We start from the raw sequence: 144,179 nt of genomic DNA, 5'->3' as shown, positions 1-144,179 counted from the left end.
CGAACCATGAGATCATGACCTGAGCCGAAGCAGGGCACTTAACCAACTGAGCCACCCAGGGGCCTCCAGTTTGTTAATTTTCTTAAAGATTTTACTTCTATGCTCAGGAGGGCTATGAAGCTGATTTTATTTCTTTGTATTATCAAAGTATTATGTAAGTATTTGCTAGTGGAGTCTCCCTGCATGGAGAGGAGGGGCTCTCTTTTGCTCGCATGCCCTCCTCACAGCCTTGGACATCTCTCTCCTATGCTGGATGAAGCCTGCGGGGAAACTTTGGCAGGCAGGTAAAGGCTTGCTCCGTGACCGGTGATCCTTGAAACTTTAACCTGATCAGGTAGTCTGTATGAAGCTATTAAATGCTGTTAGAAGTCTCACTGTGTCTGGTGGTTCTTTTTGACCATGCTACCTGGGATGAAGGCCACTTAGGTCTCTCCTCTGCTGAGAAAGGCTCATCACTTTCTGGAATTTAGTTCATTCAGGTTTCTTTGCCTCTTCACCCCTTGAATGCTTTCTTTAAAAACTATGGTGTTATGTTATATCTAGCTTGTTATTATCTGGGTGGGAGTGATAATCTCACTAATGGTCTGCTTTCTGTCCAGAAGGATAATTCAGAATGTACCACCACTCTCCCTACTTTATGAATGATGAAACATAGGCCCAAGTTCTCCCAGCTTGGAGTTGTTCAACTGTTATCTGGAATTCAGTTCTTTTCTGATTCTATTACTCATGTTCTTAACAGATTATACAGCGTCTATATTCATCATTTTTCAGTTAGAGAAAAAAATTCATTCTCTTTCTTCCTTTTTTATAAGTCATTTTTACCCTTTCCTGCAGCATAACTCAATGCCAAGCAAGGCTTTTCTAAATTAGCTTTATTTTGATCTTCACTGATCTACAAAGAATTTGAAGGAGAATTTACCAAAGAGCCACTGCTTACTTTCTACTGGACACAAACATGGAGAAGAGTCAGCAGGTACTCTATTTGCGCCCCTTAGAATAAACTGAGGTCTTGCTCAAAATTAAATAAGAGCCTCTAACCTAGTAATTTTGAATGCAAGAAAATCTCTTTCTATATATTCATTGCTAAGAAGTTGCAGTGTCAGGACATTAGTTTTTATGTTCATGTAATTGGAAATTTTTTGTTCAAGTGTAATCAAAATGAAAACCAACTGTAACATATTTTACTAATTTTTTTAACTTTCCCATATTTTTACATGAACAAAAGAATTAACATAAAAAGACAATGTGTTGTTGTAAATAGGGAAAAGATTTATCTTTTTTTGCTTTGCTCGGTTGTCTATAGGAGGAGGTAGACAAGGGGAAGTTGTTTTCTTCTCATTAGAAACACCCCCAAGCACTTTTGGCCAGAGTCACTGGAAAGACTTCCTCTCTTCTTACTAGCCAAGTCCCCAGTTGTCCTCTGTAGCTCCAGGGAACAGGCTTTCTGACACCTTTATCTTCTATGTGTGAAGTCTAAGGTAACTGTTTTGGTTTTCTGAGTTTTGGAGAAAAGTTGAGTCTAAAAATTGAGACTTTTTCATTACATACCATATGTCAGAAATTTTCATCATGGACCTCAAAATGCATAGTCTCTAGTAAGTGAAAAACACACTTATATATAAAGAAGACACAAAATAAAATCATATAGACCACACACTCTAGGACCATAGAGGGAAAAAGAAAATAGCAATATTTTAAGAGGAGGAAATTGGAGAATGATTCAAGAAAGTGAAAGTTCACTGAATTTGAAACTATATGCACTTTATAAGGACATAAAAGACAGAGGGAACTTCCAAGATAAAGGTAATAGGACCACCTCGCTGTGATGCCCAAGTTAAAGGACAGTTGGAGAAAGGTCTTGTGTTCATAGAGAAATAAATGTAGTTCAATGCAGCAAAGTGTCATGGACCTGAGGCTAAAACGACACGAAGAAGCCTGATAGTAGAAGGAATTCTAAGGTATGCACCTCATTCTGTAGACAATAGGGGCTATTGAAAGAATATAAGGCACTGCTAGAGAAACTGAGATTCCCTATGTATCATAAAGTAGGAAAGAAGACACAGTATATCTTGGCTAGGGTAAAAGTGGTGGCTATCTTGGATCACAGGCTAGTGAATTGGAGAGCGATGATCAGATAAGATTAGAATGACTCCTTTTCGTTTTTTTTTTAATTGAAATACATTTGACTTACGACACTGTGTAAATTTAAGTTGTATAGCATGTTGATTTGATACAAGATATATTGTGATATGATTGCCATTGTAGTGATAGTACCTCTATCGTATCATGTAATTATCTTTTTGTTTTGTGGTGGAAATAATTGAGATCTAGTCTCTTGCTAAGTTCAGTGATTATAATACAATATTGGTGTGCATATTTGCTATACTCTGCATTAGATCCGCTTTCTTTTTTTTCTTTTATAGTTTATTATCAAGTTAGTTTCCTTATAACACCCAGTGCTCATCCCAACAAGTGCCCTCCTTCATGCTCATCACCCCTTTTCCCCTCTCTCCCACCCTGAATCAACCCTCAGTTCGTTCTCAGTATTCAAGAGTCTCTCATGGTTTGCCTCCCTCCCTCTCCTTAACTCTTTTTTTCCCTTCCCCTCCCCCATGGTCCTCTGTTAGGTTTCACTCCATATGAGTGAAAACATATGGCATCTGTCTCTCTCTACCTGACTTCTCACCTAGCATAACACCCTCAAGGTCCATCCATGTTGCTACAAATGGCCAGATTTCATTCTTTCTCATTGCCATGTGTATTCCATTGTATATATAAACCACATTTTCTTGATCCATTTGTCAGTAGATGGACTTTTAGGCTTGTTCCATGATTTGGCTGTTGTTGAAAGTGCTGCTATGAACATTGGGGTACATGCGTCCCTATGCTGGATCCTCTTTCTAAAATGGACACTGTCAGCACTTGTGTTATGATCACTTTCTCAATCTCTCTCTTCTTCCTCTCCTTCTCCTTGTCCCACATCTCCCTTTTCCCTTCCTCTCTCTTCCTCTCTCTCTGTCCCTCTCATCTTTCTTTTCTTTTTTAATTTTTTTAATGTGTTATTTATTTCTGAGAGAGAGAGAGAGCTTGAGCAGGGGAGGGTCAGAGAGAGAGGGAGACACAGAATCTGAAACAGGCTCCAGGCTCTGAGCTGGCTGTCAGCACAGAGCCTGACACGGGGCTTGAACCCACGAACCGTGAGATCATGACCTGAGCTGAAGTCAGATGCTTAACTGCCTGAGCCACCCCGGTGCCCCTCATCTTTGTTTTTTCTTTTTTGTTAAGGATTCTTACTTATTTTTGAGACAGAGAGAGAGAGAGAGACCGTATGAATGGGGGAGAGGCAGAGAGAGAGGGAGACACAGAATTCAAAGCAGGTTCTAGGCTCTGAGCGGTCAGCACAGAATCGACGTGGGGCTTGAACACATGAACCATGAGATCATGACCCAAGCTGAACCGAACACTTAACCGACTCAGCCACCTAGGTGTCCCTCCCTCTCATCTTTTATCAAGAGAAGGAGCCTTAAAAGGAGAGCCCAGCTTTGTGGGCATAGCCTCAGGTACCATACCTTTCTTGGCATAGTCCTGCCTGATAAAACTGTGGTAGTTTTGATTGTTCAGATTTGGATTCTTTCTTCAGTACAGCTTCTACAAAAGACAAACGCTGCAGATGTGAGTAGAACAGAAGGTTTGGATGCAGACTGTGGAGGCAATGAAGAAAAGCCCATTTCTGGCTGGCAGACACATCAGATGCTTGGAGCACTTAGTGCTACCTGTTAGCACAGTAGTTTTGATTGGCTCACATGTAAAAAAAAAATCACTTGTGGTTAATTCCAGGTGACAAGGGAAACAAAGGTGTTGGGGCTATGTTCTACTGGAAAAAAAGATAATAACTTCATTCTTTGACATTGAAAATAAACCAAAGCAAGGGAACACCTGCTCAGGCATTTCTATTACTGACTAGGAACATCCCCAGAACCCTAAGGGAACATGAGCAAATGTATCCACCTCCTTCATAGAAGTCATTCTTATTCATGACTCACCTTATTGTAGTCTAAGATCTCCTTCATGAAACTTTTCCTTTCTTTTGGAGACTTATTAAGAATTTCTCCAGTTTAAAAATATTAAAGCTTTTAAGTAAAATTCAAGACACACTTAAATATAAAAGAATATGTTTTTAGGACTAAAAAACATAAACAAAACACTGGCAAGTCTCTGAATATTTGTTGTCTGCTATAAATGCAGCATGAACTAGACCAAGAGTTGACATTGCAAGTAGGCTGAACCAAAGTGTCATTTTCCTCTGGGTTTTGATTTGTTTTTGTATCTTTGTACTCTTTTATTTTTTTTACTTGTTGCTTTTTTTGAACCGAATTAAGTTCTATATTCTGAGATGGCATGGGCCCTGCCAGGCCCTTGGACATGACATTGTGGGAAAGGCGTACTAGCATTAGATGCTCTGTCAGTGCTAGAGAACCAATGCGTTGGTGACATACATGCAAAACTGTGGTAGCAAATAACTTCCTGACACTGGATTATATTCTTGGCAAAATAAGCTTAGGAAACTGTTGATACTAAAATATATAGTTCAAAAAAAGTCTGCTCTTTGATATTCACATCTCCTTCTCTCTCCCCTTTCCTCTCCTTGGACTCAAAAGAACTCCCAGTTGTGTATCTCAAGCATGTCAATTAGTGTGAACATTATTTGGCTTGGTTGGCAGAGTATTTGCCAGGACATCATGGCATATGGATTCTTCATTTAAATGCCACATTCCATGTATAAATTAGGAGCAAAAATATAATGTAGGAAATTCTTACAATTAGTGTGATATTATTTAAAGTGGGCCATTACCCAATTAGTCTATTTTACTTCTTCATTCACATCACATTTTATAATATTTAATGTTCCATTTTTTATACACTAAGATTTAAAAAGAGTGGAGTTACCAATACGAGAGAATAGCAAATTGGTTTTAAAATGGGACAAAATTGTAAAATAAAGTGAAACAGGCACTGTAAAATACAATGAAGAACAGGACGTTGGAGCAAAAGTCTCTATTCTGATGCAGAAAACACTAAGGGGTGAATACAATTAAATACATATCTCCAGAATAACAGACCACAAAAACCCTGGCCACAATATTTTGCCTTTGCATACGGTGAGTTTTCTTTCACAGGGCTCCAAAGATATTTCACATGGAGCACTAAACTTAGCACAGAGTTTTCAGTATCAGAAAAATGAAGATAAATTAGGAAGGGCTCATGAGCAGAAAGACAGATAAGGGCCTGTGGAGTTTACCCATTAAAAAACATAATTGAGTGAAAAATATGGTTTGACTCACCACTAATGTAAGATATAGCCTCTAAGAATGTGATAAATGTGAGTAACCCAGGCCTATGGAATTTAATGAGTATGTGTTAGACACACTGTAGAGTGAACAGTTTTTCCATCTGAGGGGCAGGGACGTTCTAACTAGATAGCCATGCTGGTTCTGTGTATGCCTTTGGGCTTCTGTGAAGGTGAACAGAGACTTTGAGGTTAGATTCTTAGCCTGAGAGGAGAGACAGTCTGTTGAAGAGTATAGGCCCCTAGCTGAAGGAGCCTCCTTTTGATGCTCAGAGAGCAGGAGACTCCCTGCATGAGCATATCCACACTGCACTGGGGTAGCCGAAGGAAACTTTCCAAGAGTGTTGTGTTTCCCAGAGGAGGAATTAGTAAACCTGAGATTGTGTTGCAGTGACCAGAAAGCTGCAGTAACTTGCATCATCCTTTCTAGTATTTTCCCACAAATCCGTGACTCAGAAACAAGGCCTTTGCCTTCTAACTAAGTTATAATTCCCCATGATGCAGGCAGCTGAGATTTTCAAACCTCTAGTAGGGAGAGCAAAGGTCGGTTAAGTCAGAAAGAGCAGGGACAGACACGGTTAAATCTAAGTTCCAACCGACGTGGAGAAGTTAGAACCCAGAAGCACAGTGGATGTGACATCAGAGGGGAATGCACTGATAGTGAGGCAGGGCATCTCAACGGTATATAGACCCCAGCTATTCTAGATTCTGAGGAAATTTTGAAGCAAGTTGCGTATCAGTAGTACAACTTGCTTTTCTTCTAAAAGGTGTGGAGTAAGACTGGTGGCAAGTAGTCTGATAGTGGGTGGCACCAGAATTGTGCTTCTGGATATCAGGGAGGATAATGCAAAAACTTTCAGGAAGTGTGAGTAAATCAGTAGGTGAGAGTTAACATTGTCTGACTTCGTGGGGGCTGTGTGCCAAAGCTTGGCCGGGAGCCTTCTGTGTCAAAACGTGCCTGGACCAAGCCTTTGTCTTCAAGGAGACAATTTCTTCCAATCTGTGGCTTATCAGTGGATAATGACAAAAGTCTCCTTTACCAGCTATAGGCAATCTACTTAGCAGAAGGTGGTTGCAGAAGCATGTGCTCATGAGTAATGGGGTGCATTCAAGTACACTGGGATTATATTTATGTTTCATATCTATGGATATATTTTTAACTGTTTAATCTCATTTCATTTACTCAAACTCAGCAATCATGTTCTTGTGTAACAAACTAAATAGTAATATTGATTGCTTTTATATGTTCTTACCTATAATTCCACCTCTAAATGTTTGCATGTGTATGTTGGCATATGGGATATAAATAGGAGTCTTTTATACATCTTACTACAGAATGGTAGTTATCGCAGTCTTTATGTTCACTTACAGCTCTAAATTATAGCGTTTGTTTGTATATGTGAATCTGTCATTACAGTGTTGTAAGTAGTGATGATTTTTATAAGGCTGAAATATAACTAATTAAAATATATCTCTTATTAAAAAATAAAACCAATATTCATGCAGTGTTTTAGCATTTTACATGCACTGATGTTTGCCTATGCACAACCTGGCAGACTGAAGATGTAGAAATCCTGCTGGGACCTAGGCTCTACTACTTAAGTACACACCACGACTTTTCCGCACAAACCAACAAAAAGAAAATATTCTATTCTTGTAAGTTAAGAAGCTGTTAAACACTCATAGTTAGGAGAAGTTTTTGGAAACTAGTAGCAGGAGAATATAGTGGGAATAACTGATTTGGGGCATTCTTTTGGAAACCAAAGATGAAGGACGGGATGCAAGCATGAAGGTGATCTACTCTAAACAACTTTTCCCCAAAAGCAGAATGTATGATCAGGAAGGAAAAAGTAGACCTTGGTTCCTCACAGATATGCCATTCAGCTGATGGAAGTAAAAAAATTTTGTTGACTGGTTTGAGGGCTTAAAGAATACTTATTGGGGGGCGCCTGGGTGGCTTAGTCGGTTAAGCGTCCGACTTTCGCTTAGGTCATGATCTCGCGGTTCGTGGGTTCGAGCCCCGCGTCGGGCTCTGTGCTGACTGCCAGCTCAGAGCCTGGAGCCTGTTTCAGTCTGTGATTCCCTCTCTCTCTGACCCTCCCCTGCTCATGCTGTCTCTCTCTCTCCTAGAAATAAATAAAACATTAAAAAAAAATTAAAAAAAGAATACTTATTGGTTCTTGTGCTTTCTATGGAGGATGTCTCTGGAAACCATCTTGAAATCTAAAAACATTTTATGAGGAAAATAAGGGAAAATCTCAAGGTTTCCACAATGTGGCTTCAGAGATACTGGCTTAAAAATAGTATTTCAGATGGAGTATTTATGAGGTTGAAAATAGATTATTATTAAGTTATCTTAACGGATAATGGGAAACATTGAAACATTGTAAACTAATATGTTTAAAGACAATTCAGCTATTTTAGCTGACCTTAGCAAGGCAATTGCAAGGATAGTTTTAGAGACACCATGCTTCTTTCTACACGTTACTTAGGGAGGGTGGTGAGTTATAAGGAAAGATTCATCTTTGGCTGGAAAGAGATTCACTCTTGGCAATGAACCAGAATCTTCGATCAAAGAAAACTAGATCATGCCAAGGAAAAAGAATTGTGTTCCCTAAAGGGCATTGCAACTTTTTCTTCATTGTTTTATTTACCAACAAAGAAAGATAAAGGAAATATGCTAACATTAGTAAATCTGGGTGATGGAAACATGGTCATTTATTATATTATTTCCCTATACTTTTGTATATTTTCAAAATTTTAAACATAAAAATATGTCATTGATCAAAACAGAATTGTGTTATAAGAATCTCTTTTATCTTACATCTTTCAAGGTGCATGGGTGAATGTAAAAAATGACAATGAGCAGGTAACAAAAAAAGTCATAGATAAGGACTTAATATAACATTTTATCATGTTTTCTGCCACTTGAAATGATAGCTACACATTTTCAGTTTCCATGTTTCCTATCTGACCCTTTACTCACCTTAGCACTTCATAATGAAATTGAAATGAAGCCAGTGAGCACTCACGAAACATGTCCTGTGTGCTGGGCCATGTGTGACCACTGTGTGTCTGTGTGTGGTGGGGGGAGGGAACAGGTGGGAGGTAGATGGCCTTGTGGGGACAGGTGGGGTGCTGGAACCCCGGCCTGCCTTTGAAACCAGGCTGGGCTTCCAACTAGCTGTGGTGGGTTGTGAAAGTTACTTTGTGTTTTGTTTCTTGATTTTTCATCTGTGCAATGTAGAAGGAAAAATGGTAACTGCCTCTTGAATTTTGAAGCTTAAATTGCTGTGAAGAGTTAATTGTTAAGAGTTAATTTAATTGTTGTGAATGTGTTATTACTCACTTAGAATTAAGGAAAGGGCGTGGCTCGTAAGAAGCATTCAGTAAATGCCTGTATTATTAACATGATGAAACAGAGACTTCCGTCCTCAGAGAGATGCATCTAACATTTCTTATGTCTCACAATCTTGTTTACATAGAAATTCTTTTTCATAGAAAACAAATGTACATTCTTTAAATAAACTATAAAATCTCAGGGGAATCCTTTCTAAATCAGCTCCTTTGACAGACTCAGAGAGCATAGTGGTTAAAAGTGAAAATGGCGGCGGTGTGGAGAGCTCTAGCCATAAAGGAAAGGCATTAAAGAACATTAGGAAACATACTAATTTGATACATGTCAGAATGTATTAGCATCATGGACTAGGGAAAGGACTAAGCTCAGGTAATGAATACTAATTAAACATTTAAAAGAGTTTTATACTCCTCAGAACAAGCATCTATAAGGAAGAACAGGCCGTGCTTCTCTTTCATGTTGTTTGGAAGAAAGAAAGAAAAAAAAATGGAGAAGAGAGGAAAGAAATCAAACATCTGAGTTGCTTTTGATTTAAAGGGGCAAAATGAGGAAAACCAAACAAACACCGTTTGAACGGAATCAGCAGCCACCTCCCTTTCTTCCCATCACAAAACATGCACACAGCAGTGTTGATGTGCTGCTCCTTGTGGATGTGATCTACCTTGGTATAAATTACTGAATGAATAAATCACATTTTTTTAACTTAAAGAGACAATCTAGTCTTGAAATATATCCCAGTCCTTCCATTCATCAGGCTTCTAATGTCCTTCCGTGGACGGCGGAGTCCTCTGCGGGAAAGATCGGCAACAGAGCAGGAACCAGAGGTGGGTGCAGGGTGCGTGTGCTGTATGCGTGATGACCCTGTAAAGCACATCTCAGCTCTCAAAGGGGATGCAGCCACATCTGACCAATATTCAGATTAGATCTTCTAGGAATTAGGATTTTCATTTAAAATCTTAGGATTTTAAAGCTTTACTAAAAAAAAAAAAGATTAAATGCCCTTTTGCCTGATTCTTTTTTTCTTTTATAACTGCCTCTGTACCATGACTCAGTGCATGTGGTTTTCCCGTCCTGACTCAGGACATCACAAAGAATGTCCATCTGTATCAGTTGTAGACAAGCTAGATGGCTTACTGTTTCCTAAATATGCCCAGTCCTATCTTCTATCTGATGCTTTTCCCCTCTTAGCAAATGTTATCCCACATTCCTTCCCTGACCATCTAGATTCCAGCTTGCCCGAACGTCATGATCACCTGAAGCTTGGTGGAATTACTTTCAGTTAGAAGTAACTTTTCTAACTCTAAAGCTGCAGAGCATTTTATCTATGTCTTTTATGACATCTATATAAATTTCTACATTGTGCTGTATTTGCATACAGGCTTTAAGATCATATTCTGGTCATTCTTATAGGAGTGAAATAAAGCTTCCATGCTGCATGCAACATAGATCAGTAACCACGGTTTTCATCTGGTGTTTGTTCCATTCTTCTCCAAGAAAATATGGCAAAATAACTTATTAAGACCTAAAGTGGTTGTGCCAGCCTAGCTACGCACCAGCAGAGAAAGGAGATGCAGCTTCAACCGTTCCATTAACAGCATCAAGTATACTGTCATTGTTGTTGAATTCCTGCCGATTTGATAGGAGAAGCACAGTGCCTTGAGATTTTGAATTAAAAAAAAAAATAGATGTCCTTATTTATTTAGGTTTTGGCTATATCCAGGCAAGAAGCTGAGGGGAGCATTTTTAAAGGTCATATGGTAATAATAGTAATGTCAAATTTGTATGTACCCAAGTGTTATCGTACGCACTTTATAGATTTTAACTCATTCAATCCTTATGAAAACACTTTGATATATATGCTAATGTGATCCTGATATTACAGAAGAAAAAATGAGATATCAAAATTTTAGGTAACTTGTTCACAATCTTAGAACTACTAAGAGGTCTAGATAGGATTAAAATCCTCTTTTTTATGTCTACTTATTTATTTTGAGAGAGGCAGAAAGAGCATGAGTAGGGGAGAGGCAGAGAGAAAAGGAGACAGAGAATCCCAAGCAGGCTCCACGCTGTCAGCACAGGGCCTACTGTAGGGCTCAATCTCATGAGCGGTAAGATCATGACCTGAGCTGAAATCAAGAGTTGGTCGCTTAACTGAGTCACCCAGGTGCTCCTGAACCCTTCTTTATATATCAGCACCTTTCAACACACTGCCACAATCTATGCTGTTTTGTGGATACTTTTTAGGCAATGGTTTCCTGTCACAGTTAGTGCACAGGCAGAACTTCAAAAAGCCCAGAAGATCAGTGGCAGTTCCTCTCCAGCTTTCTAGAGGAATTATTTATTTAAAATTTCCAGGGCACCTGGGTGGCTCAGTCTGTTAAGCGTCTGAGTTCGGCTCAGGTCATGATCTCATGGTTCGTGGGTTTGAGCCCCGCATTGGGTTCTGTGCTGACAGCTCAGAGCCCAGAGCCTGTTTCAGACTCTGTGTCTCCCTCTCTCTCTGCCTCTCCCCAACTCGTCCTCTGTCTCTGTCTCAAAAATAAATAAAACAAAAAAATTTAAAAAAGATTTCCTTTGAAGCATTTATCATACAGACATCTATTCTTTAGTAAATTAATAAAATAATACTTGAATATAATTTCGGTTTGGAATTTTGAAGGTTTTAGCCTTCTTTGGAACCATAATTACTGTGGTATTTCACACTAGTTTTGTTCACCTTTCACAGTAGATCTCAGCCCAAACATCTTCTAAGGATAGAGTTATAAGGATGAATTTACTTGCAGTGAATATTATATGCATACTATAGATGAAGTAGACAGCTCAACAATGTTCCAAAGCCAAGATGGCTTTGAAATAGTATCATTTATTGGAAAATTCCTTTGTTTGCAGATGCCTAAACTTGCTTGGAGACTTTCTGGTTTTGCTTACTGCTTCTTGGGATGAAAATTATACTGCTATTCTTAACAGATTTGGAAACACATTTTGTTGAATTATTAAATGCATTCAGTAAAAACAAAGGGAATACTGGTAAGATTGGAAGATCTCAGGAGGCTTTCTTCTAATTCTTTTGCCTCACCCCTCCCAACATGAAAGGAACAAAGGAAGCGTGGTAAGCTGATTCAGAAGAGCTATTCACAAGCCAACATCTGTCTCTGTAATAGTGCAACGTTCTGTATTTTACCTACTAACTTCTCTGATAAGTCATCTTTTCCCTTATAGCATCTCAAGCGTGTCATCTTTTATGACATGTGGGTCAGTCATATTCCTCCTTTGTATTCAAGTGCCTCATCTTTTATAACCATAGCTCCAGGAGTATACTCTTCTCTCTACCTCGTCAGGACATCTTTTCCTGTCTCTGTGTCTAGTATGTGACAGTCTTTCCCTTTAATGTGTTTAGGGAGGGACATCTCTTTTCAGCATACATTCCACTTGTGACATTTCTTTGTCCTTGGGGCATCCATACTTAATTTTTTATTTTCAGGACTCAGTACTTTTATTGTGAATGTTGTTTTTAACTTCTGGTTGTCAAAACAAAGGTTTGTATGTTATTTTACTGTTGGAAGTATCATCATTGAACTTTCATTTCACTTTCACATGCTGAATTTTGTGTTGAGACAGTAGATGAAAATTTAGCTTTGTAGTTTTGGCTGGGGGGCTGACGGAGATTGGTGGGGGAAATGGGATATTTCCTTTTCACATTAGGTAGAGATTTTATGTTCCTACCCATGCCAAAGAATTTCCCCACATTGCCTTTCAACTCTGCCTCAGTATCATTTTCTGTAAAACTACTGTTTAAGTAATTTCAGGAAAAGAAGAAAAAAGAAGTGTGTGTGTGTGTGTGTGTGAGAGAGAGAGAGAGAGAGAGTTTATTCAGTGAAGATTAGAAGAGAAGTAAGGGTGAAAAAATTATTTATATCTAATAAGTGATAAACATGTTAGTATGTGCTTTCATTTATTAATTCTCACTTAATTGGTCCTTAGTATGGTATAATAGATAAAAACACAGATTCTGACGCTGAAGTGCTTGGATTAGTGCCCGACCTTTAGCATTTACCAGCTGTATAACCTTAAGGACTTCTCTTAACCTCTCTGTGATCTGATTTTCTTATCTGTAAAATGTGACCATTATCATTTGCAGAAAGTGTGGGCTGTAGAGTTTAAACAGGTGAAAACTGAATAGTTTGTTTTCAGTTTTGGTTCACTCATGCCTAGCATTTATTCTAGAATCTTTAGCTATTATTACTCATTAAATGGGTGTGAAATACTAATTGCATCTATTTTTAAAGATGAAATAAATAGTACGGTGGGAGAGTGTTAAGGAATTTGTCTGTTATTAAGTACCCAAAGGTGACAGTAATGGAATCATGACCAAAGTCTGCGTTTTAGTTAAGGTATAAGTTTGGCTGCTGTCTATATTATGGAGACCTATAATAATAGCATGCTAGAAGATGACGGACATTTCAGATCTTCTATAAAAGTCTAATCTTGTATGAAGAACCAGCAAGATTTCAAGGACCCAGCATTCTTCTATCTTCTTGTTCTACCATTCTTTTTAAAAAATTTTTTTTAATGTTTTATTTATTTCTGAGAGAGAGAGAGACAGCGTGAGCAGGGGAGGGTCAGAGAGAGGGAGACACAGAATCCGAAGCAGGCTCCAGGCTCCGAGCTAGCTGTCAGCACAGAGCCTGACACGGGGCTCGAACTCACAAATCGTGAGATCATGACCTGAGCCGAGTCAGATGCTTAACTGACTGAGCCACGCAGGTGCCCCTTGTTCTACCATTTTTAAGGTGTCCTTGCAAGCCCTGTCCAAGATGAGAATGGTAAAGAGGGAGGACATGACTCTTCTTTTAAGACAGTAGTTCTCAAGTTCAGGGTTGACATTAGAATCACTGAGGGGAGGGTTTAACACCTGAGATTTTCACTCACTTGATCTAAGGCCAAGATATTGTTTTTGTTTTATTTTTATTTTTTTGTTTGTTCTTAAAGAAATGATTTACTTGCTTCTTCTTCAGCCCGTTGATGAGAGAGGGATTCCTGCTCTAGGGTTATGGCGATGACCAAACACACACACCTGGCACGTGACAGATGAGATTGGAAGCAGTTTAGAAGTTACATATACTCATAGCCTGAGTGAGGTGGATACCATACGACACATGGGGCCACTTGAGAACAGGAGTGAACAACCAGGAGGGGTGGGAAGCAGGCTCTGTAGTATCAAGAGGACAGTATATCTCCTGGTCCCAGTGAGAGGATGTCATTGCCTTGTCTGAATGATTTTGTGGACTGGGAGGGTACTGAAACCCGCTATTTAGGATGAGCGGGAACTGTGCCTGATCAAGAAAGAGTATTGTTTAGCCAGGGCACCTTTTCTATAGGGGCAGGATGATGAAAGCAATGTGCCTTTAGGCCACTTTGGGCCCTTCCAGTTTACCAGATGTCACAGCAACATACAATGTTGAACCTTAATTTTAGGCCTTATACCATGACAGTCCATGATGGGTTTTCAAGGTTGGCTGGCAGTGCATGGAAGTACCTATTTATTAAGTTACTTGATTTTTTTTCTTCTTAATGGTACACAGTGTATAACCTTTTATCCACTTGTGCATTATTTTCAGTGCCTCTGTATTTAGAAGCCATACTTCTTGCTTCTTTTGCCTTTTCTGCATGATTAAATGCCACTTTCCTTCCAGGTTCAGCTCACAGGACTTTATTTCCCTGTAAAATCTTTCCAGGTGGCTCCAGGAATTGTGCTTTAAATCCTTCTATCTATGCTTCTTTTGAATTATTTGATAATAATCATCACAGGAAATTGTGTTATTTCTTTATACTATTTTATTATACAAGTTATTTAATTCCTTTATCAGTATTCCATTTTTTATGTTTATTTTGACTACTCAGTTTGATCAGAAACATCTAAAAGATATACACAGAATCTTGTGCTTAGTTTTGTCTCTACGGTACTTCGCACTGGACTTTCACAGAGTAGTATATGCATTTGATATACACATGCAAATACGTATCCACAAATACACAAATAACAAATACAGTTAAGTGGTATATTTAATGTACACAACTTTCGGGATGTAATTAAAATGCAATATTATTTTGGTCTCTCGCTCTCCATTGAAATTGTATTCAGCAGTTCATTTTTTCCCCTTGCCACTAAATAAAAACCGTGGCAGACTTCAGAGCTTTAATAACCAATCTTAAATAACAGAAAATCTTGGGGCACCTGGTGGCTCAGTTGGTTGAGCGTTCGACTTCAGCTCAGGTCATGATCTCACAGTTTGTGGGTTTGAGCCCTGAGTCGGGGTCTGTGCTGACAGCTCAGGGCCTGGAGCCTGCTTCAGATTCTATGTCTCCTTCTCTCTCTGCTCCTCCCCTGCTGTGCTCTCTCTCAAAAATAAATAAACATTAAAAAAAATTTTTTAGAAAGAAAATCTTAGAGTTATTTTTATTGACAGAACATTCTCAAATTTGGAAAAAAAAAAAAAAACTAGAGGGGCACCTGGGTGGCTTAGTTGGTTAAGTGTCTAACTCCAGCTCAGGTATGATATGATGGTTTCGTGAGTTTGAGCCCTGTGCACTGACTGTGCAGAGCCTGCTTTGGATTCTCTCTTTCTGCCTCTGTCTCTCTCTCTGCCCTTCCCCCTTCATACTCTCTCTGTCTCTCTCAAAATAAATACATGATAAAAAATTTTTAAAAAGAAGAAAACAGTAGACTTTCTTATCCAATGTATTAAGCTTCTTCAATTTCTGTTTAAGTATGACAGATCTTCCTTGTGGCCCAGTCAGCATTTGCAGTAGGCTGGCTACGAACCTGGGGAAGATGAAGAGGTGACTGAGTTCCTCTTTCTTTTTGTCTGGCTACTAAGCTTTTGTCCACCATCATTGTCTCTCATTTCTCATCTCTACTAAAGAAGCCAATTTTGAGAACTCTTGTATTTGGATTAAGACTCTGTAGGTCTCTATACACTTTAGTTGTTCCCTATTTTACTTTACTACATTTCATGGTAAATTTACCTTTATACTTTTTTTTATTACTTAATTTACTTGTATCTTCATTTCCCAACATGTTCTTAGAATTCTTTTTTGAAAGTTGTATTCCTTTTCTCAGAAAAGCATGGTGTTTTCTAAGCCTAAAAAGTTTATCTTTCCTCCTTCCCAGTGGATGGTTTAGAAGAGTGATATTTTCTTTCCTCTTTTTATATGTCTAGTGTATCAAATTTTCTCATGACTTTATCATTGGATTTCTCCCATAGTGTCTAAAGATCAAAGTGTTTCCTTTTACATATGTAGTGTTTTCTTTTTTTCTGTATACTGTATACCTTGCCTCCTTTCTCACATTTTTACCCACACCATGTTCTTGTTTACTGAATGAGGGTCAGAACTTCATTGCTCTTTGTTCCCCTGTCTAGGGCCCCTTCTTTGCCGTAGGGGGACAGTTCTTTCTTCCTGGCCATCTTTTCTTTGGCTCCCCAGAAGCAGCACCCTTCCCTCCAGGAGGATCACTAGTATTTGTGCTATGGCCCCACAGGCCAATGCTTCCCTTTATTTTTCAGCATGGAATTCTCTATTAAGTCTATTCAAGTTCAGAAAGTTCTTTTCTATTCTCAGTGTGTGAAACCATCACTTTTTCTTCTACTTGTCTCAAGTTACATGGTCATTTTCTCTTGCTCACCAGATAAATTGCCATTTCTCATCTCATGCTAAATAAAATTTATCATCAGTTCTATTATTCGTCATTTTCCTATTTCATATATGTCTATGGTTTGGGATTCTTCTTAGAACTTGAGGCTATTGTACTTATTCTTCTATGGTTAAGAGTTTCTAAGCATTTCATTTCTTCTGTTACCTTATAAAGCTTCTCTTTTATTTGGTACATCAGGCAGAATGCATTATATTCTTCTATTCAAACAGTCAGTAATCACTTTGCTATTCTCTATTATCTTGGCAGTATATCACTGTTTCTTTTTCTATAAAACAGATATTATATTTTAGTGAAGGTAAATCTATGTAGATATCATTTCTCACACATGGTCTTCATGACTTTTGTTTCTAAGTTTTAGATATCTTAGACCTATTAAAACGGATGGATTACCATTTTGATACAACACTCAAGTTTAAAAGGTAGTTACTGCATTTTGTTCTTTTTATCTCAGGACACATTAACTTCTATAATGTAATTTTCTTTTAATGTCTACTCTCCATATTATTTATTCTTTGTATTTTTAGTTCTTCTTCACATCCCTTTCACTCAATTACTCTGTACTCTCTGGATGCAAAAACAAATATTTTAAGGTGCTTATACAGAGCACTTTACAAATGTTGAGATTAGGAAGATGCGTAAGAAACAGTCTCTGCTCTCAAGAAATCACAATACAAAAGGGAAAGCATATATTTAACCCAATTATTAAATTCCAGTGTGGTATGCACAGTGACAAAATTATATAAGTGGACAGAGGAGAGGATTATTGACACCGAAGGTGTGAGGGAATGGTTCACAGAGGCAGGTGATGCTCGGTGGCGCTGTTAAATAAATAGTAGATCATCACAAGGACAGGGAGAAAAGAGATTTCTGATAGACAGAATGGCATATGCAAAGTCCTGAGGTAAGAGGCAGCGAGGTCTGTGCTGGCTGAAAAGTAACTCACCACTGCTGGAGCATTGACTGGGTAGGTAGGTGTGGGTGATCTGTGAGAAATGGGAATGGAAAGGCAGATGTGTGGAGGTCATGAAATTGTCTTCCCTATCCACACTCTAGGAGGAGGGTAGACTTCATTTCTATATGTGGGAAGATATTATTAAAGGCAGATAAGCAGGGAAATGATTTAGTCAGGTAAGGCTGATTTGGTCACAGCAGAGGGTGTATTTGATGGTAGCAACACAGAAGTCAGCAAGGCAAGTTATGAAGCTATTTAGGAGACAAACCTGAAGCGGTGGAACAACAGCAATGGCGATGGTGATGGAAAGAAACAGGCTTGTTCCTGACTGGACATGGACCCAAGCAGGAGAAGAGAGTCTAGGACAGTGGCAGATTACTGGCTCCGGAGATGACCTACCAATCATGCAGGTACCCTGGATAAAGAGGAGTACATCTTATTCGTTCTTTGTACCACAAACACAGAGTTCCATTGTATCAGGAAGCCTGATCTCTTCAACTTCCTGTCTTCACTTCCTGTTTTGTAGCTTAATATGGTATTTTCTTTGTGAGAAACACATCCCGCTGAGGCAGCCAGGAATCTTAGGACAGCTGCAAGCGGTGGATGCCAGAATCGCAGTAGCTACAGTTTACATCATGCTATATAGCTCATTAAGTGTCTTCTGGATGTAGACTCCTTACAGAAGGACTGACCCACAGAATCAAAATTTTGGTGACCCAGGGAGAGCCCCTGATCTGTGATATTTTGCTTCCAAAGTTGAACAATGCTATTTTATACTAACCAATTTTATTGACATTCTTGGTAAATGATTTGTGTTTCAGATACGCCTAAGCATGTTGTGAGGGTTAAGTGGCAAGTCCCAGCAATATTCCATCAAACCAGTTTCTTGGTGAAACTCATACATGAATGCACACAAATACATTTCCGTATTAAAATCCTCCAATATAATGAATGGATCAAGNGTGGTTACTGTCTCCTAGAAGAGCCCAATAATATTCATATTTAGTTGGAATGCACCATCTTTTCACATTCATAGCTCATGATTTCTTCTTCCTTTTCCCTCAGTAAATTCCATGGGTATTGTCTCTTCTGGATACTGGAAGTGATTTACTGATCTGCCAAAGTTCTCGAATGTTTCTGATGTTCCTCTAGTGCATTCCAGGGCTTTATTTTCAGACTTTCTTCTTTTCTCCTTGGTCGACCTCCCCCCATCCCTAAGTTCTCCATGCTTATCTTTCTCATCTTTCTTTTGGTGTGCTCAAAACACTCAGCTGCAATGGAACCTCTATTACACACCTGTCACCAACGCATAAAGTAGGTCTGCTTCCCTTTGCTGTATAATTATTATTTCCATTCTTGATTTATTTCTTAAGGCTTCACTTGTAGCAACACTTCCCTCACAGTGTTTACATCTGTCAGTTAGCGTAACGTACCTCCCTTTCCCTTGGCGGGACTAAAGAATATTTAATCTTCCTTCAGTGTTCCTAGGAGCATCGTTCTTGCTCTTAGTGCTTAGTAGCTGCGTCCGTTCCTCCACCTAACCCTGTCCCCGCCTCAGCCACATACACCTCTGTGGACTCCAGATGCACCTTTTCCCCCTGCATGCTTCATCTGTTCCCAATGTGATCCAGATGCTTTGTATTTCCTTCCAGGGAAAAGCAGGAACTTTATAAGCCATCCCCCGTGAGTCATCTTTCCGTCTTTGTGCCCAAGTCTGTTGTATTTTTCCCCAATATGCTACGGGTGCATATGGCTCTTCTCCTTCCCAGCACAGACATATAATATCGTCACCTTCTGTTCTCTTATTCCTGATCTTCTACGTGCCCCCGCTATACCTTTTTACCTCACATGCTGCTCGGCCGTGTCGTCTTTTCTCATCGCAAGCATCCATCAATATTTCTTGCTTTAGGAGGGCAGGTTGCTTCTCCTGCTTTAGGAGAGCAAGAGATGTTTCTGTTTCTCCTAGGTTAGCTATACCTGACTTTAGACTATTGTGTATGCCTGGATTTTACTCTTGGGCACTGCAAGTATTTCTCCTGATCTTCCCTGACTTAGTAGAAATATGTAGTGTTGTGTCTTTTTTTTTTTGAAACAGACTCTGGGGTCATCGTTTCCTTTTTCATTTATATCCATTATTACATCAGGTAAACACTTGTTCAGTTTGTTAGGAGCAAGGCCTAATGCAAGTTCTGTGCTCATCAAAATGAAGAAGACATTGTTAATGTGCTATCTGCTTTGCACAATATAATCTCATTCCTAAGATTTTGGAGAAATGAGCAAATTTCTTATACAAAATCGTTTTTGTGTCTATCAGAACACACACATAGGGTTCTATATGTCTACAATTTACATAAATTATATAGCTATTCCTCATCATAAACCAATTATTCTTTTTCTTTTCTTTTTTTTTTTAAGTTTATTTATTTTCTGTGGGGCACAAATAGGGGAGGGACAGAGAGAAAAAAGAGAGAGAGAGAATCCCAAGCAGGCTCTGTGCCATCAGTGCAGAGCCCGACACAGGGTTCGATCCTGTGAACCTTGAGATCATGACCTGAGCCAAAACCAAGAGTTGGACGCTTAACCAACTGAGCCACCCAGGCATCCCTCTAACATTTTCTTGAAGGGCTTCTATTTTGTAGAGCCTATTTTGTCTCCTCTCTCTGTGTGTTCCACAATGATCTAGGTTTTCAATTTCATGAACTCAGTTTGCTTACTCATCAATGTGACACAGCAATGCTGTAGCGATACACACTCTCCCTTGTGTTCAGCATATTTACTTGGTCTTCTTAGTGTCTTCCTTAGAATTTCCCCTTAGGTAACCACAATGTATACATTTCATCCTCTGTGGTGTGCCTTATTCATCATTAGCTCCGCAGGAATTAGAAAATATAAATTATGTTCATTAACTAGGTCATCATGCTCTTTTGTTTTCCTCTGAAATATTAACTCTTTATGGAGCCTTGCTCTCACATCAGCTTTTTTAATGTAGCTTTCAGCTAAGTAAAATCACAAAACACCTAAATTATCCTCTTTCTGGCCAGTGCTTACTTGTCTTTTGCTCCGCAGGGCCCAGAAATTTCTGTCTTCTTCTATTTGAATACTAAGGTAGTACACTGTTAATTTTTAAAGTATTCCTTCATTCTCTGAATATTTATAGTGAACAAGTGTGTGTCAGGGAATCTTCTAGGTCTGATAATACAGAAGCAAACACAAACTCCTGTCTTCATAAACCTTACGTCTTAAATAGGGGGACAGAAGATGACTGAATAAGCAAAATCCAGTTTATTGTATGAAGAGGCATTAAATGCTTGTTGGAGAAAAAAATACACCAAGGAGTGGTCATAAGAAATGTATACGTGTGCAGTGGTGTGTGTTTGGCAGGGGGACAGGAGTTTGAAATTTTAATAGGTGTCCAGAGAAAGGCTCGGTTGAGGGTTGAGGGAGTGAGCCACTGATATCTGAGTGAAGAATATTCCAGGTGACAGAAACAGAAACGTAAAGGCCCTATCCTGGGAGTATGCACTGCTGTGCATAGGATACTGGGAGGAAGTCCCTGTTGTTGCAGTATAGTTGGTGAGGAGGAGAGAGGAGGTAAGTAAGGTTAGAGAGAAGATGGATTCAGGCTGGGCAGGGTCTTGTAGACATTTTACACTTCACAAAATCCATATTGTGAGTCCTCTCCATAAGTGCAAACTTTATTCCTCATGGACCCTGTGACCATTACTGTTCCCCCCCTCACTTTTTCTAGGGGCTGCTGACTTGTCTCCAATGGACTAAAGGACTTTCCCCTGAGGGCTCCCCACCTCGCTTTCTTCTCTCTTCCCTTTTTCCCTTTTCCCTCAGGATTTTCCTATTTCTCCTTTCACAATTGTTCTCAACTAATATGGTATCTTATCCTTATTTACAAACCTTTTCCTCCTATTTATGATAACTCCAGGGTATCAATTTTTGTAAGGCCACTGCATTTCTTATTCATTCTCAGGTCAAACGAGAACATGCACACTCAATAAATGTTTGCTGCAGGCATGGCAAGAGTGGAACTTCTCTCCATATATACCTCTGCACTTGAAAACCATTTTCTGATTTCCAGCTGTTTCCTTTCTTCCTTGGCTTTAGGCGCATGATATTAAATCAGACTCTCTCCCTGTGAAGCATCAGTCCATTTCCTCAATTTTTTTGTAAAGTTTACACCCCAGAGAAGCACACTTTTCTGTTCATTCTTCTCAGGAGTCACCCTCAAGACCGCCCCAGGTGGCGTAACTTTGCTTGCTCACTGCTTTCACTTTGCCTTTGCTTCTCTTTGGCACGCAGCTCACCTCAGGGACAGTACAGATGGCACACATCTACCTTTGTGTACACATCCTCAACTGTTTTTTGTTGGTTTTCCTGTTAGCTAACAGAGTACAAGGAGGTTGTAGTACCCTCGATTTATAGAGCTAGAAACGATTCCAAGTAGTCCAACATTACTTGACACACAAAGAGGCAGGACTTTCCTCTTTGCCCAACACACATAAAAGTAGAGTGCATGGGCTTGTGGTTGGGCTGCCATTTTTTCTCACGTGTGTTTGCTTGAGCTGTTATTTCTTCCTCTTTGGAAACGTAATAATTATGTGAACATTTAGGTCATCCTAGATGCGTTGTTACCTTGTCTTAGCCATTTTCTACTTTTCTCTGTGAAAATTTTCTGAATAACCCCAGACAACCCTTCACTCTTTCACCCTGATCTGAGTTATTTTATCCTTCATGGTGGATACTGCTTATTTTGACATTAACCCAACATTGTCTAATACATGCATATTTATTTACACATATATATTTATATTTACTTCTATGTTTTGTTCCTTTCATTAGATTGTTAGGTCCTAAGGGCAGAGTATCACCCTTGCTCTCTCTTTTTCTCTCTCTCAAAATCTATCTCTTTCTCCTTTGCATGCAGTACAGTACTTAAAGTGATGGTTTTCTTTTCTTTTTTTTTAAGTTTATTTATTTTTGAGAGATAGAGATAAAGAGAGAGAAGATATATAGAGTAACAACGGGAGAGGGGCAGAGAGATGGGGACAGAAGATCCGAAGCCAGCACCTCACTAAGAGTGGAGAGCCCGTGGGGGGCTCGAACTCTTGAACCCCAAGATCACATGACCTGAGGTGAACACTGAACCAACTGAGCCACCCAGGCACCCCAAGCGATGATTTTCTTAAAGGAAGTCCTCAATAGTAAATTTTAAAAATTTCCAGAGAATATTATCTTTTTATTCAACTTTAAAATTCCTTTATTTATTGGCCCACCATTGGAACTACTGATGTGTCCTATTAATGCCTCATTCCACATGGACTCCGTGTCCCCTACTTTTTGGGGAAAGGGTATTCGTCACTATTGACCCAGGAAAATCAACTTTGATTGCTTATTTTTCTGTGTATTTACTTTTCTTGAAATTTCCCCCATGCAGTTGAATTGTTTGTCTTCATAATCGGATTAAAAGAACTAGTTTCTTCATTGTTCATCCTTCTTTTCTCTGGGTTATCTTCTTTTATACCATGATACACAATAAAGATAGCTTTTGTAGCTCATGTACCTTGATTTTCTGCAAATTTCAACTTAATAATTGTTCTCCCTTAACCAAAAAAAGTGGTTCTTATTCAAGAACACTTACAAATCTAATGCAAAACTGATATACATTTCTTGTGAACAATTTGAAAAAATTACCCATTAANCCTGTATTTTTTAAAAAAAATTTAATGTTTATTCATTTTTGAGAGAGGGAGAGAGAGAAAGAGAAAGAGAGAGAGAGAAAGAATGAGTGGGAGAGGGGGACAGAGGGAGGGAGACACAGAATTCAAAATGGGTTCCAGACTCTCAGCTGTCACCACAGAGCCTGATGTAGGGCTCAAACTCACAAACCAGGAGATCATGACCTGAGCTGAAGTCGGACGCTTAACCGACTGAGCCACCCAGGTGCCCTTACATCTTGTCTTATAAGTCATTTTCCCCATGGCATTAAATTGTCTTCTACTATGACATTTTTATATTATTTTTCATATTATTAGAACTATACTTATTTATTGGATAGTACATAAATAAGAAAAAGAAAATAAAAATTGCTTTTAACCAACTACTCAGGATAAACACTGTTCATGTTTTCATCCATGTAGCATATAGTGAACTGTATTACATGTCATAATATTTTTCCACTACTCATTTTTAACACATTAGGGCAACATGTTCATACAATGTTTTACCCTATGTATATTAGGTGATTTGTTTGATCAAATTAGATTATTAAATATTAGTTCCCAATGCTTTTTTCTTACAATTCTACAATTAGCCTCACTGAAGATATATTTTGATTTACATTCCTGTTTTTATTATTATTTTTTAATCTTGATAAGTTCCTATCCTAAATTGAACTCCTAGGCTATGACCTATGTTGCTAAGCTGTCTAACTCCAAATCACAATTTACATGTGAATTGGGGTTAGAGTACATGTGAGTGCTCATTTACAAGCGATCCTGATATTATAGTTTTACCATGATTTTGTTTTGGTTTTTCTTTTCTTTTCCTTTTTTCTCTTATCTAAATTAATAGGTATAATGAGCTATCATATTGTCACTTTATATTTCCTGAAATAATAATGAAATATAAAATTTTTAAATGCATAGTGGGATATTTGTATTTCATCTTTTTTTAAAAATTTTTTTTAATGTTTTATTTATTTCTAGGAGAGAGAGAGAGAGTGAGCAGGGGAGGGTCAGAGAGAGAGGGAGTCACAGACTGAAACAGGCTCCAGGCTCTGAGCTGGCAGTCAGCACAGAGCCCGACGCGGGGCTCGAACCCATGAACCGCGAGATCATGACCTAAGCGAAAGTCGGACGCTTAACCGACTAAGCCACCCAGACGCCCCTGTATTTCATCTTTTTGAGAACTGCTTGCTCTCATTGATTAGGATATTTTCTTCTTATTTGTTTTGGAGTCATCTCTTTATAGAAAAATTGGTCACTATCATATAGGTTGTAAGTGGTCTGTCTTCCTGATTTATTTTAAATTTACCTTTTCTATTTCCCAAGATGATTTCTTACATGTATATACTTTATTTAGTCAAATTTATGGACTTATTTTGATACATGTATTCAGGAAGGTTACTCTATACTTGAGACTCAGTAAACATTTTCCACTTTTTTTTTTTTAATTACAGGGAATTAGGTATATGATGTGACATAGACAAGGTATTGTTTTTCCTGAAATGATGCAAACTGCATATTCTACTATTATTCCCATTATTCCATATAATCTACTATTCTTCCCCAATTTGAAATTTACTTTGTAAAACACACGCACAAAATACTTCTTTCAGGTTTACGCAGCCTCACTCATATTTCTATTTATTTACGTTACTTACGTAATGTAATTTACCTTTCTTCATTTGATTCCTAGCTAAGTTCATTTTTTCAGGGTCAAGATGTAGGTGTGTTATGCTTTGGCATCCGTGCAGGGAAATCCTCCCTTGCCTGCCCGCCTTCCCCAGCCTCGCCAGCCCGTCCTTAAGTTACAGAAGGCCATTGTCCATTCCCAATGTTGACGATCTCCTGACTTTCTACCACGGTAATCTAGTAAAGACTTTTGAGTTCTGCGTGACTTTATTATTTCATCTCACATCCCTTCCTTTCCCCCAACACGTCACAAAATAGTTCGTGAACTCATTTCGTGCCCACTGCCTCACTTGCCCACTCCCTTTGTAAACTCGGAACCGTTATTTTGGCTTTCAGCAAATCTCAGGCCCACTCTTGCGCTCCGCTGTCGAATACCCGACCACCTTCTCTGCCTGGGCGTCTTTGAGCTCGCGGCGTTCAGCTCCCTCCAGCGACTCCGGCTGTTCCGGTTCCGGCCGTNATCTGACTTGATTTCTGCTCACATCATGATCTTGTGGTTCATGAGATCGAGCCCCACATAGGATCTGCACTGGCAACACGGAACCTGCTTGGGATATTCTCTCTCTTTCAAAAATAAATGGATAACCATTATTTTTTTTTTAATGTTTTATTTATTTCTAGGAGAGAGAGAGACAGTGTGAGCAGGGGAGGGTCAGAGAGAGAGGGAGTCACAGACTGAAACAGGCTCCAGGCTCTGAGCTGGCAGTCAGCACAGAGCCCGACGCGGGGCTCGAACCCATGAACCGCGAGATCATGACCTAAGCGAAAGTCGGACGCTTAACCGACTAAGCCACCCAGACGCCCCTGTATTTCATCTTTTTGAGAACTGCTTGCTCTCATTGATTAGGATATTTTCTTCTTATTTGTTTTGGAGTCATCTCTTTATAGAAAAATTGGTAACTATCATATAGGTTATAAGTGGTCTGTCTTCCTGATTTATTTTAAATTTACCTTTTCTATTTCCCAAGATGATTTCTTACATGTATATACTTTATTTAGTCAAATTTATGGACTTATTTTGATACATGTATTCAGGAAGGTTACTCTATACTTGAGACTCAGTAAACATTTTCCACTTTTTTTTTTTTAATTACAGGGAATTAGGTATATGATGTGACATAGACAAGGTATTGTTTTTCCTGAAATGATGCAAACTGCATATTCTACTATTATTCCCATTATTCCATATAATCTACTATTCTTCCCCAATTTGAAATTTACTTTGTAAAACACACGCACAAAATACTTCTTTCAGGTTTACGCAGCCTCACTCATATTTCTATTTATTTACGTTACTTACGTAATGTAATTTACCTTTCTTCATTTGATTCCTAGCTAAGTTCATTTTTTCAGGGTCAAGATGTAGGTGTGTTATGCTTTGGCATCCGTGCAGGGAAATCCTCCCTTGCCTGCCCGCCTTCCCCAGCCTCGCCAGCCCGTCCTTAAGTTACAGAAGGCCATTGTCCATTCCCAATGTTGACGATCTCCTGACTTTCTACCACGGTAATCTAGTAAAGACTTTTGAGTTCTGCGTGACTTTATTATTTCATCTCACATCCCTTCCTTTCCCCCAACACGTCACAAAATAGTTCGTGAACTCATTTCGTGCCCACTGCCTCACTTGCCCACTCCCTTTGTAAACTCGGAACCGTTATTTTGGCTTTCAGCAAATCTCAGGCCCACTCTTGCGCTCCGCTGTCGAATACCCGACCACCTTCTCTGCCTGGGCGTCTTTGAGCTCGCGGCGTTCAGCTCCCTCCAGCGACTCCGGCTGTTCCGGTTCCGGCCGTATTCGGATTCGGTGTCGTGCAGTCTCCGCCCCCTCCGCGTGCACCGTGAGCTCCTCCATGTGTCTTCATAGTAACCGAGCTTCTCATTTGGGGCAGTAGAAGGGCCGTATTTTTCTCCGCATGTGATTTATTCCCATTGTACTTCACCTGTTTTTGTGTAAATCGTTTAATATACTCCCAGGTTATCTGTAAAGCCCCGTCTGTATCTCAGCTGCTTCGCGTCCCTCCCCGTTCTGTCCTGTGTACATCAGTCGTGTTCTTGTTCCGCGGGCCCAGCTAGNGAGATCATGACCTAAGCGAAAGCCGAAAGCCGGACGCTTAACCGACTGAGCCACCCAGGCGCCGGGGCAGTTACTTTTTGGCTCTCATAAGGTAAGTCGGCTTTTGTTCTTCACACTTTTCTACGGATGTTTCTGCTTTTTTATCCAGGTGTACTTGTTTCCTATCTCATTTTTTGATAAATGATTTGTTTTTACCTTTACTATTCTTTTTCATTTAGTTTTTATCTGTCTTGTGAAGTCTCTTGTATTTCACATTGCGATTTTTTTATCCAGTCCCTTGTCACCTTTGTGTCTGAAGAGCATTATGTTTTCTTTAATCCTTCATTTGTTATTGCAGCTGAGCTAAATCACCTTAGATTTTCATAAATGATCCATTTTTCCATTTAAAACCATAGTAAGTACTTTTATATATATTTGCTTTTTAAAGTGATGGTCCATCTGATTTTTTTTGTACCTGGTATTTTATTTTGCTTCAACTTGTTTTATGTGTCTGTCACACTTAGTATTCCTCAATTACTTATGGATTCTGTATTTTTCTCTTTTAAATTTTGAGAACATACAGCTTTCTAATAGAGTCAGTGTGTTTTATTTTTTTACTTCTTAAATCCTAAATTGCTTTATTAATTAAAAAATAATTTATTCAAATGGAACCTTACAGAAAACCTGTTTATTTATCCACATGCCAAGGACAAAGAGGGATACACAAGAAGTGTTGGGGGAATATTAACCTGGTCTATATGAGCCAGGGAAGACTTGAGGGAGAGTAAGAATTTGAGCAAGACTGAAAGGATTGATAGTTCTGGATGGTTTAAGAAGAGGGGAGGTTGCCAAGCACCACAATTTTTCTTTTATGGTTTAGACAACAATTCACAGTTTTGGAGACAGACCAAACTAAAGTGATTCAAAGACAGTCAGGCACTAGCAATCACCAGCATATCAAGTTCCATTTATTTTCAATGAGAAGATAGCGGAAAAAGGATACAGGAAAGATGAACTGAAAAATGACCTTTAAAACCATTAACATGAGGGTAATCCCTATAAAGGATTTCAGCGATCTGTCCCAGGTGGTTAGAGAGCTACAACTTCCTTTCCATTGTCACTACTTTTCTTACTTTATAAGTTTTTGTTGCCTTGTTTCCACTTTTAATCTGTTATGCTAAATTCATCCGACCAATCTGTAAATCAGTAAATATTGTTCAGTAAAATGCCACATGATGTAGGAGATATAAAGAAGACTGCTTTCAAGGAGCTTTTAGTCTCATACAGAAGCAAATAAACTTATAATTTTGAGTAAGTATAGAACATAAATGATAAAATATTGATGAAGCTTTGAGGCTGTATGAATTCAGAAAATACAAAAAAAAAAACAACCCACCACCAAAATATAGAAAATAACTAGTGGTAGGATTAATCAACAAAGTTATTATGTAGGTACAGAAATTTAGCTGGACCCTGAGAGGTTTAGGTAAGTAGAACAGAGCAAAAGAACATTCCAAGGATAATAATATTTAAAAATAATTACATGTCTTAGCTCATAAAGTCAGTGATGAGTATGACATACATATACATTAACTTGTTAATTTATCTAACCATCAATTATTGAGCATGTTTTACATGCCAAGTTTTCTTTTCAGCCCTGAAACATAGTGAGGAACAAGATAGATAATATCTTTGCACAAATGAGGTTTAGATGCTCTGGAGAGGCTCTACTCAATAAAGAAAAGAACAAATGAGCAGAGAAGCTGATATTAAATAGCATAAGTGCTATGAAGAAATTAAATAGAATGATGTGATAGTGAGAGAGTGAGGAAGGAATATGATTAGTTTGGGTAATCAGGAGCTACCTCCAAATGATGAGAACTCAGTCACATGAAAATGGAGACAATGTATTCCAGAGAGTAGGAGAAGCTCTTAGGTAGAACTTAAGGCTTGAATGTGATTGGATTTGTTGTAATAGTAGAAATAAGAGTCATGGTTGCGGTAGAAGGTAGTAGGAAATAAGATATGAGAGGTAGATGTGGGCAGACCATACGGGGCCATTCTGGCCACAATAAAGTGTCTATTGATCATTAAAGGCACTGCTTTGTGAATTGTTCAAATTTTTGCCCATTGTTTTTTTTTTTTTTAAATAAATGTGGCTTTCTTTTTTCTCTTTTTTAAAAAGATTTTTTTTGCATTTATTTATTTTTGAGAGACAGAGTGTGAGCGGGGGAGGGGCAGAGAGAGAAGGAGACACAGAAACCGAAGCAGGCTTCAGGCTCTGAGCAAGCATTCAGCACAGAGCCCGATGTGGGGCTCGAACCCACAAACTGTGAGATCATGACCTGAGCTGAAGTCAGACACTTAACCAACTGAGCCACCCAGGCGCTCCAGTTTTCTTTTTTTTTTAATATTTAAAAAGTTTTTTTTAATATTTATTTCTAAAGTGAGAGAGAGAGAGAGTGTGTGTGTGTGTTTGTGTGTGTGTGTACGAGCAACGGAGGGGCTGAGAGAGAAAGAGAGGGAGAGAGAGAATCCCAAGCAGGCTCTTGTCATCAGGATGGAGCCCCACACGGGGCTTGAACCCACAAACCTCTAGAGCATGACCTGAGCTGAAATCAAAAGTCAGATACTTAACTGACTGAGCAACACAGGCAACCTGTGGTTTTCTTATTATTATCTTGCTTTGAGGTTTATATAACTTTTAAATCTGAAGCTAGATGCCTTTTATCAGTTTTATAAAAATTTTCAAGCAAAATATCTTTTTAAAAATTGTTTATTTACCTATTTTGAGAGAGAAAGAGAATATGAGCTGGGGAGGGGCAGAGAGAGAGGGAGACAGAATCCCAAGCAGACTCTATACTATCAGCATAGAGCCCAATGCAGAGTTTGAACTCATTAACCTTGATATCATGACCTGAGCCAAAATCAAGAGTTGGATATTTAACTGACTGAGCCAAAAAGGCACCCCCAAATTAACTTTTAATATTGCTTTTGTCTAAGTTTTTCTCTTCCTTTGTACCTCCCATTACATATGTGTTAGACCTCTGCACCCTGTTTCATATGGTTCCATATTTTCTACCACTTTATTTCTTTGTGATTTGATCTGTTTCTATCAAAATTTTCATCCAGTTGACTAGCTGTAATCCTTTCTGCTGTTTTATTTATTGAGTATTTTTTAGGTGTGTGATTTCTATTTGATTATTTTTCTAGAAACTATTAAATAGTTGTTTTAAAATCTCTTTGCTTGAATGTATTATATGGTTGTTTTAAAGTCTTTGTCTGCCTACTTCAATTTCTGGACTACTTGTGGGTCTGTGTATATGGTCTGTTTATTTTTTTTTAATTTGTGATCATAACCCTACTTCTTGGTATGCTTGGTAATTTTTTATTAAAATTAAAAATGGATATGGTATATTGGCAATTTTAGATTCTTCAGGAAACTCTCTTTTGTCCTAGAGAGGATTTGATTGTTTTCTGTCAGGGAAATAGAAGACAGACAGAATATCTTTAGTGAAGTCAAATCCCTTTTGAGTTTGCCTTATCCTTAGAGTTTAGCTTATTATAAGTCTTAACTGACCTGGGATGTCTATCATGGCCCTTGTTCATTAATGAATCTTGAACTCTATATCCAGTACTAGGAAATTGCTGATGTTTCTGTTTGGCTTTTTGACTTCTTAAAGTTTTGTTGGTTGGGAGAAAGATCTAGACTATAGATAAAATTTTGAACCATTGTCATAGATGTGTTAACTGAGGGTCATCGGCGTGGCTTAGTGGGTTAAGTAACCAACTTCAGCCTAGGTAATAATCTTGCCATTCCTGAGTTTGAGTCTTGTGTCAGGCTGTGTGCTGACAGCTCAGATCCTGGAGCCTATTTCAGATTCTGTGTCTCCCTCTCTCTCTGCCCCTTCCCCACTCCTGCTCTGTCCCTCTTTCTAGAAAGAAAGAATTTCAGATTGAGAGAGAGAGAGAGAGAGAGAGAGAGAAAGGAAGGAAGGAAGGAAGGAAGGAAGGAAGAGGGGGGAGGGAGGGAAAAGAAAAGAAAAAGAAAGAAAGAAAAAAAGAAAAGGAAAGAAAGTTAACTGACAGCATGCACAAAGAGAAGAGTGTTTTGGACAAATGTGGAAGGATTAAGATGGAAAAGTAAAGAGAGACAGAACTCTGAGGAATACCAACAATGCGCCCATGACTACTTTAGGACTAAGAAGCAAAGAAGAGTAAGAAGAGGTAAGAGGAGAAGCCAAGAGTGCAGTTTAATGGAAGCCAAAGACAGAGAATTTCATGAAGATGTTCTTGAGTTTCCAAAGACTGATATATCAAAGAGCCTGGGAACTGTGAAAGGTAAACAAACAAACAAACAAAAGAACTCTGAAGGGTTTATTCACTCTGTTTTGCAAGCTAACAAGTAAGTCTACGCAATTTCAAAATACTGACAGAAGCCATGAGACTCTTGAGTCAGAATACAAAGGACTGTATTGTCTGTGACTGAACAGATAACATGAGCTTCACATTTGCATCTGCTTTCTTGTCTTCCAAGTTCCAGGGAGCAGTGAAGAGTGGACCCAGGTGACATTGCACACACAGTGAGTATACATGGCAGATGTGGATCTTGATGCTTAGGAAACCATAATCTTTTAACCTGTACTGTGAGCAAAATTGCCCAACTTTGCTTGGGAGGGAGATATTATCTGTATTATACTGGGTAGCAAATAACAAGCTTACTCTCTGAGGGAAGCCTCACCTTCTAAGAAGACATGGTATGTAGAAATCTTTGAAAGGATATTCCACAACAAAAAGCTATCAGTGCCTCTGTTCTCAAAGTTGTGCAAAAATATGAGAAATTCCTAGAAAACTGTCTCCTATAAAAGGGAGAGACAGAAATAGTTACCAACAAAACTAATATTAATCTATCATTTATCTAAATTAATATTTAGCTATCATTTATCTCATTTACTTGTCAAAACAACTCTTCGGTACATTCCTTTATTGTCTTCATTTTACATATAAAAGTGGATACTGATGAACTTGTCCTAAGTCACACAGCTAGCAAGTGGCAAAGCCATATCAACTTGGATACTCATTGAAGTCCTACCATGTCCTGACTCACAGTCTATGCAAAAAGGGTGTAAACCACATTCATTGGCTACAGTAACATCATGGTCACTGTTGACCTCACCGAAAACCATTTCAGTGGAGTGATAGGGACAGAATACAGATTAGAGCAAATTGCAAAGTGATTGGGGCAGGTATAAATGGACGTAGTGAGCACAAGTTATTTGAGACGTTTGATTGCAAGGAGAGAGTAGAAACAAAGGACTTAAGAAAGGATTTTTTTTTTTAATTCTGAGATTTTTTTGCTTGGTTATGCATGGGAAGGAATTAAGAAAGGAAAAATATAACTGGGGTATGGAGGGGGCAATCCACAATATTTCAAGAAAGAAGGCCAAAGAAGATGAAGTCCGTGCACAAATGGAAAGATGAGAGCCACCTCCTCTTCCATTAGAACAGATGGATCTTGCAGCTATGCTGAGGTTGAAGTAGTTCCTATTTGACAGCTTCTCTTTGATCCGTGAAGTGGAAGGTAAGGTTATCTGCTGAGTTTAAAATACAAGGGACTAAAGAAAGTGGTTTGATTTTGAGAATAGAGTAGCTCTCTGTGAACAATAGGTGAGAGAGGCTACAAGGAGTAGAATGTGAGTTTCTTTCATGGTACTCAAGTGCTCTGCTATGGAGTTGGACAAACTGGGGAGCTGGGTGGATCATAGTTGAGAGTTGCCAGGACAAGGGAAAATGGGGAAATAAGGATACTGAAAAAAAAATGTGATTGATATGGTTGGCCATGAAACCTCAGCTGGACAGGAAAAGAAGTGAGGTCGGCAGGAAACTGAAACATAAGAAAGCAGAGGGGTGGACAATGAACTTAAAATCCCCATGAGGAAGCATTATATGGTGCAGTAGTTGAGTGAGTTCACTGGAATAAATAGAGTGTCTGAGTCCTGTTTTTTAAAATGAAGTTATGCTTGGGGCACCTGGGGGGCTCAGTCAGTTGAACACCTGACTTTGGCTCAGGTCATGATCTCATGGTTTGTGAGTTCAAGACCCACATGGGCTGGCTGCTGTCAGCGTGGAGCCTGCTTTGGATCTTCTGTCCCCTTTTCTCTCTGCCCCCTCTTAAAATTAAATAAGCGTTTACAACTGAAGTTATGTTTCATTTACCATCAAAAACCATAGTCTCTGCTTTTTTACACCATGTCAAGAATTTTATGATCATAGACAGGAAAACTTGAGGATTAAGCCCATGAAATTTCTTTTTTACCGATCAAATGTTGAAGTGGGCAGTGTCTATGGCAGGCACAGATAAAGTACTTTGTGATGTTGCCAGGAAGAAAGACTCAGCCAGGACAGAGGACCTAAATTATAGGAAGCTCTCTGTCAGAGGAAATAAGGTGTCCAAGGCAAAGAAAATGTACCTTCGCACAGAGTGTTTAAGCACTAGTGTTAGACAGCTATGAAACACACCTGGCACAAGGTGAGGCTATTGTGAAGAGCAACACAGTGAATGTGGGGGTGCAGATATCTTTTCACGGTTCTGATTTTATTTCCTTCATATATATATCCAGAAGTGAAATTGTTGGGTCATGCTCTAGTTGTATTTTAATTTTTGAATCATTTTAATTTCCATAATGTTTACCATAGTGTCTATACCAATTTATATTCTCACTAATATTGGTAAAATTTTGATATAAACGAGGTTTGTTTTCATTTGCCCCTCCCCTCTCCTTCTGTGTTCATCCCCCAAGTCTTGATAACGTTTCTCTTCTTAGGTATTCGGGGCACCTGAACCCCAGCTCGTGGCTGCATTACTTTTTAGCTACAACGCATCTCGTCGTGGGGGGGTGCGTACTTTTCAGACTTTATCTGCAGCATGTGATTATATGATGAAAACTTTTTCTTGAAATTTACTCTTTTCTTTTACTTGCTATGGTTTTTCTCCTTTTTAAACAGTCCTTTCAATCTTTTTTTATTTTGTGCTCATATTTTATTTTACTTATTTATTTTTTACAAATATTTTATTGTCAGGTTGGTTTCCATATAACACCCAGTGCTCATCCTTTCAATCCCTTAAATGACCCTCTCTTTCTCCGTTCATCTCTCAAGTACTGATGTGCTCAAAGTCTTGATTACTATCATTACAGAAGACATCGCTAATTGCTTACCGATATCTATTATATTCCTGTATGCTAGTTGCATGTCAGTTTTTCTTTTCTCTGTAGTAGAAAACCCTGTTTTAAATTGAATTTATTGTTCAACAGCTTTAAAAGTATTCATTTTAGTCTCTCAGGCTGCAGGATATGATCACATGACTAGAGTGTCGAATCACCCTGGTCTACCTGGGACTGCCTGGTTTTCTGGGTCGGGAGACTTTCAGTAATTAGACTGGGAAAATCACAGGCAAACCTGGGTTAATTGGACATCTTGCATCTGGCTTATTTCTAGTCAATGGTATGCGAAAAAAATGTCATGTGGGATAAAACTTTCTCTTTAAAAGACAGTGGGCGAGCTCTCTTTCTCTTTCTGCCTGATGAGATTATTAGTGCTCCAAAAACCATTTTGGAATTTGAATTGACCTTTAGGAAGTAGAGCAGAAAATTTAGGTGCTTGAATTCCTGATGATGTTGTAGAATCACTCACTATTATACTGCTTCGAATATTCTAGATTTTTTTTTAGGGGAACATAATCACAGGTGTATGGCCCCCTTCCCTTCCCTTCCCCCTTCCCCTTCCCCTTCCCTCCCCTCCCATCCCTTCCCCTCCCTTCCCCTTTCCCCTTCCCCTTCCTTCTCTCTCCCTTCTCCTCTCCTCTCCTTCCCTTCTGTATTTCTAAGGCAGAAAGATAACATCTTTCACTTTGTGGGCATAAAGTATCATCTGTTTGGTCTTGTATTGAGTTCTAGATCCATGTGGTAGCTTTATTGGCCAGCTATTTAGATGATCCGTGTGCCAAATCAAAACCTGTCAACTTCTTGTGACAGGACGCTCCTCCCCTGCATTCCTTACTACGGTGCAGAGACAGACTCATGTTGTGCTAGACAAAAGTCAGCTAGTCATTCCAGAATTTCTCTCACATCCAGTTGATGGCCAGGCTCTTTTAGTTGCATATCTAGAATCTGAACTTTCTACTCCTACCAAATTTGTGCTGGTGTAAGTCCTCATTATGTTTTTCTTGGGTCATTAAGCTGTCTCAAATATTTATAAAATACTACACTCTTATTGATAGTCATGCTAGAATTATCTTTTTAGAATGCACCTCTGACTGTGTGCCTCCCCTGTGTTAAAACCTTTGCTATTGCCTTCAATAAATAATATTAAGTTAATAGTTAAGTCTGTAATGTGCATCGGAGCCTGCCTGCCTTACCTCTGCCACATCCTGTTGTGCTTTTTATCACATGGGTACTAGTGTTTTCTTGTACTAGACAGACACACTGATCTAAATATGCCATATATGCCCTTACTGCAGGGCCATTGCCACTTCTTTTACCTGGAACATCCTTCCCTCAACTGATCAACCGCTGAAAGAGAGGTTCCCACATTTTCTTGGTTCATGACATCTTTAGTGCCTCAGTAATGTTTGCACAGCATCCACCGATGTTAATACATATTTATTTCCCAACAACTCAGTAACAATTTTAAGAAGTAATACACTTACACTGAAAGAAAAAATGTTATGTTTCTTTCTTAACCACAATTACTTATTAGTGTGATGTGTGCATCTGTTGCGTACTGCACAATTTCTCAAGTCTTACAGTTGCACTGGATCTTGCCACCTTCATTTCTTATTCCACGTTGATTTTTGCATGGCAGTAGTTTCTTTTTTTTTTACCCAGAAACTGGAGCTCTACAGAAATTCATCATCAAAAGAAATAGAGTTTGATCTAATGTTAAAATTGTAAACTATTTTGAGGTAGTATTTCATATGCTGTCTGACATTCTTGTGTTTCCTTAGAAACTTAAAAATATTCTGTGGTTCTCCAGTGGATTTGCTGTAGTACCCAGAGTACTTTGGCACATAGTTTGGGAACATGGTGCTAAAAGACTGGCATTGAAAATAGTACTACACAGGACGAAGCACAGGCATTCTCAATACATAATCCAGCTCAGCTTCCCCAAAGAAAACAATCAATAAAGGCTTCCTAAGAGGTTAAAAAAATAAAAGAAAATAGTACCACAGGAGTTGATTTTTTTGTTTTTTTATTTTTAAACTGTTTATTTGTTTATTTTTAGAGAGAGAGAGTAAGTGAGCAAGGAAGAGGGACAGAGGAAGAGAGAGAGAATCTTAGGAAGGCTTCACATCCAGCTCAGAGCCCGATGTGGGGCTCCATCCCAAGAACTTGGGATCATGACCTGAGCTGAAATCAAGAGTAGGATACTCAACTTATTGACCTACGCAGGTGCCCCATCACTGAGTATATTCTTTTACTTAAAGAGGTAGCAATTGTTCTGCTCAAGAAGTGGTAATTAGTAAGTCACTATGAGCTCAGAGTCTGTAAGTCTAATATTTTTATTTTAGACTTCACTTTAAGTCTAAGAATTTCTGCATTAAATGGTATTTGAGCTTGAAATATGGGCTGGATGTATCAAATGAGTGGCAACTAAAATATCAAATTTTTAGCAACTAAAAATATAAGCAACGGGGTATTTTCCCATATCTAACTCTAGCAAGGCCATGGACATTGAAGGGTACTTCCCAGCCTAACTCTAGTGAGGCTGTGGACATTGAATGGTAATGCCCAGATTGCTCCTTCAGATTAGAAGCGTTCATCCACTCACTGTTGATAGTACTGATGGCTGGTAGATCCTGGGAATTACACTTGGTCAAAATGAGCTGCCTTGCATAAGGTTATGAGGTCACCCTGTGGGCAGCCCACGTCTGATGACTACTCAGTGAAATGGTACAAAGGCCCAGGTCCCTTGCCTAAATTTGGGACACCTCTGAGGATTCATCTTTGCTCTGGAACCACCTGAGGGACTGACTTTGATTTCTGTTGAATTTCATCATAGTTCAGTCTTTCCCGTCCACCTAATCTTCCTTCTCTGGTTTGCCCAGGAGTTTTGGTAACACAAGTGCTCTCTGATAAACTTGCTTCATACAAATCTCCATTTTAGAATGAAACCAGAGAACTTGACCTAAGACAAGTTGTTATGATGATCACCTAAAGTGTCTTTTAAGCAAGGTATTATTTTTACTTATGAATATATACTTTTGAACTATGGATTTGTTATTTATTTGAATTTTTATGTTTTATTACTGTCATTGTATTAAACACAAAGTCTTAGGAACAATAGATTGAGCTATATCTTTTTTTTCACCAATAAATTTTCCAAAAATTTTTTTCTTCATATTATGATAAAGCAAAAAGGAGAGAGAGAGGAGGAGAGAGAGAGAGAGTGAAGGAGAAAGAAGAAAAGAGGGAAAGACAGTTATATTTGGAATCTGGCATGCCTCCTTTTCCCATTAAAAATTAACACTTAAATTCTAAGAGTTGGGAAAATTTTGTACCACTGGAAATTATGATCCACACATTGGTACCTATAATCTTTTACCATTTAAAAATAATAAACTTCTCAATCATTTCCAGTGAACACATTGTCTCCAATCGATTTCATTACATGCAAACACATGTATAAAAGTACAACAGGATTTTTTCTCATTTTACTTCTTCTCCAAAGACATGGAACAGTGACCTTATTAAATTTGTGCAACTTAGAGTCTTCTCAGAAGTTGAATAAATAGAAATTCAGGATTTTTAATATATTGATTTATAAAACATAAAATTGTTAGGAGAACAGTAAGAGCAAAGGCCTTCACAGTGTCACAGTGGAAAAATAGTGTCACATTAGTAGAATGGCCAATAGAAATCTTGAGAGTGGCACAGACCCGGGAAAGGCGGAGTCCATCCAGCCTTAGAACTGAGTGAATCTGGCCTGAGTAGCCTTGGTAGGGGGTGGAGCATCATCTGGGAACACTGGGAAGATACTGGCGAATTCTTGCAATGAGATCCAGGCACACACAACACAGCAGTCAGGGAGTCAGCGCCCTTCTCTGAATCTGGTGTTTTTGGATAGGTGTGTATTAGAAACGGAATGATTAAGAGGATTCTGGAACCAGAACATCTGTTTCTAAACTATATCTTTGCTGTTTATGTTTTTGAGTTATTGTGGGAGAAATTAAAGGAGTTTCCTGGTTCATTCCTTCAAGGTTAAAATCACTTTACAAATGAACAGTGTAGCTGTTTTAATTTTATCTTCATTTGAGTCAACGTTAAAATGATGCCTTATCAGACAGTAAGTAGTTGAGAACAGCTGTTAATGAAAAGAAGTCAAAGTCATGACTCCTTTTAGCCAACAGATGGCGCTTATGTACCACTTAGGCAGCTGGGAAGGGGGGAACATCTTTCAAAGAATCTGACTGTATGAAACCTAAGGCTGTGGAATAATGACAATGTACTTGAATTTTACCATACTGCATTTGAAATGTAAACAGCTTAATTTAAAAGATATGCTTTTTATTTGAAAATGTATTATTAAACAGCAACCATCCACCAGAGAGCTAACATAGCAAATTAAAACACTTGTGAAAAATGCAGGATCCTGCAACCATCTTACTTCCATTCCAACAACAGAGCTGGAAGGGAAGTATGAGAGTGGCAGGAAAAAGGAAATAGCAAAATAATATGTTAAAGGCATATATGCTAGTTTGAAAATCAGAAATTCATTGTTATGTAAAAATGAACCTTGGGCTTTCTGTGTCTGCCTAAGACATGTGGTTTAGCATTGTCCGTAACACTTATTGAATATCTACTGTAATACTATACATATTACAGTATATGTGCTTTACATTCAGGATTCACTTTGTCCTCAAAACAGCTTTAAGTAGTTGTAACTCACCAAATGCATCTCGCAGATGGCGGGAGTGAAGCTTGTGTAGAAATGGTAAACATTTGGAGCCAACAAGTGAACCCAAAGTGTCTAATTTCAAAATTTATAGTCTTTTTAAAAAAAATTTATTTCTGAGAGAGAGAGCGAGAGAGAGCAAGCAGGGGAAGGTCAGAGAGAGAGGGAGACACAGAATCTGAAGCAGGCTGCAGGCTCTGAGCTAGCTGTCAGCACAGAGCCTGAGGCGGGGCTCCAACCCACAAACCATGAGACCATAACCTGAGCTGAAGTCAGATGCTTAACCGACTGAGTAGGTGCCCCTCAAAATTCATAGTCTTAACCACTATGCTGTGGCAGCTCTGTACGATTTGAATCCCAGATTTATAAAATGTATTATTTAAACCTCCCCAGATTACTGTTACTCTTTTGTGCAATTATTTTTCATAAGCACATTTTAAAAAATATCTATTTATTTGAGAGAGAGAGAGAGAGGGAGGGAGGGCCAGAGAGAGAGAGGGAGACAGAGAATCCAAAGCAAGCTCCAGGCTCTGAGCTGTCAGCACAGAGCCCCATTCAGGGCTTGAACTCATGAACTGTGAGGTCATGACCTGAGCCAAAGTCGAATGCTTAACCCGGGTGCCGGTCATAAGCACATTTGAAAACGTTAGACATATGTTTCGGCATCCTACGTATTTGGACAGGATGCCAGCAATGCTACCCACTAGCCTTTCTCCACCTACAAAATCATTGCAATACTAGTGACTTTAAGGACTGTTGTGAGAAACAGAAGCACACATAGCGCTTATATTGAGTACCTACCCGCTATGTGGAAGTAATTATTATCAGAAAATGTCTAACAAGATCTGATTTCCTTCTATAGGCAAACTCTAAGTCAGCAGTGAGGAAAGAAAGACCTGTGGGAAAAAATGGCTAAGGCATCCTTTGAGTAAAATTAGAACATGTATTTCTCGTACAGGTCTGTTAACTCTAAAAAAGTCATTAAATAGATAGCGTCAGAATTGTCCATATGAAGATTAGTTTTTAAGTTGCAAAATAATTCTTCACTAAGAGATTACTAAAACGATACATTTTGAAATTGTAATTTGTTTTAATGCATTCATAATGTGATACAACTGACATGTTTTGGGAAGTAAATTACATAAAGTGAGATGAAAGTTAAGTGATTATTCCAGATCATCAAATCCTAGTACTTTTATTACTGAATCAAGATTATAGAAAATTTTATGCTATTAATTATCTTGCATATTTCTTTTACCCATAAAGTTCTAGATTAGTTTATTTTCTGGGGAAAACTCTGTGATGAATCATATGTGCATCAAAATTTTACTGTATTTAAGCCATTATCTTGGAAATAATAAGTGTACAACAAATTTATTAAATGAGGGCTACACATACAATTAAGGTAGCCAGGTTTATTTGTGTAGTTTGTGCTTTGACTAATTATAGCTATTTCCATTGTGATTTTTTTGAACTCTAATTTTCTAGTATAGTTTAAATCTGAGAGTTCCCCAAAGTCAGAACATAAATGTATGTTTAAAAAATCCTTAGTCCCTTGGTGGATTTATTTTAACACATCACCTCCTGCATTTCATTACATGGATTCGTCTTTAAAAACGGAGAGCAGCTGGTGTTGGCCGGATGTACAACTTTCTCCCATATTCTTCTCCAGGCTCAATAACCCCAATTCCCTCAGCCTCTCATCCTAAATCCTATTTTCCAACATTTAAATCACTCTGCTGATCAACCTGGCCCTCTTCAAATTTACTCACCTATCTGTTATGCTAAGCAGTCATAATTCATTAACCAGTTTTCAATCAGTAATAAAGCAGCCGCCACTCACTGTGTTCCCTGCTGTGTAAGAAAGGACCCACATAGAAGAACAGCCACAGACACCAAAAATGGAGTCGTTTCCAACCACTCTTTGGACCCACACATTTGTTTATATTCATATCTACCCAGATAAAGGCTTACGTGTCCTGCGCCATGTGCCAGGCCTTTGCGCCCTCTTCATCAGACATGTGCTGGTGGTTACAGTGGTTCTGGCCGAGGACATAGAGTCTGTCCACTTGCTGCTTATATTTCAGTGGGGAGTCAAATAATAACGGAAGTTAATTATTATGAAAAAATAAAGTATTTGTGTTAAGAAGAAAAATAATTTTAAAAAATTGAAAAAAGTTTATGTATAGGGAATAAGAAGTCAAGTGTGGTTATTTCTTCTCTTTATTGGTTGGTAGATAAAAGTTTAAATCTGGGCCCCTGGGTTGGTCTTCATTTCGACTCCGGTCATGACCTCATAGCTTGTGGGATCTAGCCCCATGTGGGGCACTGGGCTGTCCTGACAGCACAGAGTCTGCTTTGGTTTCTCTCTCTGCTCTCTCTCTGCACCTCCTGCTGTTCATGTTCTCTCTATTTGTCTCAAAATAAATACACTTAAAAAAGTTTGAATCTATAAAAATACACTAATGATGATGTTATAAAGGCTAATATTCGTAGAGTGATCATCGACTAGATAACCATGCATTGCATGAACCACTGTATATGCATTATCTCATTGAATCAACAGAAACACACTTTATAAAACAAATACTATTACTAGTTCAGTTTCCTACTGCGAAGCCGGAGGTTCAGATAGTTTGAGTTTCTTAAGTCATCCAACAACTAAGCAGGAAGGCCTGGAAACAAAATCAGGTCTTCTAGAGCTTAAGTTCTTAACCCCTGTAATGGTGCTGTTGGGACAAGAGTGGGGAGGGAAATTCTCTGCTTTTGTCTGTAGCTCTGAAAAACAGTGCTTATGAAAACAAAAACTTTGTTCCGTCAAAGACAGGGCTCGCTCTTCCCAGGAGGGTATTTCATGACTGTCTTTTATTACCCAAGCATTCCCTTGGGGAACTCACCCCATTATCTCTCTCCAAGTAGCTTTACAAACTATTGCTTCCAACTCTGATAGTCTCTCCCTGAGATCATGGAATCAGATTTTCTTGTTCGGGACTTAGATCAGCTCAGTTATTTTTTTGTGTATATTATGAGTTGATATGAGCAATCTGACTAGGTGTTCTGCTTCTTAATCTGGCTGCTTCAGAATAACCACAGCCAGTGCCACACAGGTTCAAGACCTTGGGTCTGACAAAGTAGCCTGTCTACTCAGAGCATATGAATCCCATAAAATAGACTCGCATGCTCTGGACAATAGAGGGGGAAAAAACATGGAGACAAACCTATGCTTTTGTTTCTGGATTGCCAAACCTCCTAGCCAGAGCACATACACATTAACAAATTTTTCACAGGTGGGAGTTTTTGTAAGTTAGGAGACTATAGCCTCAACCATATGATCTGTTTAATTTCTTTACCATCACAGTATGTTTAAATAAAGTTTATGTAAAGCTATATGTTTAAAAGAATCACTCTGAGGTAGTTTATCCCCAGGACCACTGGTGACTGTATTTAAATCATGGACAATGGTACAAATAACTTCAAGGTCAGGATCTCCTATAAACCCCTATTCCCTGGTACCCCATTAAAGGTCATTGACTTCTCTTACCTTTCATTCTGAGCTCTCCTCTTTGCTAACTGTCTTTACCAGAGGAACTGCCCTTCCCATATCATTTCTCTCCCATCCATTGCTATTCCTTACCACCCATGGGACCTCCCCATCCACACTCTTTCCCACAGGCACTGGAAGAGATAAATTTCATGGGCAAGAAAGACTGATGCTCCTTTTTTACCTTGATGCCTTTCAGGAAAAACTCTCCGTTCTGCCTCTGCTCCTATTCCCTGTGGTGAAGCCCCTCTTTGGGCACTTTGCATTTATAAACTGGGTCTGGCTTGTTGTGGGTTAGTGACCCTTTTCTGGCTAAATTTATGATATTCTGCTTTCTGTAGGAGACAGAGTCAGGCTCATTATGTTGAAATAATATTTGCTGCTTAAAAGTTCTCAAAGAGAACCTTGAGCTCTTCAGGGGAAAGATACTATATAAATCCAATAAAGAATGAATACATAAATAATAAGAGGTTGGTCAATGCTGAGTGTAGTAAGAAGATTTTTCTTTTCTGCTACTGGGTAAGAGATACTATAAATTATAATTTTTCAAAAGTGTGGCAGTCTTATTCGAAGCAAAATGATGAGATATCTCCCTTTTCTTTTGAGAATAGAAGAAGAAGTGGGTTTAAATTGGAGTAGAAGGATTTGGGGTTAGATACTGTTTGTTTCTATGGGGCTATTACATTTAAGTAGATCTGGTCAGTATGTTGGACTCATTTAAAAAGAACTAATGAACATATGGGCCTGCAAATGGTGCTAATCCTCCTTTCCACAAGCTTCTTTACATGCTGTGGGACATTGTTCTGTACTGGATGACTCAGAGGATGAGGAAAGACAACTATATTGAATTGCGTTTCATGCCTGACTTGTGAGTTGAGACAGCATTGGGTTCTAAGCATAGACTTTAGGGTCAGAAAAACCAGTCCATTTCAAAGCCACTTTACTTTGTGAGTTTGGACAACTTATTTGTCCACTCAGAAATTCAGTTTTCTCAATTTGAACTTGGGGATAATACCTTCTAGCCTTTAGGATTACCAAGCAATTTAAGTTTACTTACTTATTTTTTTTTTTTTTTGAGAGAAAGAGAGAGAGAGAAGAGGGGGTGGGCAGAAAGAGAATCCCAGGCAGGCTCCATACTGTCAACGCAAAGCCCAACATAGGCCTCGATCCCACAAACTGTGAGATCATGACCTGAGCCGAAATCGAGTTAGATGCTTAACTGACTGAGCCACCCAGGCACCCCTGATTATCAAGCAATTTAAAAGAGAATATATGTAAAGTGTAATACACAGTGATTAGCACATATCAAACTTGCAATAACAGAGGGTCAAGTCAAACCTGTAGTCTCATTGGTCAGGTGTCTCTCAATCTCAAATAAGTTTCTGAGAATGGGTATCACCTTTCCCTCCTCACTCTCTCCTTCTTCCTCCTTTGCTCTAAAAAATTAATTGACCATCCATTACGTAGTGGTCTATTAGGCACTTCACAGTGAGAAATCCACGGTCTACTAAGAGGTTGAGGCAAAAATGTAAAGAAATATTTTCAACAAACTTCATAAGATGATATACCAATTGTCAAACAGGAAGAACTCCTAGCCCAAGGCATAGTAGAGGAATCATATGTGCTGGTATTTTTGGAACTACAGCTCCTTAAAATCTTTTCCATGGCTTAAATATGGGTGAAACATCAACAAAGTTTCTCAAGACTGCTTGCTCTCTTCCTCCATATTTTGATGTGGCTTTGAGGTTCACATTCTTCATCAGTCCAATTCTTAGTTGGATTTAGAACCAGTAAGAGGAAGATTTATGATGAAGCATTTAGATTTCATCTAAAACCTTTCAAAGGTGGTAATAAATAGGCATAGGAGGCACAAATACACAAAGACAAAAGAATGGCACAGACAGCTTAGCTGACAAAAGAAGTCAACCTCTAGGAACTGTAAAGCAGAGGATGCATGGCAACTGATTCAACTAAGAGAAACCTAACTGTGTTGTAGGAATGGAGGCAACCCACAATGAGCAAATCTCCCCTTCTGAAGTACGGAATTCCAGCACAGCTCTGAAACGTGAATGATCAGACCCCTGAGCTGAAACTAGGATTCATGGTATGGTTTTAAACTTTCCAGATCCACCTCCCCCTCAACAGTCAAGTGACACCATTGTTCCCATTGGCAGAAGACTGTACTTTTACTTTCTAGAAAGGGTAAAATTATAAGGTTTCTGCACTTGGGGGGCACTGGACACTTGAAGGTGGGTGTCGGACTTGCTATTAAAGGCATAGAATTTTGTATGGGTTTATTCGTATAATAAAACCCCATCTCACTGCTTTCCCCATCTTCATATACTGCAAATGATATCTTCTTGATATTCTTATCCTCTGTCTTACCTCAGCTTCCCAGTCCAAGGAGACTGTAAAGCTTCCTTCCCCAAACAGAATAACTTGCTTCAAATGATGCTAAGAGCCCCCCAAGATTAGTCATTTTCAACCTTGTCTGCACGTTAGAATCTCCTGGGGGAGATTTTTTAAGTATTCTGATACCTGTGTCTCACCTCCAATCAATTGAATCAAAATATCTGGGGATAGGCTGAAATACCAGTATTAAAAAAAATTCTTTTTAAGTGCTCACAAGTTGGGGAGGGGCACAGAGGGGGAGACAGAGGATCCAAAGAAAGCCTCATGTTGTGTGCTCAGAGCCAGGATGCTCAGAGCTGGCGGTGCTCAAACTCAGGAACCGTGAGATCATGACCTGAGCTGAAATTAAGAGTCAGCCTCTGAGTCACTCAGGTGCCCCTGAAATACCAGTATTTTTTAAAATACCCAGCAGCCAAAGTTGGGGACTACTGTACCTACAGTGAGGCCCATCAATCAGCAAACCTTGTCATTACACACAGAACTGCCACTTAGTCTTTAGGGCTTCATTCCCTTTCACTAAGTATTTGAAAAAGACTTTAATGTGAAAGAAACAAAAACCAAAAGAAAAAAAAAATGACAACATAAAATTCACAAAAACAACGTATAAAGGAGCCAGACACTCCAAAAATCTATAATGAATTTTAAAAATAAATAAAGATACTGCATATGTGAGAAAAGAACAAGTCACTACACAAAAGAGAAAATGAGAGAACAAGATAGAACCTTGGAAATTATTACAATATTACAACAGAAAAATAAATCGGCTGAAGATTTGTAAAGCAAGTTGAAGCAGTTTATTTCAAAGAGGAAAACTGATTAAGAGGTAGCTCTGCTATATACTAGCTGTGAAAATTTTAGGCATCTAAATTATCTACCATCTTTTTTTCTCAATTTCTTTATTTATGCAGTGAGATACTGGTAAGCATTCTTTAGAATATTCCTGTGATAATTGAATAGGCTAACAAAAGCAACATGGTTAGAACAGTGTGGTATTTTTAATAATAAGAAAAAGAAGAGAGAAAGATTAGAACACTAAATCATTCCTGGTTGTTTCACATGCAACTGAAAGAATGACCAGAGAATAAGCACAGAGGTCACAGAGGGGCAGAAACTATTAAGGAAATACCATGAACACATTCTCTAGACCTAACCTTTCATGTTGAAGGGGCTGAATATTGACATATGAATTTGACAAAAATAAAATGAAAACAGCACATCATTGTGAAATTTCTCCAGAAGATGAGGAAAATAGTACAAGAGATTCTGCAAGTTTTCAGAAGAGAAACACAGATTTACAAGGTTTTAGATTTTTTAATGTTAACCCTGGAAGCGGAAAGACAAAGGATGATTATGCACAACTTAGAATTCTATACCCAACCAAATTATTACAATTGTGAGCATAGAATAAAGGTGTTTAAAACATGTAAGGAATTAAAAAAATCTTCTGTCTATCCTAGGAGTGTCCCAGAGGCTGTGCTTGAAGATGAGAAAATAAGATGAGAAACCAAGAGATCCAGAAAGGAAGAGATTGAACATATGGCAAAGGGAGAGTCATGACAAAATGGAGATTCTTGAAAATGTGTCATTTCACACATATTTAAGTATATCTGCCAAATATATTCATAGAAGTAAAATTACTGTATCAAAGGATATATGAATTTTACATATTGACAGATTTCATCAAATTGGCCACCAGCAAGTCCTGATTTTCTGACTCTTACCGTCTGATAGGGTAAAAGAGTAGCCTACTTTACTCTTAGCTTGTATTTATATTTCTCATACTGCAAATGAGGTTAAGCATATTTTTGTATGGTTATGGCCATTTATGTTTCCTTTTCCAAAAAACATCTGTTCAAATATGTTGAACATTTAGTATTTTTATTCAGTCCAACTAACATATCCTATAATGTACCAAATATTAGGCAAGCCCTGGAAACATTTACTTTAGAGGAGGGTTGGGATGGAATCAGTAAATATTGAAACTACTCGGCAGTAAGTGATGCAATAATGGCTATACAGAAGGTGCTACTTAGAACCATATTAGTCTCCAATATTATATTCTAATTATTATGGCTCTGAAGTGATGTTACTTTATATGAAGCAGTTAATTTTTATCTGGTTTATTTTCTTATGCAAGTCTTCAGTTCATATGTTCTGAAATGTGTCAAGCTCAAAGAAGTTAACACTCTGTAAGGCAGCTCCCAGCCCTCACATCTCCAGCCTCCTCCCTCCCCCTCCTCCTACATGCAGCTCAGCTCCAGCCACACCTGCTCTCGTCTACTCCCCTCCCCCCACCCCCCAAATACCAGGTTGTGTCCCACCTTCAAACTTGTCTTCAGGCTTCAGGCTCCATTGGTTGGTTTATTCCGAGGTATTTTATGGTTTTTTGTGCAATTGTGAATGGGATCAGTTTCTTGATTTCTCTTTCTGTTGCTTCATTGTTGGTGTATAAAAATGCAACTCGATTTCTGTACGTTGATGTTGTACCCTGCAACTTGGCTGAATTCTTGGATCAGTTCTAGCAGGCTTCTGGTGGAGTCTGTCGGGTTTTCTATGTAGAGTATCATGTCATCTGCGAAGAGGGAAAGTTTGACTTCCTCTTTGCCAATTCTGATGCCTTTGATTTCCTTTTGGTGTCTGATGGCTGATGCTAGGACTTCCAGCACTATGTTAAACAACGAGGCTCCATTGGTTGGGATGCCAGGTCTCTGCCTCAGTAGCCACCTTATCCTGAAGACTGATTTCACCTCCTCCATCATGTTTCTTCTCTCATCCAAAGTCAAAATTAAATAAACCTTCTACATAGTAATTTCCTAATAATAATGTGTGTCCTTCTCTTGTGATTTACTTCTATACCATGGAGGTTAAAAGCACTGTTACGGAATCAGACAGATCCTGGGCCTGCCATTTGCTATATTTGAGTTTTGTGTATTCTTTAGCAAGTGACATCATTTTCCTGAGCATCAGTTTCTTCACTTCTAAATGAGAGTAATAATAATAATAACACCTACATTATAGGGTCGAAAGGAGTATAAAATAGCATATGGTAGCCACTGCCCGGCACATAGTAAACACGTACACGTTCAGTCCCACCTAGAACCAGGTCATGGGGCTTTCCCAGGACCCCTTTGGTGGTCTGCTGCCGCGGTGTTAAGTGATCCATCCTCTTTTACTTATTTTGTTGTTGTTTGTTTTGGGGGGTGGTGTCGTGATGTCGGATCATTAAAAAGGAAAATCGCAGCGTGGTGCTCAGCCGCACTTGGGCTCACTTACTGATATGTACTGATGCCAGGTCTCCCCCAAGCAGCTACTGGAAGATCAGCTCCTCTGCTCTCCTGCAGGTCACGGCTTCCCCTCAGCTGCCAGGTCTGGAGTATGGATGTTTTTTCAAGATTCTTATGCTGACCACCCTCCTTTCCTTGTGGTCTCCTTGTGCGGACCTCTTCTCTCTGTCTCTGTGACTACACTTCACACCTGCCTTCTCACTCGTGCCCACGTGGAGGCTGAAAGACAGTTGGAAGCCCTTGCGCTTCTGCATTCTCTTTGCAGTCTCTGGAGGTGCTGTGACCTCTATGATCCGCTCCTCTTCTCACCTTTCGTTTTTTATTTTCTGGAGTCTAGTTGGAAGATAACAAACAATAAGAGCAACCTTCTTTCTATTGTTTCTTTCTCTTTGTAATTTGAATGCAGCAATCTAAACTCTCCCTGTCAGTGTGGATGGAGATGTCGGAGAAAGGATTAATATTTCAGAATAATGTATCTCGCTATGCACCCTCAAGTTGGGTATGATTTTAGATTTTCTTTATCATAAATGGCTGCTTATTGGCCCATATCTCCCATCAGAACATAACCTATCTGAGGACACTGACTGTATCTATGACATTTTGCTTTTTAAAAAAATTTTTTTTTAAATGTTTTATTTATTTCTAGGAGAGAGAGACAGCGTGAGCAGGGGAGGGTCAGAGAGAGAGGGAGTGACAGACTCTGAAACAGGCTCCAGGCTCTGAGCTGGCAGTCAGCACAGAGCCCGACACGGGGCTCGAACCCACGAACCGCGAGATCATGACCTAAGCGAAAGTCGGACGCTTAACCGACTAAGCCACCCAGGCGCCCCGACATTTTGCTTTTTTACAGTCAGTGCCTGGCACTGTTGATTGAATGAAGATTCTGCCAAATACTCTAAATGACACTTGAAATATGAATTTTGATACCCCAATAGGCTTAAAATTGTTTTGTCCACTTACGGTTATTTATTACAAAAAACGTTTAAGGGATATAAGTTTGCCAAATCCACATAGCTTTCTAAGTTAGCACGATTTTGGTATAATTCTTTTCTCTGAATTTAAAAATTCAATTGCAACAGCTCCCAGGTTCAATATTGAATGTTCATGTTACAAAGTCCAATAACATGTAAATGGAATTTTATGCTCTCCAAGAGTACTTCTTTATAATGTACGTAGAAGTCACGTGGGAATCTTGTTAAGGAATAGATTCTGATCCAGTGGGCTTTAGATTCTATGTCCCTCAGAAGCTTTCAGGTCATGCTAATCCTTCTAGTTCATGGACTGTATTTTGAAAAGGACTTTGAAGGCTCTAGATAAAATAACAAAGAAACCTTCTATGGAATATAGAAATAAAAATGATTACAGATTCTATTATACAGTGTCACTATGTCATCAAAGAATAAAGAAAAAAACCCTTAAAAGTAAGAATTATAATGTCAAGTAAATAACATCACAAAGTGTCCAATAGCATTTACTGAAGTTATACACAAATAATAATCACAACATAAATAGCCCCTGTCCTTAGTAACCAGCAATTGCAAAGTAACTTTACTTTTTGGTGATTGTTGAAGTACCTGCTGATTTTGAATTTCTTCAGATGCTACAGTAAAATTTCAGAAGCCAGCTTACTTGCTAATATAAGTGATGACAAGCATACATCTACTTTTTCTAAAAATTCTACTAATGTTACAAATGGCAATTATAAAATTATGGTGATGAAATATTAAGTCCTAAACAATCCACCATTCTTTTAAATTATGAATCACTTACAGTTAAACTGCCATATGGATTTATTCTTAATTATACTAATGAGAAATAGCAATGTCTACAATTTGTAATACAGGATTTAATTTTTAGTTCTAGAGAAAATTTCCACACAGACCAGGTCCTATTAATAAAATTCAGTGTATCCAAAATCAGGCACAAAAATGTATCAGCTAATGCTGAAAGTACTCTATAAACAACAAAGAATTTTTCTTACACTGCGTCATGGTTTTTGTGTGTCCTACGCTTTGGCAAAAATTAGAATGTGTTTGCTAGACAATAAAGTGGCATTTTGTTTTGTATTGAGAAACAGCTACGGACAAACCTCTGAACATTTTGCAGCTTAAAATTTGAATTAATTTAATAGGAATTAAGAAAACTTAATAAGCTTAAATCTGTCATAGAAGTTGTTCAACAGATCAGGAAACAAATGTCTCTCCTCTGATGTAAAAAGATAATTTCCAATAATGTTTAATGAATTGAAGAAAAATTATACTGTGTTCTCCAGCAAGGAATCTGCTAAGTTTGTAGGCTTACATGCTTGCGACTCGCCCTCAGCGTTTCCCACATCTGTTCCTTTTCACGGATTCCTGCCTTGAAGGTTTGCTTGATTACGAATGTGTACTTACCACTTTAGAGTGTGTGTGTGCGCGTGCAAACACACACACACACATGCCCACACTACCACCACCATTGAAAGGTTACTATTTCAGATGCAAATTAATTGAATAAATTTGGGTCCAAAGCAGTAAGGCTTTAAGAAGATTATATCTATTGCTTTAAGTTCCAATAATTAATATTTTTTCCAAAATATATCAGTGGGAAAATTGGGGGCTACTTTTTACCATTTATCTATTGCTGTTTCTTTTATTACTACATTCTTACTTACTTACCACATTCAAGAGCACACCTTCCATTCATGGGCCTTACCTTTCTGAAGGACTTCACTCATCTAGAATAGACTTAGAGACTTGAGGCTGAAGAATTAATTCATTTTTTTTCAAGTCTTAGGGCAGCAAAAATGCAAGTCTTAATGTAACTCATGTAATTTACTTGTTAGAAAGGGACATGGGTATCGTGGTAGCATAAATCATTCCTTTCAAAACTCTCCTTCAATTTATAGCCGCTAGGACATCCATGAGCCAACAGAGATTTCTCTGCACAGCCCACCAGGACGCCAGAGCGATGCACACATCTGTAGAGCTGAGGGCAGGTGGGCTGGACGTCACGGCGGTGGCGAATCTGGGGGATCAGGGACGGCACCTGTGGAGCAGTGGCAGAAGTAACGCGGGTGAAAGAATACCGATTTCTAGGAGCCATGGTGGCGCCCAGGACCCTGACAGTCTTGGTGCTCTTTGCAGCCCTGATGCCTGTGACCTTGGTGACCTCGACAGTGACCGCTGTGTCCCAGACCCCAGTGACCGCATATATCCTGGCAGCTGGTGCCAAAACCCTGGCAGTTTCAGGAGCAGCTCCTGGGAAGATGCCCCCTCAGCCCGAGCCGGCAGCGGTGTTAGTGCCTGGGATCCTGCTGCCTGATACTACAGAGAAAAAAGATTTGTAAAAAATGGAAGAAAGCATGATCCCATACCTTAATAGACCTCAAAAATGTGTCTGTAACAACAGTTCTAAACAATAAACATGAGTCAAAAGACAGGTAAAATTAACTTCAGTATGTTTTAATTAAGTAGGTAGAGTGGTAGGGGCACCTGTGTGTGTGGGGGGGGTGTTCAGTTGGTTGAGCATCTGACTCTTGATGTCAGCCCAGGTCATGAACTCACAGGTTCGTGAGTTCAAGCCTTATGTTTGGTGACACCGTAGAGCCTGCTTGGGATTCTCTCTCCCCTTTCTTTGCCCCTCCACTGCTCTCTTTCTCTCAAAATAAATAGGTAAACGTTTAAAAAAATTAAAAACGAAAGAGTGGTAACAATTTGGACATAAAAACATGATTCTAATTAACTCAGATATCAAAGATTATCATCTGGAACAAAGTCTCCCCCAGCAAAGACAAATGAATAATATGGTGCTGTGCTATTAGGATTTTAACACGGGAAAGCCTTTAGTTACGTAAGCTGCAGTTTTAGGTGCCCCCAGTCTAATGGGACTTGAGAAAAATAATAGCGTGGCAACTTTAAGTGTGTACGTATCGTATATGCCTATATTATTGTGGAGGGAATGATCAAATCAGCTGGGAGTCAGGAGGACATTATAGAGGAGAGATGATTAAACTGAGTCTGAAAGGAATATAATAGACACTCACCAGGGAAGAAAGGAATATAAAACATCGAGGCTTTAATAATAGTTTATATACATTTCTCCTATTTATTTCTTTTTTTTTTTTTTGCATCTGATCAATTATCCATTACCCCAAGAATAATAAGGGTTATTAAACAGAAGGAAGTAGGACAGAGATTATACCATAAATGGTAGTTCAGGCATGCATATTACTCATCCACACATCCATCAACCCACCCATTTATCCTTGTGTGCCTACTTTGAAAGAAAGATTACCACTCCCAGGTGGATTGGGTTGGTGTTGTTCAGATGGGTAGTTGAGAATAAAAGCTGATAAGGCACATTACTGGAGAAGGCTGGAACATGACCAAGATGATGAGTCAAGATCTGAAAGTAACAGGTGATGGATTCTGTACTTAATACAAAGAAACTGCTCGCTTTCATTTCACCTCACATGCTACAGTCTGCATGCTTGTGTTATCCCACAATTTTTTATGTTAGAACCTAATGCCCAATATGATGGACTTGGAATTGAGGTCTGTGGGAGGTGCTTATGTCATGAGAGTAGGGTCCTCATGGATGAGGTTAGTGCTCTTATAAAAGAGACCTCACAGAGATACCTTCCCCCTTCCACCACGTGAGGACACAGCAAGGAGTCAGCAGTCTGCAACCACAAAGTGGGTGCCTGGAGCCTGACCATTCTGGCACCCTGATTTCAGATTTTCAGGCTATAGAACTCTGAAACATATTTTTGTTTTGTTTCATTTCTAAGCCACCCAGTCTATGGTATTTTGTTATAGCAGCCTGGACAGATTAAGGCACCACACTACTGTCCTTCACATGACTGCTAAATCAGTACCTACAGCTTATCAGTAATGAGAGCTGAGAACATTTAATGACATTATTTTGCCTTTGGGTTTTTTTTTCCTGTTATATCCACTGGTTATTTTTTGTAAGGTGTTTTTTCCCATTATATTCCGAGGCTTTGTCAAATCCCAACTGAAAAAACAAAACAAAACAAAACCCTTTTTGAGAGATCCAGACCATTCACTCTTCCCCCTAGACTAGAAAATGGGGCTCCTATCAGCCTAGAAGTGAGGGTGGCAGACTAAATAAGAAAATTCCCAGCAATGATATGATGTAAAACTTCTGTAAAATTTTAACAAAAGTATTAAGAAGTCTTCAGTGCCCACCTTCCCTTATCATCCCTCTAGTGGATATTTCTCTGGGCTCCCATAATAATTTTTATATGACCTTACTAAAAATTTATCACTTTCTGTATTTCTGTTGATTTATATGCTTGAATTTCTCCCAAATACCAAATTCTTTGCAGAAAAGCATGTCTTACCTAAATTTGGATCCTTAGAGCCTAGATGCTGGGCATTAAGTTGACTTTAAATACATGATCATCGAATAACAAAGGCATGGAGGGAGGATACAACGTGCGGAGGCAGGAATGGAGCGACCTAGCATGACAGAGCCACAGAACAGCAATTGGACATTTGCAGGAAAGGAGATTTTAAATAGGACAATAGTGAGAAATAATAGCAGAGGGAAAAATCAGGGTCTGCAGCCCGAGAGGCCTTTTGTATCACAGTGAGGAGTTTGGATTTTACCCAGCATGGAGTCATAAGGTGTTCTTAAACTGCAAGTGATGCGTATGTGGTGGCTAACTGGGTGCCCTGTAAATGATGGGTTAAAGTGAGGTGAGGCTGAAGCATAAGAGGTGGTCAGACTCCACACTGAAGCAGTGGCAGTGGAAATGGATAGGAGGCACTCATGTCACAGGTCTTGCAAGTAGAGTTGACAGGGGTGCCTGGGTCGCTTGGTCAGTTAAGCCTCCAATTCTTGTTTCCATTTGGGCCATGATCTCACAGTTCGTCAGCCAGTTCAAGCCCTGCATTGGGCTCTGTGCTGACAGCAAGGAGCCCCCTTGGGATTTCTCTCAAGGAGAAATCCCTTCTCTTCCCTGGCTCGCTCTCTTTCTCTCTCTCAAACAAGTAAACAAATGAACATTAAAAAAAATAGAAAGTAGAGACAACAGCATTGGTGTGGTGGTGGGTCATGGACCTGTCTTGCAGAGTTGAAACCTCAGTAGACATACTGGTGAGTAGGGAAAATACCACGGAAGTATTTATTTATTCTGGAGTATGGTGAACTCTGAGTACTGTCAGAGCCCCTCCACTAGCCAGATACTACAAAATATACACAACCCTCAATCTGGGCTCCTTCAATTAGTGGATTTTTATACTTCCATGTGGCCTCACTGACTGTCTCTCTCCTGGCACAGCTCTGGGAGAAATGAAGGGGGCTATTGGGCAGTTGAGTCCACTTACTTGGGTTTAAGTTTACTTGCATATAGCACCTTTGCAGTTTGTTGCTTGTTTAATAGATGAAGTGAAACGACAATACATTTAAGCTCCGTCTTAGCTTTCCCAGTCTTTGTGGATCCAAAGATCCACCAGATCTTTGGTGGAGCTCACTGGTGAATAATTGTGTGGCAGTAGTGAGGACAGAAAAATCGGAAACAGCTCCTAGGCCCATGGTATCAATGACTTGTAGCTCCGTTAATTGGAATGAAGTGGAAGAGCTTATTGAGGGATGGTAATAATGAGTTTCATTTCCGACATGTGGAGCTTGAAGAACTTTGAGATGTCCAGTTTAAAATCCCGATCAGTGCAGCGATGATGAAAGTTTCACTCTGGAAAGTTTTGTTTGAGGAGGTTCGTTTGAGCATAAGTGTTATTTAAATCCCTTAATTCTCAAGCTGCTTTCGATCTTTCTATCGCTCTACCCCACTTTCAACTAGAGATTCAAATTAAGCAGTGTAACATACTAGCATTACTATGATGACTAGCCCTTAAATTTGCTGACTGAAACTTTCTCCAAGGTGGCATCAGAACAGTGATGGTCACAATTGAAGAAACAACTGAAAGAAAACTTGAGGTGTAGCTACTAGTGTATTAGCTTTGAAGACTTACCACCAGGTTGTCTCTAATAATGCGAGGGATGGAGAATTTCTAACAGAGGACTGCGTAAGCACTTTTCTCTCTGTATCTAAAGAAAGGCTGCAGTTCCTACTTAAAGACTGCTGTTGTAGATTTGTTGCTAAGGAAGGTATTTTCAAGTCTTTGAATGCTTGGATAAATAAAGACATGTGATGGCCTTTCTTTTATTGTTTAGACCCTGCCTCTCATGCCTCTCCAAAAGATAATGGGTAGCTAATGCTGCTGAACAAAAATGATTTTCATCAAAGGCCAGACAGGACCCATGGTAGTGATAGAACTTCTTAAGTCACCTGCAGTAGAGACTAAAGAAACCTACACACAGGCAAAAAAAACAGAGTTTCTGAAATTTGGCTCAGACTGCGGTGTGTGAATTGGTTTCCGTAGCACAAGATTGTCTCTGTAGGTGATTTAACTCTTATGATGCTTATGATAAAAGTAACACTCTCTTTCTGAAACAAATGGATGCAGTCAATTAGAGTTCTGTGATTGCATCTGGAATTAGAGAAATTAGAATCTTTGGTTGAATACTAGGAAAAACAGATAATGGCTGATTCTTGTAGCTCCCAAAATGCATGAAGGGTAAGTTACATATTTAAAGGGATTCTTTTTCCTCTTTGATAGTCTGTTCCAATGGGCAGATGTCCAGGAAAAAGAGCCAGACAGAATTTAAACTAGAGCTAAGAAGCCATTTAGAGAATGCTAAGCTCTGCTCATATTTTAAAAATATGTATGTTTCTAGCACCTAAATCATGTCTGGCAAATAATATATACTCAATAAATCCTCAGTATACCAAGTTAATTTTACCATACCTCTTATTGTGCTGTCTCCCTAATTAGTCTCTAAATTATTTTCATTTTGAAATAGATTACTAGTTCCAAATGTTTACAGAGAGTAGATATTATATGTAAACATTTGTTGAATTTAACTGATATGCTTGAGACCATAAAAGTCAATTCGTTATTGGCAAATACAGTAGATAAAGAGATTTCTCAGATATTCAGTGAAGGAGCTTATGCAATAACAACTTTTTTTTTTATTATCCCTACCCTTTATTACAGTGTCTGGCATGTAGTGGCTGGGATGACCAACCCGTCTTGGTCCACCCAGGACTTTCTTAATTTTAACAGAAAAGGTCTCACATCAGTCCTGGACAAACTGGGATAGTTGGCCATCTTACATCAGGATGTTTACTGAATGAAGAAGTAAATAAAAGAAGAATCAGGTTTATTAATCTCTAAACTTCCTCAACAGATCCCACATAAATGCGTTCTCTCACCATATTTATTACATAGGAAGTTAAATCTGAATCATAAGTCCTACTCCATGTGATCATTTTTAACCTGTAAGCAGACCTAAGGGGGAGTCAGAGATTTATTGGTTGATGTGAGAGCCCAAAGAAGTTCATTAGAATCATTTATTATTATTATTTTTTAAATGTTTATGTATTTAACTTTGAGGGAGAGAGAGAGAGAGAGAGTTGGAGATGGAGGGGCAAAGAGAGGGAGAGAGAGAATCCCAAGCAGGCTGCACGCTGTCAACACAGAGACCCATGTGAGGCTTGAGCCCCCAAACCATGAGATCATGACCTGAGCAGAAATCCAGAGTCAGATACTTAATTGACTGAGCCACCCAGATGTCTCTCATTAAATAATTTCATATTAATGTCTTTAAGCTAAGATAACTGAAGACATCTAGCTCACCAAATCACCAATGAAGCTGAAAATCCTTTGCAAAGCCTTTCGTAAGCAGAGAGCACTGATAAGTTTTGTGTCATTAATGCTTTATGCCTTCCTATTGCTGCTCCCTCTTCTTCTCTCTGATATATTCTCTCTTCACATCTGTGAATTTATTAAATTTAGGCTTGTCTTGATATGGAAGCTATATCGTATCTTCAGGGAATTTGCATATCTGTTCCTTTATAAATCTTCTATGACTCACTCCTTCCTTTATTTATTCGTTCAGCAAATAATTTTAGAGTTTCTACCTTGTGCAAAGCACTGTCATGGTGCTGGGACACCATAGTGACTAAAATAGGCAACTATCTCTATTCTGTTGGATCTTCCTAATGTGGAGAAACAGATAATAAACAAAATAAATAAAGTATGTAGCAGGTTAGATGGTAAGTGCTATGGAGGCAAATAAATCAAGAAGACGAATGGGGTATTGGAGAGAAGCGGTCAGGGGTGATCAGTGATGTCATTTTAAATAGGGTTATTAGGGAGCCTATACTGAGAAGAAGGCGTGTAATTGAGATCTACAGAGAATGAGAAAGGCTGGCAAGAATCTCAATTGCGTAGGATGCTCCAGACAAAGGGATCAACAAGTGCTGAATTCCTGGAACAGGACTTGGCCTTTTCAGTCCCATGAATATGTGTGTGAATACTCATAAATACTCCACATGGACAGAGGAGAGTGAGCAAAGAGAGGAGTAAAAGAAGATGAAATGGGAATTGGTGATAGGGTCATAAGTAGGGTCTGGAGGTTGTGAGATCCTCCCGGGCCATTTAAGTCATTCTAAAGATGTTGACTTCTCTGAATAACTTGGGTGCCTTTGAGGGAGTTTGAGAAGAACACTTGATCTAATATACATTTTAACAGTATCGCTCTGGTTGCTGTGTTGACGATAGGCTGGAGAGATACTCAGCAGAGTCACGAAGACCAGTCAGGAGACTATTGCAACAATCCCACCAAAAGATATTCACTTCTTGGAAAGGAATGGAGAACGTAGAGATGGTGACAGATTTCAATGATAGAGCTTTAAGAATGTGTTGAAGGATTAAAAGTAAAATATAAATAGTAGGAGAGGAAGTGATGACTGTAAGGTCCTTGGCCTGCACAACTGGAAAAACTGGACAATGTATTAGTTGTGTGAATTCTAAGTATAACCATGTCCCATAACAACAATTTTACAGTCTGATTCATTACCTTTTATTTCCGTATTGTAATGTTCAGTGGGCAGCGTGATTTCCCTTATTTTCAAGTTCTTGGAGTAGAGGAGACATATCCGTATAGACTCCAAGAACATGCAGAAGTGATCATATATTTTAAGGTTAATTTCTGGGGGAAAAAATCCACAGTTTTGTCATTTACCATAATCGGAACGTGCTGACTATTAACTTCAGTTACATGTTGTGCCCTATGATATTAGACATATTTTTTAAGACAGAATAAAATATTCTTCCAAGTTCAACAATCAATCATTTCACACTGGCTTTTATATTTTATGTTTCCAAACTCATCCTGGGTTGTCGTCGTGATTTGTCGTTTGTGTGGAACTTCACTTGTAAAAATAATGTTTGTTGAGAAAATTGGCAAACAAAACCAAAAACACCTCTAAGTCCATGTTAGAATGTATTCAAAGCTTAGAAAACTTTCCCATTACCTGCGAATTTGACAACATAATTACCTCTAAGGAGAGTTTAGATGTGTATTTTTATTCCCTCTCATTATTATCCATATAGAGTACCATGTTGGATAAATGTCATGACAAATGGCACACTGAAGAGATACTACCCATTAGAAAGATAATTAATTGAATAACACACTTTGGATCTTTTTGTAATAAAATAGTTAACTTCTGATAATGATAATGTGACCTATTTAGATTGTTTTAAGTCTTAAGAGACTATAAATATCACTTTTATGTAAGATTGTTGACCTTGGTGAAGTTTTCTAGGGAGTCAAAACTTACACAACAAGGCTGAATCTTTGCTGTTCTGAAAAATGAAAAAAGAATCTCCATTACACTTCTTGTAAATAGAAGTCATTGGCTGCAATGGAAGATAATCATAAATTTCAGCTCTTCAGAAAATGAAGTAGAATGATGTATTTTTGAAGGTGTGAAAGCATGTATTGCAGCCTGAGCGAAATCAAACCATAAATAGATTCTATCTTTCTTAAAATAGCGGCCTAATATTTCTTAGGATGGAATTTAAAGTAGCAATAAAATAAAACATGAAAGACCTATAAACTATGAGACACAAAACAGAATTGTGAACCCCATTCACATAACGTGTGGAAAGAAACTTAGAATTTGTCTCTAACACATACATTCATTTGTGGGTAAATATGCATAGTTAATTTCCCCTTCTTAACATGTTTGCTACAAGTATCTGAAGATTATCAATTAATTTATTTTAAGGTATTTTTGGCAGATAGTTTAGACACTCAGTGAGTTATTATTGGAGACCCCAAAGATCATCTCCCCATAATCTTATTGTGACGCTGACACTAGATGGCACTTTGTTTTACTTGTTTGTTTTTACTGTGACAAACTGACTTCAGTTATAGGCCCCAGATCTAAAAAGGAAGTACTCAGTCTGTTTTGATTATTAATGATTTGTATCTGTGGGTGACTGACAAAATATAATCAAGTGCTATTTCACTGCTTGTTTCACTTGATTTGCCTTATTGTTTTAGTATTGAGTAGACATCTGGAGCAAGAAGTTTCTGGCATTCACGAGGAGAGCTGGTATTTTCTCTAACCTTTAGAACTTGTCTTCTCAACTTCCTATGTGTTCTTAGATCCCCTTGACAATCTCATAAAGGATATGAGCTTCTTCTCTAAATGATGTTTCTTAACATACATAAGATAAAATGCATAAAACTATGACAGAAACAAAGCATACTGAGAATTAATTCTATCTACAGACACTTTGGGATCCCACACTGAAAGTACTTACTGTCTTAGTCTATTTGGGCTCCTATAACCTAAGACCTTCTTAGACTGAGCAGCTTATGAACAATAGACATTTACTTCTCAGTTTGGAGAATTGGACATCCAAGATAAAAGCACCAACACATTTGGTGTCTCGTGAAGATGTGCTTCCTGTTTTGTAGATGACCATCTTTATATTACCTCCTCACATGATGGAAGGTATAAGGGAGCTCTCTGGGGCTTCTTACACAAAAGTGCTAAACCCAGTCATGAGAGTTCCAGCCTCATCACCTAATCATTTCCCCAAAGCCTCATCTCCTCATATCTTCTCATTGAAATCTTAACTGGGTGTCAACATATCAGTTTTTGGAGGACACAGATATTAAGACAATTACATGTACTTTAACACAATATGCAGAAGAAATTAGAGCCTGTCATTAAATTTGAAGTTAAGAGGTCGCCAGAGAAAAGATCTTTATTTTCATCTCTAGTTTATCTTTCTTGCAGAGAATAAACCATCCTGATACAAGTTTTGTGTAAATTCAAAGGGAGATTTTAGTGCTTCAGCATACACCTAGGGATGGGAAATAGTGAAGAATATCAACAAGGATATAGTTTTTCTTTGTGAAACTATCATTTTGACTCATGACCTTCGAAAGTCAAAATGATCATTTCATAAAGAAAAGTCCTGATTCCTTGTTAATTTGTATCCACCCCCTGGACAATTTTTCTCACAGTTACGTGCTATATGAATTGGCCTTGAAAGTACTAATCCTGGAAAGAAGTTGTGGATGTTTCATCTTTTCTACTGTACATGCACTCAGCAATTAGTTTATTATTTAGATCATATCAGGCTACTGGGACAAATGTTAAAAAGAGAATTTTTCTCCAGATTATCCAGTTACTAAGTCAGTGTGATTATCAGTGCCTAAAGCACCATTGTTTCTAGGATTTTATAAGGTTTGAATAGATGTAATTGATAACTACCTACCTCCTGGAAGTGCTAACGTCAGATTATTTAACACTGTGCATTTGAGGCACCAAACTGGAAATACATTTAGGAAAAATTCATCTAGGTTTCTCCAAGTTTCCTATCCTGCTCTGAAATGAGGCACCTGAATTCACCTTTTGGTCTCTAATTTGGTTCCACCTCTAGACTTTAGTTTTTTTTACTCTCTCCACTATTTTTTCACTTTTATGTGGATCTTTCACCTTCTTTAGATGCACTTCCTGTGCTACGATATTTCTTTCAGACTCTACTCATACATTTATTAACCTGGATATTCATTCCTAAATCCTAACCCAGGCTGTCCCTGGTTACAATTTTTAATAAGTAGCAGGTTACAAAAATTTTTTCATACCATACTCCAAGACAAAAACAGAAGTTGTAAATCTGGTTATGGGATATGAATCTCACCAAAGTACAATTCCATGCAAATTTTTATTGCTTACAATATTTACTTTTGAAAGATGGCCATTGGGAAAATCCTTTAAAAAGATCTCATTGATTTGTTCTTTGTTAGAAACATTTCACAGGGGGAAAATAAGTTCTATTGTGTATTCCAAATGCTACATCCCTCATTCAGACCTTCATTGGCTTCTGTTTCCAGTTCATGTTGGCATATCACAATGTGAACAGGCAAAATAATCATGACAGATGGGCAGGAGAACAGTCACACTAAGATTCCAACCTGCACACTACATTTCAATAGCTAATAAGAAATTTTGCTCGAGAACGTGAATGTGACAATGTTGGACAATAGCCTGTATGTTTAAGTTGACCTGTCTCAGTGAACTTAAAAAAGATAATTGCTCAATCTGGACATGCATGTATAATAAATGTAACTTTGTCAGATAAATACTAGCTTCGAGATAATCTCAAGTAACTGAAGGAGAGACATTAAATGATGCCATGAATGCAGACATTTATGAACTCTCCCTTGATGGAGATTTGTAAGTTGTGCCTAAATGACTCTAGAGTCCAGATTTATGTTTTGTCAAGTAGATCAAAAAGAAGTAGACATAAAGCTGAGTCCCACTGTGAGAAACAATGAAGGAAACCCTATCTTATTATTTTGTTCCTCTGGGATATTTGTCAAGAGTCAAAAGAAATTTTTATAATGCACACACCCATGGATCATGGCTGGGGGTTTTCACATCATTCATATACATATGCAATTATGGAAGTTGTAGTTCTCATTTTTTAAGTGAACATGGAGTTCCAGCATAATTAGCTTAACAGACAAAATTTCAGTAATCAAAAAATAGAACATAAGTGAAGATAGCTGATAAAGTGTTGCTCTGGTAAAAAAAATAAATCAATCAAAAGAAGCATAAAAAAATTAACTTGTAGAAATGTATGCCCTGACAGTGGATAAGTTAGCTGTAAGTAAAATGATCATTGTTTTGCTCAAGATCGAGTATTATAACATTTGCTGTTCTTTTAGCCATAAATGAATTTTTCTGCCTGCCTGATTTTGTAATCAGAATCTGCCAGAGTGCTATTTACATGTACCATCATTTGCAAAAGCGGAAACACATTCAGGGCATCAAAGTTGATAATACATAAAGTAAAAGCACTTGCTGCTTTATTGAAACTTTGTTATTTAAGTGAAATACTGACTAAGATGAATTGTGCTACTCAAAAGTTAGGTTAGTCCATGCACAATTGGGCAACTTTCAATTACAGAGTTCTTGACGCTTCCCTTGAATAGGACTAGTTATTAACATTGGCCTCACACTGAGATAAAACTACATTTTTAATCTTAAAGTACTCATGGAGTATAAAGCACCACTGCTGTTAGAGCTTTCCTACTTTCTATTGCTCGCCTCACTTTGTCAGCACCGTGAGAAATCTAGTCTTTGTGAATGCTCAGCTCATGGCATTAGGAGACTATAGAAGAAATGCTGGCTATTTACATGGGTAGTGCATATTTAATTTAGTCTCCATCATTATCATACTCGTGCTTCCAAAATGCAAATTTCTTTTATTAGAATAAAGCATGTCATTACTATTTTGTGCAAAAAAAGCTCATTTTTTTCCTAGGAGAAGCAAGGGGCTGGGGTGGGGTGAGAAAGACTAAACGATCATAATGGAGATTTAGTGAAGCAATTGAGAGTAGAAGAACTAGTTTTGAACTGCTTCTGTGACTCAAAAATTGATCATCTATCACTTCAATAACGAGAATTCATTAGGGTTACTGTGAGTTAAAATGTGATGTAAAACTACTATTGCTCAAATGGGTAATATCTGTTCTTTGTTTTCATTTGTTCAAAAATAAAGGGAAGTATATAATTTGCCTGTCATGTAGAATAAAGCTCTAGAAACATTAAACAAGATAAAAGTGCTTTTAGGTTTTGCTGCTTTCTCCGTTCTAATCACGTGAATACGTTCTGTTAAAGCTTTGAAAATGAAAGTATTTTTAAATACTGAAGAACTGGAGCAGTTGCCATTATAAGCCTGGATCTCTAAGGTGAGCATCAGGTTGAGCATTAGAAGGATACCAGGATCCAATGTCGTTCTTATTATGATTAGAATGTGATTCAAAGCAAAGATGAAATAAGGGGAAAACACTTCAGATGGAAATGTACATGCATACTACAAGGTGCTACATCGCCACAAAACTGACCTAGGTTTTTACGTTGAAGAGAGATTAAAAAAATAATTTTTTGTTTTTGTTTTTAAGAAATCAAATGCAGTTTAAGAATCAGAAATCACTGATCATTGCTGAATCCAGCAGTGTAGGAATTGGGGAGAAAGAACTTTCCCATTCCCATTCCCATACTTCATGATGGAGAGTGTATACCGATACTAGGTTATCAATTCTGGTTCTTTTGTATTCAGTTTATATTCTTTTGAATTCCCATGTGCAGAATTCTTGAGAATACAAAGAAATATGGAAGCCTTTAGATAACTTTTAGATCATATAGTTCAATATAAATATTAAATAAATTGGAAAGATTATCATGCTAAAGAAGCTAAGGCTAATAAGTGACCATTTATGCCAAGAAGTTACAGCTATAGTTTTTGAAGAAAGGAACAATTATTAAGCTGTGCCTGCATCATGAAAACTCCCTGAACACCACCCTTTTGCTCTGTTTTTAATACTCATAAAGTTTCTGATTTTCACTTCTTTTCTTCGGGTAGCTTCATACTAGGAAATAAAACAGCATGGGAAAAAATGACCATTTCCCTGAGTCTAGTATATCTATCTTTATGAATTCAAAAGAATTGTCATTTTGATATATAAATAAATCTTTGAGGACTTTTGCTTTGTTTTGTTTTTAAAAGTTTATGTATTTATTGGGAGAGAGAGAATGAATCTCAAGCAGGCTCCACGCTGCCAGTGCGGAGCCTGATGCACACTTGAACTCACAAACTGTGAGACCATGACCTGAGCTGAAACCAAGAGTCTTACTTAACCAACTGACCCATCCAGGCCCCCAAGTCTTTGTAGACTTTGATGAGAAACAAAGCTTGAGTCACATGGGTTGCAAGCATAACAGACTTAACAAATAGGAACTTAAACTAAAGATGAAAATACTACATTCTGAACAAACCCCCCCAATAGCATTTAACATAAACATGATCACATGATTTGGAACTAAAGATATATTGTAGAATGCATTTGATAGATGATTCCAAGGTTGTTAAAATATCAACATGTAGGACTAAGCACTCTTACCATAATATAGAGGAAAAATAAACTTGTTGTTGCTGTTGTTTTTGTTTGTTTAAGACAGTTTTATAACATTTGGCTTAACGTAATATTAGAGATCACACTATATGAGAGAATAATCAAATCATTTTCTCAGATAGCATCCAAGGCTAGTGAAATTTTTATGCTGCATGTGTGGATATGAAAAAAATAACACAGAACACTCATGCACTGTTGGTGGGAATGCAAACTGGTGCAGCCACTGTGGAAGACAGTATGAAGGTTCCTAAAAAAAGTTAAAAATAGAACTAATCTATGCCCTAGCAATTGCACTACTGGGTATTTACACAATACAAAAGCACTAATTTAGATACATGCACCCCTATGTTTGTAGCAGCATTATTTATAGTGGCCAAGATATGGAAAAAGCCTAAGCATCTATTGATTGATGAATGAATAAAGAATTATTCAGCCATAAAAACAAATCTTGCCACTTACATGGGTGGAGGTGGAGAGTATAATTCTAAGCAAAATAAGTCAGAGAAAGACAAATAACATTTGATTTCACTCATGTGGAATTTAAGAAGCAAAACAAATGAGCAAAGGAAAAAAGAGAGAGAGAGAGAGAGACAAATCAAGAAGCAGACTCTTTAAATTATAGACAACAAACTGATGGTTACCAGAGGGGAGGGGATGGGAGAATGGGTTAAATAGGTGATGGGGATTAAGGAGCACACTTCTGATGAGTACCGGGTGCTGTATGAAATTGTTGAATCACTATATTATACACCTGAAACTAATATAATACAAAAAGGAAGGAAGGAAGGAAGGAAGGAAATCGATCTATAGACTAGTCTATATTTATTGATCTATTTTGAAATTTACTGATTCTTTTTTCCTTTTATCTCCTTTCTGCTGTTGAACACAACAAGTGAATTTTTTTTTTATTTCAGAGGTTTATATTTGCAGTTCTAGAATTTCTATTTGAGTCTTTTGTATACTTACTCTTTCTCTGATGAGATTTCCCATCTATTTATTCATTAGGTCATCGTTTCATTTATATTGTCAAGTTTAGTAATTAAAAGTTGCTTAAATTCTTGTCTGCTAATTCCAACATCTAGATAATCTCACTGTTGATATCCATTATTGTGTTTTCTTTTTTAAAACAAAATGTTTACTTATTCCTTATAGACACAGAGCATGAGTGGGGGAGGGGCAGAGAGAGGGACACACAGAATCCAAAGCAGGCTCTAGGCTCGGAGCTGTCAGCACAGGGCGCTATGCAGGGCTTAAACCCTTCAACCCTGAGATCATGACCTGAGCCAAAGTCAGCTGCTTAATTGACTGAGCCAGCCAGCTTCCCCTGTTGTGTTATCTTTTGAGCATAAGTAACATTTTCTTGGATTATATAATAAACAGGGTTACTGTGATATTTTGGAAGCCTAGCCTGCTCTTGTAGTACTCTGAAGAGTCTTGATTTTGGTTTTAGTTGCACTTAATATGGTTGTATTTAAACTGCAAACATTGCCTTTTGTGTGGCAGCTCATATCAAAGTTCAGGTTTTGTTTTTGTTTTTGTTTTTGTTCTTTGTTTTTAACTGGATGCCTAGTCTCAGAATCAGCCAATGTTTTCGCAAATTTTATACACAAAATGTTGGGCTACTCCCTCTTACCTTCTCTTTTCTGGGATTCCCCCCATTTTCCAGTGACTTTGGTTGCCATTAATTCTGCCCTCTGGTTCTTAAGGGGAGAAAGACTAAGGATTTAGATAACCTGCATGGTGCCTTCTGCAGCCCTCATTCAGATTACAATTCTAACTTTTATAAACTAAAATCTATATAGAGCCTGTCAACCACAACTATTGAGTTGGTTTTAAATTTTGAATTTGTAGGAACCATGTTATTTTAGAGTGAGCGTAGTTTATACAAAAATGCAACTACAACTCTTATAGCTAGTTCTCTAAACTCATAAACATTCTAAAATAAGTCGCTTTAATGTGTATGGTTACTTTAAAGAAAATAGCCCATGGAACCAATTGGTAAGAGTGAAATCTTGGCCAATGATCTATCCTGAGCAGCTGTATTTTGAAAAGATGATTAAGGCAAAAGACAAGGATAGAGAAACACAAGAATATTTCTTCTAACTCTCAGTTCTGAAAACAAGTTTGTTAAACTGAATTTAGATATGGTATTTCTTCCTGAAGTATAGCTATACAACATGATTGTACTTGAAAAAGCTTAGCAACAAGACTGACCTTGGTTTGAATTCTGGGTGTTGAGAAGCTGGGGAGCCTCTCTGACCCTCTGTTCTCTTAGAGGCAAAATGGAGTCCTAACCCTCACCAGGCAGCATTTTAAGTGATTGCAGATAACATACAGTGACCATTTTAATGCTTGGCACACATTAGCCGCTCTATTTCCTTATTTGTATACATATCTCACTGCTTTCTCTGGATAGGGATTAATTATAATGAATAATTTAGGTACTCAATAATTATTTACTGAATAAATGAATAAAAGGAATTCAGATTGTATTTTATGCTCCATATCCCATGTCTTCAAAACTGAAAAAAATTTTGCAAAAGTAAGCTTTTTTGGTCATGAATCATGATTTTAGAGTTATGACAAAAATTTAAGTTCTTTGTATTTTTCTTTTAGCATCATGCTGTAGTTTTACTGATTCTACTTTCTCTTTTAAATTCCATGATCACTGTGGCTTAAAAATTAGCATCTCAGACTAATAGAAATTAACACTAAATTTAGTTATGATTATTTGTAATTCTAAGGACAAAGAGAAATAAACAATGTTTAAATATAGCAACAGATTTTTCTCAAATGGGATACGTTCTCTCAACCAGGTATTATCTTATGATGTAACATGTTCGTCTTTTTTCTGTAGGTATGAGGGAGTGATTGTGTGTTTTCACCAATATACTAGCACCAAAAAATGATGAGGTTTAACTTTATGGTTGATTTTATAAAAGTGAGTGTCAAGGTCATTTTATAGATAATTTTGATTAACTGACACAGTCTTTACCACTTTCCAAAGTGCTTCCTTAATATATTCGTTGCTTTCCTTTATATGACGAGACATCATTTGGAAACCAGTGGCTGGTTTTCCCACTGCTAACCATGAATAGTGTTATATAATTAGCTCAAAAGCAGATATTTTATAAATATGTTTAATTGAGCCTTTTCTACTTAAACTGTTTATTTTATAATCTGTTGTACTTACTGGAAAGTGCAGTTCCCAAAACACAAACCTGGGATTGATTATAAGAATGTTTGACATTTTGCCTCCTTTTGCTAAGGTTTCAAGAAACTGGCCCATTTGATTTTAAAGTACATAGTCATGAAATTTAAAGTGGCTCTGGACACTGGGCTTTTTTTTTCCCCTGTGAAAATGTGTAGTATATGTGGGAAGACATGTCCTGTCTTATCAGTCAACATTATTTTAGACAAAGTACTTGCTTCTCCCTGGGTGACATATATGCCAATTATCCAGAGGAATTCAATTCTGTTCCAGCTGCTTCCAGTTCTTATTTATAGGCCTGATTATCTGACAGACCATTCCTAAATATGTAGCTAGTAGTCTAGAAATGTCATTCTTACCTCTACAAGACAAACAATTTTGATAAACACTGTATCTAAACTTCAGAAGTAACCCAAAGGAACACAAATGGCCTTGATATTTTTTAAAAATTATATTCTTTGATCCAAATACTTTTGAAATATAAACACTCACATGAGAATAGTAGTAATTGAAGCTTGTTTATGGCCCCAAAATTGTACATTGTGTTCATCTTTGAAAATGCTCACATCGCTTAGTAATAACTATTTGCACTCAGAATAGATCTTTCATCTTAGATTGTCAAACTACAGTCGTCAGTCTGAGTGGTGAGGGAGATAAATATTGTATTCACTTCTTAAGTGTTTATACTAAAGCCACTACGAATGCCAAGACAACCAATTGAAAAGATAAGAGAATTCAGTCAAAATGGATACCTGTTTACCACACAGCAGATTTAGACAATTTTAGTGCCCTGTTCCAGTTTCATAGATTTGACTGAACTGACTTTGGATCTGAGGTTTAGCTCTTAATCTGTGACCATATAGTTGCAACAATGTGCTTCTGAGAACTGTGCTGACTTTTCTTAATACCAACAGCCATGTAATGAAAGCCTATACAGAGATGGAGACAACTGGCTATTTTGGCCCCTCTACCAAGTGTCAGCATAAGACTGGTAATTCGGTTCAAAGTAAGATCAGACTATCTTTAGGCTGTTTCTACCATTGTTTGTATACACAGTTTTGATATTTAAATGATTATAGACTATTACAGCATGCCAATTTATTAATAGTGAGGAAATGTTGTCTCGTTTTCTTTTTTTAAGTTTGGCTGAAATTTACCCAGTGTTTATTTAAATCTGTGCTATAAACTATTTGAAACACTTGGCAAAAATTAATTCTCACAAACAAAAATTAAATAGATGCTATTCTTTTCTCCATTTTACAGATGAGGAAACCGGGGCACAGAATGGCAAAGTTATTTGCACAAAGTTATGCCTTTATCTGCTGAAACCACAATTCTAACTGAGATAGTCTGACTCCAGGTTTACTAAGGATAGTTTTGATCGTGAAGCATCAGTAAGCCAACATTCCCTGTATTATGCCACATGAAATTAGTCACAGAAGGGCAAAAACTTCATAGCTTATTTATAATGCAAGTTGTATATGCATTTATATGAAGTAGTATACATTTTTGTACAGAAAATGTTTATATGCCTTTTCTGGAGAAAGGAGAGGTAGTTTGCATCAATTTCTCAAAGGTGTTCATGATGTACAAAGAACACTGTGTGGGTTCAGGCAAAGACGTGAAAGCCTGGCACGTGTGCAGTTCACTAGAGGAAAGCTTCTGTGTGACATGACCATTGGCTAGAGTCTGGAGATTGTCTATGTAGAGGGATATTGAATAAATATGCAGACATACTGAAGATAATGGAAGGCAGGTTTTCACCACTAGAGAAGGGAAGTACAAATATGAAATGGTGAAAACTTGAATGAACCCTTTGTATTGGAATGCAATTCATGGTATTAGTGTAAACTCATGGCTGTCATGATGTAGAGATGGATATATGTGTTTATAAATACATTTGTGTTTTTAGCTCTGCCCAGCCCAGTAGCAATGAGCACAGCCCAGGAAAAAACTAAGAAACTTGTCTAAAGTTCCAGCCACTGTAGGGCAAAATCCGGATTTGAACCCAGGCAGTTCAATTCTATGCATTGCACTCCTTTACCACAATGCTATAGAAGTGAAGAAGATTATAGTCAGTGGGTAGAATGTCAGAAATCATTCATGTCTACTAAACAAACAAAGAAATAATTTTTTTCTGAACTCATTGATAGACCCCTTCCATTACAATGTTAAATCTTTTCATTCTTTGCAGTATTATGAAAAACCAATCAATTATAAATATTTTCCTAGGTTAGTCTCTATTGCCATTACTCTTTGAAAACATAAAAATGCATTTTTTGCACAATTCAGTATTTGCGTGTGTGAACCTAATGGTAAAAATTAAATACTTGCTAAATTTATAGAAAACTTTAAAAAATCCAGTCTGGTCACTGCTTTACATACGTTTTCTCAGTTCATTGTACAGCAGCGGTCGGAATTCAGGTCTGTTAATGTCCCCATTTTATTGATAATATATCTTTGAGAGTGGTTAAATTAATTTTCTCTGATAATTTATGTCAGTGGGCTTTATACTTTGCCACTGATCGTTGTAGACTCATAGTGCATTCATGGCAGGATCATGAATGTGTGGTCCAATGACTCAAAAGTCCTGGATTTCTATGAAGAAGAGACTAAGTTGAAAGATACCACTGTTTCTCCTTTTGTGGAAAGTGACTACATGACCCTGTCTCTGTAGTCTGCTTCACCCTGGATAGAGGGAATTTTGTGACATTTTAGAGAACTGTTTTAAGGAACTTAAGGATAGTTCAACATGAAAGCACACATCAACTTTTGTTATCAGGCTTATTTTTCAGACATTGTGTTGCACTGTTCAAAAAAAAGAGGTATTTTCTCATGTAGAGATGGGCCCACAGCTAATGTGCTCCACGCATCTGTCACTGACATAGGGACTGGTCAATTGACAGAAATGTTAGTGAACTAAAAACAAGGCTTAGAAAGGCTTTCAAGAGATCTGGCAGCACTGAACTCACCAAGGAAGGTGTAAAAGTATAAGCCCCAAATGACTCAGCTGAAATCCCTGTAGAGATTTGAACCAACTGCAGTTAGAAATACAGAGCAGACCAGTGGTGAATAGCGCAGATGAAAGTTAAATGGTAGCATAAAGCAAACAGAGTCAAATTTGAAATCAAAACTGTATCATTCAATTGCCAGTGAGGGTAAGAAGAGTTTCTCAAGTTTGATCAAAATAGGGCATTTCATAAGACACATCTCCCTAAATAGATACAATATGGAGAAACCAGGTGAGAGTGTAATTTTTTTTGTAATGCATTAACTTTATTTAAATTATTAAGTTATTTTTCATTCTATTGGAGTTTTATGAAGATAGGTGGACAAAAGAGTTGAAGGCCTATCTGTGGGTGTAAAATGAGACAAGTTTGTGAATCTACATAAGCAAAGCTGGGCTATGCCAGGAAGACTTTGGGTTAACTTGATTATTATTCAGAATTGATAAGTATTTGGAAAAATATTAAAGCACCTTATAGTTTTCATAGCTAGGGATGGTTATAGACAACAACATGTGATTTTTAAAATGCTTCACTATCCCTCCTACTTCTTAAGAGTCTGTTTTTTGTTTTTTGTTTTTTGACTCCAATTTTTCCAGGCACGGACTCTAATGCTATCTGTCCTCCTACTTCTTAAGAGTCTGTTTTTTGTTTTTTGTTTTTTGACTCCAATTTTTCCAGGCACGGACTCTAATGCTATATGTCCTCCTCATTATGACCATCTCATGCTGGAAATTCTTCCTGCTTCTCTGCTTCCCCTGGAAAGAGCTTAGGCATCAAATCCAATGAGATCTTTTTAGATACCCATGTTATACTATTGGCTTAGTCTTATGATTTCAGCAGGTGACAATGTCTCTGGGCTTCATTTTTTCCTCAGATATAAAGAAAAATAATTCCTACCTTTGAAGTATATTTTGAGAATTAATTAGAATATAGATCAAAAGCTTTGCACAATCTATGGAACATATTAGGGTGTCAGTTAATATTAAATAATGTTGATAATAAGGCCTGCCCATAATATTGCTGCTTTTATGTTAGAAGGAACATAAACTGATTGTAAAAATTTATACTGAACTGTTAATGATTCATTTCCAAGGACAATGACAATTAAAAAATGAAATGTTTAATCTAATGAAGTTACTGATATATTTAAGTGTTTTCAAGGACATTTAAGAGATATATTTTAATATTCTGGACAAAACTTAAGTTAACGCTATGTAGTTCCACTATTTTTAATATAGATTGATTATAAGCATCCAGTATACATGTATATAGTGGTAAATCTGACTCTGGCCAGAGTTCTCTCTTTCTCTCTCAGAAACAAGTATAAAATACTCTGTTGGAAAATATTTTAAAATTAAATGTGTAGATACATTAAATTCATGTATATGGAAACCCGAGTTATTAAACCCTCTCCATATATCCACATCCTTGAAAACATAAAACTGTAAGGCAAATTGTTTAGTATGTTCTTCACCAAAACCTTAAAAGATGCCTTTACTCTGCATTTAGTCAGGTTGATATAAATTTCAATAACAGAGCTAAAATATAGCAGGATAACATTTCCAAGAGGCTGGAAGGATGTTGAATCAGTGGAAAATTGGAATTTATATAAAAAAGAAACTACAGAGGTTGATCAAAAAATCTATTTGTAAATAATCCATAGTAAATGGATATACATTACAAAAATAGAAAGAATGAATTATGATGTTCATAGTGCCATTAATTCTTTATTTTCCTTCCTTCACTCTTTCCTTCCTTCTTTCCTTCCTTCCTTCCTTCCCTCCTTCCTTCCTCCCTTCCTTCCTCTCTTCCTCCTCCCTTTTTCCCTCCTTCCCTTCGTTTCTTCCTTTCTTCCTATTGCTCTTATTTCTTTATTGTTGTTATTGATGTTCATTTTTTGTTATGTATTATACTGTATGCATGCAGTTTACAAATTAATAGTACTAGTAAAAGTGGTAATACACTCAACATCTTTCCTACTTAGGTTAAGAATCAATCACTGTGGTATCTCAGGAGCACTCATGTACTCTTGTCCAAAATAGTCCCATCTTGGGGGTCTGGGTGGCTCAGTCAGTTAAGTTTCTGACTTCGGCTCAGGTCATGATTTCATGGTTCGTGGGTTCAAGCCCCACATCGGGCTCTGTGCTGACAGCCAGCTCAGAGCCTGGTGCCTGCTTCAGATTCTGTGTCTCCCTCTCTCTCTGACCCTCTCCTGCTCATGCTCTCTCTCTCTCTCAGAAATAAATAAAAACATTAAAAAAATTTTTTTCAAAATAGTCCCATCTTACTCTTTTTTTTTCCTTGGTAGTGCTTCCACCTCTGTACATATCTTTAAATAATGCAGTGTTTAGTTTTGAAAAATATGTAGCAAAGACAAACCTAATTGCAAAAGGGAATAACAATATCACCAATGTTAGAAGAAGGATCCAAGAGAAGTTAAGCTAAACAGAGCTTCTGGATCATAGTCTGACTTCACCTTCTTTGAGAGTTTCAGAAAGTCAGTGGGTAAGGACACGAAACAGTACTAAGAAACAGAAGACTTGGCAAAATTGAGTCATCTCACAGGCCTAGAATATGGCTGGAAATCTAGAGGTGATATGGAGTCCCCTGCTTCTAAGCTCCCATGGTCTACCTCCTGCTCTTTATATATAGATCAAAGGAGACTCCTTGCTTTGAGGGAGAAATGAGAGTCATCAACTGACCCAGGAAGGAGAAACATAGAAAAAGAAGATTTTCAATAAAAGGTCAAATTAATACAGGTGTAGATGTGAACCTGAGCAAAATTCACTTAGGCATTCTGTTCTGAGATTTAAAAAAAGTGCTCACAGTGGCAATGGGGATCTTGGTGATAAGAACCCTCCTCAGCTCTGTTTCTTAAGGCGCAGTGTTCTGGTCTGGATCCATCACCTTATGTATCATTGCTGTGCTTCTGGCAGCTTTGGGCTCTTCCTTCTCCATCCTCTCTGGAAATTCACTGTCTTATCCTTTTCGTTGACTTTCTTTTTGTAGCTCGTGTCTTCCACTTTCTTGGTTTGTGTTCCAGTTCTGGTGTAATATTTCCCCAATGTCTTTTCAAGAAAAGGTACATGGGAGATAAAATTTTTAGACCATGCAGGTTTGAAAGTATTATTTGACTATTGCCTTTTGTTGGGTATAGAATTTTCTTCATAATTTGAAGCTCCATTACCTTCTTGATTCTGCTGAAGCAGTTAAAGCCATTCTGATTCTTGATACTGCATGTATGATCTTTGTGGTTTCTTTCTCCCTCTCTACAACTTGAAGATTCTCTTTTTACTAACAGTGTCAAGAAAACACAATATATAGGTACTTTTCCATCCATTGTGCTAAGGACTCAATATGGCTACTACTGTTCCATCAGTTCTGCCCAAGTTTCATTCCCTTGGTTTTCCCCCGTCTTTCTAGAGCTTTCTTGCAGTGCTCTACTTGTTATTTTTCTCTTCTACCTCTTTGATTTTTTTGCATTTATTCTGGGACATTTACTCAGTTGTAACTTTCTAATCTCCTAGAAGAATTTTAATTAGACTATGATCTTTTCAAATTGAAAAACCCTTTTCTTATTCTCCTGATGTTTCTTTTTCTTTAAACCACACAATCCTGTACCATGGATAAAGTATCATCTCTCATCTCACTGATACTGCTAACAATAATGTTCTTCCTTTTGAAGATAATGTGTTTTTTTCTCTAAGATGCATTATGGTTTTTGTTTACTTGTTTGGGATATTTTACATGTTACAGGTTTTCTTAAGGTGTTTGATCATACTTTCTTGCCTTTTCATGTTTAAGAATATGCAAGAAGCTGACTGGATATGTCATGTCATATGTATGTATGTATGTGGTGGGGGCTGTCTTCAGTGTGATCTTATGGAGTGTTGTGAATAGGTTGTTATTTTTTTTTTTTTTTGAGGTAATAACCAATGTCAATATGTTCAATTTAATCTTGGTCTGGTTATATTCCCCAAGAAAATATTTTTCAGTTTGTGCCTGGATGATTCTGCATTCAGGATTCCGACGGCCTAATAGGAAAGTAAGCCTGGAGCTATTGACATTCAGTATTTGGTATTCTCACTAACTTCCTTTCTTCTTCCTCCAGTACTGATGTCTCATGGATGTGTAGGAGTCCCTAGTTCTGAGCACTCTCTCTTACCTTCTATATGTTCTCTCTCGGAGGAGTCAAGACCCAGCTAGTCATCTTTCTTGCATTAACTCCTTAACTCTAGCCCCCACCCCACCTCCCGCACCCAACTATCATGCTGTAATGCCAAGATTCCTGTGAAGCGGCAGCCTGCAGATTCAGGTTGGTGTGAGAGCCGCCTCCTAAGCAGTTGTCCAGAGTCTTAGGTGGGAAGCAACTTATTTAACACTTCTTCCTCCAGGAGTCATGCTCAGAAAACAGAGACCTGCAGACACAAATGTATTAGACAAACACTAACAAAGCATTTACTGTGTACCAAGCATGGTTTTAAGTGCTTTGTTTTAGATTGCTTTAGCATTTAAGGTTGCTTTTTTTTTTTTAATGTTTTATTCATTTCTAGGAGAGAGAGAGAGACAGCGTGAGCAGGGGAGGGTCAGAGAGAAAGGGAGTCACAGACTGAAACAGGCTCCAGGCTCTGAGCTGGCAGTCAGCACAGAGCCCGACACGGAGCTTGAACCCACGAATCACGAGATCATGACCTAAGTGAAAGTTGGACGCTTAACCGACTAAGCCACCCAGGCGCCCCAGATTGCTTTAGCATTTAATCTTGACAACCACCTTATGAGAAAATAACTTCAAAAGGTAGTTATTATCATCATCAATCATCAGTCATCATCAGATAATAATAAGGCTGATAATGCAGAAACCGGGTTTCACAATAATTTGCTTAAGGTCATGTGCAGGATTAAGTACTGAAACTCAGATTCAGTGCTCATTCAAGCCACTAGGTGATGCGGTCTCCGGGTGTATCTTCCCTTTGTTTCATTCCCTTTGTTTCATTCCCTTTCACAGTACCTCCTTCCTCTTTCTGCTGAGACCCATCTACCCACCTTACACAAGTGATCTCCTCATCTAGGCCAACTGTTTGTTTCCTGAAACAAAAGCTAATGGTACTAAGAAATCCTTTCCTTACAAAAGCCAGAGTCTTATGCCTATCACCTTGCTAAATAAGTCCAGAAATAACAGCTTTCCTGGTACCCTAAAGCTAACCCAAAGCTGACCAAAGGTGTGTGTCTTTTAGTAAGATTTGCCCTCATCTTCTCTTAGAGAAAGTCTTAGGAAAGGAGGACTTTAAAAGAAACAAAGTACAGCAGTTACCCATCTGCAAGTCATTATTCTTGTTATATTAGAGAGATTGCAAAATGACCCTGGATGGTCTAGCGTCACAAATACCGTAAGAAGATATTTAAGATGGAGAGAGTGATTAAGTTTTATATAGAGGCTAGGGAAAAAGCAGATTGGTATAATTTATCCCTTATATGGGGTAAGAGGTGACCTCTGAGAAGAAGCACATCGCTGAGGAATAAGAACAAAGGCTTCAATGGGGTTGAGTTAGTAAGGGAAGGAGAAGGCAGGCGTGCCTGGCACATTCAGGACGTTTAACAATGAGGGATGATAAACTCACACTGAGAAAAAATCAGGTGCTGAAGACTGGCTCTGTAAATTCAGTGTGTCTTTCTGACAAAGAAAGAAAAAACTTTTAATCGGGAAACACAATTACTGAGAAAAATAAAATAAAATCTGGTTGCAAAAATGCTCAGCAGCTGCAAACCTAATGGCTCCACTTCAGTAATTCTCTAATTATTTTCCTCAAGTTTTCTTTACGTTCTTTTCCCTTTAAACACTAGGGTGTCTTAAAAGGGGCATATTGATTGAACTGGCCACGTCAAGAATGCAAGGAAGGAAAGGTCAGAGATTTCTACTGGCTTTCCATTGCAGTGTTAGTTTGCCCAGATTTTCCATGCCTTTTAATGAAGTACCAATTTAGAAGGCTAACGAGAACGTTTATAATTTGTGCTTGACATTACTATGTTAAACTTGACTATTTAATTACCGAATTAATTTTATGGTTATAACTATAGTATTGCACAATGTTTATGATGTAAACATTTGGGGACTTTTAAATATAAAAATACTTAATATTCCTAAACTGTCCCAGTGTGTAAGTAGCTATCAAATTTAAAAGGTCTAAGAAACATGTGAACAGCTATAAAATAAATATATACCCTTGATAGAGCACTACAATTCGTATAGCACAATTGCTTTTCTAATATCATTTGCCCTTGAATCTCAGTTGTGCTTCACATGTTTGATGTACTTGAAAAATCTGTATTGTCTCAACAACAGCTGGCCCAGCCATGAGGTGATAATAGTAGCATTTCATGACAATTATGTTGAGGACAGCTTTAATGAAAGGTTGTTGCCTGAAGTTAGTAAATCCCCCAAAGTCTTGTTAACAGTCAAAATTTACCATGCTATTATTAAAGAAACAAACAACACACATACAGAAAACCCAAAAAACAAACAAACCAAAACAAAAATTACTTTGCTGAGTATTCAGTGGACAAATCTATATTATTACATCAAGACAATGACAAAGCCCATGTTTTTCTCTTGATGAAAAAGAAGAAGTGATTTTCTTTAAAAGGTCTGAGTTTTATGTATCAGCTTTCCAGTATGTGTTATCAGAAATGCAATGGTACCAACTTCCAGTCAGTTGCCCTACACATTGGAATACAAGTATATGTGGAAGCAATCATGGACGATAAGCCAATCAGTGGATTCTGTGTCCTCATAAACCATATACATTTTCTGGTGAATATCCCAAGACCAATAAAGAGACTAGAAAACGGGGAAAGTGTGGACTGCCACTGCTACCAGAAGACGGAGAGCATAACACTTAGGAATCCCTGTTGTGACACAACCTTGTTCTTCTTTGGGTCATGAAATCCTCCTTCTAGGGCCATACAGCAAGTTAGCAGCAGAGCTGGGGTTTTAGAACTGCTCTTTATCACCATGGGAAGTTTTGTTCTTTGAGGTTCTATTCTTGATCTGTCCAATATGGTAGCCACTAGCCACATGTTTACTTCAATTAAAATGAAATAAAATAAAAAGTTTAGTTCCTCAGTTGTACTAGTTACATACCAAGAACTCAACAGCCACATACAATCAGTAGTTACTGTATTGCAAAGCACAGGCACAGATCATTTCAACATCTCAGAAACTTCTAGTAGGTGGTGCTACTCCAAACACTAAAATAATATACACATTTTTGTTTAATGCAGTAGCCTTATTTACAGAAGCCTAAAAAATTAAGTTTTAATATTTCATAAAGCCTCTGTACTAAGGGTCCATGTGAATATTGTAAAAAATGAAAACACTAAGAAAACCTAACTGGGAAAAGTAGATAAAATAATGTTACTTGAATGAAAGTTGGATTTATACTGAAGTGACTCTTTGGAGAACTGAACTCTCAGATGTTTGAAGCCACAAAGGAGAAAGCAAATCTATGTTTACTATCTCTATGTAATTTTCACTCATTAAAAAAAGAAAAAAATCTCTTTCCAAAGTTCTCTAAGCTTGCGTACAAATGTTGAGTTACATTGGACAGTTTTGAACAAATCAAAATTAAAATTTATTTCAAAAGTCTAGAAAACAAATCTAAGCATTACCACATTTGGATTCTGTATTTACCTGAAATAATGGCAGAGAATCAAAAGTAAAATCATTTATAGCAGATGAGTAGGAAAGAAACCCTCTCTTGATTTTTTATTACCTGTTTAGCTTTAGGGACTAGGGAGTAATAAAAACAGCAAATAATATGTAGGTGGCCTGAATAAGTTAGTGATCCTTCCAAAGGTACAAACTCCCAATGAGTGATTATTTAAGCCCCAGTAAAACCTAGCGCACCAAATGTGATTTATAGTAATTATCCCAGTTCTTCCCTATAGGCTTTTCCAGATGATTTGTGATAGAGTCTGACTAAATACTATTTAAGCATATACTGTCTGGAATAACAGTCTCTTACATTATAATGCGCTAAAACACAAATATTATATAGTCGAATTTTTAAATAACACGCATAGTGTCTGGGACAGTGTCGTACATAATTTTAAGTCAATGAAGAAATAGGAATTTTAAAAAGTATATTTTCCAATTTTAGGGTCAACTTATAGGAGGTGTGCAGGTCAGGTGAGCACAAGTTAGGTGCAAAGAAAAGTGAGCATCAGAGATGACAGGGCAGTGTTATTCTGAATATGGTTGCCAATCTCTACATCAGATAATTCCATAAACCAGTCACTGGCATCTCATGTGTCCTAGGAGAAACCTAGATTCTTCTGTGTTGGGGGGTGGAGTGGTTACCATAAGACAGTAAGTAAAACTCAAAGAAAGCAATTTGGCTGAAATGTCACCTGGACATGTGTAGGACCAAGAGTCAGTCACTAGTGCTAACGTTATTAAAGGAAGAGGTTGTTTAAGGATCTTTAGAGATGGTACCCTTAGTCCTTGGCCCAGTCATTATCATCTCCAAAACCAGGATACCAGGACATCAGGAATCAACAGCCTTAGCACGCATGTCTTCCTGTGTCATCAGCGTGCATATTTTAGGCACACACCAGCAGTCCAGCTACCACTTGGAGTACAAGCTGGAACGCGAGGCAGACAGATAGCAGTTCAAAGGCCCAGTAGCAGGTAAAGTAGCTGAGGGGGCTAGAGTACAGCACAGTCCTTAAGAACTCCTTGACCTGTTTGTGGTGAACGCTAAAACTTTTCCCATGGAAAACTTTAAACAGATGCAAACACAGAAAAAGTATAGTGAACTCATATGTAGCCATCACCCCTTCAACAATGATTAATTCATGGCCAAATGCATTTCATTTCACTTTTTCATTCATCTGTTCTCCTATGCCTAGTGGATTGTTTTTAAGTAAAGGGGGCTTTTTAAGTAAAGGGGGAAGGGAGGGTGGTCACAGGTAGGTCTTCCTGTCATACTGAAAGTGCAACAGAAGTCATGAACATACACTGATACCTCTAATTCAAATTCAACAATACAGGTTTTTTTCTCACCTAACCCATTCCACATTTGTGTATTTGTGTCTCTTTTCCTTTATAAAGAGAAAGTTGCTTTTAAAACTATATATATATGTATACATATATGCTTTATCCTACTATACCCATATAATAATTTAGAATAGTTACACAAATACCACCCCCACCCTCCAAAGCTACTAAGTTCAAGACGTTTCTTTTTTGACATTTCCATTTATCTTTAGAATGCCTCAGAGTATTTGTTCATAAGTTACTTGATTTAAGGATTTATAGTCTTATTTTGGTGTAGAATTAGTTTAATTTCTCTCTGCATTCAATTTTCTATTTTTTCTTTTAGTATTTAGTTTTCAAAATGTGGAATATATACATGGCTTAAAATTTTGAAAGGCATAAAAAAGTATACTCTGTGAAATTTCATTTTCATTTCTATTGCGTTTGTCCTCACTCCCTCATCTTTTTTCTGTTTCTGGTTCATCCTTACTGTGCCTCCAGTAGAACTGTTCTCCCAATCTCTGATTGTTCTCCACGTCCATAGTATTTGTGTAGGAAAAGCTGTACTTCCTTCCTAGCAAAATATTGCTATCATTTCCCTTATGTATGGATCGAGTGAGTATTAGAATAGGAATTGCTAAGTGGGTGCTCCTGGAACTATCTGTACTCCTGACAAAATAAATATCACAGCCTAGGAGGGATTGATGAGATTGTACAGGACTGGTGTTTCCAATCTCATATCCATTAATCTTTCCATTTTGGTCTGTGCATAAACATGAGACTGACTGTATCTTAAAATGACTTAATCAGGTGGTAATGCCAGTGTTTGTGGTTACAGATGTGATGTCTTTACTGGAGCCAGTCAACATCAGTCCTGACACCCGATATAGTCATCCTAAATGCTTTGTCTTTACCTCTCATCTATCATAAAAATAAGACAGAAGCATTTTGCCTTCATATGGTAGAGACATGTCTTCTTTTATTGACTTTTTCAAGGCTGTGTCAGTTCTCTGGCTTTTTTCTTACGTGGTTAAGTGCTATCTAGATCATCTTGATATCCAACAGAACATCACACTGGCTCATTACATTTATGGTATTATGCCAGCTGGAGCTGATGAGCAGGAAAGTACAAATATCCCAGATACATAAATAGGACATGTGTGCAAGGAGTTGAGATATAATCTCAGTGAAAATCTAGGGCCTTGACACAATTGTGAAGTTTCTAAAGGTCTAATAGTTCTGGAGGCCTGTTCCAGCCAGTCTAGGGGTCCCAGAAGGATGGACGGTGTTGGTGAGAGATAGTGAGAGAGCCACAAGAATCTTTCTGATCACCAGGCAGGCATCTCTGCCCTGTCAGTTTTGGTGTCTTTATTTATAGGTCAAACGTTAACATGGCATCATGGAAATTTTACAATGGATAGTTCTCTGTGGTAAGATGTTTTGGAAAATGTACAGAAACAGGTTTTACAGAAGTATTCTTGCAGAACTACTCCAATTATAGTGAGGTTGAGTACCTAAGAAAATAACAGGGTGTTCTTAGTGAAAAACAGGATAACATACACATTTTAATAATGCTAAGATTAAGTCATAGGTTAAGTTGTAGATACTGTTATCCATCCTCATCCTCAGCTGCCAGTGTAAGAGAAGGTGTTTGTGGAATGTAGGCCTTAGGGAAGGGACTGCTCTACATCATCAGTTAGCAAAGGTATATATAGTAACTTATGTTCAGCCCTTATCTGTTCCTTCTCTCTAAGTTAGGCTCTTTGTCTCTGGCCAAGATTTAATTGTCCAGTTATATTCCTTATGGCACCAGAGAGCCAACCATACCTTTAAAGAGTTTAGCTCATTTCCAATACATAGAATAGCCTCTTTGAGTGCATTTACCGTTGTGTCTAGTTTTTTGTCTATGATTTCTTGAATAGCTAGGGCATGAGAGACATTTTTGGTTAGTTGATTTACATGTTGAGCTGTATGAACATCTTGGACTAACGCAACAGTAGAAACAGAATTGTACACGTAAAGGTCAATCTTTTATGAGTAAGGGTCATTAGCCTGTTCGTAGCTCAAGGGAAAGTATCAAGGAAAACAGGACCTGCCGGAGACACGACATCTGTTCCCATAAACAAAAGAAGAAGTTCCCACAATAAGTTCCTTTACAAGGTGCCATCATCATACCAGGGCCAGAATAAGGGGACAGGTCACTCTCGATACTGATCAACAAGGTACCTTGGGGGTCAGTGCTCAAGCAGGAATAATTGAGTGGGCGTGGATATCAGTCATCATCTGATGGCAAGAGCCTTGCAAACTTGCCTTAACTTCACCAGGTGCTTTCTCAACTAGTGGGCTCAGAATGGCTCCCAACACAATGGTCTGTGATGTGTTGAGATGCCCTTTGAAAATGAAAGATAATTTGATGTGCTTTCAATCATCCACCACAAGAAAAGAGATATAGCAGCTAATGGGCATCTGTGAATTTAGATGCAATACATATATCATTTGTTGTATGACTCTATGCTATTTTCTGGGTATTCCAAAGGCTGCTAGTTTTTATAGGTCTTGGAGCAAGAAATGGTTCTACATGAGACACAGGGTGCCATACTAACTACTTGGACACCTGGGCATTATGAGTCAGAAGTCCCAAATTTCTGTGGTAGATGCTATATAGCAAGCTTCAACATTAGCTTAAGAGTCAGACTCCTAGTGATTTTTACAAAGACTGTATCCTATTCTACCAACACATTTTGTTCATGGAAAATCAGCTCTTGTTTTGCCACTGGAACACAAAGTGACTATGCACCCCCAATTGCCCACTATAAACTGAGTGTTATCTAGTCTAGCCAACCATAAAATTGGATGTGCACAGCAGCATTCTCCTGTAAAATGGAAATGGTACGTAAAAGACTGGGACTGAGCAGAATCAGAAGGAATGAGCAAATAGCACCGGTAGGTAGCTTAGACTTCCATCATAGCTGCTCTTGTGGATTCTTCCTTAACTCATGGTTTTGATCAAATGGGGAATTACCTATGAGTAATTAACAGAAGAAGAAAAAACTTAGGCCTGACTTATAGATGCCATCTGCAAGGTACTTTGGCTTGAACTGAAAGTGGATGGCTCCTCCATTACACCTCCACTCATGAGAAGTTCTGAAAAACAATAGTGAAAGGAAAACCTCTCAGTGGAATAAACTTCCTGTGGCACATCTGGCATCACACACAGTGGTTTCAGCATTTGACTCTTGTTTTGTGGCTCAGGTCATGATCTCATGATTCTTGAGACTACGCCCTGCATTAAGCTCTGTCCTGACAGTCTGGAGCCTGCTTGGGATTCTCTCTCTCCCTCTCTCTTTGCCCCACCTCTTTCTCTCTCTCTCTCTCTCTCTAAATACACAAATAATCTTAAAATAAAATAATAAAATAAATTAAAATAAGGTACCTGCTGCACTTCACCTATTCAACCACTCTCCCCTTCACTCAATCTCCTGGCGACCACTGATATTTTATCATCTTCATAGGTTTTCTTCTCCCAGAGTTCATATAATGAAGATAATAGAGTATGTAACTGGCTTCTTTCACTGAGCAATATGCATTTAAGATTCAACTATGTTTTTTATGACTTAATAACTTTTATTTTTTTTAATTGTGGTCAAATGCACGTAACATAAATTTTACCATTTTGATCACTTTTAAGTGTACAGTTCAGTAGCATTAAATACATTCATATTGTTCAGCCATCACCAGAACTCTGTTTATCTTGCAAACCTGAAACTCTGTATCCATTAAACAATAACTCCCCACTTCCTCTCCTACCCCAACCCCTGCCTAGCTTCTGTTTCTATGAATTTGGCCATTCCAGGTAGCTCATATAAGTAGAGTCACAAAGTGTTGGCCCTTTTATGACTGGCTTAGTCACTAAGCATAATGTTTTCAAAGTTCATCCGTGTTGTGGCNGCTCCACACTGTTTTCCAGAGGGGCTGTACCAGTTTACATTTCCACCAACAGTGTAGGATATTTACATATTTTTAATCCATTAATTTGTCAATGGATATTTTGGTTGCTTCTATCTTTTGGCCATTGAAAATAACACTGCTATGAATGTGCAAATACCTGTTAGCCTGCCAAGCAGTTTCTGGTCATGACATGGACTGTACTTGGAACTAACATTTACTTACTTTTTGGTGGCTTACTGGGGTGTGTCTTTGTTGCCATTTTTAAATACATTTGTATAAAAGTTATATTTTAGTGCAGGAGATTTTAATATTGGCTATGTCTTAACCTGATCCACTAAGTATCTTGTATTTTTTTACTACTTGATCATTAAAATATATCTTTACTTTAAAAAACACCCTTTGGATTGCACATTCACCTGGTGGGTTAGCAGCTGCAAGATCCAGAGTTTATTACATCTTTGAACATTTCTTTTTAAATTTCCTTTGTGTTCTGTTTTTCTTCGCAGGATCCTGAATTTTGCTGATGTTTGCTCTTCGTTTTTCTAACTTACTAAGATTTTCTCTATAATCATTTTTATATCTTTGCCCTTTTGCAGCTCATTTTGTGTGATTTCTCCGATCTTGCCATCTTTTTCCGTATTTTTATACTGTTTATTTTATACATAATGCTCTAATGCCTTTCATCTCTCTAATATTTTTTATTATTTTCTCCAACTTCATGCTGAGCTCTGCTTGCTCATTTTTAATTCCCTCCTTTTGTTTTACAGCTATTGTTTCCCTCTTTTGAGCTCTCTCTTTTCATAGAAATGTTGTCTTTATTTTTTGTGATTCTTGATCATTCTTATGGTGTCCTTGAGCAATTTCTCTTGTAATATTTGTTGTTAAATTTATTTTTCAGAAGTTTACCCCTTTTATTTAAAAAATTTCTTATGCTCTTTTCTTTCAGATTATTTCTTGTATTTGAGTGGAGTTGGCTATTTGCTCCAGAATTATGTGTGTGTGTGTGTGGAGGTGGGGGAAGGGGAAATAAGGCTAGCAGTTCATTTCATATATTTTTAAAAATATTTATTTATTTATTTTGAGAGAGAGAGAGAGAATATGAGCATAGGAGGGGCAGAGAGAGAGGAAGAGAGAGGATCCTAAGTGGGCTCTGCACTGACAACAGCACTCGAACCCATGAACCCCAAGGTCATGACCTGAGCTGAAGTCTGACGCTTAACTGGCTGATCCACCCAGGCACCCCCCAGCAGGTCATTTATATTTGGCCACAAATCTGAGTGGGGTCAGAAGATCTTTTATATATATTTTCCTGACCCTGGGATAAGTCTTATATTGGTTTCCATGGCTAATAACCCCATAATAATAATAATTGTGAGTTTTGCAAACTCACAATTGCCCTCAATTCTTCAACCCTCAACCTGATAGTTTACTTTAGCCAGAAATTTCATGACAGCAGGATTTATTTCTGTAGCTTTTCTTGCTCTATCTTTTGGTTATACTGAATTTAGCTTTTTTGAAGAACATTTTCTCTTCTCCTTTTGATCATCCTCTTCTTCTCAGTTTTGTTCTGTTTTTTCTTTTTTCTTTTTTTTTTTTTGTTTTGCCCTTGTCAAAGGATTGCTGGATAGGACTTTTAAGACTACAATGATTTTATGCACATTTTTGTCATGTTTTGGCACGTCGAGTGTATAATCAGCTCTTAGAACACAGGCTTCCAAGATTTGTTTATTGACATTCTTGTTTGGAGCTCTGCTTCTGCATTTGCTTCACTGAGGATAGAATTTTGTAATGTTGCTCAATTCGTATATTCTTTTACATATGTTTTGAGAAAGGAAGGTAAAATAAAAATATTTTATGTGCCATCTTTAGCTGAAAGCTGTGATTCAAGTATTTGAAACAATATTCACCTCCATTCTCATGTAATACCTCTTCTGATAAGTAAAGTAAGAAATGCATTGCTTACAAATTGGAAGAGCCACAGTTCAATTGTTAAATCTGATACATTTAAAATATAACATGAAGTTAAAATCTTAGATTCTGTATTTCTGTGTTTTCTATGCTTTATAAAAAATTTTCTTTCAGTGTGTTAGTAAAAATCCTTTAACGTATGGATGAGACATAATACAATGTTCAAAAATGCTGTGGGATATTTCTAGTGCAGTTGGGATTTTCTCTTGCTCCTCGGGTCTTGTTTCTTGTCTCTAGTGCCTCTGATGAGAGAATGCCCTTATCAAAATGTTAAAATACACTCCTCAGAGCCTTGATAGAGCTGATGAAGTAGAATCTTTCCACACAGCAGGGGATGTTAGAACCTTAAGCTTAGATTTCCTTCTGACCACCAGTTCAATCAGAGTACAGCCTGCGGGCATCTCTTGGGCTATACATAGTTTACTCCACCAAATGTATTGAAAACTTTTATAAAATCAGATCCCAAACTTTTAAGTTTGACAATGGACAAAGCGACTTCTTTTAGGAGGGGTGACTGGATTTTGCTTCTCTCTTAACTTCAGTGTTTCTCCTCCACATTTGGGATCTCTCATTGGTTTACTTGGTTATTCATGGCAGAGTCTAGCTTGTTTAGAACACTTACATATTGTTTTATTAAGACTAGGGAACAATGGAAAAAATAGCACAGGAAGCAATAGAAAAGTTAATAATCCAGTTTAAGATTAATTTATCCCTTTCTGCTCTCTCTCTGGTTCCCTGATTCCCTCCATGTGGTAGAGTATGTATTTAGCCATTGTCCCTTAGAAGCATTCTAGGGAGTCTTCAAAGACCAGATCCGAATGGGAGAGATCCAGAAGTAGGTAGAAATTTCCTTTCTTACTTAATGAAGAGTCACATTGTCAGTCCTACGTTCCTCTCTAAAATCCTTTATTTTCTTCTTCTTATTGGCATAAGGCATACTTCCTTTATGAGCAACAAAGGAATGTTACCTATCCTATTGACTCAAAACGTTAACTATATCAGAATATATTGCAATAAATGCAACTTGCATACAAAGAATATGTAATATGAAAGACAATATTATTTCAACATTCTAAGTCTCATGGGGGGGGGGATAACAATAGCATCAAACACTGACACTTACTGAGTGCTTTCTCTGTAGAAGATGCATTATCTCATTTGGTCCTAAGAACAATGACATATGAGATGGCTGTTACTATTTCCTCTATCTGGCAGGCAAGGAAACTAAAGCTTAAAGAGGATGTATAGCTTGCCTAAGGTCACACAGCTTGTTAATGGTGGAGTCAAAATTGTTCCAGTCAGTTTGTTGGATTAAGCTATCCAAATTCTTGCAGCCCATCCCCAGTTTCCCCCTTAGGGCTGGATATGTCTCTAACTTTCTGTATTTTTTCAGTGTTTCTGCTGGAACCAGACAGAACATGGATGAGTAGGAATAGAGCAGTATCATGGATCACCAGGAAAATACTCCTTATCCATGAGCAACTGCATCATGGGGGAAACTCTAGTCAATTTAGTGCTTAGATTAGTAGGCAAATGTCACCATATTTTTTACTAGTGTGGAACCCTGAAAGGAGTTAGAATTATCTTCTTCAGAAGCTAAGGGACAGAAAACTTGAATGTCTTTTAATAAATATGTATCATTCCAAATAACTAATTTTTTTTATCTTGTGATAATATAACCTGCATTCTTTCAAACACATTTTAAAATTGTATTATTTAATAATTATCACTATGACAAATAGTTCAGTGTACCTCATGCAAAATATAGGTCAATAATGGGAGCTTACATTGAGTTGTGCTTTTTAATTTTTTTATTACTATTATTAAGTAAGTTCTATGTCGAACATGAGGCTTGACTTTTAGACCCTGAGATCAAGAGTACATGCTCTACTGACTGAACCAGGCACCTTTATTTAATTAGTATTTAATGTTGAATTCTTGATGCTTGCCTCTTTTGATCACTTAACAGGTTATTCTAAGAGGGGTAAAAGAGTTAAGCAAGATTGATAAGGTGATGAAATTGAGATGTGTACAAAAAGAAAAGAAACATAGAGCCTGCATTCACAAGTAATATTTATATTTTTAACTGATAAGTAAACCCAGGAAACACTCAAATTGGTTTTTGTATTGTTATTTTTCATCACCAGGGAAGTTGAAGTGTTCTAAAGAAGAAATGCCAGTTTCTAACAAAGCCTTTCTGGAAAAACATCTGTGAAATCATCACCAATCTTTGCAGGTCTGGGTTCAGATAGAATTGGCTGTGTTGAAAATAAATTGATATACTGTAAAAAAAAGACTAGCAGGATCATTTATATTCAGCAGAGGCTCAAATACTAATTCAGAGAGAAGATTTCAAGATGAAATGTATCCTCGAGTTAAAAAAAAATCTAATTACCTTGACTACTGCATTTCTTAGCAAACCACATTTTACTTTTGTATCTGAACTAAGAAGGCAGCATTCTAATAGGGTTGCACAGAGTTTGTTTGTTTTTTTTTCATTAAAATCTATAGAATTTGTATATTCGTGAGAACAAAAATGATAACATTTTCAGAAAATTAATTCAGAATGGTCCTTTTAAATAAGTATATGTGTCTAAAACCAGATTCTTATCTTTTATTGAGTAATTACATTTATTTCAAGTCTTATTAGAAAAAATGTTGAAATCACACAGTCTGGATTTCAAGAAAGAAAAAAATATATATGATTCGTGTCTTCTTACTACATTTTTTCTATCTGCTAGTGGTATGTATTTTTACTTCTCACCTTAATGGGGTTCACAATCCTATTGTTTGCACATTTTGCTAATCCTTCCATTTACAATGTATTTTAGATGCCCTTGCCTGATAAAGGCACCTGAACAAATTATTGCCAAGAGAAAAATAACACATGTCACCAATGCAGGCTTAAACTATCATAATCTTTAACTTTCCTGTCAACGAAATTCTTGTCTTCTCTTTGTGCAAATATTTAATTACTCAGGATAATCCGATTTATATTGTCAGGAAAAAGGAAAATATAGTGTATTCTGAATATGACCTTCTTTGTTAAATATTCTGCTGGCATCACTCACATGGCTGCTGAATTGTACAAGCTATCGAAATGGATCTGGAAGCCAACAAGGACCCTGATTATGAATAACAAGCTATGCTTTTATTAATCTTCCAAATAGCTACACAAATGTTCTTTTTCTCCCACGTTCTTGGAAGAAGAGCAGCATAATGGGTAGATCAATGGAGTTAACAAAGAAAAGAACATCACTGTTCGATTTTTAAAGTTTTAGTCCATTCTTTTTATGTTACTCCTGTTAGCCACAAAGCAATTTTGTACTCTTTCTGCTTCCTTATGATATTGCATTTCTTGAAATTAAAAGGTGAATACTAAAAGACATATCTGTAGGATGAATGATTGCATATTTAAATGTATTTGTAAGGTGTTTTCATTAATTTTATTACATTGCCTGAGAAATTTCAAAGACTAATAAGTGACAGTGATAACAACGTAATGATTACATAGAGATAAAAGTATATGTGTTAACATTGAAATTCAGGCAAATGATTAAAATGCAAACAGGAAATCATTATATCAAGATCATAGAAGACACAACATCTAGAGAAACCCCAAAAGCAAACTTAGCCTCTAATATAAGAGTCAGCCAGGTTTTCAGCCTTGAGCTTAATTAGTAGAACAACTGTGTCTTCAGGGTAACCTAAAGAGATATGGTTAGCATCTGTTCTACATATTTCAATAAACTATTTAATTAAACATTAATATCAAGTTTAATTAATTGTATATCCCTGTGTTAGATATTGTTGTTCTGTGTTATCCTTTTAGTTTTTATTGTGTATGTATCTAATATGAAATCTCTTTCATTGAGTATATGTATCTAATTAACATACATGTATATGTGAATTAGTCTTCTATTCTTTTTAGTGGTTATGTATATGATGACAGAGTAACACAGATTATCCCAGAAATCAGGAGACTTAGATTTTAGTTCTGCCCATTATTCACCATATTTTAAACACAAGGTGTATCCCACTAGTGTAAAATGGAAATAACAATCCCGGCTATGCCTACTCGGGAAAGTTAAATATTTAAGACCACTAGAGGCCATGTCAGTCTTCCTTTCCAAACCTGCCTTCACTACAGAACTGGCCCTTGCCTCTGCTCCCACCAGCCAGTATCCACATATTCTTTTCTAGCCTACAACAATATATCTTGCTATATTATTCAGAGATGCATTTTTAAAACCAATTTAATTTCTGTGAAATTAGGATGTATTTTATCATGGGTGGGGGCTTCTCATCACTGCTGGCTAGCCAACAGCCATGGTTTAGTTGTTACCGTATGTGTGAACTCGGTTCCTGATCAGACAGTGACACTCAAGAGTTTCAGTCCACAAACCCTTTTAGAGCCACTTCAAGAAGTACACTATGTCTCCCATCGACACCTTCTGGTATGATTAAGAAAGTGACAGCATCAAAACTTGGAAAGCTTGGAAGAAAATTCCATTGCCAATTCATTTAATGATATTGTGTGAAAAACACAGACATAAATGGCTCTGAGTTGCAAAGTTATTCAAAAGATTTGAACTCAGAAAGTAATGTTAGAAACATTCCAGCCAATTTATTTTGCTTTCCATTTTCCTTTTTATACATGCACAAGGGTGATATATATTAAAATTTATGTATAAGAAAGTCCACTATAGTTTTAAAATGAGTAAAATAATACAAATTTCAAGTTATAGGTAGCATTGTGTCATGGTTTAATTGGCAGCATTTTAAATTTTGTAGTGGTACGTTAAGTAATAGTGCACCTAACAACCGATAGTATCTAGGACTTTATGTGATACATGTGTTTCCCAAGTGGATTTCCGAATCAAGTCTCATGCTTCAGAAATTTCTTTCCTCCCATATCCATTATAGAACACTTTTTCCTAGACTCTTGTTTCTTCTGGGCCTTTCTCAATGTAGATCAGTCAAGTTGGACATTGATACCAGCCTGATAACTTCACAGAAAATAATGGCTTTGTGTGCTAATGGACCAACATAATATATTTGAATTTTGTCAATGATTTTTGGAGCCCAGAAGCCCAAGAGTATGATTCTAATGATAGGTATCTCAAGGACCATGGTCAGCACATGCTTAGACCAATAATTGCTTGTCAATAACAGCAATTCTCAGGTTTTTCCCATATGCCTTTATCTGGGCCCAGTGAGAGAAGCTCTTTTTTATTACTATTGTTACTTATCACTCTGTTTATGTAATAATATGTGTATATTGTAGAAAATGTGTTTACTCATAAATGTAGGAGAAATGGCAGAATGCTCATAATCTTACAAAGAAGACATCTATAGTTTACATTTTTTTTATAGCTCTTTTTTTGTCATTTTGGTTTTCTTTTAAATTTTTTAACTTTTATTTATTTTGACAGAAAGAGAGCATAACTAGGGGAGGAGCAGAGAGAGGGAGAGAGGGAATCCAAAGCAGGCTCCATGCTGTCAGTGTGGAAACTGCCATGGGGCTAGAACTCACAAAACATGAGATTATGACCTGAGTCAAAGTCAACAGTCATTTGCTTAACTGACTGAGACACCCAGGCGACCGACCCACTTTGTTGTTTTTAATATGTTTGTGGGCATGTGTGTATATAATAGTATTTCCTCCTATTTTCATTTAACACTAACAGTTTATCCTGCTATTCAACTCACAGTATACGTTATTTGAATGTCTGTACATTCAATCAAGTACATAGACTTCCCTTCCCTATCATTATAAATTAGGCTTATTTTTTTTTTTTAGAATTTATTTATTTTGAGAGAGAAAGAGCATGAGTTGGGGAGGGGCAGAGAGAGAGAGGAAGAGAGAGAATCCCAAGCAAGCTGACAGTGCAGAGCCCGATGTGGGGCTCAATCCCAAGAACCAAACCGTGAGATCATGACCTGAGCTGAAACCAAGAGTCCAGAATTGGAAGCTCAACCGAATGAGCCACCCAGAATCCCCAGGCTTATTTTTTAATATCTTTGAACACAAACCTTTTTTCTTGCATAATTTTGAATTATTTCCTTAAGATAAATTCATGGATTCAGAATCCTTTGTCAAAAAGATAAATTTCTTTAAGGTTTTGTTTTTATCACCAGATTCCTTTTTGAGAGCTTTTTAAAATTTTTTTAAAAAGTATTTAAAATTTTTTTTTTTCTGAGAGAGAGAGAGACAGCGTTAGCAGGGAAGGGTCAGAGAGAGAGGGAGACACAGAATCTGAAGAAGGCTCCAGGCTCTGAGCTGGCTGTCAGCACAGAGCCCGACACGGGTCTTGAACCCACAAACCATGAGATCAAAACTCCAGCCAAAGTCGGATGCTTAACCGACTGAACCACCTGAGTGCCCCTGAGAGCTTTAAAATCCATTTGTAAGTCTCACGGCAATGAGTAAGAGGACATATGCACATTTTCCATCAAAGATGAAAAAAAAATAATTTTTCTAATATTTTCTTCAAGATTCTTTGATTTTCTATCAATATTAATAAGACCCCTGATGCAACCAGGAAAGAGCCTGGCCCAGACAAGGATGTAGCAAAACAAAGCAAAGCAAATAAGCAAACAAAGCAAAGTAAGACACACAGAGCATGATGGATAATAGAATGTGAACAACATAATTTAAAAGAATCCAGATAAATTCAGGCTGTGATTATAATAACCATTTTTGGCTAAGAATTTCACAATCATTAAGTGTGAAGGGAATTGAAAATTGAGAGCTTTATATAATATCTGTGGTGTGTATTTATATTTCTGTGTAAATTGTATAATGTGGTGCTTATGTAAATATCCATGTCTGGGCTGAGATATCGCTCTTTTCTATCATAGCTTTCCACTCATAGAGGAGTCTGTCTATAGATATGCATTTCCTCCACGTTCACTTTGAAAACTGAGTCTTCTGGGACATTCACAGTTTCAATATGTTTGCCAAAGACTTTCTCACTAATCATTTATAGCCCTGGGGATCCGTCACTGCCTGTTTACGTGGCCCTGTTACCGGTGGCCTATTTCTTTTCTGAGCACTTTTGTGTTCCACATGCTGTGATGTGGGGACAATTAAATGCTACTACTTTAGATGGGAGCAAGACCTGTGTGATCAAGGCACAAGCAGTACGTTGTTAACATTTTCTCTTAAGCTATTAAATGTCCTCCCTAACTCACAGAGATCAGCCTTCTCGTGTTTATCACTTAGATTAACCTCCCGTGTTAGTTCCACTTACCAAAATCCTAACCTAGTTTGTGATGCATAAGGAAAATGCATCAATTAATCTCCTTAAAACAGGTTATTATTGTTTTAGATGTGTATCTCACAAATCTGATTGTTTCCGCTAATCTTTTCATTGTCTCAATCATACCTTTGACATCTTAACATATCTATAAATAATTCCATACTTATGTATGTATATATCTTTCTAATCCATATCAAAATTTTGATTACATTATTGCAAAATTTAAATTTTGTAATAATAGTATTTTTTCTATCTCTTCTTTTCCAGCTATTAAATTTCTTTTCAGCTTACAAAACATGGCAACAACTTTCCTTAATTCTGGTACACTTAAGTACTTTATCTGCTACCAACAACTTATTGCATACATTTGTAAGAAAACATGTCTGATCTTTTGTGTAACACTAGTATTATACATCACATCCAATCTAAGTTGTGTACGCACTGTTCTTCTCAAATTAGTCATTCCAACCTCACTATTGATTCTCTAATATGAGAAAGGATTTTACTGTCTTCATTAAGTTGATCTAACTAATAAGCACCTACTCTTTCTTAAAATATCTGTTTACCTTGATCTTGGAGATAATGCATTTGTGGTCATAATTCTACCGTTCTCTAATCTCCTTTCCCATTACAATTACACATAAACATAAAGATCAGGGCAAAACCACCGTAATCTTCAGATCTGGAATTCTCTTCTATTATGGCCTGAATGAAATCAATTTCCATATTTGTGTGTTTTCTGTCTTTGACCCTGTGTTAGAATAACGTCCCCGAATTCATTTCCTTCTACTCTGTATGAGCTTGCACCCTCCAGACACTTCATCTACCTCACTCTTTTTCAATTTTTATTTTTAAAATTTTTTAACATTTTATTTTATTTCTTTTAGAGACAGAGACAGAGCACAAGCTGGGAGGGGCAGAGAAAGAGAGACAGAATCAGAAACAGGCTCCAGGCTCCGAGCTGTCAGCACCGGGCCCAATGGTGGGCTTGAACCCACAAATGCAAGATCATGACCTGAGCCAAAGTCAGATGCTCAACTGACTGAGCCACCCAGGTGCCCTTTATCTACGTGACTTTTTTTTTTTAAATACAGTTTATTGTCAAGTTGGTTTCCATATAACACCCAGTGTTCATCCCAACAAGTGCCCTCCTCCATGCCCATCACCTAGTTTCCCCTCTCCCCCACCCCCATCAACCCTCAATTTGTTCTCAGTATTTAGGGGTTTCTTATGGTTTGCCTCCCTCCCTCTCCTTAACTTTTTTTTCCCCTTCCCCTCTGCCATGGTCCTCTCTTAAGTTTCTCCTGTTCCACATGTGAGTGAAAACATATGGTATCTGTCTTTCTCTGCCTGACTTATTTTACTTAGCGTTAATACCCTCGAGTTCCATCCGCATTGCTACAAATGGCCAGATTTCATTCTTTCTCATTGCCATTCTACATGACTCTAAGAGTTGTTCTGTATAGTTCATCTGAAACTTTATTCCTTTTTAAATTACAATGTTACCTGACTAATCAAACTCAAAATTTTCAAATTCCACCAAATGCTACTTCTCTTTGAAATTCCTGCTCTATACTTTCAACTGCTGAGTCTTTTTCATAAACGTGAATTTATTGTTCAAATTCGACACATGCCAAACAAAACTCAGTATTTCCCCCCTCCCCACTTTATCTCATTCTTCCTCCTATATTTTCATTATTGGTAACTGGCATTCTTATCTATTCAAGTTCCCAAAACAGGAAACTGAATATATTTTTCACTCTTCCCTTGTATCTAATATCCAGTTAATCACTCTCTCCTCTTTATTTCCTCTCTTTGCTGATTTCATTCAGACCTTCATCATCTCTCACTTAAAAAGCTGCATAAATTCATACTAACTTTCCCTGCCTTAGATCATAATCTCCCCACAAATCATTCTCAGCAGTGTTACTAAAATTGTCTTTAAGAATGCAAATCTGATCATGTTCTCCAGTTATAAAAAGATAATATCAAACTCCTTAACTTGGCACTGGGGTTCTTCAGAATTTGGACTCAGCCAGTCTCTCCAAAACTCAGATCCTCCAAACTCAATCTGTGTTCCAGAAAATAAATGTCAAAATGCTAAGCTACCTGCCATGCTGCGCAAACACTCCCTATTCCTGCTCATGTCATAACACTGGCTGGAATACACATCCCCTTTTCATTGTCCCAGTGTCTTTAAAACTCCATCCAAACGTTTCTTCCCAGGAAGATTTCATTTCACATAGGTATCTCTTTTTGAGTCTTAAGTATTCCTCCTGTATTCTCTTATATCATTCATACCACAGCACATTATAATCACTCAATTGTTTCACCCATGCGAGCTTTCTGTAGAACTACAGAAATGAATAGGTCCACTCTAATTATTTCCACATTCCTCTAAACCAGTACAGTGCCTTGCAACTTGCATTTATGGCTCCTGGAGGAAAATTTATTCAGACCTCTTCCCTACCACTTTCAACACTGCAAGAGCTTTGGTGCTGAAGTTACTTAGCTCTCCTCCAGGCAATACTGGCTGATGATTTTCTTCATGGCGATGCTGAAAACAAAACTATGCCCCAACCATTTGTTACCTTAATGAGAGAAGGCATCAACTATGGTCTGAATGTTTGTGTACCTCCCTCCCAAATTCATATGTTGAAATCCTAACCCTCACAATGATGGTGTTAGGAAGTGGGGCTTTTGGCAAGTGATTAGGTCATGAAAGCCAATTCTCATGAATGGGATTAAAGCCCTTATAAAGGGGACCCAAGAAAGCTCCCCCCCGCCCCCCGCCCCGTCCCTTCAGCCATGTGAGGTTATAATGGAAAATGATAGTGGGCTGTCACCAGACATGAAATCTGCCAGTGCCTTGGGCTTGAATTTTGCTGCCTCCAGAACTGAAAGGAATAAATTTTTGTTGCTTATTACTTACCCAGTCTATAAGATTTTGCTGTGGCAGCCCAAATAGACTAAGACAGCATTCCTTGTCATAAAACAAATTTAAAAAGTTATGCTAAGATAAAGATCCTTTGTATGAATGAAGAGATGGATGGTTTCAGCTTGTGTAAAAGCCACACAACACAAGTTTTGAAAATAAGTAATCATCCAATAAATGGTTTTACAGAAACTTTACCTCTTGTTATATACATTGCCATATGTCTCTCTAAGCCAAGAAACATGACCGCTTGTAAAACTTTATGTAAAAGATATTCTAACTTAGAAAAGATCAGGATGGATTATCTATACCAGACAAGCATTGACATAATTTCAAACCATTTTCCATAGATGCTGTGTTACTGCATGGGATCTGGGTACTAGCTTGGTCATGATCACATCTCTAGTTGCCTTAAAACCACCTGTAGTTTCTGAGACTCTAATTCCATCAGTTTTATTACTCTGTCTCTCCAATGAAGAAAATAACAAATGTCAGCTGTTTTTACCTTCCTCTCAATTTCAAGGACAAAGTTCCACTTTTCAGAGGCAACATGCAGGATTGGAATATAATCTTTTTAGTCAGGTACTCTATCATTCTCTTTAAAAACATCGTTTCTAGAGGCAATGAAACTAGTGGAGGTTTCTCGGTCTGACAAACCTAGTTTGAATTCTGACTCTTTATATAGGACACTGTGAGACTTTTGCCAATTTAATCAACCCATCCAACCCTGGCTTTCTCATTTCTAAAATAGGAATAAGCGTATTGATTCAGGAGCATGCCCTGATGTTTGCTTGCTTAATATCCATTTCTAACTCTTTTTTCCTAAATTCTGACAATATTCAAGTATCTACCCTTCATCCACTTAGTCATTTATCTCAAGTAAAACTGATGTGACCTCAGAGATACGTCTAATTGTAATCCCATTCCCTCTACCAATGACTGTTTTGGGAATAGACATATGTATGTATGTCTCAATTTCTAACACTCTCTGGACTATGATATATCTTATTCAACACTTTTTTGAAAAGTTATAATTACCCCAATGCTGTACATTCATTGGCGGGAATGGGGATGAAAATCATTTGCTTAGCCATCACCACCAAACCGACTCCTTCTTTTTTCTCCCAGTTCATTCTGGGATCTTACAAATGTTAAAAACTGAGGACCCTTTGAAATGTCAGTGGTTTTCTCAACTGCTTTGTTTAGAATGATTCCATAAATTGGAGGCATATCTGATCTCACTTTGTGCTGTCTCTGCCTACATGGAGCTGGACAGGGCGGCTATGAGTAGAATGGGTGTTGACAGGAATGGAGAGTATGGCCAGGGATTATATAAGCGGTTTTATCTTTTTATAAATTTGATTAAAGATTTAAAAACAACCCCACAAGGTTATCTGGTAACTCCATCAAAGTACATATATGCACGTGCATGAGCACGTGTGTGCGTGCGCACGCACACACACACACACACACACTCACTGTTTTCACCCTGGAAAATAACTCTCAGCCTTTTCCATGAAGGGCACATTCATCTTACTGTATTCTCATTGGGCTCCCTCATGTGGACATACTGTGATTGAAGCAACGGACAAATGAGCTTTCTCTAAACCATAGGACTCTCCTTTGACCATAGGCTCTGGTAACAGCAGCTTCAGTTTGTTCTACCATATTTCAGAATCATCACGCCCTAGGGTCTATCTTTTTCTTTGAAATGCTCTCTAAATATATCTGTATATAAATGTTCCAGGCAAACTTCTATTACCGTTACCTTCCAAATATATTATTTGGTCTTTCTTAATCTGGCCCTGACCCCCACACCTCAGACCATCTTTTACTATCATTTTTATTTGCCTCACATTTCTGAGTGCTCTTCTCAGCAGAGCTGGTCACAGAAGGGATATAAGCAAAATCTTAGAGGTAAAAATCTTTCCCCAAGCCCTGCTTCCTGAGATATGAAGTTATATAGAGCTGTCAAAGTAGACCAGGATGGGCCCACTGAGGGTTCACTGGCAGAGTCAAGCAAGGAATTCACTGAAATAGAAAATTACCTTTTACCTAGGAAAGGGGTCATATGGGCAAAAATCAGAGCTTAGAACATGAGCTTAAGAGTTCACAGAGGTAGGGCTTTTTCTGGAAGAGAGAGCACCTAAGTTTGAAAAGGAGAAGAAAGAAGAGAGAGAAAAATATATATTATATGTAGTTTATAAGAAGAAGATACATATATGATATATATATAATATGTAAGATATAGAGTGTATAATATAAAGGCAATAATATATATCATCTATCTATTTACCATTTTCTATGTATCTATGTATCTATTTTTCTGTCCATCATCTATCTATCTACTGAGAGAAATCTACCTTTAGGAAAAAAAGAGCATGTCTTAGTGCTATGGTTTGGCAAACGATGCCTGAGCACTAGTGTTGTGACTTTGAAACTCAATTTTTGTGCTTCTCTGCAGCCTGTGCAAGCATTTGAACCAGCAAGAGCATCATCTCAGAGAAACAAGACCGTAAGATCAAGCTACATTTTCAAAACAACAGCACAACAAGAAGCAGTGGTAGTAGAGGACTATTAAAACTTTANAAGTACGGAGCTCCTTACTTCTCCGCCATCTTGCCCCCTCTCCACAAATATCTCATTTTTATCTGACAAGAATTTTGGGGTAAGTTAAGGCAGGCTCCATTCTTCCTGTTATGGAAATAGGTGTTTGGATGATAACATCTAAAGTCTAAAGCCAAATAAAGCTAGCATAACCCAATTGTGTTGTAAAAATTATATAGGGAAATATCCAAGCTACCTGCAGTACATTACGAGAACAATTTCATCTTCCACTTGAAGCACAAGGAAAAAGCAATTAATAAAACTGTTTCAATAACTCCTCCAGCTAATGAAAAAGATTGCTTACCAAGCAAGAGGTACAACTTTGGTAAACATTGAAAGGTGGTTGACATGCTATAAAGGTATGTATAAGACACATGTCACACTGCAAGGAAGTATGATTTTGAGGGAAAGATGCCTGCATAAATATTTCTGTGAAATTAGAAGCACTGAAGACACCATTATGCCAACAGAACTGACTTTTATCATTACCATGGTAGGTTCAAGAATTTTAAAAAGTACTTTTTTTTGGCATGATGTGAACTTAACAGAAGAGTCGGTATCTGATAATCATGCTCTTGCAGATGGAGTTACTCCTGAGAATTTAAAACAAAACCTATCGAAGGAAATATTATAGGTCAGGGCAAATGTTCAACACAGAGGAATCTGGTCTGTACTAGAAGGAAATGCTGTGGGAAAGATGTATATTCAAGGAAAAGCAGGAGGCAGGGTTGAAAACAGCCAAGATTTATCTTTGTGGAAATACGGTAGGCATTTTGATTACTTTTGGCTCTTCCAATCCCATTATATTAAAAATTAAGAAGAAAAACCTCTTTCACACATGTATAGAGTCTAATGGAAATAAATTTTGTTGTGGCACAACTGTTTTTTCTTTATTTCATAACATTTCCATGGTAGAATGGGAAAAAGTAACCTGCTTCACAAATCTTCAGGTTAAGATTGTGCACATGGTAGGGTTTTCTATATTTGCATGAGAAAGATATGTTTTAGTGATTTCATATTACCAAGTTCCTCAAGGTAAATTTTTCCTGACAATCAATGATCAGTTTTTCTGTAAAAAGGAGAAACTAATTGGTGATGAAGTCTATCTGCCCCACATCAAAGTTAATGAGCCCATTCAATAATACGAAAGCTTTGGTAAACAGGGTGCATTTCTGAATAATGGTAAGGGGACCAGTGGTCACATCTGAGTGTCTGTTTTGCTTTAATATGAACATTTTCTGAGCAAGGCAATAACCTTATGATCTGTGCTATAAGGAAGGTTTGAGAAGCATCAATATATAAAGAATGCTTCTCCAAAGTTAACCTTGACAAGTTCATCTATAAATATCAGTTAAACTGTCTTATGTGAAGCAATCCTAGTCACAACCAACTGCTTGAAGAGGTGGCTTTATTTTTTTTTTAATGTTTACCTATTTATTTTGAGAGAGAAAGAGAAAGCCATCAAGGGAGGGACACACACACACACACACACACACACACACAGAGGAGAGAGAGAGAGAGAGAGAGATGGAGGGGGCGAGGGAATCTCAAGCAGAGCCCCACATGGGACTCCAGCTCATGGACTATAAGATCATGACCTGAGCTGAAACCAAGAGTCGGACAGACACTTAACCAATAGCCACACAGGTGCCCTGAGGAGGTTACTTTAGAAGAAGTTACAGTCACTATAGAATCAAAGCTGGAATATTAAGCATTTTATTAGACTCATTACATAAAGGGAGCTTATTTCAATGTTAAATAAAACTACTAATAAATGTGAACTATAGCTATCCATCAGAAGTCAAATGGTCAGAGGTCAACTTGACAGTTACTTTTAGGTTGTTTAGAAAAACAAAAAGAAGAGAGTAAAGAAAATAAAGGAAAGAACAAGAAAGATGAGAAGAAAAAAAGAGAAAGAAAAAAACAATGGAAGAAGAAAAAAAAGGTTGGGCCCAATAATATAGGTCCAGTAACCTAGAATTTGATCAATGAAATCATTCTATTAAGATCTTTAAGGTCACTTAAAAATTAATGTATATACACTTGGGATTTTACACTGCTGGAAAATTACTTGGTATTTATTACCACATAATTCCCTGAATATCTTAATTCAGGGTATGTATATATAGATAGATTTTTTTCCAATTAAACCATTTACCTAATATTTGTCTAAATATACAAAGGTAAGCAGCATCTTTGTAATTCTCAAATTATCTGTCCCCCAATCACCAAGGGACCAAGATTTAAAAAAAAAAATTAATCCTCAGGAAAGAAATGACATTTTTGGATGTCTTGGTAGTGCCATATTGCAATTAAAGTTTAAACAAGTACTCTCAAATAATGTATTGACTTTGCCATGGACTGTGTTAGTTTGCAGTCTTCCACGCACCTGCAGACCAGACTTTATGAAGTATTGTTTTAAAGAATATATTTGTGGGGGTAATATTTTTTCCTGTGTTGGAGATTTCCTTGTGTCAGCACAGAATTAATGCTAGAGAAAAATTTCTAACATCTTATAACACGTAGCTATTCAGATCTTATATGTGTTTTTCATCAGTTTGTTGGCATATCCAGACAGTGCATATCTGACATTTTGGAGCGCATAATGCTATTTAGGTAACTGTGTTATGTGACCAAAAAAAAAAAAAAAAAACAATTAAATACCTTCTTTTATAGCTTAAATTTATGACCTAATTTATATGATAGTACATTGTGGCTTACAGTTTGGAGAGACCAAGTTTTAATTATAACCAGAAGGGAATCTGATTAAGAAAGGATGATCTTGATATACTCAGCGAGGATAATAAATAGCTTCTCATCCCATCAGCATTAATAGAGAGTGTCCATAACAACACAACACTTCATCTGACAGCTTATAATGAGTCTGTAAGGTTCTCACCCTGTCTAAAAGCTTGTAGCAGTTTTATATTATCTTAAATTTGCTGCATTTCTACACAAATAATTCTCTAATTGCTGCATAAATTTACATTTTAAGCTTAACAGCAACTTAAACAGCTTCTAAACACCATTGATATTCAGGATGGTATCTAATGCACATCAAGACAACAAAATATTTCTTGAAGCTCAGAAAATTATCCATCCAATTATTTCTATAAATTTATCATCTCAAACAATCATTGAGGCAGCGCTGTTTAGCCCTTTGCTCTTTTTCTTCTTGAACATATTCATTCCTACAATAGATAAATGTTATTAGCAGTCCGTGGTCTAAGAAAAGAAATAGATTTGAGATAACAGATCATATATATATGTATGGCATGTTAATTCAAGATATTCAATACTGTAAAAATTTTAGTTGTCTAAGTGAAACTCTACAGTTGTATTTAACTAGATGATAATTTGCTTTATTTGTGGAAAATACGCACATGTACCTGCCTTTGGACAAATTCAAGTTGTGGGACAAAACCAGTTTTAAGAGAAAAACTGAATAACCTTGAGCACACATTTTTTTCATCATTAATTAAAATATTAATGCGTTTAAAAATGTAGACAAGTTGGAGTCATGAAATTAAATATATTTTTCCAAATCATTTTTCTTCTTAATATCAAAACATACATACATATATACGTAGATGCATGCACATACGTGTTATATGTAGGCAGTTTAGTCCCACTCAATAAGCAAGTCTTTTTTCCTAATAGATGTGCTATGCTTCTGATGAAATTTATATAATTTTGTGGCAGGATAATTTATGTAAAATTCTGGTTTATTCCAAAGTCTCTTATCTTGGTCTTCATTTTAATTGCATACTTTGTTTTCTCCCAATGGTTAATGCCCTGAATGTATTATCTTCTTACATACAATGTTTCTATCTATTGATGTACTTCCAGGGTGAAATAAAAGAAATTCTGATGATCAGTTCAGATTGATTTTTATTACTTTGTTACTAAATATAACACCTTACCCTTTAAGCAAAGCTTCTTAAAGGTAGTTATTGCCTCCTGGTTAGTCCTAAGCTGACTGTACTGTACCTTCTAGCAATCCCAATAAAACTTCTCTTGTTAAGGTTATCATTGATTCTAGCTCCTAATTCAAGAGTCACTTTTCAGTTCTTAATTTATTTGAATAGTCTGTATTTAATTCCATTCTCTCTTTCCCCCTTGTAAGTCCCCTCTCCTTTTGCCTCTTTGTGACACTGCTCTCTTGTACTGAAGAGACAGTGCTCCTACTCAGTGACATTTGAGGACATTTATTGATCGATCTATTCAAGTGATAGTGTCACATAAAGCTCAATTCTTAGAATACTTTCCTTCTTACATACTCCTCAGAAATCTTTTCTGCTCCCATAGTTTTAATTACCATACCTAAGTGGATAACTGATCATTTCTTTAGTAATGAGAGACTAGGCGTTTTGTAGTAATGAGCTAGCTCTCCATCTCTCCATCTTATCCCACTAAAGGCTAAATAAACAGATAAGCTAGGGGTCAGTACTCTTTACAGTCACTCAAAGGAAGTGGTGAATTATACATTGCCTCTTAAAACTTAAAACATCTTTGTAGATATAACGTATATTAACGCTCATCACATTTTATTGCCACGGCTTCCCTTACAACAACAGAAAAAAAAGCTAGAATATTTGTGAATAGCTCTAATATCCCCCAACTTCTACTTCACATCAGATCTTAAGACTTATATATTGTTCTGCCTTTTGGAAGCCTCTACTTATACTCCTATATGAATCTGAAACACGTATCTAACATGGACATCTTATCTCTACACTCATGTTAGAACACCCCCTTTTTTTTCTTTCCTGTCTTAATGAATGTCATTTATTGTCTATCTGGTTGCTTACGCTAGAAACCTAGGATACCATTCTCAATTTGCCATCAGAATGATCTACCTAAAATTAACTTTCCCATACAAAGTCCTTTGTATTGACACACCTTGTAAATAAAGTACAATTTAAAAGTAATTACTCTAGCAAACAGGATTTTCATTATCTTGCTTGAGTTATCTCAGAAAACTGAGGACCCACTACTATACAATTTGCAACTTATGCTCTTTCCAAATTGAACTATGGATTCTCTCTCGTTCCTGAAACTTTCTCATGTTATTTTTTTGCATTTGGCATAAAGGTCTGGAAGATCTTTCTCAGGACTGTGCTAAACTAATTCCTGATGGTCTTTTCTTTCTCAACACACACTACCTTTTGTGGTGAACCTTCTCTGACTTCAGATCTCCTGTCTAATCTGAGGCACACAAAGTGCACTCAGTTCATCTCTTCTCTTGAAGTTTATTCACTTACATAATCATTTGTTAATCACAAATATTGTTTGGGTACCTGCTATAGAAATGATCCTTAACGTCATAAAAAATAAGGAGAATTAATTAGAGGTAGGTGGGGAACACAATAAAACCTTAAATAGATATATACACAATATAAGTGTGTGCCATGGTACCACATTCTAAAAAAAAAAAGATAATGTTTTTTTATTTACTTTTGAGAGAGTGAGAGACAGAATATGAGCAAGGGAGGGGCAGAGAGACAGAAGTAGACACAGAATCTGAAGCAGGCTCCAGGCTCTGAGCTGACAGCACAGAGCCTGATGTGGGGATCAAACCCAGGAACCATGACATCATGACCTGAGCCAAAGTTGGACACTAAACCACTTAACTGAGCCACTCAGGCACCCTGCCATGGTATTACTTTTAAGGAAATAAAAATTCATGTGATAGAGAGTATCTGGTAGTGTTGGGAGGTGCTTAATAATCGAGAAGCAGCTTCACTGAGGAGATAATAGTTGAACTAATAATAACAGAGTCATCTTTATAAACCAACAAACATACAAAAACTCCCATACCCAAAGATTAGGAGGCAGGAAAGGCCTAGTTTAAGGAACAAAAGGGAGATTAGTGTGTTCCCCTTAGTAAGCAAGAAAGAGAGAGGCTTGAGATAACTCAGAACAATATCATATAGGGCCTTATAGGTCAAAATCAGCTTTATCTTTACAGTAATGGGAAGCCTTTTGAGGGCATGAAATTGGAAAAGAGGTTGGTAAAAGGGAATAGATAGAAAGTGAAATGATCTGATTCATAATTTTGAAAAATATACTCTGGCTCTTCTGTAATCATTGAATTATAGAATGCAAAGAGAACATAGGGGGACCATTGGAAGTTGACTGTTGTAATCCTGTGGAAAGACGTCATGTTTTGGCATATAGCATCATCTGTGTTATCATCATACTATAGTACATCATAGTGTTCCACAGTTTTCTGTTATATTTATGTGTGTGAACTTCATGTGGACATTATGTTGGCATCTCAAAGGCATAGCGTCGTGATCCATGGATAAAAATCTCTTAATTGGGGTGCCTGGGTGGCTCAGTCAGTTGAGCATCTGACTTCAGCTCAGGTCATGATCTCATGGTTCATGGGTTCAAGCCCCACGTCAGGTTCTGTGCTGACAGCTAGCTCAGAGCCTGGAGCCTGTCTTTGGATTCTATGTCTCCCTCTCTCTCTGACCCTCCCCTGCTCATACTGTCTCTCTCTCTCTCAAAAATAAATAAAAAACATTAAAAAAATGTTTAAATCTCTTAATAATATTAGCTAAATGAGTTAGTAGATTAAAAGATCAAAAAGAGTGAAATAATTATTGATGCATCTTGTTTATTTTTATAACATTATCTTCACATATAATTATCCACTAATTATACATTAAAAATAACTTTGAAGAGCTGTTGGTTTACTTTTCAGAGGTAAATAATTTGAAGAAAACCTTAAAATTGCCATGAAGTGGTTATTGGATAGCTTTAAACAGTTTATCTTTTTGTTCTGGGAGGAATTGTAAATAAGACAGAGCAGAGAGACAATTGTAAGGCTTAAATGTACAAAAAGCTTACAATTGACTCATATGCATCAAATTGTTTATTTTTGTACATAAAGAAACTCATGGTGGTATCTGGGTGGCTCAGTCAGTTAAGCGTCTGACTTTGGCTGAGGTCATGATCTCATGGGATCTTGGGTTTGAGCCCCTGTGTTCTCTGCTGACAGCTTGGAACCTGGAGCCTGCTTTGGATTCTGTCTCCCTCTCTGTCTCTCTGCCCCTCCCCCTCTCATGCTTTCCCTCTTTCTCTCTTGCTCTCTCTTTCAAAAATAAATAAACATTATAACATTAAAAAAAAAAACTCATGGATTTGGAACAGACTTCTTTTCTTTTTTCTTTTCTTCTCTGTTTCCTTTTTTTCTCCTCCTCCTTCCTCTTCACCTACCCTTCTTCTCCTTTCCCTCCTACACCCCCCTCCGTCTTCCCCTTCCTCTCCTTCTCCTTTTCTCCTCTTTCTTCTCTTCTTCCTCCCCCTCTTCCTCTTTCTTCTTCTTCTTCTTTTCTCCTCCTCATCCTCTTTTTCTTTATAAAGTATTTTCACTATGAGGCTTTTCACCAATTGCTCATTTAAATGAGCTGAGAACTGAATGGCTTTTGAGTTTGAGGTAAGATCATAAGAGCCTTACTCTCTAAGGATAACAGTGAATTTAAGATGAAGAGTTCAGCAGAACAGAACAGATTAACAAGGAATGAATATTTGAATGTTTAGTGATGTGGATGCATTGAATGGAGAAAAATCCCCGCTTGCCTACAAGGAATTTGATTGTGCGTGCTCCTGGAAGGAGTAGATTGTATATATGGGTAATTGCATCTTTGACAGTTTCTGGTTTATACATAAGCACTAAAAAAAACCCAAAAACAAACAAACAAACAAAACCCAACAAACAAAACAACCCCCCCCCCATAAATCTGTTGAATTAAATTTGGAGATGAGGGGCACCTGTGTGGCTGAGTAGGTTAAGTGTCTGACTCTAGATTTCATTATTTCAGCTCAGGTTCATGGGTTTGAGCCCTGCATTGGACTTTGTGCTATTACCATGGAGCCTGCTTGGGATTCTCTGTCTCCCTCTCTTTGCCCCTCCCCTGCTCAGGCTCTGTCTCTCTCCCTCTCTCAAAACAAATAAATACACATTAAAATATAAAATAAAATAATGAGAAAAAATAAATTTGGAGATGATAAAGGTAAATAAGGATGTTTGGTGTGATTTGATCTTCATTGGAATTAACTGCATAAGTGAAAAGAGGCATAGTTTGATAGTCTGATGTTCAAGAGAAAAAGTAATGCAAAGAATAAAGCAATCAGTGCAAAAGAGCTTAGAGAATTCAAAAGAGCTTAGAGAATTTTTGCATTGTTGATAAAAATTAGAAAAGTGAATTAGAAAACAGTTTGCAGAGGATAAAAGATTAAATGAAGTAAAATAAACAGTAAAAGAATTTAAAAAGGTAAAAGAGTCTTCAAGGTGATAAACATAGATTATAAACAAAGGTGACTCTAAGTAGGTGAAGAGAGAAAATGGTCTATTATTGAAAAGTTTTAAGATTATTTTTAAAATGTAAATTTCCCCTCTAAATCTGATAAACATTATTACTTAAATATTCTGCATTCTTAAGAAAAAGGAATATATGTGGGGTTTTGATATGTATGGCAACATTAGCCTGCACCCAAAGTGAAGGTCTTTAACTAGTAAAATTGTCCTCATTTTAGCAGTCATGATTTTTAATCTTTTGTTTATTCAATTTATTTTTTTATCACTCTACTTTCATAAATTGAGCATTGGCTTTTGTTATTGGTTTTCTAGGGAGCAGGCCTTTATTGGAAAAAATCAGCAAAAATATTTGAACTAAGCATTTAGCAATCAAGATAATTTTCTTTTCTTCCTTTCTTTTTTTCAGAAGGCAATTGAAAGATAAAGGGTCTAAATCATTACACAGGGCTCGTGCATGTATTTGGAATCACATACCTTTTCAGCATAAGAATTATCTTATCCATTGTGGGCTTTATTTCTTAATTAAAAGAAAACAGCATAATTCAACTAATGATCATAGTTTCTTAATATTTGTTTAAAGAACAAGTCACTTAAGAATCTAATTTATTGGGAGAGACATCTCTGTGGTATGTTTGTGTAGATGTGCACAGAGAATAAAAACTACTTAGAATAATAACACTCTTTCTTGCATTCATTTTCTGGCTTTTTCTCTATAAAATAAATACTTCAGTCATTTGACTCTATTAACTTAAAATTTCTAATAATATTGTTAGTCACTGAATGGAAGATTACCTTATATTACATATGAATGAATTTAATCTCAAAGCCTTTATTTTTAAATTTCTCTAAATATAAAAATATTTGATTATTTAGTAAGTAAGAAGACTGTGAACCCACATCAGGGACAAACAAATGCTCTTGACATTTGCATAATTTTCCTTCTAAACATTCATCTACGTATTTACAAATAAATGTGATTAATATTGATCAAACTATCTTGTATCTGCTTTTTCATTTAACAGTGTCTCATGTAAACAATGGTTATTTCACAATGTTTGCAAACACAGTTTTAATGACTGCAACATATTTCAATTTTATAGTTTTGTAATGACCTCCTTAACTATGCTTCCTTTGCTGAACATTTCAATTATACTTTATTTTATTTTATAATTAGTTCTAATACAATAGCTTTAAATGCAAAGTCCTTGACCTTCTATATCAGATGACTCACTCTTTTACTTGAAAATGCCATACTTTGGCTCAGGTCATGATCTCAGGGTTGATGAGTTTGAGCCCCATATGGGGCTCTCTGGGGTCAATGCAGAGGCCACTTCAGATTCTCTGTCTCTTGCTCTCTCTACCCTTCTCCTTCTCACATGCTCATACTAAATAAATATTAAGAAAAAGAAAATGCCATAAACAAGCTCAAACTACTCTGAATTAAAACAAAAAACGAAGATGGTGTGTTGGGATGTCTGCTTGACAAACTGTTGGGTCACAGAATATAAACAGTTTAGAAATAGAACTGAAAGAATTCCAAAACCCTTGGAGTTCATGACGCAGAGACACCGTGTTAATCCTCTTTGAGTTTTTTGCTGTGCACAAGGTTGTATATTGACTTCCCTCTTCTCTCTTTCCTCTTGGGTACATGGAGTAATGGAGTTGCAGCTTCAGTCTTCCTAATATCTTTAATCACAGGTAAGAAGCTCACACAACTTCTCTCTGTCTTATTCCAGACACAGAAATCCAGGAAGGATGTCCACTTGGGCCTGACACTCATCACTGAACCTCCATACTTGCCAGGAGGGGAGCAGGCTGCTGTGAATAATCCAGCTGGAGCCAGGTGTCCCCCTGGACGGATGCCATAATATCACATCTTTGGTTTTGTTTACGCTAAGTGCACATAGGAGGTGTAGGCAATTTTGAAGGACCCTGTGACAGACAAGCCACAGCACCAGAGGAATCTCCATTATTCTGTTGGCTGGAAACCAGATCCTTCCTAGGGCAGGACGTTCCTGAAACAACTTGGACACTATGATAGGTAGAGTTGTTTGGTCCTAATCGATCGGTTGAGGAAAGAGGAATGCAGGTGAGATCTTTCTAAATAAGATGTTATTAAAACAAAGTAAGTTGTTAGTAAACAAAAGTAGGCTTTCTGATGAGCCTCCATCTGAAGTCTAAGACTTAATATATTACCAGTGAAGTCAAGAACACAGTGTCTTGAGCACAACTGAAAACTCAGCCACAGTAAAATTCTGTTAGAATGAATGGCAATATAAGTGCCCGGCCTAGTCCTGGAAAACTTAACATACGGAATGACTTTTGAACATTCACACATGATTCCTCCTCATCTCCTGGGATGTGGCACTTATGAAACTAAGAGGGGGAATCTAAACCAGGGAATCCTCCTTGGTTACTATGTTTAAGTCATATAGAACCATGCTGGGGCTCCTGGATGGCTCAGTCGGTTAAGTGTCCAACTTCGACTCAGGCCATGATCTCATGGTTCATAGGTTCGAGCGCCGAAGCCTGGCTCTGTGCTGACATCTAGCTCAGAGCCTGGAGCCTGCTTCAGAATCTGTGTCTCCCTCTCTCTCTGACCCTCCCCTGCTCACACTGTCTCTTTCTCTTTCAGAAATAAATAAAACATTAAAAAAATTAAAAAAAAAAAAGAACCATGCAGCACATTTTCCTCTTTGCACCCAGCCACCCAATTAAAATCTGCATGTTAGCAGCATGTCTGGGATAAGCAGATAGGACCATCCTGCTTATGAAGTTAGGGATACATTCTTTACTCCTAGTGCCACTCACCCTGCCCCACCGCCATCAGATGTACTCAACGTGCTCTGAACAGAGATATATCTTAATAAACATCATCATTTTTAAAAGGTTTATTTATTTTTGATAGAGTGCAAGCAGGGGAGGGGCAGGGAGAGGGGGACAGAGGATCTGAAGCAGGCTCTGCACTGACAGCAGTGAGCCTGATGTGGAGCTGAACTGATGTGGAGATCATGACCTGCACTGAAGTCAGATGATCAACCGACGGAACCACCCAGGAGCCACAAACATCGACTTTTTAAAACAAACTTTATCCAGTATTATAGGTGGCCACATTTCTCAATTTGCATGAGCCCCAAGAGACTAATGAGAGAATTTGAACTCTATTCACACACTAAATATGCCAAGACCTACCTTACAAAGTTTAGGGAGCAAAAGGAAAGCCAGAATGTGGGAGAAGTGATACACTCTTTAAGAGAAAACAGCCTGTGGGGCGCCTGGGTGGCTCAGTCAGTTGAGCATCTGACTTCGGCTCAGGTCATGATCTCATCGTTAGTGGGTTCGAGCCTCACGTCGGGCTCTTGCTGACAGCTCAGAGCCTGGAGCCTGTTTCAGATTCTGTGTCTCCCTCTCTCTCTGCCCCTCCCCTCCTCATGCTCTGTCTCTGTCTGTTTCTCAATAATAAATAAATGTTAAAAGAGAGAGAGAGAGAGAGAAACCAACCAGAGTGAAGGAATAATCTGCCAGGGTAAAGTGGAGTGAGTGTCAGTTCATGGAGGCTTCAGGCTCTCCATTAACTCCTGCCTCACAACCACCAGGGCTCTGGGGTTTCAGTGCCCTGTACTGACTGAACACTTGACTAGCAGAGACTTCAAGTACTGTGTGTTCGGAAAAGCTCTCTGAAACTCAGGATTAAAATAGCAAATATTTTTGGTACACACAGTGACTCATGCCTCTTAAAGCTTCTGGAAAGAGACTAGCAGACACCACTGAAAAAGACTTAGATACTTGGGATTTTATAAGGTCTGAGACCCCTGTTCCCCCACCAGGTAAGGCAGGACTCTGGGTCTAGGACTCACGAGATAGCCCCGTGCAGGTTCTGAGATTCTTGGCAAGGCCTGGTGACAGAGAATCTCTGGGTGAAGTGAGACTTTCTGAAAGACACGTAGATGAAATTTCATTCCCAAGATTCAGGATATAATTGTAAAAGTGACACATTGTATACACCTCTTAAACTCAAAGCATATCAGGAACTCTAAGGAGAATCAAGTATTTATCAAATCCATGATTGGCAAGAATTTTCTAAATTTAAAAGCGGTAGAAGATATCATGAAGGCACACACACATACATTTGATTACTGAAGAAGGAAAAGGCATTTTTGCATCATAAAAATCCATCCAAAATAAAAAGATAACCAACCAATAGTAAACAAACTGCCATAAATGTAACAAAATTATTCTTAATATGCTTACAACAATTTTTTTTTAATTTTTAAATGTTTGTTTATTTTTGATAGAGAGGGAGAGAGAGAGCATGAGCAGGGGAGGGACAGAGACAGGGAGACACAGAATCCGAAGCAGGCTCCAGACTCTGAGCTGTCAGCACAGAGCCCAAAGTGGGGCTTGAACCCATGAACTGCGAGATCATGACCTGAACCAAAGTCGGATGCTTAACTGACTAAGCCACCCAGGTGCCCCTGCTTAAAACAATTTCAAATTGTTTAGAAAAACAAAACACCAGTGTAAGTAATATGGTATTACTTACACTATATTATTATTATAATACATATAATAATAATAATAATAATAANACAGCAATGTATTTTAAATTAAAAAGACCATTGCCATTTCTTATATGTTATCTTTGCAGTAAAAACTATTCTTAAGAGATAAATATGGTTTTCTTTTCATGAGTATTTTGAAATTATATCTTTTTAAACATATTCTCAAATTGCTGTTTTTAAAATTTGCATGTATCAGCTTATATTTATATCACCTGGTTGAAGCATAAGATCCCTATCACTTGGGTTAGCTCACATGTAAGGACAACAAATTACACTTCCTACTCCATGATTTCCAGGACATTATCTGGGAATGAAAAGTTTAGTAATAAAAGCTTTTAAAGCTCACATATTTCAGGAGTAAATTTCCATTATGCTGCCCTATGCGGGATGCATAATCCTGGGACTCAAATCTATAAGAGCAATAAGGCCTAATACCTGCAAATATGAGCACCTCTGAGCGTTATACAGATACTGGAAATTTATTCTTCATCAATCTGCTTATTCAACAAGTAGGTGTCTGGTTTTTCTCTGTGCCAGAGGCTGTACCTGGGTACACAGATGAGTAAGAGTATTCAGGAGTGTTCTCTAGTTGCTTACAATGAGGAAAGGTCAACAATATTATTTGAGTTTCTTTTGAGGTTAATTAAGTATACACACACACACACACACACACACACACACACATACACAGCAGCTCCACACTGTCAGCACAGAGCTTGGCACAGGAGTTGATCTCATGAACTGTGAGATCATGACCTGAGTCAAAATCAAGAGTTAGATATTTAACGGACTGAGCCACCCCAATGTTCTTGTATGGGTGCATTTTTTAATGAACATACTTGTGAAGAATACGAAGAATATAAGTTTGTTTAATATTGATAATAATGATATCAATATTTGGCATTTTTTTGTGCTTTCACTGTGTGTCAGGCACTGTTCTGTGTTCTATCATGTATATCTCTTGATATTTTCACAAAATCGTAAGATATTGAGGTACAAAAAATCCTTTTCTCTGTTATTGCAGTTCTATATATACAAGAATATTTGTTATGGACTCAATGTGTGTGTCCTCTAAACATTTATATGTTGAAATGCTTACCATCCCCGCCAACCTTCGTCTCCCATGCCACAATCAATGTGATGACATTAGGAGGTGGGACATTTGGGAGGCAACTAGGATTAGATGAGGTCATGTGGGTAGAGCCCTCACAGATGGGATTGGTGCCCTTATAAGAATCAGAGAGTGTTTGCTTCTTTTCTCTGTGTCCTTCATGTGAGTGTCCAAGTCAGTGCTCTGCACCCCGTAGAGGACCCTCACAAGAACCCTGGATCCTGGCACCCCGCTTTTGCACTTCCAGCTAACAGAACTGTGAGAAATACATTTCTATTGTATATAATCCTACCCAATCTATGGTACTTTGTTACAGCAATCCAAACTGACTCACATAACCTCTGAAAACAGAAAGCAATTTTCATTTATTGTATGATGAAATTTATTTGGTAGAAAAAGTCAGACTGAATTGATTTGAGGTTAATAATAGTCTTTAAACCTACTCAGTGTGAAAGTTGGTATGTTTAGCTGAAAAAATATTGTCTTTTGTTATGAATAATGTTGTGGTTGTTATGAAATATATAGAATATGAGTGAATTACCTCACTACCATACAGTTTCAACTGAGAAATACATATAGCTCCAAGGGTTTTGGAAAAGATATTGTAGAACTGTTTATCCCATTTACTAATGAGGATACTGAGGCCCAAAGTGGTCAAGAAACTTAACTAGGGTCAGGGTCACATAGGTTGTAGAACTAGTATAGAAACCCAGTCTTAGATGGCTAAAAGTAATTTTCCTAACTATACTTCAGGAATGACTAATCTATCCACATACAAGTAAAGTATTGAATAGACATTAATGAATAAATGCTGTAGAAATATATTTAAGGCAGAAAAACTTTTGCCTGGGTATCTTGAAAAGAGGAATTCTCACCCAAGTTCCATTACTGACTAGCTATGTGACCTTGAGCAAGTCTATTAAATTATCTCTGTCCTAAATTCCTGTTCATGTGATGAGGATCATTATACCTGCCTTACAAAACATCTGGTAAAGGTAAAATGCTATAATTGTGGTGAAAGTACTTTGAAACTAATTAGTGCTGTGCTTATATAAGATGTTATTATAACAGTTTCATAATAATATAAAGAGATATTTTTGTTCTTTTAAATTGAAAAGAACATTAGAAAAATTTCAAACTTATAATTCTCAAGAGAAGCATTTCCCAAAGTGTTTTCACAGAACACTAATCTGTGAAATGCTCCAGGGCAAAAATACTGTTGTGATCCAAAATAGTTGGAAAAAGATACATATCTTCCTCTTAAAGATTCACAAGGCTAATGTAAATACTAAAGTTTCTTAGAGTCTTGCTTGAAGAAAACTTTTTTTTTTCTCTCCGTATTTAACCCAGGACTTCCAAAATTTATTAAGTCACCTTTCAGCAACACCTTTGAACATCTTATGAAACTATTTGGCTGACTATGCTATAGAAAATTTCCACAGAAGAATTCATATTTAAAAGCCCAAGATTCTCATTAATGCTAATGTATATTTTATCTCCATATGGAAAATTATTTAGCTATTTTATGAGTACCACCAATTCTGTTTACATTTAGAAAAATATACAAGTTTTTCTTCTACCAAAAATGTGTTCTACTTTCAAAAAATATTCTTGGAGTTTTCACCAAGATTTCTCCAATAACAATGTAGCCTAGTGGCATAGTAGTAACTCATTAGAGTTCATTAACATTGTTGTAGTCCTGTCATGTACAAATATTATCAACCTTTAAAGAGTTCTTATTTCTCCACCTCTTTCTTATTTTATTTATGGTAAAAAAAATACTACATCCACAGTTCTTGGAATATTCCTCTTGGAAAAGCTCAAATGATTAAATTTATGTGTCAATTTGACTGGAAAATAGGGTGTCCAGATATTTGGTCAGTTGTTATTCTGGATGTTTCTCTGAGAGTGTTTTTGGATTTAACATTTAAATCAATAGACTAAAGCAGATTGTTCTCCCTAATGCAGGTGAGCAGTGTTCAGTCAGTTGAAGACATGAATAGATCAAAATGCCGACCCTCACCTGACTATGAAAAGTTCTAAAGTGTGACATAGCTTTATTATGCCATCAGATATATTGCCAAACTGAAAATTTGACTCTTATGTGTAAAGTCCACCAGCCTTTGGGATGGAACTTATAAATTTTCTTGGTTCTCAGGACCTCAGGCCTGGTCTGAAAGTATCCATTGACTCTCTTGTGACATCTCTTCTGGATCTCTGGGGACATATATATTATATAAAACTTCTCTGAACAACATTGACTCATATAGATTTAAGTACTGAGAATGCTTTTAGAGGAACAGAATTTTAAGGTGTTTTATGAGTTGGTTCTGGTGTTTTGGGAATTGGATCTCTAATATAATTAGACTTAAAGATGCTAATGACTCTATTTCCAGTAGAAAATGAGAGCACTGATAATCCATGATGTGATTTGGCAATAGAGATACACAAGATATTTCCATTGGATACCACTAATCAATGACTTATAAAAAGCAAGGATCTGGATGTCTGTGTATATAATACTTTTGGACATTTTTCTCAAGCTAACAAATATGATGAGAATGGTTGTTTTCTCCTAATCTTGCTGGACAAAGTTGGGAAAGAAAAGGATGAACTAAGGAATTTGAATTTACAGCTCAGGCGCTGCAGAAATGACCTGAAAATTTCTATGAGCACACCAAAGGAGATCCTTATTTCTTGTAGTCTAAAGCTGAGATTGCTAAAAACCAAATGAAAATAACCCATCCTGTGGGTGACTGAATTCCAGCAGAATCTCCTACTCTCATATGGCGTCTATTGCTGAGTGAAGGCATTAAATGTGATGGGATAGGGTCCTGATAGTTGGAATGGAAGTATTTCGGAAGACCTTAATGGCATCAGGAGCACTGAGCTCCTGAATTCTGATGAGTTTTCTTTGCCAATGGGAGTGGCCACTCTATTCCCAGCAGGAGCAATCTCTCTACTGTCATCTGAACGAGTAAGTCCTACATTGTTTGAAAAAAACAAAACAAAACAAAACAAAACAAAACAAAACTATATTGGCCTCCTCTGAGGCAGTTGCCATGCAAGACAATCTTTATTCTTCTTAGGACCCACTCCATGACCCCTCTTTGCTTGTAAAACTATCACTAGACTCAAGTCGCGTCAGGTCCCTAGAGGTGAGCTGCAAAGTGTAACCCATAGGAGATGTGCTGCATTCCAAAAGAATACCTGAGTTTTCTAATTTATATGAACAGATATCCAAGTGACCTGTGTGGGGATATATATTAAGGGTGTGGGATAATGGTGGAAGATGAATACAGTTGGATCAGGCCAAATTTACTGATATGATCTCACTAAGAAAGGATCTTGTGTTTAATGGGACAGCTCAGAGAGTTACAAAGGACTATAACAGTTTGCTTGGTTGATTGACTGAAACATAGACCAAAACATAGTCCACAGTAAGTGAGGTGGACATGCCCAACCTTGCTGGTTTAAGGGAGAGAAGGGGATTCAAGGGCTCAGGGAGACTGGAATGTTAGAGTGGATTTGTCCTGTAAGATATGACTCTCACCACCACTGTTTCACCACCACTGTGAGCAATAAACTTGTGAGGGGAGCCCTAATATCCTTAAAGAGCTCTGTGATTTTTCTTGTCTGTAACAGGCCTCACAGAGGGTAACTGCAGTCATTTAGAGAAACCTAAATGTAACTGGAATAATTGGATCCTGGATAGAGTGGCTAAGTGGCAGCCTTCAACCCCCAAAGGCAAGAATGGCACACATACTGTCCTGGACAGCAGAGTCAAAACAACAATCAGAGTAGTCTGACTTGTGCAACCTATGCCATTGGCTAGTTCGTCATGGTGTTCCCAGAAGGGAAATTGATGGGAATAAATAGGTGTCACTAAAAATGAAATAAGTAGGAAGCCTACTAAATTCTTACTTGATGTGTATAACCAGAACCATTCCAGGTCAAATGAACAAAAGTGCAACATAAATCATAAAGAGAGAGTCGTGGTCCTTCAGCGAATTTTCAGATTTGAGCTGATTTACAAACTGCAAATCCCTCAGATGAAGGGAAGTTTGGGTCCCCTTGAAAGAAGGACCCTCATACACTGCCAAAAGCATATGCTCTGTGAATCTTTCTCCCAGCCTTCCTCTATGGCCATTTACCAGGGTACATTGGGAAAAAAGGAAATCATTAGAACTTTTGGGGATTCCAGGAGACCCAGAATCTCCCCGTGGTCTTCCAGTCAGAGTCAGGGCTTATGGAATTCAAGTGATCAATAGAGTTTTAGATTAGTCCCATCTTACAGTGGATCCAGTGTGTCCTTCAACCCATTCAGTAATCATTTTTATTGGTTTTGGCAAAAGATTTCCTTAAAATCTGCCTTCTTAAAATCTTGCCCTCTGCCTTTTTAAAAATAATGTTTCAAGGGAAGCAAAAGTCTTTGTGTGTTACATATTTTGTAGTATAAATAATGTTTTTTGGCCAGCAACACCTATGGCGCTGTCAAAATAAAGACTGCCAAAAAAAAAAAAAAAAGAACAGATAGGCTATTTACTCGGAGTCAGTCACCATCACTAGCATTTGGCAACAACTCAAAGGCAAGCAGTGGAGTGGGAAAGCTTTATCGTCTATCAAGCGAAGACTCCAGGTGTGCTGTGATTGGAAGCTGTTGGCTTTGCAAAGCTGGAGGTTGGTCGAGCTAGAAGTGGGGCATCTTATGTGATTGATTTGGGGAGCATATTTGGCATTTTGTAGTTAGTCCTGAGACAGAAGCAAGGGCAATCATTAAGAAAGCTGGCAGTCATTGGCTAATTGACCTTGGCCTGACCATTGTAGGCTGATTGCTGCACAGGGTTGTTGTTTGGCTTTTTGGGATGGTGGCTGCTGAGTTTTGGGGATTTTATTGCCTATATCTTCTGTCCATTTGTATGTTCAGTCTCTAAATGTGAATCACTATAACATTATAGTGAAATGACTTAAAAAAACAAAAATATATGAAATTTGACATCATTTATATCAAGGAGGGAATATCCTGGCACATGCATAATAGTAATTAGCCCTCTGTCAAAAGTATCCCATTGGTGGTTGAGAGTATGAATGCATAGGTTAAAGACATTGACCTTGGTAGAGAGGTGAGGTGGAATTTCTGAAAATACATACTGTGGATTTAAGTAATAAACTAAAGGCACACACAGCCTCTCTTTTCTGTGAAAAGATGCATTATCTCTTCTAGTGCACATTGTTAGACCATACCTTCTTCTGATCTAGCTTTAATTATGGCAGCATCAGCAAATTCCACACTGCCTCTCCAATTTGGGAGATTTTGCTGGCTGACTTTAGCCAGTTTATCCCAGCAGTTGGTCTGCTAATTCACATTAGCCCTGTGGAAGAGAAAATTGCACTTAAGTAGAAGAGTGATATGCTCCAATGATAAATGTTCACAAACTAAATCCTTCAATTCAGGAATATGAAAAGGTGAGAAGCAGACACATTGGTTACTCATTTTTTTCTTTGAATTATCATTTCCATCAGTCATTTTCAAAACATAAATGGACTCTTTTTGTTCCACTCAACTATATCTCCCATATATTACCTAAGAAGAATGTATGCATGTCACGACTCTTAAGAAAATGATGTATATGTTATTGTGAAGTAGAGCATTTATTTTTCAAAAGTCATAAGGAGAAAAAATTATTTTTCTCCCTTAGCAATAAGATTGTTTTCCTGAAAGTGTTGGATTCCTTAGTCTTTCATAATTATTGTCTAATACAATTATATACAGATTATGTATGTTACAAATAAAATACTTAAATGTTCTTTTGTCTTTTATTTTCATAGTTGCATTGAATAAAAGAATAACATTTATATCTTCAGTTCCTCAGACAAGTCTTTTAGAGTTTCAGCTCTATAGAACACTATGTTGCAAACAGAACAGCTCTTTGTTTCACAAACTAAAGTGCCCTCAGTAACAGAGAATGCAGTCAAGTTCTTAAGTGCCATTGGGGGTCATGTATGGAACTAGCAACATTTTCAAGGTTCTTTGAAGGTTCTTCAGGGTAAGTGTGGTCTATTTCTTAGAGGTCAAGTTGTTTGAGTCTTTATATGGTTGCCTTGTGGGTCTCTGATCAGAGAAATAATCATGAAAGTCTTTTTTACTGAAGAAAGAGGGCTGATAATATTTATTTTAAGACTTATGCTGTTTTTCATATGCAAAAGGAATCACTAGTTCAAGCAACTCAGTGTTGTCTCCATTTCTCAAATTTGATTTTCACTCTAACAATCTTGTTTTCTTGTCTGAATCAAAGGTCTGTGATCCACCATTTAGGAAAAAAGACATTACAGTAAGTGATAAAGTAAAAAATATTTGGCTTTACTTTGCATTGTTGATTGAAATTTTTCCTCTTTGGAAAAAATATCTATTACATAAGCTGACATCTGACCCTTTATCACTAAACTCATATCTGACAGTTTATTACTCAGATGTTACAGATACTCAATTTTCCATATTTCATTTTCTCCTTCAGCAATCTTTTGTTTCAATTTGAAGAAAGTAGTGCATTAACTTGGTGTTTAAAAACTGATCTGTACATTCCTCATAAAAAGCCACATATATCCATTTATTTAAGCAAAATCCCACTAATGTTTTCTGGTTTTAATTTGTCTAAAGAGGTGAAGTTTCAAATCAGTCTCTTTTTTTTTATATACACAATTCACCATTTTTATAATTTCAGTGGATGAGAGGAAAAAAATGTGGAGGAGAGGGAATATAAATAAGTGGTAAAATGGCTAATGTTGTATGTGGTTACTATGCAGGCAACTACGATCTCACTTTTGCCTGTTGATTCTGCTGAAAAAGATCCTGAAAAAAATTACATTTCATGTCTTCTAAAATTTACTTATCAATATTTAGCATCAATATTCTGTAAATGATCAACTTAATGGTGTGGTATGACAATGGAATCTAACTTCATTCTTTGCTAAAATTATGGCGGCTATCTTGAGTCTATACTCTCCTTCCAGCTCCTATCTTCGGGAGACTGGCTGCATCAGAACCTCTGCCCTTGAAATTTCAGGGGACCCTCAACTCGCTTATTGTGCATATGATTACTACAAACACCATTGTCATTTCTCTCTTTTTCTTTTTGAAACTAAAGCAGACTCATCAGATCAGTTGCTTTTTATAATAGCCCCTCTTGAGAGCAAACATTAAGCAAATGATACGACTTATGGAGTTGTAAAATTCTGGAGTTTTTGTCATAGAAATCCAGGTGAAATTCTCTACTCTGTTACATATGTCCATATGTGTTTCCCTATATGATACCTAAACACTGAATTGTATAGCATAACCTATTGAATAACACAACATGAAGTTATAACATACTCAAAGCATGATATAATAAAAGAAAAACAAAACTTATTTCATCAGAGTAGAAAAGACTAACCTACATGACAGTAAATTTCAAACATGACATTAAATAAAAACAAAAAAGTTACTGTGTGCACCTTTCTTCCAACCTCAGAGCTCTAACTTTTGATCTGTGTTTCTGTCTCTCAAAATAGTGATGTCAGGTTATTCTATGCAGAATATTTTCATTGTAAGATCAGTATTCATTTAGAACTGAGAAAGATAGAAGTAATCAGAGATGTAAGTGAATGATTTTTATAGATCTTTTTGTTATTAAAATTTCAAATTGCATTTTTTCCCAATTTTTATTTAAATTCCAGTTAGTTAACATTCAGTGCAATATTCCTTTCAGGAGTCAAATTCAGTGACTCTTCACTTACATACAACACCCAGTGCTCATCACAAGTGCTCTCCATCACCTATCTAGCCCACTTCCCACCCAGCGTCCTCCATCAATCTTCAGTTTGCTCTCCATAAGACTCTTTTATGGCTTGCTTCCCTCTCTCCTTTTTGGGTATGTGCACCCTGATGTTTATTAATTTTTTTTGGAGAGAAGGAGAGAGACAGAGTGAGTAGGGAAGGGGCAGAGAGAGAGAAGGAGAGAGAGAATCCCAAGCAGGCTCCTCATTGTCTGCATAAAACCCTATGCAGGGATTGAACTAAAAAACTGTGAGATTCTGATCTAAGCTGCAATCAAGAGGTGGACACCTAACCAACTGAGCCACCTAGGTGCCCCAAACAACATTATCAAATTGCATTTTTAAAGTTTATTTCTTTATTTTGAGAGAGAGTGAGAAAGAGAGAGCACAGGAGTCGGTGAGGGACAGGGAGGGAGAGAGAATCCCAAGCAGTCTCCATGCTGTCCGCGAGGAGCCAGATGCAGGGCTCCAACTCATGAATGGTGAGATCATGACCCACAAGCCAAAATCAAGATTTGGATTCTCAACGGACTGAGCCACCAAGTCACCCCTAGTTGCTTTGAATTATAACCCCATCATCACACATATTCTTTAAGCAGATATAAGCGTTGGCCCCTTCAGTTGTGAGTTTTTACCATGTAGAGGAAGAATGTCCGTGAACGTCTTTATGAGTGAGGGGGTCAGACGCCAGCTGAGAGTCACAGGAAGAGCAATACCAAACAGCTCTCACGCCACAGAAATTTCATTTTCTAGAATTACCAATGGCTTTGGGTCCAGGTTAAGAATGATATTAACTTGTCTGCAAGTGGCAATCTAAATGGGTCAAGTCCAGTTGCTGCTGAATGTAATAGCACCTGTCCTTAGACTAGGATATCTAGGGAATAGTGCCATTTAGAGAAATGGAAAAGTGAAATTGAAGTGTAAGATGACGTGGTTCTCATTCCATGCTTTATTCACACTGGCAATTCAAAAGCCTCACATTTTGATCTCTTCGGGCACAATACCACTTATATTCATTCTCCCTCTGTGTGTTCAGGCTGGGGGTGATGGGTGGCGATGCATTATTTTAAGTATCTATTTCCATGGCCTGTGAAGGCTTAAGATAGAACCCTTTGAAAAGGAACCGAGAGACAAAGCAGATTAGCTCTCCCTGCGAATGCCTCAATACGCAGTTTAAAGAGTATGTTTGGTCCACTGCTGGCAAGCTATTTAATTCCTGCCAACAACGAATTCTCTAGGATGACAGCAGGATTTGTCAGTGGCTGCCGCTTGACAAGTTGAAGGGAGAGAGGTGCAAGAAGATAGAATGAAACATGCAGCAGCGCAGCCTCGGAAGGGTCAGCACCGTCATGGGGTGCAGCATGCCAGGCGGCCGAGCCAGCAGCCAGACAGAGCCGTTTTTTGGAGCCAAGATAGTGTGTCACCCGTGAGAGGAAGAGGAGCCATTGCTCAAGCTGATTTTGAAATGTCTTATCTTAGAACTCATAGCTGCTAAGGGCACACCGAGGTCTAGCACAGCGAATGTCACATAAAAATTTAAATTACAAAAAGTCCAAGTGTTCATATTTGGAGGTGAGGAGAAGGAAAGAGAGAAAGAGCAAGGAGGCATGCTTTTCAGAAGCATGGAATGTTTGATCGGTGTGCACCCCGGAGTGAAGGTGACGTGAGGGGCCATGCTGCTGCTGTTCTTCTAAGGTTTCTCCACCCCCTGCACCTGCTGCATTCCTAAAGTTCAAAGAACTACAACCAGCCCCCCCCCACAGTATCTCTCCTAAAGTCATGCCAACTATTTAAAATCGTTTCACCCAATGCTGAGAGAAGAAAGTGACTGACATGTTGTACTGATTTCTGGTTTAGCCACTTTATAAACTATTTCCAAGGAAGGTTTTCTCCAGGTATAATTTTTATGTTATGCACTCACTGTAGAATATCAGCTGTAAGTAAGATGAACATGCTGGTAAGCCTACTTATTTCCCTGGAAAAGGGCGAGAGGACTTTGAAGGCATGTCGCCACTGGTTGGTAACTTTCAAGCCACAGGCCACCCTTCATAAGAAGAGCATTGTGAACATCAGTATCTGCAGTTTGATGGGTAGAATCATGTGAAATGCTTACAACTCTTTATGTGACTTCTGCATGTGTACTGAAATTATCACCAGATATTATTATGCCACACAGTCATACATGTTTAAAATAATGATTTTTATTATCTCACGTACTTAAAATGGTAGCCAGGCCTGTGGATGAGTGCAAGATGGTTCACTGGGGTAGGGAAAGAAAACATTAGAATCCATACTTTTTAAAATATAAAGATAGAGGAAATTGATCCTCATTAATTTTGATCGAGATGGACAATTTTGCCCTATTTTCTTGTGTCCGACACTGGAATGCATTGAGAAATACTGAGTTTTGTAGGAATCAAAATACACAACTACTTGATATTCTTCTTCTTCTTCTTTTTCTTCTTCTTACTGATTTAAATATATAAACTTTAGGGGCTCCTGGGTGGCTCAGTCGGTTCAGAGTCCGACTTTGGCGCAGGTCATGATCTCATGGTTTGTGAGTTGGAGCCCTGCATTGGCTCTGTGGTGACAGCTCTGAGCCTGCAGCCTGCTTCAGATTCTGTGTCTCCCTCTCTCTCTGCCCCTCCCCTGCTCATGCTCTGTGTCTGTCTCTCAATAATAAATAAACATTAAAAAATATTTTTAAAATATATAAACCTTAAGTCTGAGACACAATAAATGTTTTATTGTTTTATTTAAAGCTTATTTATTTTTTAAAAAATTTTTTAAATGTTTTATTTATTTCTAGGAGAGAGAGGGAGAGAGAGACAGACAGACAGACAGCGTGAGCAGGGGAGGGGCAGAGAGAGAGGGAATCACAGGCTCTGAAACAGGCTCCAGACTCTGAGCTAGCTGTCAGCACAGAGCCCGAAGTAGGGCTCGAACCCACGAACTGCGAGATCATGACCTAAGCGAAAGTCGGACGCTTAACCGACTAAGCCACCCAGGCGCCCCATCTTATTTATTTATTTTAAGAGAGAGATAGCAAATGAGGGACAATGAGGGACAGAGAGGGAGGGAGAGAGAATCCCAGGCAGGCTCCATGCTGTTAGTGCAGAACACAACACAGGCCTTGGTCTAATGAATTGTGAGATCATGACCTCAGAGGAAATGAAGAGTTGGTTGCTTAACCTACTGAGCTACCCAGGTGCCCCTGTTTTTTGTTTTTGTTAAAAATCAGATCTGGATAACAAGTATAATGTCTTAACAACTCAGTATTGATTTTAATAATGTAAATATTTGATTACTTAATTATTTGATTAATTAATTAATTTGATTGTCAGTTCAAAAGATTGTTTTGCCTACAATAACCTACCTTCCTCAAAAAATTAAAAATAAATATAGTTTTTAAAAGAGTTTTATTTAAGGATAGCTGTTTCTGCTGTTCAAATGCTGTTTACCTTGTTCTTTTAGTGACCTGCTTTTTAAAAAAATTTTCTTTAATGTTTTGTTTATTTTTGATAGAGAGAGAGACAGACAGACAGAGCAGGAGCAGGGGAGGGGAAGAGAGAGAGGGAGACACAGAACCCGAAGCAGGCTCCAGGCTCTGAGCTGTCAGCACACAGCCTGATGCAGGGCTTAAACTCATGAACCACAAGATCATGACCTGAGCCAAAGTCGGACTCAAATGACTGAGCCGCCCAGGTGCCCCAAGGTCCTGTCTTTTTGTCTGGTATCTTCTACATGTGTTGGGTAGAAATGTTTACCTTTACAATAGAATTATTTGTGGTTTTCAATTTTTCGAAACATTTCATTTTGGGGGGTACAAATTTCACTGCTGTTACNTTGTTTCTTCTTACATTGACGTTGTGTTCCTGTTATTAAAGTGAAAACAATGGTTCTAATAAAAAAAAAAGCAGATTTAAAAGAACTTTTCACTAATTAGTTCAACAGTTATTTAAATAGAAGAGTTAAATATACTTGTCTTTTATTCTCAGTGGGAGCAATTTAACCTCCAGGAGACAAGCTGTTCTCAAACCTCATAGTATTAGGTTGCCAAATTAACAACCAAAAAAAATACTGAACTTAACATTGTAATAAATTCTCATATCTGTAACTCAAGAGCGTGGCTAACTCCAGATTTACTTTCAAAGTTGCCCCCGTCGGCCTCTTTTGGAAGCTCTTCTCTGATAGTAATATTCTACCCACCTTTCCTGCACACTGTGGTTGCTATTTCCAGGGCATGACTACCTGGTACCTTTCACTCCTGAAGAACCTTCCTTACAGAGCCCCTGGAATCTCAGAGAGATAGGGTTACATTTTATTATCCAAAGAATCACAGTTATAATTAGAATTTCATGGCAGTTATGGGGGAGAGGGTATCAGGTAGGTTAATGAGAAGCCATGCTTCAGGCTTGGAGAGCCTTCAAATTATAGCTCGTTGGAAATTCTCTCTTCTATAGGCCTAATTCAGAGAAAGGGATTTAATCTAAATATCAAGAGAAAGTTTAGAAACATTTTTATAGCATACAAAATTTTTTTAAGATGTAAAAGACCTTATGAATTACCTAATCTAATCTCTTCTTCGTATGACAAAAACCCATAATTCAAAGAAAATGATTTAAAATTATCGTTGTAATATTTATATAAAAGACTGAAATTGTAAAATATTTATGGAATACAGTTTATATGTGAGTAAAAGCATTATCCAAAAGAATAGCTGTTATGAACATTTCCAAGGTGAAAGAATAAAGAAAAACAAAAATTTCTCCAGAAATATAATATGTATTCAAAGCTTGCAAATAGATTTTAATCTCAGGTCATAAAAACCTTAAAAAATGTCAGCGAGTGCCCATGACAAGAAAATAAAAAGGAGTCCAAACATCCATTCTATAAGAATAAGAATGAGCAAAATCAAATTTTGGTGCAAAGAAAGGACAGAACAGAAATAAAGTAATTGGAGTTGTGCACAGAAAAAGTTACCCAAGAGATAAAAACAGATCTAAGTGAAGATAAAAATCAACTACACAGATCTTAATAACTCTTTTTGTCAATGAAAGTAGAATCCCAAAAGAGAGAGTGGAAAGTTGAACAATTCATTGGCTGGCAATAGAAGAAAATAAAATGGGAAAACAGCTAGACAGGGACTTAGATGTTATTTTAAAGTTAATGCACTGTGAAAAGGAGCAGAGAAATGAAGAGACCCAGCATCGCTGTAATAACCAAGTTCAGAAAAGTTGGTAAGAAAATTCAATGCCTCTTTTTCATATTCTATACACAGAGGAAACAATCTGCCAAGAAATTTTTATGGTAGGGTTGACACAGAAGACTCTAAAAATCAGATGAACTGGAAAACATCATTAGCTAAAAAAAGGAAAAATGTAATTATGTAGCAGACTCATCTTTTTAAAAAGTGGAGAAAGAGAAAAATGACAACTTGGAAACACAGTGGGACCATTTATAAATGCTGCTGTGGGCATGGGCAATGTCTTCTTTTGAAAAATGTTGTGTTTCTTGGGGCGCCTGGGTGGCTTAGTCCGTTAAGTGTCTGACTTTCGCTTAGGTCATGATCTCGCAGTTCGTGGGTTCGAGCCCTGCGTCGGGCTCTGTGCTGACTGCCAGCTCAGAGCCTGGAGCCTGTTTCAGTCTGTGACTCCCTCTCTCTCTGACCCTCCCCTGTTCACGCTGTCTCTCTCTCTCTCCTAGAAATGAATAAAACATTAAAAAAAAAGAAAAATGTTGTGTTTCTCTTTCTGTAAATGTATTCCTATATTTTGAAGGGTTAGCTTCCTTCTCATGACTCTGGTAAGTCTTCCTAACTTTTCTTTCCCCAGTTTCCTAAGTATGTGCCCATCCTGTACCACACTCTCAGAAGATCAGTTTACTTCTCTGACCTCCTACTTTGTTGAGAAAATTGAAAAAAAAACCTTAGGCTTGAAATCTCTTTATTACCGTCCACACCATTTTAGACTTACTTATTTCCACTTGGCCTTTCCTCCAGTATTCCATGTTCAGCTGACAGGTGCACTTTCTTTTTAATTTCAACAGCTCCAATCTCAACCTTGATCCCATTCTTTTTAAAGTTCAACAAGGACTTGCTCTGTAGATTGACCAACATGGCCTTAATGTTACCTACATCTTGACTATGCTTTAGAAAGTCTTCTTCCTGTCTTTAGACTCCTGACTTCAGTTTTCTTTAGGGCATTTACTTTAGAAAACTTAAAATTGCACATCTTTCTCTGCCCCTTAGAGAAGCAAATACTTTTAAAGTTTCTTTTCTGTTTGGCGCCTGGATGGCTTAGTCGGTTAAGCGTCCGACTTTCGCTTAGGTCATGATCTCGCGGTTCGTGGGTTCGAGCCCCGCGTCGGGCTCTGTGCTGACTGCCAGCTCTGTGACTCCCTCTCTCTCTGACCCTACCCTGCTCACAAACACTCTCTCTCTCTCCTAGAAATAAAAAACGTTTTAAAAAAAGTTTCTTTTCTGTTTACAATGAGGAGTGTCTTCTACAAGAACCTGAGAGCCATCTGTTTGGGATGTAATCATCGTGGAATCCCGGGAGCGCTGGACCTGCCGGAGCCGGCCTCCGACAATGGAAGACAGATCCCATCTCCCAGTTTTATGAGGGAGGGTAGAAGATTAATTTGAAAGTGCTTTGCTCCAAGTTGTAAAATTACCTTCTGCCATAGAGATATGAGAATGTTTACTTTTCCTCTGGTGAAGCCTGTGGTATCAGATGGCCTGTGGTGTCCCCCACTCCAGATCTTTGAAAGTCTGTTTGTTTGTTTGTTTGTTTTTCCAGACTGCAACTCAGACTGAGTTCTGGTTTGTCTCCACCTTGGATAAAGTCATCCTTGTCTCTTTAACTTTGTCCAGTGCAATTTTTGCTTTGACAAGTTATCTCAACTGTTTCCAACATTTAAGAACTCTTCCTGTTTTCTGGGTTATTTTAATACTTAATAACATGCTTAGCTGTCCTATAATCCCCAAATAACCCACTAGGTCTCTAGTTGCTGACTTATTTTTTTTCCTCTATTATTCAGATTTCTTCAACTATTTATGCCCACTCACATATTCCACTTAATTTTCTCACCTATAATTTACTTCTTAAATTACTGTACCATCATCATTCCATGGTAACTTTTCTAGCTCGTAAACCCATAAACTACACACTGAAATCTGATAAACACATCATTAAAGCGTTGCAGTAGTTATTGTCATTGACTATTTCCTCCTTCTTGAAATTCTTCTCTTGGTTTCTGTGACAACATGCTAGCTTACCTTGTCTCTCTTCCTTCCTCTTTACCCACTGTGTTCTAACCCCCTTTGTTGGATTCTATTTTTCTGGCCATCACTTTAATATTCCTAATCCTTTCCTTCTTCTCATATTCCACTCACACTTTTAGAAAGCTCATCTCTATCCCATAATGCTGATAGCACAAACACCCCTTCTGACTTCCAAGCTCAGATATCCAACCACTTACTGGACATTTCCACTTGATTCTTCAACAGGCTTCTCAGACATAATATGCCAATTGTCTGAACTCACCTTTCTTTCATAAGGTGCCTTTCTCTCATTGTCTCCTATCTCTGAGGGTGGCACAAAGATACATGTGGTCTCCTAAGTCCAAATTCTGTGAATATCCTCCACACCCCCTTTCTCTTTTGTCCTACACATCTAAATAATCACCAAGTCCTCCTCTATAAACCTCCTTAAAAATGAATCACTCTCTGGGGCATCTGGATGGCTCAGTCTGTTAAGTGACCAACTTTAGCTCAGGTCATAATCTTACCACTAACGAGTTAGAGCCCTGTGTTGGGCTCTGTGCTGACAGCTCAGAGCCTGGATGGAGCCTGCTTCAGGTTCTGTCTCCACCTCTGTCTCAGCCCTTCTCCCACTCACACTCTGTCTCTCTCTCTCAAAAGTAAATATTTAAAAAAACCTAATCCCTTTCTTTCTGTCCTTTTAGTTAACACATTCATCTTTTGCTAGATCAGTTGCTAGTAGGAAATGCTATCTTTTCATATGGGTTTGAATCCACACCCTATCTGTCCTCCACTCTTGTAAGAAAAAGATCTCTCTAACATATGTATCTGATCTTTGCTTTTACCCGAATTAAATTGTCTCAATGGCTCCCTGTCTCTTACAGAGTAAAGAGCAACTTTTTTTGGAAGACATATTGAGCACGTGTGACTTGGATCTAGTTTATTTCCTAAATTTTATCAGCCCCACTCTTTTCCTTGCAATTAAGCAATATTGATGTATTTGCTCTTTAAACTGACTGTTATTAACAGCTCAGTTTATTTTTTCACAAAATTTGTCCCCGCTATTTGTTAAGACTTGGCTGAGGTATAATCTCCACAGGGTAGAGTTTATCCCAAGCCACACCACACCCCTACTTGATGACTATTTAGTCAATGTCTGACATAAAGAAGGCACCAATGAGGTTAAATTAAAATTAATAAAATTATGAAATATTATAATGCAACCTACTTTTAAAAATCTATATTTATAGTTCTTTAAAAAATTATGCTTATTTATTTTTGAGAGAGAGATAAGGGGCAGAGAGAGGGAGACAGAGAATCTGAAGCAGGGTCCATGCTCTGAGCTGTCAGCAAAGCCCAATGTGGGGCTCAAACTCACAAACTATGAGATTATGACCTGAGCTGAAGCCGGAAACTTAACTGACTGAGCCACCCAGGTGTCCCATATATTTATAGTTCTTTTAAAGTGCTGAAATATTAACTGGGAAAAGCAAGAAAAAATGAGAATGAATTTTCAGGGTAGTTATAACACAGGTTTTTTTTTTTTCTAAGTTGAGAAGATATATAATGTAGCAGAGTTTGATAAGGACCCTTTTGAAACCCTTGCTATGCTGAGGAATATTTGTGAAATAAGTGCATGTCAAAGTTCTGTCAGAAAGCAAGCTATATCTTGTTATTTGCCCAATATTTTAAGATGATCACACAGTTTCTTCAATTCCATCTAGAGCTAATTTAATGAGAAAATACAGAAGCTTCCTCTCTCCCTTTCTTTTGCTAAAGGGCAGATCAAGGAAGTTCTAATATGTTTTTCAAAAATATACATTTTAGTTTTTGCAGTAAAACTTTTTCAGATATCCTCACCTTGTACATGTTAGCTTACATTTTGGGATCAGTCACGTTTTCCCTGGCAAGAGAATAGATAATGGCAAGATAGTGAGTTTGTACTAATTACATCACATTATGGGTTGACAGATGCTAATTAATTGAACTAAAAGCTGTGGGTACCGTGATTTATGTACAATTCTGTAAACGATGCATGAAAATATACCCTTTAATAACATTTACTAAATATTTACCATGCACCTGGTCTTCTTCTAAGTACTTTGTGTGAATTAAGGTACCTAATCCTTGGAACACCTCTTTGAGACAGGTGTTATTATGCCCTTTCTTTGCAACCCAAGAAATAGAAAAACAGAGTTTTGGACACTTGTTTAAGGTCACACAAGTAGAAACTGGCAAGTAGAAAGTGGCAAGTGGCTTAGCTCAGAACACGTGTTACTGAATTTTAAAACTCTCACTAAATAAAATATAATGTTCTGGTAACTTTTTAATTATATTTCTCTTTATACTATTCAAATATTAATAATATACTTGATGTAAAAATTCTTTTCAGTTTTGGGGACTCAGAGGATCTATCCTGTCTTTATATCAGGCGTTTTCTTCCATAATACATATTTCCATCTTATGTTTTCATTATCCTTCTCTATTGTTTTTGTTACAGTAGTTCTCAAATGCTGACTTGTGTTAATAATATCATTTATTTAACTACTTTTATATTATTTATTATCTTCGTCCATTTTTTTAAGATCTTTGAAAATATCAACTTATTTAACCTTTATAACACATCTATTGATATAAAATTTTTTTAATGACAGGTGAGAAAACAAAGGCAGAGGGAGGTTAAGAAGTATTTTCAAGGTCATAGAGCTGGTAAGTGGTAAAGCTAGCATTTGAATTTGGGCATTCAAATAGATCCAGAAACTAAATGTTCCTCATTAGGCTACATTCCCTATGCTTATCAGTGTTTAAAATCAGAGTTTTCCATTGAACCTAATCTCCTTGAACAGTATGAAATCTCTTGTTTTTATTTTTGATCTATTAGCTACAGAAGACATATTAAGAGTTTTAGTATTTAATTAAACTATTCTTATTTTATACTTGGAAAAGTAAGATACAGGTACAAGTTGGAAAGCAACAGAAACTTAGAATCTGATACTTCAATTGTTGTAAACCATCCTCCAAACATCAGGACCTTCTGCAATATCCATGAGACAACTCTTTTGAAGCCCTTTCAAAAAAAAAAGATAACCTACCAATACTTTTGGGGGGCAATGCCTAATTAGAAGTTTAGAAGACATGCCAAATTCACATGATTAAGTCATCACTGCGCTGAGACTAGAACGGGGGTATTAATAGAATTGCTAATCCAGTTGCAACAGTTTACACATGTTGTGGGCTCACCTTGTCCCATACCCTGTGCAAACTCCTCTGTATTTGCCAAAGAATAATCTCAGCCACTACAAGATGGCCACTCATTTTGCGACCCTTTGATACACCCAGGAAACGAAGACTTGGAGAAATTAAACAATGTTAGTTTCCCAAGCAAATGAATTTTGTTAGCTGTTAGGTGGAGGACCCCAGATTTTAATTCATTAGGTTTGTGTCTGGAGCCCCCTTAGCGGTTGCCAAAAGTCAATTTTTACTTTTACTATTAAAATTTTATGTTGGCTTTCCACAATGCAAGCAATGAATCCACAAAGGAGTGCATATTGAAAGGGAATGCTAAAGGCAGAAAAAGAAATGTCTTTGATATTTGCTGAGGCCACATTTTGTAAAATTTGTTCATGGAAATTTAGGTTGTTACGTCTTGATATTCACCACAGAAACTATGAACATTGTTACTAGGGTAAAAGGAAGTTAGAAGGTAATGAATTTAGAAGGTAACAAAGTTAGAATGTAATTTGTAGTTGGGGGAGAAACAGTATAGCCAGTGATTAGAAACCTTTTTTTTTTTTTTTTTTGGTCTGTGGACATGTCTCAAGATAGAAGAAAATGAAGGGAGGTAGCATAACAAGGTCAGGGGTAGCAGATGTATCCTCCTTGCTGTCATAGAGAGAGAGCGACAAGTGAGGAGCTGGCCAGAAGCCCAGAAACTAAAGGCTGATGCTCCTAACGTTATTTCATAGCAAGCCTAAAACCGTCACATGAATGAGAGGCCTCCACCAGGTAAGCAGAAGAGGCAGCCCACAAAGTGACATGGCCAGTAGTGGTTCTGTGATCACTTATATTGCAGCAGAGTGGGTGACAAATATGAAATGGTGACAAGAAAGGACACAAGGAAAATCAAAAGCTTCTATTTGCTACACTGAGCTTTTAGGGCCATGAGAATTTTATCCTTTTTAGTTTATTATTTAAACTTTTTCCCCCCTAAACCTTCTTTGTCCTTCTTGGATAGCATTCCTCACTCTCTGCTTATGATTTCAAAATTTCTGTCTTTCTCTACAGCCAAGATGAGACAATATCTGAAAACAAATGACATTTTCATGGCTTCCCTGTTCAACTTTTTCATATTTAGCTTTCACTGTGGGGCTGGCAGTTCCTCCTCTTTTCCCTCCACCCCCTGGGGCAATGGTTTATGCTTGGGCGAACTATTGTATCCAAACGTAGTTATTTTGAGTTTCATTTCCTTACACTCAAACTCCCTGTAAGTTGGGAGTAGATGTTAATGAATTGATATATTATGCCTCGTGGGCAACCCATCTGCATTGTAACTGGTGCTTTTTGAATGCCTGATTCCATAGAAGAAAACTGTAATATTAACATTACAAGGAAAGAGACTTTTTAGGGAACATCTTCTCAAATCATGTCATTCTGGTCTCTGCTCCCCAAAAGTACTCCCTGCCTCTAGTACTAAACCTAATACTTCAGGGGCTCATTTACTGATACTCCCAAGTGTTCACTTAGCAGCTGCTAAGCAGGTACTATTCTCTACCTACTATGTATCAGGTACTAAGCTTGGCATTAGTGTAGCAAAGAGGAAAAAGACAATCCCTGTATTCAAGGTGATCAAGGGTAATAGGGGAGACTAATTCATAATTACAAAGGCTATTGTAATATGATGACAGAGATAAGCATAGATTGCAGGGGCTTTAGAAAACAGGCACTCAGTACAGGTGACAGACAGTGGCATAGGGAGCTGCAGAAAAATGACAGAGGACTTCTGGGGGACCTGCTGTCTGAATTGTACAAGTATCAATTTGTATTGATATATTCAAGTACAAGTTAACACAAAAATAAGTAAAAGAAGGAGGAAGCAGGCAGGAAAGGGGAAGGGAATGTAAGAGACAGGAAATGGCATTGATAAGAAAAATCGAGGCGTGTGTAGAACTGTTGGCAATTCCCTGTAAAAGCACATCCAGAGTGAATATGAGAGGGATAAGGGCCAAAGCTGGAGAGGTAATTATGGGCCAGGTAGATCCAGCTTCTCAGAAGAGAACTTTCCTTGAGTTTTTCCCATGTTCAAAAGCTTAAATTTGAAAGACAGACTTCAACATAGATTAATGGATCTTCAAGGTATCTGGTAAGCAGTTCTTGTATTGATGGCCATCGCATAATGACTTACCTGTGTAAACTACCTTCTTTCCTCTCTTCAGATTGCTCCACCATTTTTAAACTCCTTTTATTTACTCTCAGAGATGCTGACCTTCAGGAATGAAGAGTGCCTTGGGAGCTGAGGATTTAAACTTTGTGTTGAAGTCCCTCCCACCTCCCTCCCCTATCTGAATCAGGGCTACACCTAAACATACAGACCTTTAGACCTGATTTAAAAAGTGCATATGCAATTGTCAGGTGTCAAATGTGACATCTATCTTAAGGGATCTTATATAGGCATATACCACGGAACTAACAGAAGTATGGTCTTGAGCAAGGCAGTTAAGCTTTAGAGACTTCAGGATTTTCTTTAATAAAATGAAACAAATGTAAGTATATGTAAAATAGTGCACTACCCTCTCCCTAAAGTCTAGGAGTATATTTGAAGAACTGTGATGGATTTTATTTTCCAAATTGAAAATTTCTTTGTGAGATAAATATTTGAAAATATTTAATATTTTTAACATATGTATAAGCACATTTTGTATTATAATTCTAATTCACTTGCACAGGCTTAAAGTACTATTAAAATCATGTGTTTTTAATGAACTGTGTTTTAAAATTGGTTACAATATTAGTTTAACTGCATTTAAAAATATTAATTTAGTTGTCACACTTAGAAGAATATATACTCACAACATTTTTTTCCCATTTTTAAAGGCCTTGTACTTTAGGAATGCTGAATTAACATTAAAGAGAATGAAATCTAAATCCTTNCGTTAAGGTACATGGCGTCTTATATGAACTTTGAAAATGCTGAAAAATTGAATTTTACTTTTGGACACAAATGTCCTTGAAAAAAAGTAATTTCCATTCTTTGTTTATCTTTTCACATGACATAATAATTTTAGACATTTTCCTGGTCCCTCCTGTTCATTTTGGCAAAGAATGGAATTTAAGTTCATCCTCATAAATTTCCTCAGGGACCTAACATATATAATCACTGTCAAGATATTTTGATAGATGACAGTTTGGAAAGATTAAGTGATTCATCTAATGTGACACAATGAAGTCCCTGTGCAGAGCTGAGAATGGATTTCAGATCACTGGGGTAATCAGAATTAAGAAATCTCTATCTTGTATTTCAAAGTGGAATTTCATGTTCCCGGAGAATTAAAACATTTATTATAAGCCATTTGTTGAATATGGGCTGTTTGGTTGATACTGGGATCCACTTCCTAGATTTTTCTAATAGAATATAAACACTCATTCTTTATCCTTAGTCAATTAAAACACGCTAATATTCATTATAATGTTTTTTTAATATGATAGACATTCCTTGCTGACTAAATGTGGTCTATGCAGTAAGAAAACCTTTCCCCTAAAGACATAGTTTCAGGCTCCACCTCCTTGCAGCCTCTGCTTCTGTCCATTTTTTAACAGTTTGTTTAATTTTGAATGTTTTAAGATTTTTTATATTTGAATACATGAAAATGTTATTTTGTCATCTAGCCACAGTACCTACTTTGCTATGTATGGCTATAGAACTATGAAGTAAAATACAACCAGATTCCAACTAGACTGAGTCAACCCTTTCAGTTAAAAATTAACAATTTATGGGGCTCCTGGGTGGCTCAGTTGGTTAAGCATCAGGCTCTTGATTTCAAATCGGGTCATGATGTCATGGTTTGTGAGATTACGCCTTACATTGGGCTCTGTGCTGTTAGCCCACTTGGGATTCTCTCTTCCTCTTTCTTTCTCTCTGTCTCTCTTCCACTTGCACTCTTTTTTCCTCCCTCAAAATAAGTAAATAAACTTAAAAAATAAATAAAATAAAAATTGACAATTTATAATAAACAAGTATTTTTCTGTATAAATTTTAATTTTTTTAATGTTTTATTTATTTCTGAGAGAGACAGTGTGAGAAAGGGAGGGTCAGAGAGAGAGGGAGACAGAGAATCTGAAACAGCCTCCAGGCTCTGAGCTAGCTGTCAGCACAGAACCTGACGTGGGGCTTGAACCCACAAACTGTGAGATCATGACCTGAGCTGAAGTCGGATGCTTAACCAACTGAGCCACCCAGGCACCCCATACTTTTCTGTACAAATTTTAAATGGTAATGGCTGCACAGATTCAGTTGAATGTAGTTTATTTAAGCAATTTAATATTGTTTGAAATTAGCTTTTCCAGATACTTAATATTATAAACAAATGGTGATAATCATGGATGCGAATGAATTGCCTTTTTTCAGGACCATTGGCATGTAGCTGGTACTTAATACATTTGTTGAGTGCATTAATGAATGATAAAAAGTAATAATTCTTACCTTTTCTGTTTTGGAAAACAATGAACTGAGAACATATTGGAACTACTTAAACATATCTGAAAAGCTCTTGAAAATGTTTTTAATTTGATTTCTATTGTAAAGTATTTGTCAAATTTCACAGGAGCCAGGAAAACAATACAAAATGAATTTTTGCAGTTTCTTTGATTAATTGTTCTTCATTTTCTCAAAAAAAACAAAATAGACTATATAATTTATAGATAGATTCCTAGATAGCCTCTATACTAATTGTTTTTTTAATGCTTATTTATTTTTGAGACAGAGAGAGACCAAGTATGAGCTGGGGAGGGGCAGAGAGAGAGGGAGACACAGGATATGAAGCAGGGCTTCAGGCTCTGAGTTGTCAGTGCAGAGCCTGACACAGGGCTAGAACTCACAAACCATGAGTTTAAGCTGAAGTTGGATGCCTAACTGAGCCACCCAGGTGCTTCAGTCTCTATGCCAATTGTAATGACATGGCAAAAGAAGAGTTAAAGGTATAGGGTGACTTTTCTAAGTGTAACCACTACTTTTTTAAAAAACTATTTTTAAATTTTCTCTTTCTGCTGGGTCAGTTAGTAGGTAGTAGAAAAGTTTTCTCAACATCCATAATGCTAACCTCTAAGTTGAGAATAAGGTCCTTCCTTGATCACTTTAATGTCTTGGGTTAATGTTTAAAGCACTTAATTGTTTAATTATTCAAATGAAATTTTATTTATTGCATGTGAAATGAATAGGTATTGTGCTTGCCTAAAAACTACTCATTTACTCATCCAAACATATTTAAAGAACTCCCACAATGTGTCAGGCCCTCACCTCTGCTTGCTGATTTCATAATTATCTCCTGAAAAATTTAGATAGTGTTAATGTTGTATTTTAATTGGGGAAAAGAGACATAAAATGAGTATGCTTTGTAGCAATTTTACATTAAACAGAAATTAATATCACAGTGCATATTAATCCTATAAGTATCATATCCACCATAAATGTTGCCTCCTTCTTATTTTATCAAAACAAATTTTCATTCAGGTATTTATAAAGTGCTAGGAGAAATTATCACACCAGGGAGCAGCTGTGTGGTCAGCACCGCATGCAGACAGCTTGATTTTTTGGGAAGAGAAGACCAATTATAAGAACAAACCATCCTACTTGAACATGACTTACCTACCTCAACTGTTTGTTAGCTGCCTATCTGATGTGTAAAAAAACAAACAACAACAAATCAGAAAACATGACAAGTAAGTACTCTGGGTCTTTCTGCACATGGTATTACCTGGGTTTTTAAAAGTATTTTTGGCCCAAAAGGAATTTTCATAGATTTTAGTAGCTTTCTGGTAAATGGTGACATTTTTAAAAGATATTGGACATTTCAATAGAGGTGCAGATGAAATGAGATTGACCACTTTCCATGTACTGATGCACACACAGAAAAGAGGACTCTAACCTTCAAATATCAAAGCTGAGAGTTGAGATAATTGAAGTCTAAAACATTTTTGAAGGACGTGTATACTATAACTTCAGATTTCCTTATTTGGTCTCTAATTACCAGACTAAGGGTCACCTTTCACACCTGAAAGGGATTATGAGCATATAAACGTCTTTTCCCAGAAAGGTAATGTTGAAAATAGAGATACAAGAAGAGCTGAGATAAATTAATTGATGGCGGGTGCGCGTCAGGCTGTCAAAGGAAGTTAGAGATCTTCAGTGTAACATTTTGAGAAACCACTTACTGGAATGCTTAAATGATTGATCTGCTCTAGGATGACATTTTTCTCATATTTTTACACTTTTACTGGTAATAGAGACATTTAATGTTTCTTGTCAATTTGTTCCAATAATTGTGTGGCTGCAAATTATTCGTTACATTGCCAGAAAGTCATAGCCCTAGGTTTTTTTTTTTTTTTTTTTTTCTTCTTAATCCTAAAGCAGCCCTTAAAGGAGAAAAAAGACCCTGCATGGAGCAGCTGTAAGGACCTCATTCTTGGAATAATGTTGGGGATGTAACCTCTGCCCTGTGCTATTAGCTTTTTGAAAGGAATTGACATCTCCTTCTCTTTGGACAAAGAGTGTGAGAGCACATTTTTTTTTTTAGTTTCTTTCTTTCTTTCTTTTTTTTTNTTTTGCAGAAGATGCTCCAAGTACACTGACCTGTTCCTTATTCGGAGTAGTTTTCTGTTTCCTCTCCATCTTTAACCTTTATCCAACCCTTTAACTTTTATATTCAAGATGCTCATAGTCATAAGATTTATATTTTATGCCACATCAATTTTTTGTATATTATTTCTACTCTTGATAATAATGTTTTTATATGCATATATGTATGCATATGTCACTATGGTAACATTCTTTTAAAAAAATTTTAATGTTTACTTATTTTTGAGGGAGAGAGAGAGAGAGAGAGAGAAAGAGAGGTGGAGGGGCAGAGAGAGAGGGAGACACAGAAGCAGGCTCCAGGCTCTGAGCTGCCAGCACAGAACCTGACGTGGGGCTTGAACCCACACACTGTGAGATCATGACCTGAGCCGAAGTCAGACATTCAACCAACTGAGCCACCCAAGAGCCCCATTATGGTAACACTCTTTAATGGAGAGCCTGTCTTGACTAACTAGATGAGTTTATCTGTGTGTATCTATTTTTCTCTCCATGTTGCAAATTCCGCCATAGAGGAAAATCTCTCATAGTTCTCGCACTATCTTATGGAAATAGCTCCTGAAGGGATATTGAATTCATCAAGAAAGTGAAATATATATTTTGTTATGTCTCACTTCTGTGACTTGAACCAGTTCACACATGATTTCATGTTTGAGCTTTAACATCTTTATAATTATACTTCTAAATTATCTGCTCTCCAAAATCCCTTTCTCCTGTAAAATTTTATGACACTGTTATTCTAAGGAAATTTCAAAAAAATATATATATATATTACATTGTGGTCAGGAAGGATAACTCTTGGAGAAGGGAAGTTGGTGGGTAGAAAGAGAGGTAGATTAATGTAGAATGAAAATGTGTTATTGCATAACATAAAATCAATATACCTTTAAAAGACTTTCATGCTCATACTATTGCCCAAGAAGGAGGAATTGGAAAACTTTTTGTGGGACAAGATATTGAAGTCTTTAATAAAAATAAAAAAGTTCTGTCTCAAAAGATCAATATATTAAGGCGGAATTGTCTTTTTCAGTATGATTTTGCCATTGGCTATAGCTGTATTAATTATTAGACATTGGTTATGGGTTTATTATTAATTTAACATAGAGATGGTTGGGGTCCATTTTTTTTCACTCCAAAAGTCACAGATGACAAAGAATATTGAAGGTCAAAGTGTAAGCATTTATCGTATGACAAATGTAGACTGAGTCATAAGAGAGACATGGTATAGTGCAGAAAAGTAGACTGGACAGGGAAGGCCCAGGTCACACGGGGTCACATCCACATTTTATTGGATAATGGGTCATTTCCAGGTTCTATCAGATAATGGCTGCATTATCTTTGGAAAGCTAAGTAAAGGCCTGGCTTCAGTCTTCTTCTCTGTTAAATGATGATAAAAAATATCTATTTCATAGTGTTATTCTGAGAAGCAAATGCTATGTCAGAGAAGCTTAGCCAACTGCTTATTATGTGGCAAATGCATAGTAATTAGTGGTTTACAAACAAATTTAGAAAAGGATCAAGTTTTAAATACACTAATATTTAAAACCAATGTCTCAATTCAGTTATGATTGGATTTTTGTGTTTACTTTTTCTTGTATTTGTGTCATCTGTATAATGGTGGTATCTTTCTTTTCTGTCGAAGTCCAGCTCAGCTGGTCCAGGGGTCCCTGAAGGATGGATGGTGTCAGCGAGAGAGAGTGAGAGAGCCCCAAGATTCTTTCTGATCACCAGGCAGGCATCTCTGTCCTGTCGGTTTTGATGTCTTTATTTATAGGTCAAATGGTAACATGACATCAGAAAATGGAATTTTTACAATGGATAATTCTCTGTAATAAGATACTTTGTAAAGTTTACAGAAACAGGCTTTACAGAAGTATTCTTACAGAACTACCCCAATTATAGTGAGGTTGAGTAAATCTTACAACTAAGAAAATAACAGGGTGTTCTTAGTGAAAAACAGGATAACATACACATTTGTTTAAGACAATAATGCTAAGATTAAGTCATAGGTTAAGATAGCCTAGGAGTCATTTGGTCTGGGTCACAAGAGGAAGAATGTATTTAAGCTGGTTAATAACTTTTTGATTTGATGCTGAATGTGTAAACACAATGGGGGCCCTAAATGTGTCAGCCTTTGTATTTGGGTTTATGTCTTAACTACTCTTATCCATCCTCATCACAGCTGCCAGTGTAAGGGAAGGTGTTTGTGGAATGTAGGCCTTAGGGAAGAGACTGCTATACATCACCAGTTAGCAAAGGTGTATGTATTAACTTATGTTCTGCCCTTATCCATTTCTTCTCTCTATATTAGGTTCTTTGACTCTGGATCAGACTTAATTGTCCAGTTATATTCCTTATGGCACCAGAGAGCCAACCATACCTTTAAAAGTTTAGCTCATTTCCAATACATAGAATAGCCTCTTCAAGTGCATTTACCTTTGTGTCTAGTTTTTTGTCTATGATTTCTTGAATAGCTAGGGCATGAGAGACATTTTTGGTTAGTTGATTTACATGTTAAGCTGTATGAACCTCTTGGACTAACACAACAGTAGAAACAAAATTCTACACATAAAGGTCAATCTTTTATAAGTAAGGGTCATTAGCCTGTTTACAGCTCAAGGGAAAGTATCAAGGAAAACAGGACCTGCCAGAGACATGATGTCTGCTCCCATAATCACGAAAGAAGAAGTTCCTACAAGTTCCTTCACAAGGTGCCGTCATCATTCCAGGGCCAGAATAAGGGGACAAGTCACTCTCAATACCAATCAACAAGGTGCTTCAGGGGTCGGTGCTCAAGCAGAAACAACTGAGTGGGGGTAGATATCGGTCATCACCTGCTGGCAAGAATCCTTGCAAACCTGCCTTAACCTCACAAGGAGTTTTCTTAATTAGTGAGTTCAGAATAGCTCCCAGCACTATCATAAAGTGATGGACTAATGCAGTCTGAAGGAATTTTCAGTGATGCTGCCCACATTTACGTGAAATGGAGAAAATTTTGAACTCAGTTTCAATGTGGAAGTTATCCTCTGTCAAAACTTTTAGGGGAAAATAACTCTTTCCCATCAATTTGGTAAAAAAAATAAGATCTATTAATGACTAACTAAAATTCTTGAGAATGTATCACATGTCAGACACTATGCTCTTTATATGCGTTATCTCATCAAATCCTCACAATAATTTTTCGAGTTAAGAAAGGGCACTCTGCCTCCCACAATGACGCAAGCCGTGAAGTTTGGAGAAGTTCAATAATTACAACAGTTCACAAATCCAGCCAAAGGAGGCCAGCCAGGACTTGCATGAGACAGTTTGACACTGGAGTCTATGTACTTACGACTTTTCTATATTGACATTCCAGAAATTAGCCCTGTGGCCTTACTACTATCCAAAATTTTATTTTGCCTTTGCTGTGTCTCTAACCTATCAAAACTTGGACAAGTTAAATGACTGCACAGAGCCTGAATTTCCTAATCTATAAAGAGCAATCACATCTAATTTTAAGGTTGTCGTAACAATCGAATAAAATAAAGAACATGAATACAAAATGCTTAACAATCTACCATGTGTGTAGATTGTATGATAATTAAGACCATCATCTGAGAACCTGGACAGGGTCATATGCCCTTAAAAAGGGACAAAAAAAGGGAAATACAAATGGAGAATGAAAGCAACAATATATATGTCATTGGGCATTTTCTGCAGCAATGGGGCAAATAGCTACTTATCAATGTAGCTGATTGATATAATGGTGTATTTAAATATAATGTCTCTCTGTAAAATCTAATATAATGTCTCTATGTAAATATAATATCCCTTAAAAAGCTGAACTTAGAGAATAAAGAAATTCTGATATTACATAACAATGATTTAAGTACTTGATACAAGGGAATTCTTAAACTACCAAGAAGCTAATGAAGCATTTTGAGATCCCCAGAGGGAAGATAGTCAAACCTGGAAAATGGGAAAGAAAAAGGGGATCTGGGCTAAGATAAAGACATTTTCATAGTCACATTTGGTCAAGTGGTTCTACCACCAAACTACCAAATGACAATATAAAAATTCAGGTCATAATTCTTGTATTGTATATATAAAGCTATATAAACCAATAGGTACTGTACTCTCTCACTAATTTTCATTGTGCTGATTCAGAACCCTTCAGGTATTATTGTAATTTGTTATATAGCCTCCAAGACCATCAACACTATGAATATACCTATTATCCACAACATTCAATGAGCTTTGTTATTAACAAAACCCAGGTGTAACAAGATTTCATATCTTGAGGCTGAATTAAGAATTTCGTAATATGGGGAACTCAAAAACTTGGCTACAGAAAGACAAGAAGAAGTATCTCTAAAGAACCTCGATCTCTTTCTTTGCCTACAGTGGCAATGAATAACATTTATAATCCGTCATGAATCACTACTTAAAATTAGTGGGATATTCAACATATATGTTTTGGTACATGTCTTAGAAAATCAAATAATTTTGGACTTTTTCATAAGTAATATATTTATTAAAAATCAGCAATTATTTTGTTATTAAAATTTAAATTAAAGGGTGCCTGGGTCGCTCAGTCAGTTGAGTGACCTACTCTTGATTTCGACTCAGGTCATGATCTCATGGTTCATGGGATCGAGCTCTGTGTTGGGCTGAGTGCTGACAGAACAAAGCCTGCTTGGGATTCTCTTTCTCCTTCTCTCTCTGCCCCTCCTCTGCTTGNTAACCTAAGATCTTGAGGTTATAAAAAAAGGTAAATTATAATATGTTTTCATGAATTATAATTATGTTTCAGAAAAATGGGGTAGAAATCCAGATTCCCCTTAGAAGAATAAAGGATATGTTACATAGAGAAAGATCGAAAGAACCGTGAATCTCTACATATTGTGATATACAGCTTACTGAATAGAGTCTTACGTGAAGAACAAATTTGTTCACTTATAGGAGGGAAATGAATAATGAGATTGGGGGTGATTTTGAAACCAAAAGAAAGGAATTTAACCTTTAGCAGGTCCTTCCCTTGGAGTGAAAAAGTAGAAGAATCAAACACACATCTGTTACAGAGAACATCTTTCTTTGTTAGCATGCACATCAGTAATTAGGGAGATACTAACTTCAGGATAAAAGTTAATTAACTGTGAGATCAATACCTAATGCTGATTTCACTTTTTACATCTCTCTAACAGCACCAAACCAATAAAAAGCAGTTACGTTTTTGAGTAAAACTTATCAGACCAAAACCTCAAAGTGAGTAGATTCTGAGACTCTCGCCAGGGAGGAAAAGATAGTAAGTTTTTAAAATTTGGGTGTTTACTAATATCTAAGCAAAGCTAAGAAGACTATATGAAAAGGCAAATTATTTAAGTATATAAATATTATATCCTTTAAAAATTTGTCACAAATAAGATCATTCAGTATTTCATAATAGTGCTTGTATATAGATAGACTTTCAATCAAATTTATTCTGTTCATTTCATGGTCAGGATTCTTTTTCAGGAGTGTATAGATGACATCTTCCTTCTCAACTGTTGAAGATATTTCTTATTTTCTAGTGAAGGAAGACTTTGGTCCAGTCTTGGGTCTGTATCAGAGGAAGTTGGAATATCCTTTACAATGCTTTTTAATCTGCTTGGCAGAAATTTTAGTTATGAGAGCTTTTTTCCAAAGACAGTGGCAGCAAGAAAAGATCTGTTTACTGACATCATCCAGTAGCCATGTCCCAGGTGTCTATTAAAGAATATTGATGTCAGAGGCCAAACATTAACCATCCTGAAACCTAGTATGAACCTGAAGTGTAAAATATAGTTAAAATCATTCACTTGCCTTATTTCTCTCCCTCTGAACCGAGGACTTGGCATTCTTCCCCCAAAGCACAGTACCTGTGTTTTCATAATAACTTTTCTTTGTTCCAAGCTAACTGCTTTAGAAACACTGTTACATTTTTCATTTTTGATATAGACCCAAGTTAATACATGGAACGTACTTAGAAGACTGTCTATCACATGGTAAGCACTTAACACATGTATACTATAATCATAATAATTCCTATTATTATTATTTTTAAATTTATATTGATTAGTACATAACAGTCTACATAAGATGGGATGTGTAACATTGGATATATGGGGAGCTGGGCACTGGAAATGCAACACAGAATTTAAACAGATATAGGGCATCTGAGAAGATGGTGAGTGCAGCAAAGTTGGAATCTTCCAGAATCTTTCCATAAAAATAGAACATAAAGAGAGCAAAACCAAAGACCACCAGACACAATTTAAAACAAAACTAGTTGGCAAAAGCATCTGGAGACACAGAAACATAAGGACTGAAATAATTATTAAATAGTAAATATGTATTTACCTATAGAACTAAGGTATAAGTGCTCTAATAAAGAGAGCAGTATGTGAAGGTTATATTCTCTAACAAGCTAACATGAATTAGTGGAAATAAGAGGTGTCCGTAAAAGACAGAATGAGTTTGCTAATTGCCTTGTAAATGTATTCTAGTTACTAAACAAAAAATGGTATTTTTAATCTATTTTCACACACATGTTTGAATTAACAGACATGTGTAAGAAGTGAGTACAATTGACTGATAACCTCACAAAGAGTCAAACCAACATGACGAGCCTTTTGAGGAAGAACATAATACATTACTTTGAAGTAGGCATACTGAAACGGGTGAGGTCATATGTGCTCTTCCATCAAAAGGTTGTGCAGCACCTTCAGTCATTAGTCCAATGAATAATCATCAAGCCCTAATACCATACTAAGCACAATTATGGGGACTGGATACAATGGCTTGCAAGAGCAAAACAAAAGAAATGAACGGTAAGAAGCCAGTCCTTATACCCATGGAATGTACAGTAAGATATAAAACGTGGTC

The 144,179-nt window shown here is 37.4% G+C and overlaps 1 protein-coding gene across 14 annotated transcripts; it reads left to right on the top strand.

The window, feature by feature from the left end:
- Positions 1-26,870: 26,870 nt before the first annotated feature.
- Positions 26,871-109,556, top strand: LOC144227628 (uncharacterized). Of its 14 annotated transcripts, none has more exons than XM_077759325.1 (5): positions 26,871-26,957; positions 31,383-31,428; positions 44,335-44,442; positions 46,208-46,482; positions 50,922-51,445. In XM_077759325.1, exon 5 carries the CDS (start codon positions 50,936-50,938, stop codon positions 51,335-51,337), a length of 402 nt encoding a protein of 133 aa, XP_077615451.1. In that variant the 5' UTR covers positions 26,871-26,957; positions 31,383-31,428; positions 44,335-44,442; positions 46,208-46,482; positions 50,922-50,935; the 3' UTR covers positions 51,338-51,445. The 14 variants fall into 14 exon arrangements, 11 of the variants coding, with proteins under 11 accessions (XP_077615451.1, XP_077615436.1, XP_077615457.1 ...); XM_077759310.1 differs by having other exon boundaries at positions 31,044-31,428; XM_077759314.1 differs by lacking the exon at positions 26,871-26,957 and adding an exon at positions 30,929-31,186.
- Positions 109,557-144,179: the final 34,623 nt, after the last annotated feature.

The sequence above is a fragment of the Crocuta crocuta genome, unplaced genomic scaffold, assembly GCF_008692635.1.
Source record: "Crocuta crocuta isolate KB4526 unplaced genomic scaffold, BGI_CrCroc_1.0 scaffold556, whole genome shotgun sequence".
Lineage (NCBI taxonomy): Eukaryota > Metazoa > Chordata > Mammalia > Carnivora > Hyaenidae > Crocuta > Crocuta crocuta.
The sequence above is the reverse complement of the archived record's forward strand: the minus strand, read 5'-3'. Positions and strand labels throughout refer to the sequence as shown.

What these genes read in the sequence shown, in the direction of transcription:
- LOC144227628 (XM_077759362.1), top strand. Translation starts at nt 50,936, where the DNA reads ATGAGCCAACAGAGATTTCTCTGCACAGCCCACCAGGACGCCAGAGCG.